The 106,818-nt window shown below is 51.3% G+C and overlaps 10 protein-coding genes across 37 annotated transcripts; 4 read left to right on the top strand and 6 right to left on the bottom strand.

The window, feature by feature from the left end:
* Nucleotides 1–7,520: 7,520 nt before the first annotated feature.
* Nucleotides 7,521–10,924, bottom strand: PRRT1 (proline rich transmembrane protein 1). Its single transcript, XM_081522403.1, has 4 exons — nt 10,763–10,924; nt 9,325–9,860; nt 8,789–8,974; nt 7,521–8,608 (listed from the first exon to the last, which is right to left on the bottom strand). Exons 1-4 carry the CDS (start codon nt 10,779–10,781, stop codon nt 8,432–8,434), a joined length of 918 nt encoding a protein of 305 aa, XP_081378529.1. The 5' UTR covers nt 10,782–10,924; the 3' UTR covers nt 7,521–8,431.
* Nucleotides 10,925–12,553: 1,629 nt separating this feature from the next.
* Nucleotides 12,554–22,075, top strand: PPT2 (palmitoyl-protein thioesterase 2). 6 transcript variants are annotated; one of them, XM_081522378.1, is made up of 9 exons: nt 12,554–12,688; nt 13,614–13,810; nt 14,063–14,216; nt 14,717–14,812; nt 14,902–15,009; nt 15,802–15,885; nt 16,005–16,089; nt 21,036–21,090; nt 21,259–22,075. In XM_081522378.1, exons 1-9 carry the CDS (start codon nt 12,679–12,681, stop codon nt 21,400–21,402), a joined length of 933 nt encoding a protein of 310 aa, XP_081378504.1. In that variant the 5' UTR covers nt 12,554–12,678; the 3' UTR covers nt 21,403–22,075. The 6 variants fall into 6 exon arrangements, with proteins under 6 accessions (XP_081378504.1, XP_081378506.1, XP_081378507.1 ...); XM_081522380.1 differs by having other exon boundaries at nt 13,592–13,810; XM_081522381.1 differs by lacking the exon at nt 12,554–12,688 and adding an exon at nt 12,869–13,279.
* A 945-nt stretch (nt 22,076–23,020) lies between these two features.
* Nucleotides 23,021–25,778, top strand: EGFL8 (EGF like domain multiple 8). Its single transcript, XM_081522387.1, has 9 exons — nt 23,021–23,086; nt 23,513–23,728; nt 23,907–24,029; nt 24,130–24,242; nt 24,343–24,438; nt 24,547–24,717; nt 24,792–24,871; nt 24,954–25,107; nt 25,417–25,778. Exons 2-9 carry the CDS (start codon nt 23,628–23,630, stop codon nt 25,464–25,466), a joined length of 888 nt encoding a protein of 295 aa, XP_081378513.1. The 5' UTR covers nt 23,021–23,086; nt 23,513–23,627; the 3' UTR covers nt 25,467–25,778.
* AGPAT1 (1-acylglycerol-3-phosphate O-acyltransferase 1) lies at nt 25,710–34,979 on the bottom strand. Of its 2 annotated transcripts, none has more exons than XM_081522384.1 (7): nt 34,766–34,979; nt 28,697–28,905; nt 28,347–28,480; nt 27,871–28,046; nt 27,625–27,720; nt 27,423–27,495; nt 25,710–26,938 (listed from the first exon to the last, which is right to left on the bottom strand). In XM_081522384.1, the coding sequence occupies exons 2-7, from the start codon at nt 28,894–28,896 to the stop codon at nt 26,754–26,756; spliced, it is 864 nt and encodes a 287-aa protein (XP_081378510.1). In that variant the 5' UTR covers nt 28,897–28,905; nt 34,766–34,979; the 3' UTR covers nt 25,710–26,753. The 2 variants fall into 2 exon arrangements, with proteins under 2 accessions (XP_081378510.1, XP_081378511.1); XM_081522385.1 differs by lacking the exon at nt 34,766–34,979 and adding an exon at nt 33,010–33,290.
* Nucleotides 34,980–35,648: 669 nt separating this feature from the next.
* On the top strand, nt 35,649–38,033 carry RNF5 (ring finger protein 5). The gene is made up of 6 exons (XM_081522392.1): nt 35,649–35,877; nt 36,786–36,804; nt 36,899–37,011; nt 37,114–37,168; nt 37,246–37,363; nt 37,457–38,033. The coding sequence occupies exons 1-6, from the start codon at nt 35,738–35,740 to the stop codon at nt 37,552–37,554; spliced, it is 543 nt and encodes a 180-aa protein (XP_081378518.1). The 5' UTR covers nt 35,649–35,737; the 3' UTR covers nt 37,555–38,033.
* A 109-nt stretch (nt 38,034–38,142) lies between these two features.
* AGER (advanced glycosylation end-product specific receptor) lies at nt 38,143–41,549 on the bottom strand. Of its 5 annotated transcripts, none has more exons than XM_081522377.1 (11): nt 41,201–41,549; nt 40,916–41,026; nt 40,595–40,744; nt 40,350–40,414; nt 39,946–40,033; nt 39,668–39,850; nt 39,395–39,525; nt 39,061–39,202; nt 38,788–38,814; nt 38,535–38,664; nt 38,143–38,411 (listed from the first exon to the last, which is right to left on the bottom strand). In XM_081522377.1, the coding sequence occupies exons 1-11, from the start codon at nt 41,250–41,252 to the stop codon at nt 38,312–38,314; spliced, it is 1,179 nt and encodes a 392-aa protein (XP_081378503.1). In that variant the 5' UTR covers nt 41,253–41,549; the 3' UTR covers nt 38,143–38,311. The 5 variants fall into 5 exon arrangements, with proteins under 5 accessions (XP_081378503.1, XP_081378498.1, XP_081378499.1 ...); XM_081522372.1 differs by having other exon boundaries at nt 39,635–39,850; nt 40,595–40,787; nt 40,920–41,026; XM_081522373.1 differs by having other exon boundaries at nt 39,656–39,850; nt 40,595–40,787; nt 40,920–41,026.
* Nucleotides 41,550–41,746: 197 nt separating this feature from the next.
* Nucleotides 41,747–47,148, bottom strand: PBX2 (PBX homeobox 2). 2 transcript variants are annotated; one of them, XM_081522371.1, is made up of 10 exons: nt 47,038–47,148; nt 46,653–46,699; nt 45,634–45,707; nt 45,147–45,394; nt 44,856–45,046; nt 44,532–44,667; nt 44,270–44,423; nt 43,793–43,881; nt 43,585–43,671; nt 41,747–43,448 (listed from the first exon to the last, which is right to left on the bottom strand). In XM_081522371.1, exons 2-10 carry the CDS (start codon nt 46,691–46,693, stop codon nt 43,356–43,358), a joined length of 1,113 nt encoding a protein of 370 aa, XP_081378497.1. In that variant the 5' UTR covers nt 46,694–46,699; nt 47,038–47,148; the 3' UTR covers nt 41,747–43,355. The 2 variants fall into 2 exon arrangements, with proteins under 2 accessions (XP_081378497.1, XP_081378496.1); XM_081522370.1 differs by lacking the exon at nt 47,038–47,148 and having other exon boundaries at nt 46,653–46,873.
* Nucleotides 47,149–47,705: 557 nt separating this feature from the next.
* On the bottom strand, nt 47,706–49,884 carry GPSM3 (G protein signaling modulator 3). 6 transcript variants are annotated; one of them, XR_014062825.1, is made up of 6 exons: nt 49,701–49,884; nt 49,447–49,559; nt 49,136–49,244; nt 48,723–48,922; nt 48,149–48,481; nt 47,706–48,049 (listed from the first exon to the last, which is right to left on the bottom strand). XR_014062825.1 is itself a non-coding variant. In XM_081522388.1 (5 exons), the coding sequence occupies exons 1-5, from the start codon at nt 49,813–49,815 to the stop codon at nt 48,344–48,346; spliced, it is 675 nt and encodes a 224-aa protein (XP_081378514.1). In that variant the 5' UTR covers nt 49,816–49,884; the 3' UTR covers nt 47,706–48,343. The 6 variants fall into 6 exon arrangements, 4 of the variants coding, with proteins under 4 accessions (XP_081378514.1, XP_081378515.1, XP_081378516.1 ...); XR_014062826.1 differs by having other exon boundaries at nt 49,447–49,491; XM_081522388.1 differs by having other exon boundaries at nt 47,706–48,481.
* Nucleotides 49,885–50,918: 1,034 nt separating this feature from the next.
* NOTCH4 (notch receptor 4) lies at nt 50,919–75,503 on the bottom strand. 3 transcript variants are annotated; one of them, XM_081522362.1, is made up of 30 exons: nt 75,285–75,503; nt 74,408–74,489; nt 73,933–74,225; nt 71,348–71,695; nt 71,128–71,250; nt 70,778–71,014; nt 70,505–70,660; nt 69,639–69,833; nt 68,081–68,194; nt 66,465–66,578; nt 66,254–66,376; nt 65,256–65,415; nt 64,500–64,645; nt 63,957–64,109; nt 63,633–63,750; nt 63,315–63,402; nt 62,814–62,967; nt 61,023–61,207; nt 58,507–58,759; nt 58,146–58,258; nt 56,588–57,111; nt 55,635–56,018; nt 55,364–55,539; nt 54,612–54,831; nt 54,350–54,431; nt 54,117–54,255; nt 53,321–53,616; nt 52,948–53,095; nt 52,339–52,436; nt 50,919–52,191 (listed from the first exon to the last, which is right to left on the bottom strand). In XM_081522362.1, exons 1-30 carry the CDS (start codon nt 75,349–75,351, stop codon nt 51,502–51,504), a joined length of 5,979 nt encoding a protein of 1,992 aa, XP_081378488.1. In that variant the 5' UTR covers nt 75,352–75,503; the 3' UTR covers nt 50,919–51,501. The 3 variants fall into 3 exon arrangements, with proteins under 3 accessions (XP_081378488.1, XP_081378489.1, XP_081378490.1); XM_081522363.1 differs by having other exon boundaries at nt 54,359–54,431; XM_081522364.1 differs by lacking the exon at nt 52,339–52,436.
* LOC145518297 (butyrophilin-like protein 1) lies at nt 52,019–101,008 on the top strand. Of its 10 annotated transcripts, XM_081522366.1 has the most exons (12): nt 52,087–52,455; nt 52,706–52,848; nt 85,258–85,317; nt 91,174–91,268; nt 93,316–93,663; nt 95,038–95,319; nt 95,436–95,636; nt 95,909–95,929; nt 96,025–96,051; nt 97,081–97,107; nt 99,616–99,642; nt 100,051–101,008. In XM_081522366.1, the coding sequence occupies exons 4-12, from the start codon at nt 91,184–91,186 to the stop codon at nt 100,719–100,721; spliced, it is 1,689 nt and encodes a 562-aa protein (XP_081378492.1). In that variant the 5' UTR covers nt 52,087–52,455; nt 52,706–52,848; nt 85,258–85,317; nt 91,174–91,183; the 3' UTR covers nt 100,722–101,008. The 10 variants fall into 10 exon arrangements, 4 of the variants coding, with proteins under 4 accessions (XP_081378492.1, XP_081378491.1, XP_081378493.1 ...); XM_081522365.1 differs by lacking the exons at nt 52,087–52,455; nt 52,706–52,848; nt 85,258–85,317 and adding an exon at nt 89,423–89,992; XM_081522367.1 differs by lacking the exons at nt 52,087–52,455; nt 52,706–52,848; nt 85,258–85,317; nt 95,909–95,929; nt 96,025–96,051 and adding an exon at nt 89,423–89,992 and having other exon boundaries at nt 95,436–95,678.
* Nucleotides 101,009–106,818: the final 5,810 nt, after the last annotated feature.

Genomic DNA, 106,818 nt, shown 5'->3' with positions numbered 1-106,818 from the left:
AATTCAACACCCCTCACAAGTGCTCAACAACTAGATCAACTAGTACCTGAAGGATGCTGATGCTTCTGACCCTCATGACTTCAGTCAACTAAAGCTTGAACTCTGTTGACCTTTGCCCCAATTCTATACTGAATTCTCCTCTGTTCAAGCCCCTTCAAGAATATGAATAATAGGGCTCCCCTGGTGCCTCAGTGGTAAAGAATCTGCCTGCCAATGTCAGAAACACAAGTTTGATCCCTGATCTGGGAAGATCCCACATGCTTCAGAGCAAGTAAGCCATGTGCCACAATTACCGAGCCTGTGCTCTGGAGCCCAGGAGCTGCAACTACTGAAGTCCGTGTGCCCTAGAGCCTGTGCTCCGCAACGAGGGAAACCACTGCAATGAGAAGCCCATGCATTGTAACTAGAGAGTAGCTGCCACTTGCCACAACTAAAGAAAAGCCCACGCAGCAATGAAGATCCAGTGCAGCCAAAAATAAATTAAGAAATAAAATTATTTATTTTTAAAAAGAAAAGAATAAGCATACTATGCCTAAGTCCCTTCATGAGTATGCATGTACCCTTATCTGAAAACTTCCTCAGTTTTACTGTTCAAGAAGACACAACTTTGGGAAAGATCCCCAGTGTTCTCCTTATCTGCTATAATTAGTAAATCCTTCCTCCTACCAGTCCTTGGCTTGGTTGTGGCTTTTGGATCAACACCCACCAAGAGATGAACCCAGTTTTGGGGTAACAATTCTTTTATCTATTCAGTAATCTTTACTGAGTACTCAGGATTAGTCAGTGAGCCATGGAGATAAATACAGAACTTCCCATCCAACAGGGGTAAACAATTATAGTTGACAAAAGCTCCAAGTGAAAGGCAAAAAGTGACAAGTGGCAGGGAAGTTATTTCCAACTGGAGGTGATCTGAAAAAGACTTCAAAGGGTTGAGCCTTGGAAAGTGTTAGTTGTGTACAACTCCTTGCGACTGCATGGACTGTAGCCCACTAGGCTCCTCTGCCCATGGAATTCACCGGGCAAGAATACTGGAGTGGATTGCCATTCCCTTCACCATAGAATCTTTCTGACCCGGGGATCGAACCCAGGTCTCCTGCACTACAGGCAAATTCTTTACCATCCAAGCTACCAGGGAAGATGGCCATAATTTTAACATGCAGAGATTGATTTACTGCAGGTGGAGGAAGCCGCACAAGATGGGAGATAAAAGGAAAGGAAAGCTGCTTTACATCCCTGTTATTCATCTCCAGCTTGTCAATTTCAGCATCTCTTTATACTGTCACCAGTCATCAAGCTGACTGGAAGTTTTTACACCCCTCACATTCCCCTGCATTTCATACTCATCACATGGAACCATATGCTGCATTTATTCTCTGTCATTTATCATCAGAATAAGAGACAAAAATTCTAGTTTTCCAAAGGCTAAATAAATTTTCCCTTCTGTTTAGCTTTGGTGGGTTCTGTGGTTTTTTAGTTCTGCTGGGATTTATGTCAAAATAATTCCTCTCTCCTCTCTGCTTCCAAACTATTTGGCTTGTACTTCCCTTATAGGCAGGGTTTTCAGGCAAGATGAGGCAGTGAAGGGCAGCCTTTTCCGTAATAAAATGTTAAATTACGAAAGATGCTGTATACCAATGTGTGACCATGCATTATGACCACAATGCTACCAGATATTGCTGTACATGTCTTTTGTGTATTACCTCATTTCTTCTCACACAATTCCATGAGCTACTTATTCAGTCCCTGACCAGGGATTGAAACTGCATCTCTTGCAGTGGCAGTGAGGAATCTTAACCGCTGAACCATCAGGGAAGTCTAGATGGTGCTGTTTTTAATCAAATGACAAGGGAAAGGCTCCTTGTAAAGATGATATTTGTTCAAAGATATAAATGATGTCAGGGAGCAGGCATGCAGATATCTGAAGGAATAGTATCCAGGGTAAGAAAGACACAAATGCAGAGGCCCTGAGGCAAGAAGGAATTATATTTTTATACTAAATCATAGCAGCTAGAAGAAGAATAATGGGGCCAGTGTGGATCAATCAGAGTAAGCAAGGAAAAGAGTAGGAGGGGATGAAATCAGAGAGGTGGGGAGAAGCCAGGTCAGGTAGTCCAAGGTAAAGGTTTTGTTCTGACTGTGATTGGGAGCCATCAGAGGATTTGAGCAAGGTGAGTGATATTATCTGGCAATTTAAAAGATCACTCTGGTTTCAGCATGAAGAAAGGACTATGTAAGTCAAAAATAAAAGCAGAAAATCCAATTAAAGGGCTAGCCAAGAAACAACAGCAGCACAGGAGCTTATATTAAGGTAGAGGAGAGGGCCAAGGGCACAGGCCTGAGCCCTCTATTATTTAGGAGTTTGAAAGAGTCGATGAAGACTGAGAAGTAGCAAATAAGGAACTAGTGTATACTTGCTTAAGTTGGATCCAGAAAGAGTATTCAAAGTGAAGAAAGCACTTCAAGGAAGAAGTGATCAACTGTGTCAAATGTTGCTAATGGTTCTAGACCAGACTTTCTCAACCCTGGCACATACATATTCTAAAGTAATTAAACACCTTTCAGCTTAAGGACTAAAATCTTCCAGCTATTGTTGAAGCTCCCTATGTATCTCTCTCCAATCAGAATTCTCCTGGCTGGGATGGGTGGATGGGAGAGGGATGAGTGGGAATTTGGGATTAACAGGTACAAACTATTATATATAGAATAGATAAACAAGGTCCTACTGTATAGCATAGGGAACTATATTCAATATTCTATGACAAACCATAATGGAAAAGAATATTAAGAATAATGTGTGTGTGTGTGTGTGTGTGTGTGTGTGTGTGTGTAGGGCTTCCCTGGTAGCTCAGATGGTAAAGAATCCGCCTGCAATGCAGGAGACCTGGGTTTGATCCCTGGGTTGGGAGGAGAGCATGGCAACCCATGCCAGTACTCTTGCCTGGAGAATCCCCATGGACAGAAGAGCCTGGCAGGTCCCAGTCCATGGGGTTGCAAAGAGTCAGACATGACTGAGCACCTAAGCACACATATATATGTAACTAAATCACTTTGCAGCACAGAAGAAATTAACACAACATTGTAAATCAACTACATTTCAATTAAAAAATCAAAAAAACAAAAGAATTCTCCTTTTGTCATGGGCTAACCACTATTCTGAATGTTGTGCTTTTACTACATAGGTTAGTAGCAAAAGAATTTATTTTTCCCTTCTCAAAGATGAGCTATATTATTATAGCATGTTTTATGGTGATGGAATGTTTCAGTAATGAGGAGAAAACTGATTATGTGAGAGAGATAGGGGATCATTTCAAGAGTTCTATTTCTGTGTAGGTGAGAAGGGTGGGATCCTAGTGCCCAAATAGGGTGGGGACTGGGGAACAGGTTCAGCTTCTCTGCAGTAACAAGGGGAAGGCACTGAATTCAACAGAGATGCACGTGGCCTAGTAAATTTGGAGCTGGGATCAGAGGAGGTTCTCTTCTGAGAGTTTCTATTTTCTCACTGAGATAGGAGAGAAGGTCTTCATCTTGTGAAACTGTGATCTGAGATTTGGGCAATGTGGGAAAATGCAGGCTTGCAGGCCACACTGAAGGCTCAAAGGAAGTGAGACTAGTTGGTATGACTGTGCGTTTTCCCCCAGACATTCAGCACTTAGGTGCAGGTATGGTGCAGACAGAGTTGGATTTGGAATCACCTGGGGATGTCTTTAAAAATATTGATGCCTGAGTCCCAAGAGATGGTGATTTAATTGGTTTAGAATGTGACCTGGGCTTTGGGCTTTTTAAATACTCCCCAGATGACTCTAATGTATTGCCAGAGGCAAGAATCATGACTCCAAGGGATGCCTGGAGCTGTGTTTAGAAACCCACTGCTTTATTTATTTTTTTAAAGGCAACTTATACTCAGTTTTTAAAAAATGTATTTATTTTTGGTTGTTTGGGTCTTTGTTGCTGCTTGAGGGATTTCTCTAGTTGCAGTGAGCAGGGCTACCCTTCATTGCAGTGCACAGGCTTCTCATTGAGGTGGCTTCTCTTGTTCCTGAGCACAGGCTCTAAGCACACCGGCTGCAGTAGTTGTAGCATTGTTGCATGCAGGTTCAGTAGTCATGGTGCATGGGCTTTAGTTGCTCTGTGGCATATGGAATCTTCCCAGACCTGGGGTTGAACCCAAGAGATTCCTTCTTGCTGCAGTGAAGGAGTGAATTGATCTGAGCTTTGAAGGATTGGTACATTTTGGCCAAGTGGAGAAGCAGATGTGAAAGGAGGGAAAATATCACGAGCGTAAGCTTAGATGTGGTCTGAAACACATGGCAAGCAGCAAACAATTTGGTTTGTAACAGGCAAATATTAGAGAAAGAGCTCTCAGATTTGAGGACAGCTGGGTAAGTAAAGATCTGGAGGTGGGCATGATGAATAATACAGTTTGGTTCCACAGAAAGCTGGATGATTTCAAATTATGGGAGAGGTCAAAGGCCAGATTAAAATTTTGTGAACAGTTGAGTAAGCAATAGGGAATCTTGAAGGGCTTTTGAGTAGCGTGTTAAGAGTTTATAAAAAGCGTGTTTAGGGAGGATAACCCGACAGCGGTGTCAAGGGAGATCTGGAGTAGGAAGAGGTAGTAGCAAAGAGGGAGACCTATTAGGGGAACTGTTGTAATAATCCTAGATGAGGTCATTTTTCCAGCAAGAAGTGGGGAAAAGTTACAGATTCAAAAGACATCATGATGGCAGAATTGACTGGGCTTAACAGCTCACCATAAGTAAAGGCAGGAAGGAGGTAGAAGAGGCATCAAGTTTTCAAATAAGGAAGGGCACTGGGGAATTGGTGCTGTCTACAGAGGGAGGGGAGCTGGTTTTCAGTGGCATTTTATCTGTTTGGTTTGGAACCAGCCGAGTTTAGAGGATGGGCCGCATTGCTTTCCTGGTAGCTCAAACTGTAAAGAATCCAGCTGTAATGCGGGAGACCTAGGTTCGATCCCTGGGTTGGGAAGGTTCCCTGGAGAAGGAAATGGCAACCCACTCCAGTATTGTTGCCTGGAGAATTCCATGGACAGAGGAGCCTGGCGGGCTACAGTCCTCGGGGTCGCAAAGAGTTGGACTGAGTGACTTTCACACATAGCATTGTCCACGTGTTCCACAGACACCAGAGGAATGCTTACAAATACAGAGTTTGGAGAATGTTCTACTCAACTTGTACTGTTAACAGAATACCATAAACTGGCTATCTTATAAACAGAAGAAGTCAATTTCTCAAGTCCTGGAGGCTGGAAATTGCAAGATCAAGGTGCTGGCAGATTCAGTGTCTAGTGAGAGCTTCTTTTGGTTCACAGAGTACCTTCTCCTAGCTATGTCCTCACATGATGGAATGGTAAGAGAACTCTCTGGGGATCTTTTATTAATTAAAAAAAAATTTTTTTAAAAATCTTTTGACCATGCCACGGGCCATGTGAGATCTTAGTTCCCAGGCCAGGGATCAAACCCATGTCCCCTGCCTTGGAAGTGTGGCGACTTAACCACTGGACCACCAGGGAAGTCCCTCTGGTATCTCTTTTATAAGAGCACTAATTCCATCTATGAGAGCCTACCTTCAAAACCTAATCATCTCCCAAATGCCCCACTGTCACACTGGGGATTAGGGTTCAACAGATGAATTTTGAGGAAACACAAACATTCAGTCTGTAGCAAAGAAGCATTTGGTTACAAATGAGGTCTGAGTTTGGAGTGGATGAGATTTTTCAAGGGAAATTCTCAGAGAAGGAAAAAATTAAGTCCATATATAGATGCTTAAGGCACAGGGGGTAAAAAAAAAAAAAACAGGCGGGGAGACAGGAGGAAGGATAAAGTGAGGTTTGTGTGTAGTTAGAGGGGGAAAAGGTAATATGTCCCTGAACCTGGGAAAGCGGGGAATCCAGGATGAAGGGACAAACATGGAAGTGTTCAGAGAGGCAGTGTACTGTGAAAATACCATGGGTTTCGGCTCCTGGTAACTTTGGGTCATTGAATATTATTTGAAAAAACAATTTCAGTAAAGTTTGCATTGGAAGCATATTCCAAAGGGTTAAGAAGCAGTGGGTATGAAGGAAAGACATTTCTGACAACAATACACTCTATCGAACGGAGGTGGGAGAGGGGAGGGTGGGGCTGGAGGTGGTGAGTAGGTAGTGAGGAAGTGCAAACTGCAAAAGTAAGTTCTTTTTTCACGAAGTCGGGTAAGGAAGGCACAGTAAACCTGAACCGTCCAAAGCAGAACCCACGATCCCATCCTCCTCTCACATCTTCTATCACAGTGCACGGCTTCCCATTTAGATTATATATTTCGTGAGTTTCAGGGTTTACACCTGCTGTCAGAGATGATGTCTCACCAGCATCCTGCATGGGATTCAGGATAGGACCCTGTCCTACAGGCGCACAGCTGAAGATACCAAGTCCACTGCTTGTGCCCGCTCCCCTCCCCAAGAGGTCTCCTGGTTGAGGGTAACTAGCCCAGGTAGATGTGCGAGGCTATTGACTTTCTCCCTGGCATTCTGCTTTAATCAGAATACTTGTGTTCCCTGCCCCATACATATGTTGAAATTCTAATGTGCAATACAACGGTATTAGGAGGTGAGGACTTTGGGACCCACTTAGGTCCTGAGAGTAGCACCCTCACGAATGGGATTAGTACCCTTGTAAAAGGGACCCTACAAGGACTCCCCTGGTGATCCAGTGGTTAAGGCTCCATGCTTCCAAGGCAAGGGGTGTGGTTCGATCGCTGAACAGGGGTGAAACGGGATCCCACAAGTCCCGTGGCCAAATAAAGAAATAAGGAAATAAAGAAATCCCACAGAGCTCCCTAGCCCTTTCTGCCAAGTGAGGATACAGTGAGAGAGGAGACAGGGATTGGCGTACATTAAGAGATCTACAACTCAGAAGAGGGCCTCTACCTGACCGTCCTGGCACCTGATCTCAGACTTCCAGGAAAGTTCTGTTCTTTATAAGCCGCCCAATGACGGTATTTTTGTCACAGCAGCCCGACCCCCGCAGCTCTGTGCTCCCTTTGCCTTGCCTACACTGGTACAACACACCAAGTAGGGCTCTAACTGGAATTGTCTGCCACCCTCCAGCCTGTGAGCAGGAACAGCTGTGGGCAGCTGGGCATTTTTCCCTACCCCATGCCATCCTATCCTTGGCCAACTTTTTCAGAATCCTCTGCCTACTTTCCTCCTGCCTTCCTGGAATTCTGGATTAGATCCCTGGATCTGCTCGTAAATCTGCCTCCAAAGTCTTAGGTCCAGTCTGGTAGGGAATGGAAAAGATGTGCTGGGTGAAGAAATGTCTACTAAGAATGGATCCCCAGGTCTTCACCAATAGGATTCCCAGGGAGGCCTCTCTTTCCATCTTTGTGTTTGTCTCTCTGGTGTGTGGGAATCTGTCTCCACTCACTATTGTCTCTGTCAGTTTTTGTCCGCCCCTCCCCCACGTCCCCAGAAGGGGAGATAAGAAGTGAAAGGCGAAACCAAAGGAGCTGGGTCTTTGCTACTCTTCGGGATTGCAGGTGATAAATCCACTTAATCTATTTAATATTGTCTTTCAGAAATTCACACACACACTCACACACAGATCAGAACAAGGTGAGGACTACTGAGGAACGGGGATTAGGCTGGCTCCCTCCAGATATTGGAAGGTTCGTACCCTCGGTTCTTTCTGCCCGCTTGCCCAGTTGGGATAGGAGGAAGGGAGTATTTACAGAGAACCGGAACGTAATCTTTATCCCAGGGAGAAGGTTCCGAAACCGGTAACCTCCTAAATCTCATTCAAAAAACAAAAAACCAAAAACCAAAAAGTTATAGAGGTCCTGGGATTAGCATGAAAATAGACGGGGATGGAGTGGAGGAGAGACAGAACTGGAAGTGAGGGTGGGGGTTATGGCTAACCTGGGGCTCGGCTCTCACGCAGGGAGAAGGTGTGGAGTGACAAGTATACTGACAACTATCGGGGCGAGGCCTGGCGCCACAAATCCAATCACCGGACTGAATCACCCCGCAGGGAAGAAAAGAAGGCGGAGCCTGCCGACCTGGAGGCGGGGTTTTATCAGAGCCGGGGTGGAACCTATAGAGGAGGCGGGGCTTTAGGGACCAGTTTTCAGGCTGGGGAACCTTGACCGCGGGAGTTCCGTTAGGGGTGCTGTACTTAGAGGGGGTGGGGGGCCTGAAGCGACTGAGGGCCCGGCCGGGAAGTGGCGTCCCTATCATTGTGGGTTTTGGCGAGGTTCCTGAGGAACTGGATTCCAAGAGTGCTCGCAAGGCGAGAGTTTACGGGGAGGCCTAGTTTAGGATGTAACCAAGTCCAGTAGCCCCAGAAGCGGCTGTGCGGGGCGCCCACTGGATCCCGGGCGTGACGGCAAAACGTGCTTGGGACGTCGAGGGGCGCAGGGTGGGGCCGGGCCGTGGACGTCCTTACGGATCCCAGTAGTTCTCGTGGTGCTGCGCTGCAATGATGATGACTACGGTTAGGATAGTACAGAGCACCATGGCTGCAATGCCCACCGCCAGGGAGATAAAGGAGAAGTTCCGGGCCTCGCGTGAAGCGATCTCAGCTGACACCATGTCTCCGCGGGCCAAGGCCGTGCGCACCTGTGGGGGGGGGTGTGAGGGAGAGAAGATCAGAGAGCCGCTACCTCGGCCGCATGCCTCAGCCTCCCTCTAAGATGCTCCCCCAAACGTCCAGCACTCCCTGGGAATAAGAAGAACCTCTTGAGTCCTCCTCTCCGTACTCTGCCTCCGTCCCCTCCCCCAACCTCATCCCCCACACACCTGCACTGCCTTGAAGATGGCAATGATGCCTGTAGGCCAGAAGCAGCAGATGGTGGTCAGCACCGCGATGGGCATGTAGTCGTGGGGCGGGCGCCTTGGCTCCAGCAGGGCCAGCCCTGGGCCCTGGGGTGGCGGGGGGAGCGTGGAGGTTACTCCTGTTCCCCCCGGGGTCGCGCCTGCATAGGGCTGTGGAAGGAAAGAAGGTTGTGGGGAGAGGACGTCTATCACTCTTACCCTCTCTGAGCCCACCAGCTTTCCACGTTTGGCAGAGAAAGAAGGTTGTTTCCCTCTTTTAAACCTCCTCTGGACTTCAAGGCTGTTTCCCCTGCCAGATCTTGATCTTTGACTCCAACAGACCACCCACCCCATTCCCAAATCTTGCTCTAGTCTCTCCTCTCCCTTGCCTCCTGATCGCCGCCTGGTCCCCCGGTTCTGTTCCTGTTTCCCACCAGTCTCCAGTGTGCCTCCAATTCAATGTCCTGTTCCATCCTTCCCCCAACCCCCTCCTTCCAGTCCCCTGTCCGCCCTGTACTCACCGTGCCCATCGGGTAGACTGGCACGTAGGCAGTGCAAGGCTGCAGCTGTAAAGGGTAACCGGGGGCTACGTAGCCCCCCAGCGGAAGCGTGCCTACCGCTCCCGTGTGCGTGGGCACCACGAAGCCCGGGGCCTGGGCAGTATGAGAGGGCGCCGGCGGGGGCGGGGCGGCGGCGGCGGGCGGCGGTGGGGGCAGTGGGCCCTCGAAGCGAGTCTCCTGCAGGTAAGGGTCGGGTGGCATGCGGGGCAAGGTAGCGCAGCCGGGTGGGGGCGCCCCAGCGGCCGGGCCAGGAGGGGCATGGTGTGGGGGCCTTGGCAAGGTGGCGGAGGATGAGGGACCGCGCTGAGCGGCTGCCCCAGAAGCCAGGCCCCCTGCCCCTAAGCGCGGGAGGGTGGCAGTGCCAGACTGGTGGTAGTGGTGGTGATGGTGATGGTGCGAGGAAGGGGCTGTCTGTGGGGGCGGGGCAGGAGGTTCGGCGGGGGGCTGGGGGGCATTGTAAGGTGGTGGAGAGGTGTGAGGGACTGAGTCAGGGAGGCCTGGGGGCGGTAAGCAGAGGAGCCAGTATGGGAAGAGATAACAGACAGATGAGATGAGGGAGAGGGGGAGACACAGAGGGTCAGGGATGGAGAAAGATAATGGGAGAGACAGAGAGGAGATGAGTGAGAAGCCATCTCTCATTCTTGGGGCAGGAGAGAGGTGGTATCTAGGCCAACAGCCCGTCCCCCCCTCCCCCCTTAATCTAGTTTTGAGGTCATAACTCTCTTCTGCTCCTTTCCCTGCTTCAGCAATGGGCACACAGCTTTAACCTGCAGACCCAAACTCCTATCCCTCTTGGCTTATGGCTGCTTTGGGGTTTGCCTATCTGAGCTAGTCCTGCGTGTGCACATGTGTAGACATGCAACACTTGTGTGAACATGTGCTCAGTCCAACAGTTGTATAAACACATGTAGAATAACATGTTCCACTCTGCCATTCCTTTAGTGGGAGGGGGGTCCCCTAGTCTCTCTTGGAATCTCCAAACCTCTTTTAGGGCAGATTAAGAAGGGTCCTCTGGATTTTACTCCCCTAGCAATCCCCATCTGATCATCTCTCCATATTTCCCCGCTGGATGTCTCCATGCGAGCCAGCGTTATCTGTCCATCTGTCACTCCCAATGATGCTATCCATGCAGTACCTGGCTGATGCTAAGCCACTCTTGTACTTCCTTCACCCTCTTAACCTGCCCCCCACCCATGTTGTTGGCGAGGGACCGAGCCTGAGACTGGCCAGAGGAAAGGAAGAGAAGAGAAGGATATAGAAAGAGGAGGGGGCTTGGGGGAAGGGATGTGGAGAGCTGGATAGAAGGGGAATGAAACAGAACCACCCGCTAGGGAGGGGTTAAGGGGGGGGTAGTCTGGAGGCAGTGGAGAGGGCGAGGGGTTTTGTTGTTGTTTTCTACCTGACTTTTCGGACGACATGGCTTGCGCTCTCCCTGGGACAAGATCCGTGCAGCCGGAGTCCGGAGTCGGGGTCCCTGGCTAGCACCGGAGTCTGGGTGCGCAGATTGCGCAGCCGGCAGCAGCGCAGAGATGGAGAGATGAAGACTGTGGCGGCGGGGGGCGGAGGGAAAGCTGAGAGGGGGGAGCTTAAAGGGACCGAGGCGAGGGAGGGGGAACCCTTCGGAGATACCCCCACTTGGTCTCTTTCCGCTTTTGGACTGTGTCTCGCCTCCTCTAACCCCGGCATTCAAGCCCCCAGTTTGGGTTCCTTTGGAGTTGTCATGGAAACTGGGAGGCAAGCAAGACCAGGCAAGGCGGGTGGTACTAAGGGAAGGAAGGAGAGAGAAAGAACCCTCTGGAGTCTTCCCCTTCCAGACTGGCTGTAGTGATTATACTATGGGAGGAAGCGAGCAGGTACTCTGTGGATTCATACCCCAGTTCCCTCTGGATCTTCTTCACCCCAGTCAGGCCTCCCCCCTACACTCAGCCTCCCTCAGAGTCCCTGTACGATCTCGGGATCTTCTCCCAAATCCTTGGCTCTAGTTTCCCTATCTGTACCAGAGATGCCTTTGTGAGAGAGAACCATAAAAACAACAAGAGAGAACCGTGTGCAGTTGAGAGCAGCGATTGAAAAGTTCCCTGGGTTATGATCTCGACCTGCCGCCTTGGCCTGGGAGGAATCCGGAGGTAAAGTGAGAGGCCTCAGTCTATAGCCGTTGGGAGGTAGTAGGGCCTGTGGTGTGTTGGGGGGCGGGGGTAGGACGAAGAGGAAGCTTGGGGGATACATAGTTACCTCTTACCTTCAGTATGTAGGAGCTGAAGCGCGTTGGGAGGAGAGGACGAATCAACTGCTCATTGCCAGCAGCTCAGTTTGGCAGTACATGCTTGGCCCCCCTGCCCCTGCTTTGCTTACTGGGCTTCTTAAGAGTTTCCAGGGCCCGCAGTGTTCAGATCCATTCCTGAAATCCCACCCACCCACCACCCCCGCCAAGACGCAGCGCCATCGCCTGAGTCGACCCGGGGGCCCAGAGGTAATTGCAGTCTTTTTATTTTGCTTATTGCATCTTGGGAGTTTGTACATGGGGAGGGAAGGTGAAAATCAGCAGTCAGCCGAGATTTAACCAGAATTGGGCTATTTGCAAAAGCAGAGCCGAGATACCACCCTCCCCCTTTAGACCAGTGCTTCCCAGCCCCTTCTTGAGGCACTCGTTCCTCGGCGCGGTATCCTTCCCCATCCGACTGCAGGCGGAGGCTACCGAGCTGTAATAGCGGCGCTCGTCAGGGCCAGTCCCAGGCCCCAGAGATCTAGATCACAGCCCCATACCTCTCATTCTGGCTTCTGAGGTGTTCGCGTGAGACCCTAACCCCTTCCGCCACACCATCCTGTACACAATTCGGGGCGCAAGTTGGTTTTATTGGGAGAGACTTAAGACTGTCAAAGACCTGGTGAACATAGAGGAATTCAGATGAACTGCGAAAAAAAAAATTTTTTTTTAATCAACACAAACGTCTTTAAGTGCTCAGTAAAAGCCCTAACACGGGCACCTGGGTATCGGTAGGGATCACAGGGAGGTGGGAGACGCCTGGAGTCAGAAGTCCAGCCCCGGTGGGAAGGTCTGAGTAAGGAGCCGCCCACAAGGAGCTCCAGGTTCAGGGCCGGGGTGTGGGGTCGCTCAGGTACTGAGACTAGTCAGAAACTAGGCGGAGCATGAGTCAGCGCTGCCCAAGGGGCTCTCCGCCCCTTGGGGGGTGGGTCGTAGATGGGCTCCGTACTAGAGAAGGGCAGAAGAAACTGGGCCAAGCTGCACTTTTACCTCGAGGGGCCTCGAGGACTCTCCGAGGACTCTGGAGACAAGGGCACTACAAGCACTTCAGGATGAAGAGTTGTAAGACTCAGACCTGGCACGGGCGGGAGGGAAGGGGTTAGGAGCAGGGTCCGCCTGGGCTACCTTCAGCCCTCAGCCGGCGGAGGACGAAATACCAAGGACTGCCTTTCCCGGGTCTGTTCCTCCAGCGGGCCTCCCTGGGGAAAGAGAACTCCGTGTTCCGTTGCGGAGCCGGACGCCTGCATTGGGAAGTAGGGCCAATCAAGGCCGAGAAATGGGACCCTTGGGTCGCGGCTGCCGCAGGGCCTGAAGAGGCCTTCTCTCAATTCCCAGGATACGTTTGCGGCTTCTTCCTCTCCCCGCCGATCTAAATGGATCACTCCGCTTAGTCCCCCCCGCCCCCCCGCTCTTAGGGCGCAATGGATTGTTCCATTGCCCCTCCAGTCTCCGGCCTGCGTTGCGGGGGACGCTGGCACGGTTGCTAGGGAATGCCCCGGACGTGACGGCTAAATGCGACCCTGAGCAGCCTCCCCTCTCCTGTCTGTCATTCCCATGCGCGCGTTCTCCTTACACCCTTGCCCTCCCCCACGTGGGTTCCAAGCTGGGGAGAAGTAAACAGCAGGCGGAGTGGGGGTCGCGGACCCAGGCCAGGTGGGAGTTTGCACCCTCCCAGGGGCCTGCGCTGCTGCTCTGGAGTCCTTTTTGCAAATCTTCAGTCTTGCATGGCTGGGATGATTCATTAGGAAGCTCCTGGCCTCGGGACCGCGTCCCCGCTGCGTTGGAGGCGGGGCTTGGTTGCGCGTCAGTGCGTCTGCAGCGTGGTGGGGGTGTGTGTTTGTGGAGAGGTCTGGAGTAAAAGTAGGATGATGTTTTGTGACAAGGACCTGGTGTGGGAACGGGCGGGGGAGGCTTGATTGCCGGCGTCTGTTCCGAAGGGAGGGGGTGTTGTCATCTCTCTCACAGGACCTCATCGCCCCCTTCTCAGGCGGGAGCATGCTGGGGCTCCCGGGGCGGCGGCTCCCTTCGGCGGAGTTCCTGCTCCTGTTGCCGTTCCTGCTGCTGCTGCTGCTTCTGCCCGCCGCTCCCGCGCCCCATCGGGCTGCCTACAAGCCGGTCATCGTGGTGCATGGGCTCTTTGACAGTTCGTACAGCTTCCGCCACCTGCTGGAATACATCAATGAGGTCTGGCAGGGGACTCCCCGGTTGTGCGGCGTTGGTGGCCTCTACAGAAGCTGGGGAAGGAGAATGGGGAACTGAATGTTGGGCCTGCCCAGTTCCTCGCAGAGCTGGGGCTGGCGTGGGGAAAGTTCGGGGACGAGAGATCCCTGGTTCTAGGAGGGCACAGTAGGCATGTGGGCGCCGGCTGGGGGGCGGCGTCGGGGGGGGGGCTTATTTAGAGTCCATCCCGGCTGCGGCATCGCCCCCTTCCCACAGACACACCCTGGGACTGCGGTGACAGTGCTCGATCTCTTCGATGGGAGAGAGAGTTTGCGACCGCTGTGGGAACAGGTGCAAGGGTTCCGAGAGGCTGTGGCCCCCATCATGGCAAAGGCTCTTCAAGGGGTGCACCTCATCTGCTACTCCCAGGGTAGGCGCCCTCCCCCCATCCTCGCCCCTAAGCCCTATCTGAGGCTTGATCCTTATCTGAGGGACACTGCCTAGTGTTCCTTTTTTTGAACAACATTGCCTCCTTTTCTGACTTCCCTCAGCACCTGGGTCTGATCTGTGTGAGTGTCCTGAGTGGGAGGGCCGCTCCCTGCACTGCTGCCCCTTTCTTTCCCCGTCACCCATGGCTCGTGGACATAAGGGATGGGGGAGGGGGGACAGTAAAGAGCATCCTAGGGTTCGTCGGAAGACCCAGAATCAAATTCTGGCTCTGTCACTTACCTGCCTTGGGGCGTTTTTGTTGTTGTTTTTTTTTTCCTGTTTCATTCACTTTATCCGTGGGGCGTTTTGACACAGGGCTTGTGCCTTCTCTGGGCCTCAGCTTCCTTGAGGTACATGGTGTGTGTGTGGGGGGTGCGGAGTTGGGGGGACTGTTGGCCTGGCTGTCCCTAAGTCCTGCCCAATGTGGTGTTTTGCCTGCAGGGGGCCTGGTGTGCCGGGCACTCCTGTCTGTGATGGATGAACACAATGTGGATTCTTTCATCTCTCTCTCCTCTCCACAGATGGGACAGTATGGAGGTGAGTGGGCATTGTGGGCTCCATAGGGGGGCCCTGAGTCTTGAGGGCACAAAGCTCAGGGCCACTTGGCACTGCTGTTCTCTTGCCAGACACGAACTATTTGAAATGGCTGTTCCCCACCTCCATGAGGTCTAACCTCTACCGGATCTGCTACAGCCCGTGGGGTCAGGAATTCTCCATCTGCAACTACTGGCATGGTGAGTAGGACATGCCAAACTGGGGCCTCTATGCTAAGGGCATCCTGGAGGGTAGGGCCTGCTGCTCCCACCTCTACCATAACTAACAGCAATGATGATGATAACTTACATTTATTGAGCACTTACTATGTGAACAGGCACTGTTCAAAATGCTTTATGTTTCATTTTGTTGCCTTAGAGAATACAGTCTGCTGTAGGGGTTGGCAAACTTTATCCTTAAAGGGCCAGACAGTAAATTTTTTTGCGGGGGGGGGGGGGTTTGCAGGCATATAGTCTCTGTCACAACCACTCAATTCTGCCATAGTAATGTGAAAGCAGCCATATACCATATGTAAATGAATGTGTGTCTGTGTTGCAATAAAATTTTATTTATAGAAACAGTGAACTGGATTTGGCTAATGACTCATAGTTTGCAAATGCCTGGTTATAGTTTTTAAGATCATGGATACTGGGTCCAGACTACTTGGGTTTGAAGCCTGGTCCTGCTGCATGACTTTGGGCAAGTTACTCAACCTTTCTGTGACTCAGTTTTCCTCATCTGTAAAATAAAGATATAGTACATACCTTTTATTGTGTTTATGAGGATTAAATAATGAATGTCATGTGCCTTGAATAGTATCTGGCTCATAGCAGTTGCTAGAAAAAGGTGTTTGCTATCATGTTTACAATTATTACTGCTACTATCATATTACTGTGCACCTTGTCTATTACTGTAGCTTGATTGGTCTTCCAGCATCTGGTCTTGCCTCTTCTCCCTGCTTCTCTGACCATCTAACTGCTGTTTGTACCCAGACCCCCACCATGATGACTTGTACCTCAATGCCAGCAGCTTTCTGGCCCTGATCAATGGGGAAAGAGACCATCCCAATGCCACTGGTAAGACCCCAGGCCCCTACCTTGGTCTCATTTTCTGCTTCTCTGACCTCCTATATTCCCCTTTCCAACCTGGCCTGACCCCTGTGACTGACTCAGGCTCTCTTATTCCCACCCTGTAGCTTGGCGCAAGAACTTTCTGCGTTTGGGCCGCCTGGTGCTGATTGGGGGCCCTGATGATGGTGTCATCACTCCCTGGCAGTCCAGGTAATGAGGGACTGTGTGGCCTGAAGGTTGGCTAAGGACACCCCAATCCAAGCCAATCTTTATCTCATTTCTAAAACTGGCCTGCTTCTTCCTCTCTTCAGTTAATCCCCCCCACCCTCCATTCATCTTGTCACCCAAGACCAAAACCTGGGAGTCATGTCCCAACCTCTTATATCTAGCCAGTCACTAAGCCTTGCTGACTCTGCTTCCTTTACATCCCTACCATCCCCACTTTGTGAAAACTATGAACTCTGAACTATTTACAGATTCTTAGGATGTTGCAAAGATAGTTTAGAGAAGTCCTGTGTATCTTTTGCCCAGTTTCCCCCAATGGCTGTATCCTATGTAAAGACAGCAAAATAGCAAAACCAGGAAATTGACAAATTGGTACAACACATGTCTATAGTTCCATGCCATGTATCACATTTCCTACCAGCTCTTTTACTTACCTGGAAGTAAAAGGTAATTGCTCTAACCTTGTCCCCTCTATCCTGTTCCTCAGGAAAACCCATGGCTTCATGGCACTATGTGTCTGCCTCTGGTCATCATGAGTGATCTGAAATGTCACCTGATCTACTTTCAGTTCAGTTCAGTTCAGTCGCTCAGTCGTGTCCGACTCTCTGCGACCCCATGAATTGCAGCACGCCAGGCCTCTCTGTCCATCACCAACTCCCGGAGTCTACCCAAACCCATGTCCATCGAGTCGGTGATGCCATCCAACCATCTCATCCTCTGTTGTCCCCTTCTCCTCCCACCCCCAATCCTACCCAGCATTAGGGTCTTTTCCAATGAGTCAACCCTTCGCATGAGGTGGCCAAAGTATTGGAGCTTCAGCTTCAACATCAGACCTTCCAATGAACACCCAGGATTGATCTCTTTTAGGATGGATTGATTGGATCTCCTTGCAGTCCAAGGGACTCTCAAGAGTCTTCTCCAACACCACAGTTCAAAAGCATCAATTCTGCAGCGCTCAGCTTTCTTCACTGTCCAACTCTCACATCCATACATGACCACTGGAAAAACCATAGCCTTGACTAGACGGACCTTTGTTGGCAAAGTAATGTCTCTGCTTTTAAACATGCTATCTAGGTTGGCCATAACCTTCCTTCCAAGGAGTAAGCGTCTTTTAATTTCATGGCTGCAGTCACCATCAGCAGTGATTCTGGAGCCCAAAAAAGTAAAGTCTGACACTGTTTCCACTGTTTCCCCATCTATTTCCCATGGAGTGATGGGACCAGATGCCATGATCTTAGTTTTCTGAACGTTGAGCTTTAAGCCAACTTTTTCACTCTCCTCCTTCACCTTCATCAAGAGGCTCTTTAGTTCTTCTTCACTTTCTGCCATAAGGGTGGTGTCATCCGCATATCTGAGGTTATTGATATTTCTCCCGGCAATCTTGATTCCAGCTTGTGTTTCTTCCAGCCCAGCGTTTCTCATGATGTACTCTGCATATAAGTTAAATAAGCAGGGTGACAATATACAGCCTTGACGTACTCCTTTTCCTATTTGGAACCAGTCTGTTGTTCCATGTCCAGTTCTAACTGTTGCTTCCTGACCTGCATACAGGTTTCTCAAGAGACAGGTCAGATGGTCTGGTATTCCCATCTCTTTCAGAATTTTCCACAGTTTATTGTGATCCACACAGTCAAAGGCTTTGGCATAGTCAATAAAGCAGAAATAGATGTTTTTCTGGAACTCTCTTGCTTTTTCGATGATCCAGCAGATATTGGCAATTTGATCTCTGGTTCCTCTGCCTTTTCTAAAACCAGCTTGAACATCTGGAAGTTCACGGTTCACGTATTGCTGAAGCCTGGCTTGGAGAATTTTGAGCATTACTTTACTAGCATGTGAGATGAGTGCAATTGTGTGGTAGTTTGAGCATTCTTTGGCATTGCCTTTCTTTGGGATTGGAATGAAAACTGACCTTTTCCAGTCCTGTGGCCACTGCTGAGTTTTCCAAATTTGCTGGCGTCATTCAACAAATACTCATCAAGCACTGTGTGCCCAGGCCCTGTTTTGGACCCTAGGGATGCAGTAGTAAATGAAAGAGAAGTCTATGCTATTATGTAGCTCACATTCTAGTGGGGGAGAGAGATAATAAATGTAAATATATATGTCAGACAGTGATAAAATATGGCAGGGAAAGGATTAGAGGATGGCTAGGGCCTGTTTTAGATAGTGACCAGAGAAGTCCTTCTGGAAGAGCTGCCATTTGAGCAGAGACTGAGTTGTGTCTGACTTTTTGCGACCCCATGGAGTGCAGCATGCCAGGCTCTGTCCTCCACTGACTTCCGGAGTTTGCTCAAATTCATGTCTATTGAGTCAGTAATGCTATCTGTTTCATCCTCTGCTGCCCCTTTTTCCCTTTGCCCTCAGTCTTTCCCAGCATCAGGGTCTTTTCCAGCATCAGGGTCTTTTCCAGTGAGCTGGCTCTTCGCATTAGGTGGCCAAAGCATTGGAGCTTCAGCTTTAGAATCAGTCCTTCCAATGAATATTCAAGGTTGATTTCCTTTAGGATTGACTGGTTGGATCTCCTTGCAGTCCAAGGGACTCTCAAGAGTCTTCTCCAACACCACAGTTCAAAAGCATCAATTATTCGGTGCTCAGCTTTCTTTATGGTGCAACTCTCACATCCATACATGACTACTGGAAAAACCTTAGCTTTGACTGTATGGACCTTTGTGGGCAAAGTGATGTCTCTGCTTTTTAATATGCTTGGAATGTCTACATTTGTTCTTCTAGGGAAGAGGAGTAGCACCTGCAAAGGCACTGGGGCAGGCATGAGGAATAAGGAGGTCCATGTCGCTAGAGGGCAGTAAGCTGGGGTGAAGGTGGAAGAGGTGAAAGAGGTAGAAGGGGGCCAGATACAGAAAGCCTTTGTGGGGCAAAGTAAGGTCACTGTGTTTTTTTCTAAAATATATGCAACATAAAAGTTACAGTTTTTAAGGGTAAGTTTGGTGGCTTCAAGTTCATTCAAATTCTTGTGTAAGCTCACCACCATCTATCTCCAGAACATTTTTTCCTGCCAAACTGAAACCCCATAACCCTTTAAAGAATGGTGACTTCCTTATCCCTGCTGCTCCCTGGCCCCTGGCAACCATGACCCTTGATTTTTTTTTTTTTTTTTTTAAATTCTGAGTGAGATGGGAACACATTGGAGGGTTATAAATGAAGGAGTAACATGCCTTATAGTAGTTAAAGGTGGGATTTATTTTTTTATCTCATTTCATACCTACTACAACCCTATGAAGATAAGAAGTAGCTCTAAGTACTTTGCAAATAAAGCTCATTTAATCCTCACAACAACCCTATAGGGTAATTACTATTATCCTCTTTAGGCATGTAAGGAAACTGAAGTACAAAGAGATTAAATAACTTGCCTACATTCATAGAGTTAGTAAGTGGTGAAGTCAGGCTGTCTGACTTAACCACAATGTTTTATTTCCTCTCTACAAAGAAGGTATTCTTGTATAGGACAAAGAAAATGAGCAACATGGTCAACCACACACAGTGGGGAGTGTGTGGCAGAGCTGGAGTTCCAATCCAGGTCTTTGCGCCCCTACTGCTTTCCTACGGCTTAAGAAATCTAGTCCTTCAGCGTGGCCTCCAGGCCACCAACCCAGCACCCCAATATACCCAGCTGTGCCATACCTCTGTGTTGCTCTTGTTCCATTCGCCTGGGACAGCTTTCCCTAGTCCAGGTTAATCACTGGGAAGCCTTTGTTGACGCTCTAAAACTAGGGTAGTAACCTCTCCTCTTTGCTCCCATAGCCCATTGGACTTAGTACTATTAGCATTTGTTCAGTTATTCTTGGCCTGTGTCCACTCAGTGCCCATGACAGTTAAATATTCCTAATTAAAAAAAATTTTAAAAACTTTTCCTTTGGAAATAATTTCATACTCAAGAAATTACCAAAGTCATGCAAAGCATCTTATATATTCTTCACCTAGATTTCCCAAATGTTAACATTTTACCAAGTTTATATTAGTGTCCTCTGTCTCTCCCTCTGTATATCCATATATATATGTGGAGTATGTGTATGTATGAACCCTTAAGACTTCAGTATGTCACTGTCTGTTTTCTACATATAGGACATTTTTTTATGTATCTACAATATGATTATCAAAATCAGGAAATTAACATTGATACAATACTCTGTAGACCTTATTAAAATTTTACTAAAATTGTCCATATAGGAAAAAATCCAGTGAAAGATTCAACGCAGGATCCTATGTTGCATTTGGTTCTCATGTCTCTTTAGTTTTGTTTAATCTGGAATAAATTCTTGGAGTAATCCTGTGACAGTGATTTTTTTTTTTTTTTGGCCCTGGTGTGCAGAACTTCCCCACCAGGGATTGAACCCATGCCCCCTGCATTGGGAGTGTGGAGTCTTAACAACTGGACCACCATGAGGTCTGACACTGATATTTTCTGAAACATAACGAGCCAGCTATCTTATAGAATGGCCCTCAGTTTGGGTTTGTTGGCTATTTTCTCATGATTAGATTCAGGTTATGCATTTTTTATGGGAATTGTGCAGAAGCGATACTGTATCCTTAATCCATTACCTCCTGAGGTACATGATGTGTGTGTGCTAAGTCGCTTAAGTCATGTCCAACTCTTTTCGACCCCATGGACTATAGCCCTCCAGGCTCCTCTGTCCATGGGATTCTTCAGGCAAGAATACTGGAGTGGGTTGCCATACCTCCTCCAAGGGATCTTCCCGACCCAGGCAGTTGAACCCACATCTCCTATGTCTCCTGCATTGGCAGGCGGGTTCTTTATCACTAGCACCATCTGAGGTACATGATACTCAGTTAAATATTTTGAGTGTCCCCCTTGCTGCTTGCGTCCCCAACAGGCCATGAGTTCCTGAAGGTCCCTACCCCTCCTTGATTTTCTCGCACTCTGGTAACCTCCCTCTTATGCCCCAATCTCTTTGCAGCTTCTTTGGTTTCTATGATGCAAATGAGACAGTCTTGGAGATGGAGAAGCAACTGGTGAGTCCCCTGGAACTACTTTCCCTTTCTGCACACACTGTGGTTCTCTCTGCCACTGAAATGGAAGCTGAAGGGTCTACCCTGTGGGGAGGGGGTCTGGGACGCCAGCAGGAACTTACTGTGTCTCTCCGTGTGTCTTTCTTCCATGCCCCTTGACCCACCTTGAAGGTTTATCTGCGGGACTCTTTTGGGTTGAAGACTCTCCTGGCCCGGGGGGCCATAGTGAGGTGTCCAATGGCTGGGATCTCCCACACGGCCTGGCACTCCAACCGTACCCTTTATGAGACCTGCATTGAACCTTGGCTCTCCTGAGGGACTCCTCAGGAACTCCCCGCCCAGAGACTGAGTGGAGCCTTGGACGTCAGGCCCTGGTGTGCCTATGACCACCTCACTGGTCCCATACTGCCCCCACCAACCAGGGCTCCAGGACCCCTCCTCTGTGAACGACACATCCTGGTCTCCTCCATCTCGTGTCCTCCCTTTTGGGGGTTGCTCCATGCTCTCCCATGCCCCCCAAGGCCAAGGCCAAGGCTGGGAAGTGGGAAACAAGAGTAACTTGTGGCTGCTCCTATTGCTGCTGCTCCTCTGTCTCCGGCTCTACAGGAGGAGAACCCAGCCCCTGCCCACCACAGGGTCTCCTTCCAAGCCACTCAGGACATTTTTAGCTTCTGTTTTGCCCATGTTCCCTTTTCCTCTGAACTCCCCTGTTGTGAGCCCTCCCAACCCCCCAGGAAGGACCACCTATGAGAGTGGGGTTCTGAGGCTCCACTATGGGGACAGTTCCGTTCTTGAAGTGTCAGTGTTGGGGAATATCTGTGGCCTGTGAGGCCCATCTCAGGTTTGGGGATCCCCCAGTCCCTATGTTCAGTATTGGGGTGCCCTCTGGGAGCCTAGTTTCTTCGAGGCTCCAGCCCCTCTTTTAGCTACCCTTGAATGGGTGTGTTACTACCCCTGTATTTATGAAAATAAAGTTCCATTTACTCAGTGTGGCTTGCCTCATTTCCAGGTGAGGGGGACCTGGCTCCCCCAGGAGGGTGGGGATGGAGAGCCTGGGGCCTGGGTGCCCGGATGCCTGGTCTGGGGTGGGACCCCCTTGGTGTTTCCGCTCTCTGAATGCCCATTCTGTGTGGGTTCCTGATTCTCTGCGGGTTCTTTCCTGCTAAGGACAATTCTCTTCCTGTCCCAGCCTGTGATTGGGGGGCTGAGCCCAGGGCCCTAATGGTTTGGGCCCCAGCCTCATGGGTGGAATGCACCAGCCACCCCCAGGCTAGACAAGGGGACTCAGGGTCAGGGTGGGCATTTGCTGTGCCCCTTTTCGACCTTTGTAGGCCAGAGCTGGGTGAGGGGCTGGACAATGAGCCTCCTCTTCCTTGAAAGAAGGAATCTTGTAGAGACAATAAGGCCCTGTCTGCTCTGGCATGGGGGGCGGTGGCTGACTCAATTCTGCCCCCTCTCCGCCCCCCAGGCCCTGATAAATGTCATCAAGAAATGGGGGCAATTTTTCCCTCAGTGTCCTGGGCAGCCTCCCCAACCTCCCCCACCTTTGTGGTATCTCGCTCTTCTTTCTTTCCTCAGCTGATCTTGCCTTTTCTCCCATGACCTAACCCCACTTTCTTCTCTGCCAGCTCTGCCTCTCCCTGCCCCTCAGTTCTTCCCGTCTGTGTTGGGTTGAAGGGCAGAGGGCAAAGGCCAGGTGTTTCAAAGCCAGTAGCCTCTGTTGACTTGGGGGAGTTCCAAATCAGGGGCCTCAGGGTTGAGAAGAAAATTCTAGGGGGCTCTTTACTTGGCTGCAGGGGGTGGGGGTGAAGGTCAGTGGGGATTTGGACCCCACTGAATTGACCAAGCTCCAGCTATGGGAGGAGGCTTATGGGAGGGGGCAGGGATGGGAGGGCTCTGTCTGGCCCAGCCCCTCCTCCCCTTTGCAGCCCGCCCACCAGTCTGAGCCGCAGCTGCTGAGGCTGGTTGGCCTGAAGTCTCCGGAGAAAGGCAAAGACAGGTGGGGAGAGAATGTCAATGGGGAAAGAGTGGGGGTCACTAAGAGTCTTAGAGTGAGTGTGAGTTGGAGGTGTTGTTTGGGTAAGGGGAGTGGGTCCAGGGTGTATGTGGTGTTGGGGGTGTGTGAGAGTAGTAGGAGTGTGTTTAAGGTGGGGTCTCCAGGTGCTTGGGTTGTGTACAAGGTGTAAAGGGGTGTAATGGTGAATATCTGAGATTTTGAAGGTAGGAAGATTAGGATGGAAGAGGGCACATCAGAGATAGGAGGGGCTTGAGGGGAGGTGGAAGGAGTGTGTCGGGCTCCGAGCTTGTATGGTGCTTCATGGACCATGATGTGCTAAAGGATGGTGGGTGTTAAATATGTGTGCAGATGCCGACAATCCTGGTGGCTAGTGCAAGTGTGCAAATGAATGTCCTGCCTGGCTTACAGGACACCAGAAGACTGTTCTTGGGAGCACTGGAGCTGGAGAAGTTACTAGCAGAGGGGAAGGGCCTCCATTAACCTCTTCTTGCCTGCAGCTGGCAGTCTGAAGTCAAGGAGAATCATGGGGTCCAGGGCTGAGACATGCACTGTCTTAGGCGGACTCTGGTTCCTCCTACTGCTGATGACAGGCAAGGGGGCCAAGGATGGAGCCCTCAAAGAGAGGTGACAAAAGAGGGGGCAGGGCCAGGGGTGAGGCTTCACAGAGGGCAAAACAAAGTTGAGGAGGGGGATGAGGCTGTCATGTTTAGGGAGGGTGGGGCCTCGGTGGAGCCTGAGGGGGAGTGGGGCCCCCCCAGGGCCTGGCCCACTCAGTGTCTCACTTTCTCCCACATGGGTGCAGTCAGGGGGTCTGCTCCAAGCAGACCCTGGTGGTCCCACTCCGTTACAACGTGTCCTACAGCCAACCCGTATATAAGCCCTATCTGACCCTGTGCTCTGGAAGGCGTGTCTGCAGCACCTACAGGTGAGGATGGGGACCCCGGGGTCTCTCAAGAGGAACCCCCCAGAGCCAGGACCGGGACCTATACATAGGCCAACGCCCAGAGCCCGGCGCTGTGTTCCAGGACCACGTACCGCGTGGCCTGGAGGGAGGTGCGGAGGGAGGTGCGGCAGACCCACGCTGTGTGCTGCCAGGGCTGGAAGAAGCGGCATCCTGGGGCACTCACCTGTGACGAAGGTGAGGCTGGGGCTTCCCGGGCCTTGGGGGGAGGTGCGCCCCGCTGGGCGGAGAGCCAGGCCGTCCGCTGGGCCCTGAACACCACTTCCTGCACCCTCAGCCATCTGCGCCAAGCCCTGCCAGAACGGAGGCGTCTGCGTTTGGCCGGATCAGTGCGAGTGCGCCCCGGGCTGGGGTGGCAAGCACTGTCACGTGGGTGAGTCGCCTGGCCCTCCCTCGGGGGTGGTGCCAGGACCTCCCTGTCCTCCAGTGGCGCCCATCCCCGCCCCGCCCCCGACAGCCCCCTCCTCTTTCCGGTAATTAGACGTGGATGAATGCAGGACCGGCGTCACTCTCTGCTCGCATCGCTGCCTCAATACAGCGGGCAGTTTCACCTGTGGCTGCCCGCACGGCCTGGTGCTGGGCCCGGATGGGCGCACTTGCGCGGAGGTGGCCCCAGAGCCCCCGACCAGTGCCAGCATCCTCAACGTGGCCGGTGAGTGGGTGGGAGCGGCGGGCGAGTAGAGGCAGGGCCGGGGCAGCAGTGACGCTCGCTCTCCTTGGTCCCAGTTCGCGAGGCTGGACCTGATGAGCGTGCCCTGAGGCGCGAGATTCGCGAGCTGCGCGGGCGCCTGGAGAGGCTGGAGCAGGTGAGTGGAGATGCTGGGAGGCCACACTTGCAGAGCTAGCAGGCCCCCTCCCTGCCCCCCTGAGGTATCTCTTCCTTTCCAGTGGGCTGGTCAGGCTGGGGCCTGGGTCCGAGCAGTGCTGCCCGTGCCCCCGGAAGAGCTGCAGCCCGAACAGGTGGCGGAGCTGTGGGGCCGGGGCGATAGGATCGAGTCTCTCAGTGACCAGGTGCTGCTGCTGGAGGAGAGACTGGGCACCTGTGAGTCCCCATGGCCCTCTCGGTGGGGACTCCCATCTCCCTACAACTGCCCCCCAGCTCCTCAAGTCACCTTTTCCCAAACTCAAGTTTTCTTTTATCCCAAATCCCTTCCTTTGCACCCACTCACCCCGTATCTTCCCAGATTTCTGCACTTCACCACCCCTTCTTCTGGTACCCCGTTCTCCAGCTCTGTGGCAGTTCCACTTATTGTTGAGAGAGGTTCTCAATCTGTTCAGTGTCCAGGGCCCGCTCTAGGCATCCCAGAAGTACATAGTTGATGTGTCTGCCTGTCTCCTTGTCATTAACCAGGCTCCTGTGAGGACAACAGCCTGGGCCCAGGCCTCAAAGGGCGAAGATAAGGAGCCTCTGCAGAGCCCCTGCCCTCTTAATTTATACAGAAACTGGACTCGCTAATCCTCTGGGATTGGCTGGCTAGGGAGCTGCAGATAAGGCTATTTGCCGCCGAGGAGCCATGGACAACGGAAACCGTGTGAAGCTAAAAAATGCAGGAAGGCGGGTTGCTGCCCCTGAATCCTTGGCCAATGCCTGGGTGAGAACTGCTTTCTTAACTCCTTAACAAACACAGCCAGAACATGCCCAGATCTTGCTCAATCTTTATTCTCGGTTTCTTGCTGTTATCCAGATAATTAATAAAAATCAACCACGCAAAACTGGGTCCCACCCTCTCCTTTTGCTCCCAGCCCACCTCCCCGGTTTTTGGGGCACAGGTCTGGGGTGGGAGGCAGGGAGTGGCTACTGCCATAGGGAGGAAATGAAAACTGGCTCAGAGAGGGGAAGCCTCAAAAGAAAAGAGAAATAAATTAAAAGCCCTCCCCATCCCCTCCAGCCAGGGTTCAGGTCCTTTCCCCAGCTCCCCAGGGGGAAGTGACTGCAGCACCTGTTAGCTGCTTCTTCCCCCCGTGCCCAGCTAGGATGGTACAGGAGGGCTGCAGGGTGCTGGGGGGCCAGGACCACTGAACAACTGTACCCAGGGGATGGGTGGAAGCAGAAATGTGGCATCCAAGAGTGTGCTCAAGCCCGGGCACCTGGGCAAGGGCAGGGATGAGACCTCTGGGTGAGACGAGTCCAGCCTCCACTGACAGGAGGCTCCACGGAAAGAAGGGAGAAGGTGCTGAGGAATGTTCCCAGGGTGAGCCTGGGAGAAGTATTCCACGCATCAGCTTCCAGCCACAGCGTGAGGAGTGTCCTCACCAACGGATGAGTCCACTGCGTCCGTGGACGTGGGAGTGAGGAATTGTTCCACAGAATGGATGAGTCCACTGGCCAACGTGAGGTGGAGTGGGAGAGAAGACCACAAAGGAAGAGGGTCCACTGGGGACAGAATGGAGTGTTCCTACCCTGTGTAGGCTGAACCACTGAGAATGAGGGAGAGGCAACTGTCCCACAGACAAGATGGCACAGGAGGCAGGGGTCAGAGTGGAGACTGCACCGAGGCAGCGGAGTCTGTGGGGAGGGGGGCTGGGACGGGGGCAGGGAGCGGTGCTGTGACCACAATTCACTTCAGAAGTTGAAGATTCCAAAGAGGAGAACAAGTGGGGAGAGGGGAAATGAGGAGCTTGGCCCGCCTTCAGGGCCGGTAGGTGTGGAGAAGGAGGGGGCGGGAGGGGGGGAGATGGGAAGGGAGCTCAGAGCCGGGCCTCGCCCACCCCTCCAGGCTTCTTCAGATAGTCACCGCCACCCCTGCCATCGGTGGAGATTTCCCGGAAAACAGTGAGCATGGAGTGCCGGACTCTGTCGGCCAGAGCTGGGACGTCATCCGGTGTCAGCCCTTCTGTGGGCACTGGGGGCAGCACCCGGACCTGACATCGCCCTGGGAGGGGGGTGAGCGCCATCAGGGCCGTCTGCTGGGACTCTGCCCACCGCTGCAGCCTGCCTTCTGAGCACTCCTGCTGCTTACTCCCATCCTCCACCTTTCAGTTCCCTTCCCTCTGCCGTGGGCAACTGCCATCTGCTCTCTGAGGCCTTCCCCAACCCCAGTCCAGACACCTCAGTGCCCTGCCAGCCCTCACTGTCTAGTGTTTACTGCTGGATGCTCTAACTTTGCACACACAGGCTTATCTTCCCTGCTAGACAGTAATGGCCCTTACTGGAAGGACGGAGTGTTACCACCTAGCAGGGTACAGCGCTGCTTCATAAATACTTATCAGCTGATGTGGGGTCACATTACATGATCCGGTGGACATCTCACTGTTCTGACGCTGACTGAAGTTCCTGCCTCGTGGGGCTGTCCCTCTAGCCTCTCTCATGGCCCTTCCAGCCACCCTCAATCCCAGATCTGTGTCCAGAGCCCTCACCTGAAGTGAAGCGGCGCTCCTTCTTGCAGTAGAAGTCTTGATAGGAGGACATGACGATGGGCACAATGGGAACCTGAAGGTGGGGGTTGGGGGGAAAGCAGTCAGCCCAGAGCTCCCTTCTGAGGCCCCCATGACGAGCCTCTGTCAACAGAGGAAGGGATGCTGGGGACTGCGGGTCAGGAGAAGGGGAAGTAGGAATCACCTGGGCCTGCACTGCGAGGTGGAAGGCGCCACGTTTGAAGGGCAGCATGGAGCCATTGTGGTTTCTCGTGCCCTCAGGAAAAACCCAGACCCGTACCTGGGGGAGAAAGGGGGTCAAGGAAGACATACATAGAGAGATCAGAAAATGGTTATGATGCTGTCATGGGACTTCTGAGGCCTGTGGACCCTACACATCAGTTTATAGCTGTTCTACCCTCTTAAGCCCCATTTCCCCAGGGTGACTCACGTCCTGTGTAAGCAGGGTCTGGGCGACCTCAGACATGACACTGATGGCATCCCCAGTGCGCTTCCGGTCAATGAAGATGACTCCCGCCAGCCAGCAGGCCAGCCCGGCAGAGCCAGCCCACAGGAGCTCCCGCTTGGCAATGGGCACACAGCGGCCTGGCAGCACCTCCATCATCCCTGGGGCAGGGGTGGGGGCGGGGTGAGGATCAGCATCACAGGAAGCGGCTCACATCAGCCACACCACCAGGGACCAAAGATAAAGGAAGAAGTAGACTGGGGGATCGCAGGAGGAGCCCCAGAAAGTAAGAAAGGGTGACTGAAGGTGTATCACACTGCTTCTGAGGGCAGCTCTAGTCCCAGGAACAAGGCCTGCAGAGGGAGCAAGGAGGCAATGTCCCAGAGGAGGGAGTATGGAGGACCTATAGGTGGAGGTGATCCCAGGGAAGGTTCCCAGTGTGGCTAGGAGAGGATGCTCACCAAGTAGGTCGAGGGAGCTCTGGTGGTTGGAGACAACGACGTAGGGCTGTGAAGGAGGGAAGTGGTGGGCCCCTCGTACCTCCACTCGGATCCCGTACAGGTATTTGATGTGGAGTAGCATCAGACGCAAGATCCTGTGGGGGGTCCCATACGGCAAGGGGTTCCAGCAGGACCCTCTGACACACTTCCACCAGCAGGGCTCAGCTTCCCGCTACCCCACCATCTTCCTGGGCTCTTGGCAGTCTTCTCCCCTTCCTCAGGTGTCTCCTGCACACTCAGTGCCCTCCCCATCCACTGCTCACTTCTGACCCTGAGGTTCCCTCCATCACCCCAAGCCCCTGGGCCCTCACTTCATGTTCTCGACGTTGCGTCCTCGCACGGCACACACAGGGATGGCAAGCACAGCCAGGAAGAGGATCCAGCCGTTGTAGAAGGCCATCTTGAAGAAGTACTTGGCACTGGGGCTGCAGAACCACAGAGTGGGCAGCAGGAGGAGCAGCAGCAGGAAGAGCAGCAGCAGCAGAGTTCCCGCCCCTGGCCACAGCTCCATTCTGGTCACCTGCAGGGGGCGGGGCGAAGGGCAGTGGGCCTGGTTCCTGGAGGTGCGGGGGCGGGGCAGCAAGGTGCGCACGGGAGGGTTTGGGGGGCTGTGGGGAGCATTAACACCTACCCAGGAAGCCTCTTTAGGAGGGGGGCGGTGGGGATGGGCGCTCAGGGCTGCTCTCCCACCCATCCCTGAAGGCGCCAGATATATTCACACAAGAGACACACGACATGGACATCCACAGCTCACAGACACATGACAATAAAGGGACGTTAATAATAGCGAATGCTTGCAGCCCGTAAGGCTCTTATAATGGTCTATCTCTCTGTTGTTCAATATGGTAACCACCAGCCACATATGGCTACTAAGCACTTGAAATGTGCCCTATTCTACACTGAGAGATGCTGAGAGATATCAAATACATGTCAGATTTCAAAGATGTTGAATAAAAACACAATGCAAAATATCCCATTAATAATCTTTTATATTTATTACATTCTGAAATTATAACCTTTTGGACACTCTGGGTTTAATATACTAAGATTAATTTCATTCTGCTTTTACCTTTTTTATGTAGCTAAGAGAATTAAAAACTACATACATGGCTTACATTATAGTTCTGTTAGACAGGGCTGGTCTATATACTACGTTGCTGTTGCTGCTAAGTTGCTTCAGCTGTCTCTGACTCTTTGTGACCCTATGGACTGTGGCCTGCCAGGCTCCTCTGTCCATGGGATTGTCCAGGCAAGAATACTGGAGTGGGTTGCCATGCCCTCCTCCAGGGGATCTTCCCAACACAGGGATCAAACCTAAGTCTCTTATGTCTCCTGAACTGGCTGGAGGGTTCAAGCCCATATACTATGTTAACTCCTTAAATATGAAAACACACAATTTACATTTGAAAGGAAATAGACCCAGAGAGGTTAAAAAACCTACTTAGGTGATATGACCCCTAAGGGGTACTTCCTAGCTCGAACCTAAGCAGCTTGTGCTCTTAAACACTTGGTTATGCTGTTGTCTGTATAAATATCTGTACAAATATCTGTCTGTATAAATATGTGTACAAGTGTACACATAGCACACAGTAGATACCATGTATGTGACAAAACACAGACATTCTCAAGGGCTGACTGGCAAGAATAAAGGCTCTGTCATTAATGTAAACGCAGACACACACAGTCATACAAAGACCGACCTGTTCACACACACATGCAAATTCATAATCATGACAGATAAAAGGATGGCAAAACGCATACCCAGTAAAACCCCTCTCCACCCAGGCAGGCTCCCCGTTCCCAGATCAACCCATGGACATACCTAGGCTCCCCGTTCCCAGATCAACCCATGGACATACCTATGTCCATTAACCCTGCCTCCACAGATAGGCAAACAAATTCCACCCCCCACCCTGCCCCTTCCAGTGACACTGGAAGCAGAGTGGTCCGACAGGCAGTGTGCAAGGCCTCACCAAGTGAGAGGAGGAGGGCGAAAGAGTAAAAGGGCCATCATACCACCTGCCTGGGAGAGGAAAGAGCTCAGGAGGAAGAAGCGCAGGCATGCAGAATCTGTTCTCCAGGCTCTTCCTCCTTCCTCCACTCCGAACCACTGTTGGGGGCAGGGTCACAATTCACAAAAACAGCGTTCAGGTAAATATCTATCATTCATATCAAGGCCAGAGGCACTCCCTTCCACAACAGAAGGGCTGTGCTCCAAGGTAAGTCCATTGCCAAGGGTGAAGGTAACAGGTGATAGGGGAAACAGGACTCTGCCAGCTCTAGGACAGCAGGCTCTCAGTGTGGCTTCATCCTACTTTCCCCACAAGCTGAAACCAGCGTTTCTCCCCTCGACTATGTGCAACAGGCTCCTAACTCATCCCCTTCGATCCATCTTCCACACGGCAACCACAGGATGTTTCCGCGACACCAATCTGAGCATATCTCTTGCCCAAAGCCCCTTCTGGACAGGCTGACTTCTGCTTACATCTTTGGCCACATCCCTACAAGAGTCTTTTTCGCTCTAGCACACCAATTAACTGCAGTTCCTCAGACACATCATGATCTTTCATGCTTCTAGGTCACAACAGGCTGTTCCCTTCAGTGAGGATGTTCCTCCACCTCTTCACTTGCCTCATCCAGCTCGGAGTCACTTTTTGGAGTTCTTCCTGAACTCCTCCAGGCTCGTGTTTTCATTACACTTTATCTTGATCACTGGTCCTCCAAGTGTAGAAATACAAATCCTTGGCCCTCACCCCAGATCTTCTGAAACAGGACTTTTGGGCGTTGGGCCCATCAACCAGTGTTTTAACAAGCCATCTAGGTGAATCTGATGTGCATGTAAGTCTGAGAACCACTGACCTCAACACTAAACAGCATGTAGCTGTTTGAGGTCACTTGTGTTTCCCTCCCTAGCCCGCAGGCAGCCTGAGGGCAGGAACTGTCTTATTCCCAATGCCCAGGACAGAATGAAGCAGAGAAGATGCTCAATAAACATTTGCTGGACAGATTAAAAGGATGTGCACATACCCACCTAGCTGTAATTAACGGGACAACACTTCTGAACACGAATCAGATAGCTACCCTCTTGAGGACCATTAACTAGGAAAAGAAAAGGCACCAAGAAGGCAATGAACACATAAGCCTAACAGTAACCTACTCTGGATGCACACACACAAGACAGGGTCACGGTGACGGCAGAACAACAACAATCGACATAAGATGGAACACACCATCTCACACAAGAGAAACATACAGAGTGGGGATTAACACGCCACAGGGGAAAGATGCCGGCGTCATCAAATGCATGCCAACAGTGCAAAGAGTGGGGGACAGCTGATGTGCTTGGCAGGGCTGACCCTGTGCTACGCACTGAGCTCCATGGATACAGACTATGCACAGGCACCAGAGGTAACGTGTATGAAGAGATACAGGCCAGGTGGGTCAGCAAGGGAAAGTATATGGGGGTGGTTCTTCAGCAACATGGAGCCCCAGTTATCTTCTTCTCTAACATGTGATGTTCCTTTCCTCCGCAGAACAGGAAATGTCCGAGGATTCATGAGCACGATGGAGTGCCAAGGGAGTTAATGAGCATATGGCTCACAAAATGTACTGCCCCCCAAATTATGAAATACATGTCTAACCAGAAGCACACGAGTTGTGGACATGTCACATCAGCACATCATGTGAAGGGGCACGCATGTGGGTGATGTGAACTGGGACTGAGAAAACACAGGCAGTCAACAGACCAATCCGATCACAACCGAGTGTGCGCTAGTCAGTTAAGCCATGAGATCCCACACATGAAGACGCCTGCATATGGTGGGACTCAGCACAGCACCTGTGGGCCTGAACAAAGTTAAGGTATGATCTCTACATGCTAAAGTAAACGTGCAAATACATAACATGGGCAAGAAACACGAAACCATACAATAGAGGCAATAGATGAGAACACACAGACATGAACATGTCAAGACTGGATATAAGACATGGACATAAGATAAGAGAACAGGCAATACGGATGGAAAATAAGACATCGTTTCTCCACAGCCTGTGGATAGCACTGGGCACATTACCGGCATAGAAGCCATTAAACATTTCAAAGGCACACCCACTCAGTGTAGAAAACATGGCCCCCCACGAGGCAGCTGTATGTCAGTAAGGGTAGAACACAGTACCGAAGGCCACTGAGAAACAAGAGGTCCCGTGCCTACACAGAAACAGAGGTGTCTGAGGGCATTCCTAGGAAGCCAATTCTGCTGGGGAAAGGAGGGCACTAAACTGCCTTCTGACTGCCACAACCCCCCAAGAGTTATGTGGGGCCAAAGGGCACAAAAAAGAACTGGGAAGGTGATGGGAATTTCCTCTCCAAGATCCCCTGTCCACACCCCCATCTCAAATTCACAGGGTGTCCATCTCTCCTCCCTCTTGTGTCTCTTCCATCCTTCCACCCTCTCAGGCCCCCTCTCCTTTCCCCAGCAACCCTCTCCCCAGTCGGCCCTTATCCTTTTCCCATCAACCCTCTCCCCAAGCCCGCCCTCCCAGACCCAATCTCTCCCCCATCCCCTCCTCCACGTCCCTTTTAGCACCCTCCTCCCTCCTCCTCCCATCCCTTTCCTGCCCCCACCTCAGTGGGGTGGGAGGCCTGGGGGGCTGGCCCCCTCCCCAGCCAGGCTGCCGCAGCGGTGGTGGCGGGTGGCTGTGTCTCTGCCTCAGTCGGGGTGTCGGTGCCAAGGGGGCGACAGGATTTGGGGGTGTCCTAGCCCCGGCCGAAGGAGGGGAGGTGAGAGTGGGAGGCTGGGCCCATAGCGGTAGGAATGGTGGGGGGTTGTCCCCTTAGCTCCCTCCCTCCCTCCCTTCCTGCTGTCTCTCTGAGGGCTGGGGCTGCTGCTGCTGCCGCTATCCCCCGCCACCCCTCCCCACGCCCGCTGATTTCCGGGGCTGGCCAGGAAGTAGGGGGCGATGATGGGCACCCTGTTTTGCCAATCGCCTCCCGGGGACCCTGTTATCTCCTCCCCACATCTTTCAGTTTCTGGCTAGCTCCGCCCCACCAGGGCTTAGCTGGGCTCTGCTTAGGTCTCTCTGGCCTTCTCTGGCTCCAGCTGCATCTTTTTCCCTCCAACTTCCTTACGGCACATATGGCTTGTGTGTCCCTTGCTGCTCCATTCCTTGTCATTCTCCATCAGTTCTCCTCATATTGTCAATTGGCTTCTTTTTCTCCTCAACTCCCACATCTGCTGCTTATTCCCTCCAACTCCAACCCTTCTCCAGCTCCCTCCTCCTGTTCCCCATTCAAGTTCAAATATTTATCAAGCACCTACTATATGCCAAGCACTGGGTTCTTCACCTCTCTTCTTTTCCTCTCCAGGGCTCGATGGAGACGAGATGTTACCCCACCTCACCTTCCAACCCTCATCTGATCTCTGCCCTTTGTCCCTGCCACTATCTCCTAGCAGTCCAGCTCCCTCCTCCACTGCCTGCCCCCCATCCTGGTCTTTGGGGAGAAGGGACACTCTCAGGCCCTTGTCCTTCTAGGCTGTACCTTAACCTCAGTACTTTTTCTACTTTATTCCTTCGTATCAGTGTCCTCACCCACGCTGAGACTACCCTTCTCTGCAATATAGAAAGGATGTATGCTTTTCTTCCCATGGAAATTGGACATTAGGCTTAATTTCTTGAAAAAGTGAGGAAGAATGCTCATTCCTCTGGAATGAGCATGCTTCCTTAATTTTGTAGTCATGTACCTAGCTCTCTCTCCACCATACCCCCATCATCCCCTTGTCAGGATCATCCCATCACTCTCCACTCCTACTGGTCTCCTCTTCTCCCTCTCAATGACCTTTTCCCTAAACCTCTACACGTCGCCTGAACCTTAACCTCCTCTGCCATAGGCGACTCCTAATTTCTCATCGTTCCTCACTTGAGTCACGTGAAGCCTTTTATCAGGATGTTGTTGAAGAACCCTCAGCTTGTGTCTGGCCTCCAGTCCAAGTCACTTTTGCCCTGAAAGTTTCCATGCCCCTGAACGGAACACTGGTAATGGCAGGACTGTTACCTAGTTCTGCTCCTTGGGCTACAGTGAGGGCCACCGACTGTAGAAGAGGCCCAAACTTGTGTGAAAGGCCCAAGCTCTGAAGCAGCCTGCCTAAATCCCATGGGTCCAGCCCAGGAGGAAGATTCCAGTTCTGCGGGGAACGGGAGAGAGAAGGGGCGGGTCGCCTAAAAGGGGGCGGGCCTTGCCTCGATTGCACCCACTCACAAAGGGAGGGGGCTAGGCCTTTTCTGCTTTTAAGATTTAAAACGGAGTCGAGGTCAACTCGTTCTACTATGTGCCACATTAAAAAGGGGATGGGTCTTTAGTTCAGTTCTGCTCTGTAAATCACCTAAAGAGGGGCGGGCTGAGTCGTCCAGCAGAGGGAGATGGGTTAACACCAGCGCTGCAGATCGATGTTCGCACCATCCAAACGTCGGGCTAATCCTAGTCCTGCTCCCTTCTTCACTAAGAGGGAGGGGCGGACCCAAGTTCTGCTCTCTACGTCACCGAAGGAGGCCGAAGCCATTTTGAACCCTGCGACCCTAGTATTTGTCCTCTTTTCCGAGCTTTTCGCCGTCTTTCCCGATCTCGGCCAATCAGGGGCGAAAAGAGAGATCCAATCAGTCGAGAGAGACCGCAGTTGAAGGACCCGGATGAGGCCGAGCTGAGGCCTTTGAACCCCAAACCCCGCCAATTGTAGAGCAGTCACCATGGTGACAGTATAGCGGTGAAGGGGTGGGACCAGAGAAGGCTCAATCCTCATAGGATTGGCCCATCCCGTCCTCCTCCTGATGCGCACGCGCACTTTACCTAGCTACCATTTTCCGGCGAGTTCTAGCCAATCAGTTACTTCGTAGCCAAACGCTCCAAAGTCCAATAGGAATCCAGACGTTCTCTGAAAGAGGAAGTAAAAGAAAGACTGGGGCTTGTAGTGGGCGAGGTCTAAGCAGTCTTGAGCCAATTGCTTCTGGCCCTTGGTTATGACTGGCAGTTACTCAGATGAGTAAAGCCCGCCCTAGCTGGGCGACAGGGCGTATGGAGTTGTTACCAATCCCGTGGCATTGCAGACTAACTGTGACCGTGTCAGCCAATAGTCATTGTGCAAGGGCGGAGCCGCGTAATCCTCTTTCGTCCTCCGCCTTTTGGACCAATCCTTCCTTCCGATTCTGTATGATTGGCAGGCACTCAGTCCAATAGTGATTAGAAAACCTTGAAGCCTGCCCAAAGACCGTGGGCCGGAGGAGGTTTCTCGTTTCTCCGGGCGTTTGTATGTGTGTTTCAGGGGACTAAGGGGTACGCGGGGGGCGAAAGAGTACAGGCCATGGCAGCAGCGGAGGAGGAGGACGGGGGCCCCGAAGGGCCAAACCGCGAGCGGGGCGGGGTGGGCGCGACCTTCGAATGTAATATATGTTTGGAGACTGCTCGGGAAGCTGTGGTCAGTGTGTGTGGCCACCTGTACTGGTGAGAATCGGAGAGGGGCAAAAAGGAGTGGGGCTCACATCTATACTGGGGAGATTGGGGTGGGGGGGTGCCACAGTCATACAGGTAATCGGAGGGCACATTTTGATAGGTGAGGCCTGAGGGGGGCTTCTTGCTTCTTTTTGGGTATGTGTGGGTGAGAGGGTCACGTCTGAATAGAGGAGACCCGTGGGAAGTCATAGGAACTAGGAGCCAACTAGTGTGTTAAGAAGAAATGGGGCGCAGGAGCTGGGCACCGCACATCTGTGCAGGTGAGACCCGAGCCACCTTACCTCTGGAAATTGAGGGGTCTTAGCTGTACAGTTGGGAACGGATTAGACTGCAAGGTTAGGGGAGATCTAGAGAACGTGGGATCACGTTCAGGTGAGCTGTGTCAAGGGGTGGTATGAGAAACCTGGGGACAGGAGCACTATGGAGGAGCAGCCCCCTAAGATTAAGGAATTGTGGAAGTAAGGTCTTTATTGAGCATAGCAGATAAGAAAAGGAGTAGTGGGAGAAGGTGCTGGTAAAGGGGGTATGGTTGGGAAGTGATGGGGGCAAGGATGAGACGAGGGCTGAAAGGAGCCTGGAAAGGGGTGGTTGAAGAAAACTGGAAATTAAATTGAAAAGCAGAGAAGGGAGGGGTGAGGATTTGTATATGTATGGGATGTGGGGGGGGGGCGGCCGGGGGAGAGGAGAGAGGTGAGGGTTGAGCCTGTTGAGAATGGATGTAGCTTTGGAAGGTTTAGAGAAGAGGGATGGCCAAATTGGCTGGATGGTAGGGGTTGTGGAAAATATGAAAAGAAACAGCAGGTAATACTTGGTAACAGCCAGGTGGGACTCTGAGGTTGGGTAGGTGTCTCTTTTGTGTTTGGTTTCAACTGGTTTGACATTTCTTTTCCCCCTTGCAGTTGGCCCTGTCTTCATCAGGTGCGTACACAGAGGAGATGAAGAGGGAAATGGGGAGGTCTGAGGAGCTGGAAGAACCCTTCTGTGTACTGGAAACCACATTTTTTTCCCCCAGTGGCTGGAGACACGGCCAGAGCGGCAAGAGTGCCCAGTGTGCAAAGCTGGAATCAGCAGAGAAAATGTTGTCCCTCTCTATGGGCGAGGGAGCCAAAAGCCCCAGGATCCCAGGTAAGAGAGGGGAGGTGGTACTGAAGGAAAGTGGAAACCTCTGTCCGGGGAGTGGGGTGTAGAAGAGGAGGGAATATTGATAGTCCCTCTCCTCTTCCTCAGATTGAAAACCCCACCCCGCCCCCAGGGCCAACGACCCCCTCCGGAGAGCAGAGGGGTGAGTCTTGTCTGATTTGTGTTCCTTCCTTGCCAAAGACTTGCCCAGTTCCCCACTGACCTTCTCTGCCTCCCTAGGGATTCCAGCCATTTGGCGATACTGGGGGCTTTCACTTCTCATTTGGTGTCGGTGCTTTTCCCTTTGGCTTTTTCACTACCGTCTTCAATACCCATGAACCGTTCCGTCGGGGTACAGGTAAGAGTCTGCCCTCAACTGCTACCAGCAAGTCCTCTGAATCCCCTGGCCTATGAGTGGATGCTTCTTTCACAGCTCTCTTCTCTCCCACAGGTGTGGATCTGGGACAGGGTCACCCGGCCTCCAGCTGGCAGGACTCCCTCTTCCTGTTTCTCGCCATCTTCTTCTTTTTCTGGCTGCTCAGTATTTGAGCTGTGTCTCCTTCCTGCCCACCACCAGCCAGAGGAGAATCAGTATTGGGGGTCCCTGCTGACCCTTCCTTACTCCTGGACCCTCCCTCCCCAAGCCCTTCATTTCTGTTGGCTAAGGCCAACCCTGGCCACTTTCCACGAGGATGTGGGGAGGAGGAGTGACATCTGTGCATAGGATGGGAGAACCTTTGTTCTGAACTGCTCCCTCAGTAACGTCGTAACTCCCAGCTCTGGGAGAGAAGGATGGACTAAAGACAGTGTTTGTCTCTCCTCTCTCCTGATCCTTTGCTTTCCCCCATAATTCTTGATTTGATGTTGAAAGGTGGGCAAGGCTCCCTCTGACTCTTCCCCCATGTTCCCCTTGGTTTAATTTAATTTTTCTCTCCCCAGTGTCTAATGTGGGTCCTGACTCGCAAGTGCTTCCCTCCCCTCACTACCTCCTTTATTATAAATTCAATAAACATGGTGAGATGTATTCACTCTGCCTGCCTTTGTCCGTCCCTCCTTCAAGACAGGAGCATCTTGAGCAGATGTTGGTGTGGTGTGGGGAAGCATGGGGGAGAGGGCATCACACAACACACAACAGCAAACGTGGCAGGTGTTTGTTTACTCATCACTTTTTGTGGGAGGCTCTGATTGTGGAAGAAAGTCTGGGGGAAGTGGGCTAAAGATTATACAGGGGAGAACTGGTCTGGGGCCAGAACAGAGTGTGGGAAAAGAAAAGGGGGCTGATGGATGGGGTCTGGCCGTGGGCTCCTCAAGGCCCTCCTGTGCTGCTCTCTGCTGCCTCGGGCTCCTCTGGCTGGTTCAGTTCCGCTCGATCCTCCTCTTCCTCCTCCTGGTTTTCTGGGACCTTCCTGGGGAGGAGAATTGGGGAGAATTCTGCACACAGTTTCCAGCAAGCCATCATTTCTTACCCCCACACCTCTGTTTCCTGCCTGGAAGTCCTCAGTCTGAAGTGTCTGGCTTCCTCCACTCACCTCTCCTGTCCTCTGCGCTGTCGCCTTCGATGCCACATGATGACCCCGATGAGCAGGGCGACTGTCCCCAGGCCTCCCAGGATCCCCAGGGTCAGGGCTAGGGTTTCCAGCCCCGGCCCTTCCACAGAGCCTGTATGGAGATGGGGACAACTGAGGGCACGGCCCCACCACTCACGGTTCCTTTCTGGTTTACCAGCCCCTCAGTCCTGTTGAGGTCTGTCTGCTTCTTTTTGACTTTATCCAACCCCCTCACCTGCCGTCGTCCCCTCCTCGCCTGTTTCTGGAAAACAAAGTCAGAAGGGAAGGCTTCAGTTTGGAAGAGAGTTATTTAGTGGGAACCCCAGTGAGTCCCTCAAAGGGACAGGCTGTTCTCTTGGGTTGTGTCGGGCAGAGGAGGCCTGAGTGTGGCTGCACTGAAGGGGAGGGTGGCTCTTGGGGACAGTGCTAGTGTAGGGTGGTGAACTGGGGCCTGCACTATCCCTCAGCCAGCCTTAGGGTTGGCCTGGGATTCGGAGGGAGGTCTCACCGATGATGCTGACGCTGACAGCACGGCTCTCCTGGGGCCCATGGCTGGCATGGGTGGCCACACAACTGTAGGTTCCCTGGTCCTCAGGCCCTACCTCTGGGAGGAGCAGCACGGGGCCAGGGGGAAGGGGCAGGGGCCTGCCCTGGTTGGGGAAGAGGGGACAGGAGACTATTAATTCCCCTGTTCACACATTCCATACTCCTGTCCTTGCCTCCACATCCTCAGATACCCTTGTACCTCCTCACCTGCCTCTCTCTCCATGAACCCCTTGCCCTCCGAATTGCCAATTATGTATCTTGCTACCTGCCAGCCAGCCCCCTCTCGGGTCACTCACATCCTTGATCCAGTGAATTTGAGGTGGGGGCTGGGCAGGGGCTTCACAGGTCAAGGTCACGGTACCACCAGGAGCTACTGCTCCCCCTTCTGGCTCTACCACCAACTGGACTTCCTCCAGTGGCACAGCGTCTGGGGGTGGGAAGGCGATGGGGTTGAGAGTCCTACCTGTGTGTGGTCCCAGTGGCCAGGGGCTGAACCCTCCCCTTCCCAAGGGTCATACATTCCGACACGTGCTCACCCACGATGGGGCCCTCCCCACCTTGGCGCTCACTCCAGACCCTGAGCTGGATGGGGGCTGTGTGCAGGGCTCGGCGCCGGGGAAGGCCAGGGGTGAAGCTACAAGAGAAGGTGGGGTGGAGAGCTCCTCCCCGAGCTGGGGTCACCATCAGCTCCGAATGGAGTGTGAAAAGCCCTGTCTCCGGGTGTCTCTCGGTCTCTTCCTTCACAGACACTTCTGTGGTTGGGGGAAGACAAGGTGAGACATTCCAGGGTGGGTGTGGGAGAGGGCTCAGAAAGGCGGCAGCTGGGAGGAAAGACGCTGGGACTCACCTTTGCCATCAGGAATCAGAGTTTTCCCATCCAAGTGCCAGCTAAGAGTCCCTGCAGGGTAGCCCCCCTTGGACACACATGTCCCCACCTGGGGAAAAATCAACTTCATCATCTCTGGAAATAAGAGAATCCAGTGGCTCAGATGGTAAAGAATCTGCCTGCAATGTGGGAGACCCGGGTTTGATTCCTAGGTCAGGATCCCCTGGAAAAGGAACTGGCAAGCCACTCCAGTATTCTTGCCCAAAGCATCCCATGGATAGAAGAGCCTGGCGGCGGGCTACAGTCCATGGGGTCACAAAGAGTCAGACATAACTGAGTGACACACACACACATACACACACATACACAGAGCTACACTCCCGTCCTCAGGACCCCTTTCCATGTCTCCCCTTTTCATTCTCTACCTTATTGGGGATACCAGCCATGAGTTCAGAGGCAGGATCAACAATTTCTGGCTTCCCAGGAATCTCTGAAGGAGGGAAAATTCCTATCAGAGGCCACAGCTTTGAAGATTCTCACACCCTGGGTGTGGGAATGGGGGCAGCTGAAGTCAAGCTCTCCCAGGCCAGGGCCAAGGAGTCAAGGGCTGGGGTCGAAGGCTTTTCCTTAGATGAGAGGTGGGTGGTGAAGAGGTCCTGGGAACCCTTACGATAGACTCGGACTCGGTAGTTAGACTTGGTCTCCTTTCCGCTCCGGCTCGTTGCCCGGCACCGGAAAGTCCCCTCATCCTGGATCCCAACAGCCGGCAGCAGGAGGGAGCCGTTGGGGAGGACCCGAGCCACGCTATCCCAGGGGTCTCCTTGGGGAGACAGGACCTTCCAAGCTTCTGTCCGGCCTGTGTTCTGGGGGCAGAAGGGAGGGGCCTCAACAGTGCAGGCCCTTTGGGAAACGACTGATGAAGAAGGGGGATGGGCGGGAGGGGACGTGAATCTCACTGGTGTCCCCAGAAGTGGAGAGACAGGAGCCCCACTTACCAGTTTCCATTCCAGCTGCTGGGGTGGTTTCTTGGGGGCTCCCTTACAGTTCAGCACCAGTGGCTTCCCGATCCGGGCTGTGATGTTTTGGTCCCCTATGACTGCCCCTGGGAGACAGCACCACGATGGAGGGCAAGGAGATGGGAGCTAGCAAGACTAGAACAGGGAGGATGAGGGAGACTAGAAAGCGGTACCCAGGTTCCTGGAAAGCTGGGGGGGAGATTTGGGGACGGGGCGGGGTGCCTTCTGCGGGGAGGGTTGGTGGTGGGGGAGTGGCTCACCCCATAGACTGAGGACTAGCATCCAGGCTCTGACTGCTGCCCCTGCTGCCATCCTGCTTCCTTCCCAGGCTCCTGGCTCTGTCTGCCCCTTGCTGCTGTGGCCACCACCCTAGGTGGGGCTTGTACCCTCTCCCCTGCCCCCATCTCCCCCGTCCTGTCCCGTCACAGGGAATGCTAGGAATTCAAATTCAAGAGTCCTTCAGGTACTAGGAGAAACAATTGTCACCCCACCCCAGGGCACTGCCAGCCTCTGGGCACAGCCACATCCATGGGGGTGGGGAGTACATCTCCTAGGGTCTCTCACCCCTCAGGACCCCCAACCTATTCCACCAGTCCACCGAAGGCTACTGGATGACTAAGCAAGGTTGCCAGGCAACAGGGTTCAGGCCTGTTTCCCAGGAGGCAGGGGTGAAACCTGGGGCCTAGGTGGTAAGGGAAAGACTGGGTGGGGCAGGGGGTGGAGAGAACCAATTTAGGGTTTTATGAGAAAGAAAAAAAATTTTTTTCTGGGGTTTCTCATGTTTTTGAAAATAATTCTCAACTAAACCCAGGAAAAAAAGAAATTTCTTTATTTAAAACTGTGGTTGTTTTTTTTCTGTGAAACTACAAGTTTACAAGTGAGGAGAGAACTGCCCCCAGCCCATGCCTCCCGCCCCCACCCATCACACTCCCAACCTGCCCCGAATCCTGCCTGGATCTTTGACGGGAGGGGTTCCCCACTGTGACAGTCTTATAAACGCCTGAGGATGTTTGAGGGGTTCAGATGGTAGGGTTCAGGGCCGAGGGTTGGGGATGGTAATTTTACCTTCCCTCATACCTGGCTCTTTGCAGCCTCCTTCCTCTCTCCCCCCATCCTCTTGATTTTGGACTGAGAAAAAAGATACCTCATATCTGGGGAAACTGAGGGCAATACACACACAAACACCCCAACCCACATTTAACATATTTGGCAATAACCCCCTCCCCATTCTTCCTCCTCCAATCTGTAAATAGTAGTTAAGAAAAAAAAAAGGATTTTAGATGTGTCATTTGCTCAAAATTACTGAGTCCAGCCCTGCCCAAGGGATGTAGGAAGAGGGGGGATAGGCCAACAGAACAAGCCCGACTGCCTCCACGCTAAATGCAGCAGAAAGCTGCACACATGAGCAAAGGACACCTAAGTGACTTTATAAGCAAAGGAGAACACCTAAGTGATTGTGTGTGTGGGGTGGGGGGAGCAGGCTTGATGCCCTGCTAAATGTTACTTCCTGATGAACAGGACTGGAGCCAGGCAGGCCTATTTGTTCCCCTTTCTCTTATCATGACCCTTTGGCTATTACCCCTAATATGGGAAAGCAAGAAACTTAAAAAAAACAAAAAACAAAAACATTATTTATAAAAACATCTACTTCCCCAAACTAAATTAAGAACCACCACCACCACCACCACCAAAACCCCCCAAAATAAGAATTAAAAAAACTACAGATGGAACCCAGGGTTAATTTTTCTTCCCTTTAAAAAAAAAAAAAAATTCAACCCCAAAGCCCAGTCAACAATTTCCTAAAGTAGCAGAAACTCCCTCCGAGGTAGATATCTGAGTCAGACACTCTCGTCCACCGAGCGATTCTATTGGTTTAAGATGAGCTGCGTATGAGGTAATAAAAGCCGTTTGGAGGGGCAGGAGGTGGGGGGGCACGGGGGGCGTGGCCCATGTCCTCTGTCCAGAAGTCATGTCCCCATTTTTGGCATCTCTGGTTGGGCAGGGCTGGCGTCTCCACAGATCCCAGAGCAGATAAGTGGGGTGGGGGAGGGAGAGTGGGGGAGCCCACAGAGAGACAGAGAGAGAGAAACAGAATAGCTGTCGGTGTGTTTATGAGAAAGGAGAGGAAAGATCTGAAAAATAGGGTGTGTGTGTTTCTGTGAGAGAAAAAGGGGGAGAAAAAAAGAAAGAAAAAAGGGGTAGACAGACCCCACTCTCCCCTGAGGGGACCCCATCTTCCCTGCCATGTTGTCGGCACCCCTAGCACTGACAGAATCTGGCCGGGGAGGGGACGGCCCCGTCTGCCCTTCTCTTGTCTTGTGCTTCTCCCGTGTCTGGGTTTTGTCCTCCGGATGCCTGTATCCTCTTCAAGAGTTGCCTTGTGAGCCCCCACCCCTGTGGCCCTGAGGGGCAAGATCAGTTGGAAGTGTCCGAATGAACGCTCCCTGGTCCCTCTGTTGGGGATGTCACTGAGGACGGGGTCACAGCCTCCTGCCAGCCGCCATTTGCCTGGGAAAAAAAAGAGACAAGACAGCTGGGGTAGGGCTTTGAGAAACCCAGCCCAAGGGGCCAGTGCTGCCAGGGAAAAGGCCCGCCCCCCGATCCTGGTGAGAGGTGAGGAGAGGGGCTTTAGGTGCTTACTCACCCTCATTTCCCGAGGGCTGTACATCTGGCCTCCCCCAAGGTTATCCCCGTAGCCCCCTGGCCCCATTGAGTGTCGGAGTGATTCCACCTGCAGGCAACAGAGGAGGACAGGACACAGTGAGAAGCCTCGGAAGAAAAGACTTTCATATCCAAAAGTAGGGAAACCGAGTTTGAAAAAGCCCTACTCAAGGTGCGATGGACCACCTGACCTGGGAGGCAGAGTAGGAATCTCCGTTGAGCCCGGGCATCCCCAGAAACATGTCACCGGATCCTGAGAGATTGAAAGAGCCGCCAGAGCCTTGGGGGAGCAGAGGGGGAAGTAGGGAAGCATGTAACAGAGCCTGTGATGGCAGATGGGAGACTCCCCACAGCTCTCAGTTTTCAAAAAGTGCCCTGGAATAGCTCGGTGGAGGTGTGCCACCATACCCAAATTATCCACAATGCAACATGGCAACACTCAGAAAAAGTGGGCTGTTTCTGAGCCTCCCTTGGCCACTTGCTGGAAGAAAGGCAGAAGTAACTTCACTGGAGTGGCCTCGGCCCCCCGATATCCCCACCCATCTGACCAGCTTGGTCCCTCTCACCCCAGAAGGCCCCGTTTCTGCTCGGATCCTGCCTACACAAGAAGTGGGAACAAAAAGCAGGAAGCGTGCAGAAGAGCCAGCCAGGCTGGCAGTGGGATCCACCTGCGGAGGAAGGGGGTGTCGGGGAGCTGGTGCGGCTGTGGCCTCCCTGGGTGACCGACACGGCGGTCTTGACGGCATAGATGTTTGCCTCCTCTTGGAACTTTCCAATGTTTTTCTTATAGCGTATCCGCTTGTTGCCAAACCAGTTGGAGACCTGTGGGGTGGTGGGCAGAAAGCAGGGTCAGGTGGGAACCTGTCCCTCTGTGAACACCTTAGTTAGAGCTTTGTGCCCTCCAAAAGCCTCCCCGAGCCTCCCCGGTACCTGAGAGACAGTGATTCCACACTTCTTGGCGAGTTCCTCCTTAGCCTCCTCACTAGGATATGGGTTACTCAGGTGGGAGTAGAAATACTCATTCAGAACCTCCGTGGCCTGTTTGCTGAAGTTACGGCGTTTCCGTCTATAGAGGAGAGAGGGGGTGATGAGGAGGGCGTTGGTGTCCTGGCAGGGCCATCCTGTTGATTCACTTCAGAGGGCACCACTGTCACGGAGCAGAATGTTGTGCTGTGCAACACAGTGGCCCCGAGGCTTGGAGAAGAATGGGAAGGAGCCGGGTGCTGGGGGCTAGTTGGGGGCCCTGGGCCCCACCTGGCGTCCAGGAAGCGGGAACGTAGGATCATGACGGCTTCACAGGTGCTCTGCTTGAGTTGCATCTGGATGGCGCTGAACTTCCGGTGGATGATGCTCACCATGCGCTCCATCTCCTTGGGTGCCACGGGCCGCGTGCGGCTCTGCTCCCTCAGCAGGTTCATGACGTGGGTTGTGAACTCATTACACGCCTGCAGTGGGGGCCCGAGGCTTGGTGAGCAGGAGCCCTTTGGCCCTGGGCATCCCCCTTAAGGGCCTCTCCCTCTACCCACTCCAGCTTCTTCTCCTCACCTGCTCATATTTCTCCAGCTCCGAGTGGTAAATGTGGCGGATCTGGGCAAGTTTGCTGCGATAGTCCGAGTGTTCGATGGAGTTGTCAGGGGACACTCCACCCCCGGAGGCTGCAGCGGCGGCAGCTGCAGCCGCTGAGCCACCCCCTTTCTCAGGCCCAGCCACACCCTCTGCCAGAAGCATGTTGTCCAAGCGCATCAGCTGTGGATCCACAGGCTCCTCCTCTTGGGAGCTTCGAATGCTGAGGCCTAGCACGCAGGCGAGTGGACTTAGCGACCCAGGGACCCCACACCGCAGCTCTCAGCCCTTCTGGGGCTTCCTGGAGAGCCGAGTCTCCAGGTGTGGGTTCCCACCCAAGCCCCCCTTAGCAATCTTCCTGACCCACACTTTCCTCAGGGCCCCAAGTTGTCAAACTCTTAGCCCAAGTTCTACAGGGAACAGGGTTCTGTCCCCAGAGTTGAGGAATCGGAGGAGGGAACTCACGTACCAGTTTTCTCCTTGATTTCACACAGGACGCTAAAGAGAGCAGGCTTCATTCGGTGGCAGTTTAGGGCGTGTTTCCTTGGGGAACGGGAGAGAAAAGTTGAGAGGCTATGGAATTGCCAAGGGGGAAAAACAACCACAGGACGACACACCCATGAGGGGAAGAAAGGGAAGCTTGGGAATAGGGAGGTGGTGGGTAAACCTGTGGCAAGAAAAAGCAAGGCTGGGGGCCGAATGAAGTCTGGGGGTTTCTTAGGAAGAGTTCAACTTCCATGCGGAGACAAGGGGAAGCTGCCGGGCTTGGCTGGAAGGAGGGAAGGTGCCGTGAGCTAAAGGCACCATGGTCAGGTGAGGACTGTGGGAGATGGTCTAGAAAGGTACAGAAGAGGATGTGGGAATGACTGCAGAAATCAGAGTGACTAGGTAGATTTCAAAGGAAGACAGGAGGAGGCTGAGGAGGAGGAGGAGGAGGAGATCAGAGTTTGAGGTGCCTGAGGGGGTGAGGGGTGCTGAGCTGAAGTGGGGAGTTCGGTATAGAGATGTGTGAAGGGTCCTGGGACTGAGCAGGGCTACTAGTGTCAACTGAGCAGGTGCAAAGGGTGCCTGAGGACCTTGGAGGCTGGGCCCTGGGTGGAGAGATATGGTCGGAGCCCTGGGGAGGGGTCTGGAGAGCCCTAGGAAGAGGGTGGTTTGGAGAGTTAGGGGAGCAGACAGCACAGCAGGTTTTTAGTCTGGGAGTCAGAAGGGGTCTCTGGAGATGGAAGGATGTTACAGGGGAGTGTGGGGTGGTTAGGGAGAGGTGGGGGGGTGAGACCACCTAGGGTTCCCCTTTTTGAAGGTTTCAGGGACTGGGGGTGAAGGGAGGTTTGAGAGGGATCACTTATCTTGGGGCTCCCGGGAGTAAGGAGAGGAGAGCTGTAGTATCCTGGGGAGGGTCCTGAGTTGGGGGCTCCCAGAAGGTTCAGAGCTTGTGAACAGGGCTTCTGCTGGGTCTGTGTGGGGTCCCGGGTTGGGGGCACTCACTTGGCCTGGGCCTCGTCCAGGCTCTGGTCGGTGATGGTCATTATCTGCTGCAGAATGTCCCCGATGTCTTGCTTCCCTCGGCCTCCCGGGACCCCCCCGCTACCCCCACCGGGGTCTCCGCCACCGGGAGGTTCGCCAGGGCCCCCAGCCTCCCCACCCACCAATCCGAGGCCCCCCCGGCCCCCGCCTGGAGGGGGCGGCCCCAGCAGCCGCTCGTCCATAGTTGGGGGGGGGCCCTGAGGCCCCCTCCCTGCTCCGCCCCTCCCCCCCGCCTGGTTACTTCCCCCCCAAACTCGCTGGGGCCGCTGCTCCCTCCGCCCCAACCCCCGCCCGTCTCCCCGGCTCCCGGCTCTCCCGGGGGTTCACCCCGGCCCTGAAGGGAGACCTGGGGTACCGTCTGGGCCCCCCACAGGAGACCCCGGCCCCCGGCGGCGGAGAAAATGGAGCCGGCGAGAGAGAGGAGGCCCAAGCGGGGGTGTGTGTGAGAGAGAGAGGGAGGAGGGAGGAGGGAGAAGGGGGGAGCGAGGGAGGGAGGCTGGGGGAGGGGAGCCGGGGAGGAAGAGGAGGGGAGAAGGGAGGAGGAACAGGGAGGAGCTGGGGGCGGAGAGAGACACACAGAAACAGAGGAACTGAGACCGAGTGGAGGAGGGGACGAGGGAGGAGACTAGCCCGTGGGGAAAATGAGGGAAGGGCCCAGGGGCTGGACTTCTGTGGCCTTGAAGCTGGGGCGTGTTGGAGGTTGGGGGTCCTTCCACCCGGGTTCTGAATCCGGGATCAAGCTGATGAGGACCCTGGCCGCTGGAATGCCTGGGGTTCACAGACAGCTTAGTTCATATTTCTTATCCTAATGACCCCCCTCCCTGTTCTACTTAATTAAAACCAGGAGAGGGGGGCAGGGGGGGATAATTAGGGAGGTCTCCAGCCGCTGCTTAATGAGGCAGTAATTAACCAGCCAGGGAGGGGAGCTGGCCTCTGGCCAAACTGGGGAGAGCGGGCAGCCTCCGGCCTCACCTTCCTACCCTCCACCCGGCCATCCCAGACACCAGCCTTCAGTCCAGAGGGGGATCACATTTATTCATATAACCAAACATCAGACAGTTCAGAACAGCAGTGGGGAGGGAGGGTGGGCAGGGCTAAATGTCCTTTCACAGCCTGTAGGCCCCTCAGTCCTGGGCCTAGGGGGTGCCGGTGATGGAGATGTGAGAGTGGTCTTTATGCCTTTGCTGTGCCCTCGCTTTCTTTCTTCTTACTGGGAAGGAGGGTGGAATTCTCAGGTCAAAATCTTGGGAGATTTGCTGTTCTTTTGGGAGATGGAAGACAGAGCCCTGAGATCCCACCTGGTAGCTTGACTACTGGGGGTGTCCCCACAGCTCAGGACGGAGACTCTCAGGCACTCCCTGAGATCAGAAGAGAGGGTGAGGTGTCCCACTGAGGCTGGCATCCTCTCTTAGCCTCATAACACACTTGGTTATGGAGGGAGTTACTATCCATCCTACCTTGGCTATTCCCAGGGTTTGAGACTTTCACCCGCTTCACTTCCCAGGAAAGGTTGGATAAGGGTGATGAATATTGAGATTTCTGCTGGGTCTTCCAGTCTCTGGTGCCCCTCCCTGGCAGGGGTGAGGGCTTGCAGTGGGGCTGCCCAGCTTTTGAGCCACAGGAATGCAGAGGGGCTGGTGGGGGCTCAAGTCTCAGCAGGTGTGTGTGGGGGGCCGGGACCTTTGCTCCTCCATTCGACCCCCACCCTGAACTCTCAGCAGCAACTCCAGGAGCTCCTGACCCCCTGGAGGTAGGGGAGGCTCTGACCGCTGGGCTTCCATCCGCTGGCACTGGAGGAGTGGAGGAAGGGGAGGTTGATGGTGAGGTTTTAAAGAGGAGCAGGCCTTGAAAGGAGCCAGAGCTGGTGTGAGGGGCATAGAGGACACCAGTGATGTGGGGATAGGGAGAGTAGGACCTGGTGAGGGGGCAGATGCCTGGGGAGAAGGAGGGGTAGGACCCAAGTGAGAAAAGGGGCCAGAACCAAGAAGCCTGAGTCTCGCCTTCTGTGGGGAGGGGCAGGGGTTGTCTCACCTGGTGACTGAGGATGGTGCTGTAGAGCTGTTCTCTGTCCTCAAGAGGCCGGGGCAGGGCTCGACCTAGGCTTGGGGGACTCTTGGGGGGATGGAAGGTGGCTCTCTGCTCCTCTAGGCGGCGGGACTGGGCCTCCGCCACCAGGTCCAGAAGGAGCTCGGTCTGCAGGGAGAGCAGGGAGGCCGAGCGGGGCCCCAGGGCTGGGGAGAGGAGGCGGGGGCTCAGACCCAGACAGACTGGCAGAAGGAGTGGTGTGTGTGTGTGTGTGTGTTGGGGGTGTCAGGGATGCCGGGGTATGATGGGGAGTTGGAGGAGGTGGGGAGAGAGCCCCTGATGGAATGGGCCTTGGTAATAGGATCAGGAAAGAAGTGGGTACCAGGTCAGGGAGCTCCCTGGAGGGGGGCTGGGGGTACCTGCATGGCGAGTCCCTGGAGGAGGAGGGGACGGAGGGGCAGACCTCCAAGGCCGAGTGCTGGAGCTCGCGGGGGGCCAGCCATGCTCATCCTGATGGGGGCCCTGATGCTGAGAGACATCCGTTCCGGTCAAGTGGGGGTGGGGTGGGCAGAGGGCTAGGCCAGCAGCCCATTTCCTCTCTGTGTCTCTGTTCTGCCTCAGTGTGCCCAAACCCATCCAAGTCCCCTGAGTCCACCATTACTCAGTCTCTGCCCCAGGTCCTCTCACCTCTCTCCTAGTGTCAGCCTCCCCAACCCGGTGCCGAGCTCACCTGCTCACCATCCTCTTCTTCCTGGAGTCTCTCAGCCTCCATACCCTGGAGGGGAGAAACCGATGGGGGAGGGGGTAGCTGGGATTTGGGAGGAGGGCCGGAACCCTGAGTTCCTGAGGGGAGTAGGGGCCGAAAGGGGTGGGGGTGAGCTGGGGGCTGGATGCCTGGGTACTGAGCAGGAAGCTGGGTTCCTGGTCAGCCCCCCCACGGGCCCCGCCCATCCCTGTCAACTTCCTCCAGTTCTCTTTTCCCACCCAAACTGCTGGCTTGACCTCTCTCGCCCCAGGGGAGCAGAGAGACTGGGAAAAGCTCCTCCAGCTGCAGTAGTGGTGGGGGTTCAGACTGGGAAAGGATTTTTGGCTTTCTCATCTCCAGAGCCTCCGTAGCCCCCTAACCCCCAGCTGTGATCCCTCCACCCCCCTCCTCCCCTTCAGTTCTGTCAACACAGGAACTAGCTACAAAGGAAGTGGTTTCACTCTTTAGAATCCCCCCGCCCCCCCCAACCCCAGGTGCCTTCTCTAAGAAGGATCCACCGCCTGCTTCCCAGACTTACTGGGATGGAGAGAGGCATGTTTCCAGTGGGAGGACAGATCCAAGGATGTCAGGTCCTCAAACACACATATATCCCTGTGTTTAACAAATATGGGTTGAGTAGTTACCATTGCTCTATAGGTGCTTACAGTGTATTCAGGGCACAAAATATGCGCCAAATGTAAGACACGAAGGGAAAGCTTTCCTCTCATCATGAAATGGAAAAGGGAGAGGACCACAACTTGACTTGGGCTTTGATCAATGCTGGTCAGACTGACTGGCACCAAAGTGGGAAACAGAACATACAGAGACATTTGGGACCTCTTAATGGCAACCTGTCACATTAGCTGAGTGACTTAGAGCATGAAATATGATAAAGAGATCAGGTTCTGCCGCTTAATGCCTTGCAATCTTGGGCAAATACAATCTCTGTGCCTCAGATTCTCAAAGAGTAAAAAGGAGTTTTTTTTTTCCCCATTTATACCGTTGATATGAGGATCAGATGTGATAAAGCATTGTCCTGTAGTGAATGCTCAATAAATGGTAGTTGTTATTAGTTTTCGAAATGCTTCATGCCTGCGTGTTTCAGGTCCATCGCCATGAAAGAGGCATAACCATATTGCTGAACGGTAGTTAAAGTCTGATGCTCTCTCCATCTCCCTCTACTTGAGGCCTCAGGAATCAGATCTAAGTGGCTGTAACAAAATGCCCTTCAAAGAGAGATGAGGGTATGCATGGTTTTTAGTGTGTGTGGTTTCTCACTGGATTACTAGAGACTTTAGATGATTCCTTAAACTAACATAGGACCCCAAGTCTTATTCTTGCTCTTAAAACTATACTCAAAGCTTCCATCCACATTTTGAACCTAGGGCACAAAATTCTGAAAACATGATGCAGTCAATTTCATATTTTTTCCATCCCCCAACCCTTCCAAAACACTGTAACACTTCAAATCATCTTTATTATGGGGTGACAGATTTGGGGTTCTTAGAGATAGTGGTGGCTAGAAGGGTGGCACTTCATCCCTGCAGTAGTTTGGAAGTGGGGTGTGGTGGGGAGAACGCAAGGAATCATCAGTTGGAGTAACCTTTGGCCCTGTCTTCAGCGCCTACACAGTGCCCGGCACACAGTAGGCACGCAATAAATATCTGTCAGCCGTTTGCAGGTATTGGGCATTTCAGGCGATAGAGGCTCCCTTTGGGAACACTATACAGAAAAGAACATCTCACATTCTGTCAGTCTGCAGTTCTTGGTTCAAGGGTACTTCCTGTAACCCCTTACCCTTCTTTCCTGAGAGAGGCTGGCCATCTCATCAGGGTGCTTCATCCCAGCAACCTGAGCCCTCTTTCCAGGGCTACAGTTTCCCCACGTGGAAGACGATGTGATGTACATCGTTTTGGGAGGGACACTACATTCTTGATCCCCACTTTCGAGGCACAAGGATCTTAAAATCTAGAGGCCTTCCAGACTGCTTGTCATTTAATGAGTACCCACTTTTAGAATCCCTCCCTGAAATGTGGCCTTTTATTTTTGACCCTCACCTCCTGCATTTAAGGGTATTACTTGGTGGGCTGGGGGACCCCAGGCAACTTGAGGGGATCCCCGCTCAGGGGACGGTGTTAGGCAAGGAGGCGGGATTGGCGTGTTAGAGGCGGGGCCGCAGGCTCCTAGGGCCACCCAGTCGCAGGGCCAATCAACAGCTGCGGCCACGCCCCCGCTCCCGGCCGCGACCCCGGATCTTCCTCGCACTACCGCAGGGTTGGGCCGAGGCCCGCGCATGCCTGCCGAGAACCTACGGCCTCGGAGGGCCGGGCCTTCTCCTGTTTCTTTCGATAAGCTTCGGCTGTGCGAGTAGGCCCCGCCCCCGTGCGCGGCCAAGTCTACGGATAAAGTCCGGGCTTGCGGACGAGCTCCCGCTGACAGTGTCCGGCAGCGCGGCACAGCCCCGCCCCCACGCGGGGGCACGCTTCCGGACGCGGTCCGCGCGCGCTGGAAGGGTCCGGCCCCGCGGCCAGGCGTGGGTTTGTGACGCGCCTCCGGTGGCCCCGCCCCTTCCAACAGCGTCAGCAGGTCCCAGTGGTTGCGCTGGCGGGCGACGTCTCCGGGTGTTAGCCCGGCCTGGTCCCGTAGCCCTCGGGCGGCTCCCAGCCCCAGCAGCAGCTGAGCTACCTCCATCGCCCCTTCTCGGGCCGCCAGGAACAGCGGCGTCTGCTCCTGCGCGGGAGGAAACAGCCAAGGGCGAGGTCAGGGAAGGCCACGCCCGCAGGACTGGCCCCCCGACTTGACCGCTGCCTCGCCCCTTCAGGGTTTTCGCAGTTCACCTCTCCCGCTCCCAGTTTATTGTTAGGGGCCCCATCTAACCCTGCCATCCTGTGCGTCTTTATCGGCTCCGGCCTGGAGAAGGGAGCGGGCGGCCCGGGCGTTGTTAACGGCGGCGGCCCAGTGCAGCGCTGTTTTTCCTAAGGGACCACGTGAGAGGTAGTTACCGCGAGGCTGGGGGCCCGACGCCTGGGTTCCTGTTTCCCACGGGTTCTGGTCTTGGGGGAAGGGCTGTTCCGCCCGCCGGGTCCCTCCGAGGCGGAAGCGTTGCCCGGGTGACCGTCGGCCTGCAGGAAGCGTTGCCCTGGTGACGTCACCGGCGCGCGGTAGGGACAATAGGGCATTGTTCTGGGGTCTATGGGACCGGCAGACCGCGTCCCTCTCACGAGACCCCTCTCCTTTTTCACAGACACTCTTCATCCTGGTTCCCGGTGGGCAAGGGCTGCGTGTGTGTTTGAGGATGCTGAGGGCAGACTCACGTGCTGCTTGCTGCTACTGCTCCGCAGATTTACCACCTTGACAGCAGGGTGGGAGGGAACGCCCCAGCTTCCGGTTGGTTCCTCTGCTGTCCCCCCCATTTTTTAGATCTTACCTCACACCCCATTTGCTCAGTTTCTCTATAGCACAACATCAGCTTTTCCAGATCCATACCCCATTTGTCTCTGGCCCCCACATCTGCTTGGGCTGCAATCAGTTCTTCAATCAGGTCTTCAACAGCCAGCCTGGCGGCCAGCATCAGGGCTGTGGTCCCGTCCTCTGTCCGCGCATCCACTGCAGTCTGTCTGCTGCGGAGTAAGAGCTGGAGGGGCCAGAGAGGACCAGTGACTGCTGGTATATCTGGACTGCTAGCTAAGAGCCCTCGCACTGCTAACCCACCTCCCAATCCATATTCAGTCTTCCGTTCTTGTTTCTCTATCAGTCTCCAATCATCACTTTCCTCTTTGCCAAACTCTGGAGAAGGCTTTTGCCCAGCTTTACTTGCAAGTTTGCCCAGTGTCCTTTAGCAACTCTAGTGTGCACTGACCTGGCAAACCTCCCTAGCATCAGCAGCCACAGCCGTGTGAAGAGGGGTGCGCCCTGCCCGATCTGGCTGGTTGGGGTTGGCTCCAGCCTCAAGGAGGCGGCGGGCAGCGGTTGGCCGGGAGAATCGAGCAGCCAGGTGCAAGGGGGTCTCCCCAGTGCCCACAGTGTGAACCTGGGGACAGGCCCCTCCATCCAGCAGAGGTTCCCAGGGCTCAGGGCTTCCCAACCATGTCTCCTGGTAGGTCCTGGACTCCACTCCCCCACAGCAGACTGCTGACATCAGGGGTGTCACCCCATCTGTGGATGAGACATGAGAAATGGGGGACAACTGGGCAAGTGGGAGAACATGGAGGCTCGGCTAGAATCATAGCCTGAGGTGTCAAGAAGCCCAACTTGGGATCTTGATTTTGTGTGGCTTTTGTCAGTGACTTTCTGCTTTGCTCTGGGCTTCAGTTTCCTCATCTGTAAAAGGAAGTGTCAGACCTTAATACTTTAACATTTTAGAACAGTGATTCTCAAACTTGAGTCCTGGTTCAGACTCACCTACAGGGCTTGTTAAAACACCGATTCCCCAATATTTTGAATTTGAGTCAGAAGCTCTGGAGTGGAACCTGAAAATTAATATTTCTAACAATTTCCCTGGTGATGCTATTGCTTCTGTCCTGGGACCACACTTTGACTATTCTGAAGCACTTACTCGAGTATTAGTTTATCCAGTTTGGATATCAAAGGACCTTGTGATTCTAAAAGGGGTCAAAGGGAGTTTTCATGTTCTTGGTCGAGGTTGACTCACGTACCAGGCCCCTGGGTGTCCACGTCAGGGACATCCATCTCAGAATCCTGGGGAGGAGTCAGCATGGCTGCCTGGGGGAGCTCTTGGCAGTCACTGCTCAGAGACCAGAGCTGGCACTTGGGAGGTGAGACCATTTCTTCAGCCTTGGGGATCAGAACAAGGGTCAGTGAAGGTAGGGTGACTTGTCCCTTCAACCCCTCCATCACTTCAGGACCATTCCTGCCCCAGTGCTTTCACCTGGCCCACCTCCTGTCCTTCCTTGGGGACTGAGCACATCACAACACCATCCTCATCCATTTCTGCCTCTGCTTTCAGTGCCCTGGAAGGGGATGGGTGGGGAGAGGACCTTCAGGGCCCCTGAGATTTCCAGCAGCCTTCCCACTTCTCTCCCCTTCCTTTGTCTTCAGCTTCTGCAATAGCATCTCCTATTGCTTCTGATCACCAATATCTCCACGGGAAAGAGTCCCCTCCCTGAGCCCCAGTTCTTTCTCACTCTCACTTGAGGCCGATGCTGTCCTCGCCCAGGGGGGGCCGACGTCGGCGGGAAACTGGCTGAGTCCGAGGCCTGCGAGTGAACCCAGGGGGCAGCCAGAGGGCCCCATGCTCTCGGCGCTTGCGACGGATGAGCTGGAGGACGAGAAGAGCCCCGAGGGCCAGGAGAAGGACCCCGACCACTGGGGAGCACAGTACAGGCCAGGGAAGCTGGTTGGCGGAGGGCTCTGGTGGAAGAGACACAGAAAAAGAAGCCATGGTTGGTGAGGCTGGGTACTTTGGTGAGACCTGTGGACAAGTGCAGATGCCTCTTTTTGCCTCAGTTTCTTCAACTGTAAAATAGGAATAATAATAGTACTTGCCTCATAGGGTTTGTTGGGAGGATTAAATAATACTGTAAAATGCTTAGAGCAAGGCCCGGCGCATAGTAAGTGGCATATAAGAGTTGTTATTCTTTCATAACGCTATGAACTGTTTGATTTGCAGATGATTGGATAACTCTTGGCTTATTAGAATAGGCCAGAACCCAAGGTTTGTGGGTGGTCTGTGATAGAGGTTAGGATAAAAGACTCAGGGAGATGGCGATTGCAGAGCAAATGGGTTGTGAGGAGATCTACTTAGAGAAGAAGGTTAACAAGGGTAAATCTCCACAAACAACATTTGGGGTCTCAGTGCTTCTGTTTCATTTGACTTCATTGCTGGTTGCTGGCATGAAAGCTGGCCTGGGAGCAAAATCGGGGAAATGACGGGATCACGTACCGGTGCCTGCACGAGGGTGGGCAGCCAGCAGGGGTCCTGGCAGTAGGGGTTCCAGGGCCCCCACTGCAGCCATCGCAGCAAGGAAGCGGAGTAGGAGCCCAGGGTCCCAGGGGCAGCGGGATGCAGGGTGCTCGGGGCCACAGCGGGACAAGTCCACACCCATCACCACCACAAACCTGTGGGGAAGAGACCCCTGGGTTGGTCCCTGGCTCCCTTCCCGCCGCCAGTTAAAGAACTAATGTCTCCCCCCTCCCCCCGCCAGCGTTCTTACCCAGTGCTCAGGGAGTCTGTCTCCTTGCCTGTAGGCTGTGTTTGGGGGGCTGCTCTCTCCTGCTGAGAGGGGTCTGGGGTTCCTCCTAGCTCCTCTTCCGCTTGGGCTCCAGGATAGGGGTACACCATGTCCCTGCCTTCGCTGTCCTTCCTCACCCAAAGCCCTACCCTCAGAGTCAGGGACAGCGCCCGGGCCAGGGCGAACAGCTGCTGGTCCAGGATTGAGGGGCTCAGCACCACCAATAAAGCCAGGGAGGGCCCCCACTCTGAATTCCCATCTTCCGGCCTGCAGTCACCCCCGTCCCAGCCACATTCTGCCGTGTTGCAGCCCTTCTCGCAGTGTCCATTGTGGAAGTGATCGTGGCAGTACTGGTCATAGGCTGGACTGTGGGGTGAGGAGATGGGGGCTCAGGATCCTAAAGAAACCCGACTCCCTCGTCCCAGAAAGGATTCCTGATACTCTAGGGCTCTGGTTGCTTAGTGGGGGCAGTTCTGGAGTAGTGGGTTTACTCCCTGGACAGTAGTTAGTCCAGACACCCTAATGTCTACTGACCTTTGTTCCCTAACATTGTCCCCTCTCTACCCTTCCCAACTCCTGGCTCCTTAAAAGGGAGCCCTTTTCCCTCAGGGATGCTGGTTGCTAGGGGAGATTCTCCATGGCAACAGGAGTTGCCTGGCTTGAGGCCAGGGTTCCCATGATACTCAGAGGGTAGCCCAGACAGGCAGTGCCCTCTTTCTTGGTCCCCACATTAAATGTTCGTGCTGCTCCATTCCTTTGGGTTGGAGTCTAATGTCTTCTATCTCTATTTACCAATGGATATTAGAGTGGAAGCTCCCCGGAGCGTGAGGCTATGGTCACACTGTAACTCAGACACTTCTGTGTCCTTCCTTCTGCCCTCACCCTGCCTCCCCCACCATCCCCTGCCCATCATTCCAAATCAGTTTCAGGCTCACGTGCAGGCTGGAGGAGTCTCACAGTCGTAGCCATCAAACAAACACTCTTCAGAGTCACACTGTGGGTGGCACTGCCCATCCCGGAAGAGAAGCCAGCACTGGGAATGGGAGGGGCAGCCCTTCCAGGGGTCTGGGACCCCCAGGGAGCAGTCCCCTCCATCCCAGTTTCCTCCTGGGCCACTACAGCCAGCATCGCAGGCCCCATCTCCACTTCTGCCCTCACATCCCTTGACTCCGGGCCTCTGACACCGGGGCCCTGGAGAGCTGGCAGGGCAGGAACAGCGAAAGCCTGGGTCCCCCAGCCCAGGGATCTCTGAGCAGCTGCCATTGTGTAGGCATGGAGAAGGAGGGCCACAGCCTGAAGGAGCTGGTGGGGTCAGACAATCAGGACCCCCATAACCATTGAGGCAGGCGCAGCGGGGTGGGAGTCCAGGCTTGGGGGAGGGCAGACACAGGCCACCATGGTGGCAATGATGGAGACCGCAGGGGGGGGCTCTGTGGCTGCAGGTGGGGCCTTCAAAACCCTGTGGAAAAATGTAATTTGTAACAATAATAAAGGGGAAAACAGTTACAAAGGGGAAAAAGTGTAATATGTGGGTTGGGAAGATTCCTTGGAAAAGGGAAAGGCTGCTGCTGCTGCTGCTGCTGCTGCTGCTGCTGCTGCTGCTGCTGCTGCTGCTGCTGCTGCTGCTGCTGCTGCTGCTGCTGCTGCTGCTAGGTCGCTTCAGTCGTGTCCGACTCTTAGCGACCCCATGGACTGTAGCCTACCAGGCTCTTCCGTCCATGGGATTTTCCAGGCAAGAGTACTGGAGTGGGGTGCCATTGCCGAAGGGAAAGGCTACCCACTCCAGTATTCTGGCCTGGAGAATTCCATGGACTGTATATGTATAGTCCATGGGGTTGCAAAGAGTCGGACACGACTGAGTGATTTTCACTTTCCCTGGGGTCCAGTGGTTAAGAACCTTTCTGCCAATGCAGGGGGCACAGGTTTGGTCCCTGGTCTGGGAAGACCCACATGCCATGGGGACACTAAGCCTGTGTGCCACAACTACCAAGACTGCTCCCTGAAGCCTGTAAGCCGCAGCTACTGAAGCCTATGCGCCTAGAGCCTGTGCTCCACAACAAGAGAAGCCACCACACTGAGAAGCCCCTGCGTCACAACTAGAGAGCAGCCCCTGCTCTCTGCAACTAGAGAAAGCCCGTGCGTAGCAATGAAGACCCAGGGCAGCCAAATATATATATATAAAGATGAACCCAGTTTCATGCATCTGAGGTCTATAAACAAATACGCACACTGAGTTAAAAGAACTTATTCACGGTCACCCAGCCAGCCTTGCGGACTTTCCCACAGGCAATGTCCATGACTTCTGAAAGTTCCATTCAAACTTCCACCTGATTCTGCCTTTCTCCACCACTGCTTCTGAGGGCCACATCCCCATGTGGACCTGAGATGGCTTTCTCTGTTAATTCCCTCTCGGGTGCTCCCCCAGGTCCCCGGCTCAGGGTTTCTTTGTGTTAGCGTTGGGGGCAACAGAGGAAGCAGCCTGTGGTCACTCACCTGCGGGCAGTGGCAGGTGAATCCTGGGGGTGGCCCTGCTGTGGCCTCACATGACCCCCCGTGGGCACAGGGCTGGCTCTGGCAGGGGTCTAGCTCCACTTCACACCACTGGCCTGTGGTGGGGGGTGGGATTAAACATGACACCACTTCAGTCGCTGCCTCCTTCCCAACTCATTCCTGGGAGTAGGCCCAGTGCTAGCTGCACAGGCACAGGGATGGTGGTGCATGTTTTCTAAGGTGGGGTCTAGAGGCAAGGGAATGGACCAGATGACTAGGCTGCCTCGTGGGTGGGGCTTGTCTGGGTTTCCATGGTCAATTCAGCTATGGCTAGAGACGCGCACGCCCCTATCTCAGGCCTCACCTGTGTGTCCAGGCAGACACTGGCAGTAGAAGGCGTTGGCCAGAGAGTGGCAGGCTGCAGTGCCTGTGGGGTGACAGGGCCGGTCCAGACACTCATCCACGTCCCCCTCACAGCGCAGCCCCACAAAGCCCGCCGGGCAGGCACAGTAGAAGCCTCCCGGTTTGGGGGTGCAGGTTCCCTGGTTGTGACAGGGCTGGGATTGACACGCATCCAGTTCCTCTGAGCAGTTCTGTCCACTGTAGCCGGGTGCACACTGGTAGGCAAAGAAGGTTGGACAGGGAACCAGTAAGTGAGCCCCTCCTGGCACTCTAGGGGACCCAGCGCAAGATAGTCTGCCTAGCACCCCACCTTCTAACTCAAAGCATCACTCAGCTCACCCTCCATCACAGCCACGTGTAGCCTAACCCTTTCACCTCAACTCCACATGAGACACTATTGTTTAGTAATATGGACCTTGTCCCCTTCCAAGTCCCAGTCTCTATAATTCATTACCACTAGATATAATTCCATTTTTGATAAAACCTTCCTCTTCCAACCACACACTCACTGGGTTCTTTCATGCTTTATTAATTTACAAGCATTTGTTAGACTTCCCTGGTAGCTCAGATGGTATAGAATCTGCCTGCAATGCAGGAGATGGGAATTAATCCCTGTGTTGGGAAGATCCCCTAGAGAAGGGAATGGCAACCGACTCCTGTATTCTGGCCTGGAGAATTCCATGGACAGACCATGAGATTGCAAAGAGTCAGACACGACCGAGTGACTAACACTTTCACTTTCAAGCATTTATTGAATTGCCTACTTTGTGCCCAGGCATCTTTTCAGCTCTAGGAATACAAAGAAAATTAGAACGGCTTCCCTGCTTCCATGAAATTCTCAGTCAATCAGAGAAGAGACAGCTAGCACTGATTGTGTGATTTATACACATAACCTCTAGAACTCTCCTGACCACCCTCTCTATGGGTCATCTCATTTGATTCTCACTTCGCAGAAAAGGAAACTGATTCTTTGAAAGATAAGTGCCTTGCACAAGCCACACAGCTGGTAGGTGGCAGAGCTGGGATTCAGCACAAGTCTATGACTCAGTAACTCATGACCTTAACCATTTTCTGATCGTTTCATATCCTGCTGATGAGAAAAGGGTCATTGTGAGGTCTGTACCACGTGCTGAGTTCTTGCAGGAAGAAGGAGAGTAGGCAAGAATGGAGTACCAGGAAGGTTTCAGAAAGATGGAGAAAAAACGATTCAGAGAGCATCTGAGGAATGGCCAGAGGGTTGGAAGAAGCAGACGAGGGAGGTGGGAGATTTGAAAACTTCTGGAGGAAGGAGTTTCATGAAAGAGGAAATAGAGCTGAGTAATGGGTGCATGGGGGTTCACTACTCATCAGTACACTGCTTTTGTGTATGTTTGAAAATGCCTGTAATAAAAAGTTAAAAAATACACTGAAAATTTAAAGAAAGACGGTAGTTACGAGATCGTGCCTTCTATTCAAAGTCATGGTTGTGAGTACACGGATCAGGTTGCTTGGGATTGAAACCCAACTGTGCCTTCTTGTCCTACTCAGTGACTAACCCAGTCTGGAGAGAAGTTAGGGACATTTCCCTGAGACAAGTGCCTCCTGGGCACCAGCCAGTGGAAGAGGGGTGAGGAAAGCCACCAAAGAGCCAGTCTAGGGTGTGGGGAAGCCAGCTGCAGTTTTGTGTTGCTGGAGCAGAGTTGAGCGGGGGGTGAAGAGAGATGAGGCCTGAAAGGCAGGCAGGGCTGGGTCATACCGGCTTGGGACTTCATTGTGAAAGAAGTGGGCAGTCACTGAAGGGTTTTTGTGTGTTTTGGACATGCTGCGAGACATGTGGCATCTTAGTTCCCCTACCAGGTATCGAACCCGTGCTCCCTGCATTGGAAGCATGTAGTCTTAACCACTGGTGAAAGTGAAAGTGAACGTGTTAGTTGCTCAGTTGTGTCTGACTCTTTGTGACCCTATGGACTGTAGCCTGCCAGTCTCCTCTGTCCATGGGATTCTCCAGGCAAGAATACTGGAGTGGGTTGCCATTCCCATCTCCAGGGGATCTTCCCAACCCAGGCATCAAACCCTTGCCTCTTGCACTGCAGGCAGATTCTTTACTGGGTGAGCCACCTCAAGAGAAGTCCCCACTGAAAGGTTTTAAATAGGAGAGTGACAGGCCAGCTTAATGTTTTCAACAGAGCACCCTAGTGGTGGAATAGAGGGTGAACCTTTAGGAGAACAAGTGTGGAGGCAGCGATGATATTGTTAGGAGGCTGATGCAGGTGACCAGGTGGAATGTGATGAAGGCCTGGACTAAGGCACTGGGATGAGGGTGAAGGGGCAAGGACAGAGCTGAGAAATGTTTAGGAGGTAAAACAGCTTGACTTGGTGGTTGGGTGGACAAATGGGGTAAATGAAAATGCCTTCTTCCTGCCCTTTCTGCCCCGTGACTGCTGTTTTCCATATCCAGCCCAACTTTGTCTTCCCCCCACCTCCTCTAGACCTTCTCACCTGGCAGAGATAACCATTGGGTTGGGCCACACAGGTGGCCCCATGCTGGCAGGGCCTGGACTCACAGGGGTTCACCTGGTCCTGGCATGTACTGCCTTGGAATCCAGGGGGACAGTGGCAGAAATGGGAGGGGCCGCTGTCAATGCAGACACCTCCGTTCTGGCACAGGGAAGAGACTTCTGTGCCTGGGAAGAGAGACAATAAAGCTAAGTGGATTGGGAGGATGTGCAGGGGCCCCAGACACTGAGCAGAGAGGTCCATGTGGGGACCACTAACACCTCTGGGGTGGGCGGAGGCCACCTGGAGCCTGAGGAATCAGTAGGCTCCTGAAGCTGAAGAGGTTAAACAAGTTCCCAACATGGATGGACCTAGAGATTGTCATACTAAGTGAGTAAGTCAGACAGAGAAAGACAAATACCGTATGATATTGCTTATATGTGAAACCTAAAAAAAAAAAGATACAAATGAACTTATCTCCCAAACAGAAACAGAAACAGATCTACAGATGTAGAAAATAAATTTATGATTACCAGGGTTAAGGAAGGGGAGAGGGATAAACTAGGAGATTGGGATTGACATGTACACACTTCTATATATAAAATATATAACTAATAAAGACCTACTGTGTAGCACAGAGAACTCTACTCAGTACTCCATAATGGTCTATATGAGAAAAGAATCTAAAAAAGACTGTTTCTTTTTTAGATTCACTTTGCTGTACATCTGAAACTAATACAACATTGTAAATCAACTATAGTCCAATAAAAAAAAAATTAAGTTCCTTCTCCTGCATATTTTGTCAGAATGGAGAGAAATACCTCTTCTTTGATTTATCAGAGCATTATAAGCCACTGTATTCTTGGCCTTAAACAAGTCTCAAGCAAGAAAGAACTCAAGAGAAACTTCAGGTAGAGGCACTTGGCTTAACAGTCTAACTCCATCCCTTGGGTTTTGCCATTCTCTGATGTTCGCTCACTGTGATTCCCACTGTGATATCGCCACAATGGTCTCTCCCTGAGTTCTTCTCATATCAAAACTTATTTGAGGACTTCCCTGGTGGTACAATGGATAAGAATCCTCCTGCCAATGCAGAGGACACGGGTTCCATCCCTGGTCTGGGAAGATCCCACATGCCTAGGAATAGTTAGGCCCTCGAGCCATAACTACTGAGCCCACATATGGCAACTACAGAGGCCCGTGTGCCTGGAATCCGTGCTTCACAACAAGAGAAGCCACCGCAATGGGAAGCCCCATGCAACACAATTAGAGAGTAGCCCCTGCTCTCTGCAACTAGAGAAAGCTCATGAGCAGCAATGAAAACCCAGCGCAACCAAAGATAAAATAGATAATTAAAAAAAAAACCCTTACTTGAGCAAGGAAGGTATTCTTTTACCAGGGAGTTGGCATAACATCAAGTGACGGGGTCATGGTAAAGTGTGTAGCATGTGGTCGGTTAAGTGTGGTTCACTCTGAGTTATGATGGTAATGACAGTGTTGAGTTGTTCCACCCTGGATCACTGGGTTATGTCCCTGGTGCTTGTGTTAAACTGGAGTCTGACTGGCTGGGCTGCGTAGTGTTGCTTGAGTTGTGTTGAACGTGGTTCTAGGAGTTGAGTTGTGTTAGGCTGTCCTGGGTGTTGAGCTGCAACTTCAATAACTGGCTGGTGTGTGTTGCTTCGACTTTTAGTTGATCAGTTGGCTAGCTGTTGTGTGTGGATGTCCTTAGGGGTGGGTTAGAGGAGGAGACCCTTTTGCTCTTCCTCTGCTCCCTAGTCGGTCTTGGGTTGGTACCTTGGCTCAGAGCAACCTTCTGGCAGGAGGACAGCGGCAGGTTGCAGAGAGGCCCAGTCCATCCCTGGAGGCACAGGCACTGGAAGGAGGGCCCAGTCTGGAGGCAGTGGGAATTTTGTGGGCAGGGCTTCTGGGCGCATAAGTCCATCAGCGTCTGAAGTTTCGGAGAGAGGGTGAGGTGGGAAGGAGCATCAGGTTCCCAGGCCCAGAGATGTTCCTCTGCCAGCTCCTCAAAATCCCTTCCCCCGAAAACTCTCTCCTGAATGGTCTGGGACCAGGTCACCCTCCCTGGTTTCCTTGGATACGTGCATCCCAGAAGAGTTGTTGGGATAAAAAATCCTTTCAGTGAACCATACATATCTCGAGCTCAACTCCTAGACTCCCAAACCTCCTTTCACCTCTCCTAAGCTTCCCTGCTGCCCCCTGTCAATGCCCAAGGCCCTCTCACGGGAGCTCTCCCGCCCCCTCCTTCCTCTGCACCCCTGGCTCCCGGCCCCTCACCTGACAGCTGCCTCCTGTGTAGCCAGGGGGACAGAGGCAGCGGGGACCCTGAGGGCTGTCTTGGCAGGTTGCCTTGTTCCTACAGGGGCTGGATGGGAAAGAGAGAGGGCGCAGTAGGAGGAGGGTCAGGGAAACAAGGGGTGGGAGTGTGTGACATGCGAGGAGGCAACCGCTGGGGAGGTGGGAAAGCTGGAGGGAAGGCAGAGTGGAAGGCTGCGGGGTGTGGGGCAAGGGGCAGCACGGAGCCCCAGAGGAGACGGAGTGGCAGGTTGGCAGGGGCTCCCTCCCTTCCTCCAGGGGTCTGTGTGTCTTGCTCACCTGTCTGCGCAGCTGGGACGGGTCCTTCCCTCGCAGCGTGGGCCATGGAAGCCTGGGGCGCAGAGGCAGGAGGAGGTGCCTGGCCTGTTCACACAGGTGCCCCCATTGAGGCACGGTGCTGGAGAGAGGAGGCTGTGAGGGGTTGGGTTCCTTGCCTGTAACCTGGCCTGTGACCTTAGCCACACACAGGGCACCACCCCCCTACCCTGCCAACTTCCCCACCCAAACAACGATTCCCTGTGTCCAGTTAAATTTTTACCAGTGTACCCTGACCCTCCTCCTCATCCTTCTGTGGCCCAGCCCCAGGATGTGGTGGGAACTCACCAGAGGCACAGTGGTCAATGCTGGTCTGGCAGCGGAGCCCGGTGTGGCTCAGAGGGCAGGCACAGGAGTAGCCCCCGGGGCTGGGGCTGCAGGAACCACCATTGAGACAGGGCCCTGAGTGACAGGCTGTCACCTCCTCACTGCAAGTGGGCCCTGAGGGAGGTGAGTGGGGTCTGAGAAAGCGAATCTTCCTTTTCTCTTCTTCCCTTTCCTTCCCTTCCTCAGCCCCATCCCCACTGTTCTCCCCCACCCAACCTTTTTTCTTTTCTCACCACCTCCTGCACTGTAGTGCATCCCCAGTTCCTTTTTTTTTTGGCTGCACCTGTAGCATGCATGTGGAATCTTAGTTCTGGGACCAGGAATCAAACCCATGCCCCCTGCAGTGGAAGTGCACAGTCTTAACCACTGGACCACCAGGGAAGTCCCAGTTCTTCTTGGTGGTGACTGAGACCCAGAGCCCTTTGGACACATGTCTCCACTGGCCTTGCCCTTGATTTAGATGGTGGTCAGCCCAGGGCATACACGGTTTAGGGAGTGCCTCACCTGTGTAACCTGTGGGGCAGGTGCAGTTGTAGCCAAAGGGCTGGGGGTGGCAGGTCCCTCCATGGGCACAGGGGGTGGAGACACAGCCCCCTAGATCTGTATCACACTCTGGTCCTGTCCAACCCTCATCACACACACACGAAGATCTGGTCAAAGAAAGAAAGGGGGGGGTTTTCTCTCTTCCCCATTGGTCAGACCCCTTTGACCTCTCTCTTTCTGGCCCTGAGACTCTGGCCCCTTTCTCAGGGGCTTTGCTCCCCTGTTGCCTGACAAACCCCACTAATTTTCTCCAACTAGATCTGTCTATCTATCTATGCATTTATTCCTTCTATAACTTGTTTATTGTCTATTTTTTCACATTAAAACAAAAGCTCCATGAGGTTAGATATGAAAACTTGGTCTCTTTTGTTTTATGCTGTTTTCCCAGTGCCTGGAAAAGAATCCACACATAATAGACACTCAATAAATATTTACCAAATGAATGATGAAGTGAATTGGTCCTGGGATTTAATACACTTCTTTCTGCTTTGATCCTCCCGAGGCTTGTTTCCCTCTTTATTTATGAACTCTCCCCTCATTGGATATCAGTCACCAGTCAAGCCCTCCCACTGGTTGTGATCTCAGAACTTTGTCCTCTCCTCCCTATTCCCTGTTGGTCATTTCCTGCAGACTCGCACCTCACTGGCTGTCTTCTCCTGCCCTAGCTGAGGAGGACCCAGAGGAGACTATAAATGGGGAGGGCCTGGAAGATGTTACCTCTGGCAGTGCCCATGGTGGCAGGTGCAGTTGTCCTCAGTGGGGACACAGCCTGGGTTGCCATTGGAGCAGAGGCAGTGGGCCCTGTCCTCCTGATCCGGACATTTTTGTTTGGGCTGGCACAGGTTGGGGGCACACAGGGGAATTTCACAGAGCTGGCCTACAGTGGGGAGATGAGTCAGAGAGAAAACAAAGTCCATCTTTGTCCTTGATGAGGTTGAAGGCCACTTCTTATGCATGACTTGCTCAGTCCCCATTACCCTATCCTCCAGTGGCTCCCTGATGCCTCAGGATACCGACTTCTTCAGAATGACACATGGGGTCCTGCATGACATGATCTGCCTAGAAGTGCTACGTTTCTCACCTTTGCCCTTGGTACCCCAAGTTCTGGATGTCCTACATTTCCTTAAGTGGGGTGTGCTTTTCTCCCCTCCCCCCACCCAGTGCCTTTGCACATGCTGTTATCTGTGGCTAAAACACACTGCCTAGCATTCTGCCTTGACAAACTCCTACTCAGTCTTTACGACTCTGTTCAGCCATCCTTTCTCATCTCTAGTCTGGGTTGGCCAATTCTTTGTGTTCCTATAGGATCCTATGCATTCCTCAGAGCATGACTCTGGGCCATAATTAACAAGAGACCTTCTGGTCTTTCTGCAGTAGATTTAAAGCCACTCAAGGATAGCCACTCAACTTTGTGTCTTGTGTCTGGGATAGTAGGCACTTAATAAATGTTTGCTAAATAAGCAAATGAATGGCTTGCCTTTGAATCTCCTCCTCTGCTCCTGATCTCCAGTCATATCACTCATGTTGAGCCAGATGTGAGTCCTACAGTAACACCCTCAGCTCCTGTACGGTTGTGTGGGTTTTGCACTGCACAACTTTCAGGGATTCCATTCTCATTCTGTTCTCACATCCCGATCCTCAGACACTCATCAATGACTCCACCCCAGTTGTGCTCAAATATCCCTCCAGTTCTTTCCAACCTCTCCCCTGCTGACCTGTGAAACCAGAGGGGCAGACGCAAAGGAAAGCTCCTGGGAGATCAAGGCAGCTGGCCCCGGTGGGGCATGGGCCACTCAGACACTCGTCCACCTCCTCCTGACAGCGTGGGCCTTCAAAGCCTATGGTACAACAGGGGAATCAGGGCCTTTCATGGAAGCCTGCCCCTGTCCCCACTGTCACCTCTAGTGTTTTCGAGCCCCAGTTTACCTGGGGGACACTTGCAATGGAAGGATCCAGGCTGGTCCTGGCACTGCCCACCGTTGGCACAGGGAGAGCTTTGGCATTCGTTGATGTCCTCCTCGCATCGGGGGCCGGTGAAGCCTGGTGGGGCGGGGAGAGATGACCAAGGTCTTTTTTCTTTTTTTTTACTTTTTCTAGACTTATGAGGGACTTTGTTACAAATGTTTAAGATTTAAAGGCATGATTTCATGGATTCAAACAAGAAATTAAGAGTTAACACTTGTATTTAGCCTTCTCTTTGTTGTTTAGTTGCTTAGTCCAGTCTGCCTTTTTTGTGACCCCATGGATTGTAGCCTGCCGGGCTCCTCTGTCCATAGGATTTTTGGGCAAGATTATTGGAGTGGATATCCATTCCCTCATCCAGGGGATCTTCCCAATCCAGGGATGGAAACCTGTGTCTCCACATCTCCTGCATTGCAGGTGAATTCTTTACCACTGAGCCACTGGGGAAACCTAGCTTTCTCTTTACAAATATAGAAATAACATGGTTACAAATTGCAAGGGAGAGAATCTTATTTCAAAGGGTTTGGGTTTTGAGGTTTTGTATAAATGTGTCATTATATGACAAAGGCACCAATGTGGGGGCTTCTCTAATAGTGGTTTGAATTTCCGGACATAATGGAGCATAACTTGGTAACTTTAGCCTTCGTATAAGTAAGGCATAACTGGATATGTATACGAATGCTGGAAATACATTTTATCAAAAGAATAAATACAAGTCCTGGCCTTTCCCCTTGCTAGGAAAAGTGAACCTGAGGAACTTCCAGAAAAGACACCCGGGGCAGGTGGAGATGACGGGAGGGTGATGCATAAAAGTGAAACTCAGCCACTGTCAGCCATGTGACTTTGGGCAAGCTACCCAACCTCTCTAGGCTCCCCTTTCTTCCTCTGTGGGCTGCCCTTGTGGCTCAGCTACTAAAGAATCCGCCTGCAATGTGGGAGACCTGGGTTCGATTTCTGGATTGGGAAGAGCACCTGGAGAAGGGAAAGGCTACCCACTCCAGTATTCTGGCCTGGAGAATTTCATGGACTATATAGTCCATGGGGTCACAGAGGGTCGGACTAACTGAGCGACTTTCACTTTTCACTTTTCACTTTTCTTCCCCTGTAAAAGGGGAATGATTATATAACCTACATCATGGTACTGCTGAAAGGATTAAATGAGATAATACCTGAAAGTACATAACCAAGCGCCTGGCTTGGAGTAAATATTCAATAAACATCAGTTATTATCATAGCCGGGAATAGAGGGATGTCCTGTGAAACTGGAGAATGAAGGTCTGGGGTGACTTTCCCTGCATCCATGGCTATCAGTGCCAAGACCAACGGGAACCCCGAGCAGGCAAGGGGAGGGTATAGAGGGCTCTGAAGGAGGGCTGGAGGGGAGGGTTATTTAGGTGACTTGGCGGGACAGAGATGAGGGTGGGCAAGTGAGCAGAGGAAGATTTGGGTGATGTAAGAGAAGACAGTTTGGAGAGCAGGGGAATTGGAGAGATGGGGCACTCCTCGGCAAGGCCTGAGAGATCTTCAAGAGGCCACCAGCGACAGCCAGGCCTGAACCGTGGAGCGGAATCTGCACTCACCTGGCCGGCAGACGCATCGGAAGCCACTGAGCAGGTCGTTGCAGTCAGCCTGGTTCAAGCAGGGGGCTGAGGCGCACTCGTCTATCTCCACCTCACAGAGCCGCCCTTCTAAGCCTGAGGACATACAGGTGGGGTCAGCCTTGCCTTGGCTGCCTACCCACTTCTGCCCTGGAAGCCAGGTTCCAGAGCCAGCCCTGTCCTTGACCTGCCAGGTGCCCCACCAGACAGCCCCTCCTAGGGGGCCACTGCATGTGAGTTGGAGAGATGAACCGAGGCCCTGCTGCTCTGCTGGATGTGGCTCTGTCTCCTTCAGGTATGAAAGCTCAGGGAGCAGGGTACCTGCTGGGACCTGTGGGAGGGCTCCAGGGAAGGGCCTTTTGGGGCCATTCCTCAGGGCACAGAAGGCAGGGCTCACCCGGGAGGGCTGAGCAGCCTGGAGGTTCTCTAGGTACCAGTGTGACAAACGGGCATCTTCTTGGAGGTGATTCCCTCCTTCCATGCTACCTGGGCAGGCCTCCATGCCAGGGAGACCACGGATCCCCAAGGTGGGGATTTGAAGGGCGTTTGGGAACCTGTGTCATTCCCATACTTGTCCTGTATCTTCGGACTCCTCCTGGTCTCCGCTGTCTCACCCTGAACTGACGCAGATCAGCCTCTGGACCTTGGCTGCCTCCCTCTTTTTGCCTAGGGAGCCTGCCTCCGAAGCTCCTTGGTATCTATAACCTTGTCCCTTGGTATACTGGATAGTGTTCTCAGCATTTTTCTTTGGACACTTCTCATCTTAGGAAGGCTGTGTGGTGCAGCGGGTGAAACTATCAAAGCTCTGGGTTTGAATCCTGACTCTACCACTTACTAGCCAGGCAACCTTGAACAAAGTCATTCAACCCTGTGTGCTTCAGTTTCTTCATTTATAAATGGGCATAGTAACAATGCTGACCTCAGAGGGATACTGTAAAGATTAGATAATGCCCGCAAGATGCTCAGGCAGAAGTAAGCTATTGTTTCTCTAGTTTCAATCAGCCCCCTGCTAATGGCTCCATCACTGTCTCCCTGGGAGATGTTTCTCCCCTTAACTCTAACTTATACGTAGGTGCTGCCTTGCAGTATTCCCTTCCTACTGAGCCAGATTCAAGCACACAGACCCTTTGGAATTTAAAAGTTTACTCTTGATCTCTACAGGGGCGAGTTTCCCTGAGTAGGTGGAACATTCTGGGTTGACATAAACAGAGGCTGCAGCATGAAAAGTTTATTAACTGCTGCTTTTCTCTCCCTTGATGGGCCTCTGCATACAGTGGATCAGGTTGTGCATGCTACGGTGACCATGAAATGAACAGAGTTGAGCAGTGTGCAAGCTCACTACCATCTGTGGAAGCTCTTCTTCTGGGAGGGCCACCGGTTTCTCAAAGTTTTCATCTGGGGAGTGAGGAGACGAGGAGAAGCCTTCTTTGCTATCTGACCCCAACTGGCCTCAGGCTAACCATGCTCTGGAGGGGTCACGTCCAGTGGCTTCAGCACTAGTCCCCTGGCTCCTCCACCCAAGGCCCCATTCAGCTGGTACCTGGTGGGCAGAGGCACTGGAAGGTGGCAAGCAGGTCCAGGCAGGTGCCGCCCCGCTGGCAGGGCTGCGACAGGCACTCGTTGTGATCGGCCTCGCAGCGGGAGCCCGTGTAGCCAGGTGGACAGAGGCACTCGAAGGAGCCAGGCGTGTTGAGGCAGGAGCCGCCGTGTTCACAGGGACTGGGGCCTTGCTGAGCTGCGAGGAGAGAAGACCTGGGAGTCCACCCGGCTCAGGGTGGAAGGGCAAGAAGGCCTGAGTGGCAGGGAAGGTGTGGGGGGGCCTGTTTGTGGCAAATGAGATCAAAGTGGGGAAAGGGGTTGTGTCCTTAAAGTGGAGAAGGAGTGGGACTTCCCTGTGGTCCAGTGCTTAAGACTTCACCTCCCAATACAGGGGATGTGGGTTCACTCCTTGGTCAGGAAGCTAAGATCCCACATGCCTGGCACCAAAAAACCAAAACATAAAGCAGAAGCAATATTGTAACAAATACAATAAAGACTTTAAAAAAATGGTCCACATCAAAAAAAAAAATCTGGAAAAAACTGGAGAAATGACTAAATGGGGTCTGGAGGGCTGAGTATTGGTGAGAAGACTGGGTAAGAAAGAGACACCAAATAAAAGGACAGATTCAGGAAAAAAAAGAGATGTTCATTTATTTATTTGGCTGCTGTGCAGCCTGTGGGATCTTAGTTCCCTGACCGGGGGGATTGAACCTGGGCCCTCAGCAGTGAAATCATGGCATCCTAACCATCAGGCCACCAGGGAATTCTCGAGCTGATTTTTAATTTGAAAAACAGTTTGCCTGTTTCCCTCTTCAGTGCAGAGGCTGTGTGGGGGCTTAGAGAGGGTCTGATGAGGGGCATCCTCACCCATCTGACACTCGTCCAGGTCCTGGTGGCAGGTGGGCCCTGTGTAGCCCGGCTGACACACACAGAGTGTGGAGCCGCTCAGGGGGTTGGTGCTGCATTGGGCTTCCTCGTGGCATGGCTGACTCAGACACATGTCCTCCATGTGGCACAGGAGGCCTGGAGGGCAGGGTGAGTGAGGCGCTCAGAGGCTGCTTGAAGCCCCCAGGCACTCTCCTGGGGCTTCAGTCACCTAGCATCTCCACCTCCCACCTCCCTGAACCCTCTGCGTCACACCTGTGCGCCCAGGCGGGCAGAGGCAGGAGAAGGAGCCCACGCGGTCAATGCAGGTGGATCCGGGGGCGCAGGTGGCGGCCACACAGTCGTCCAGGTTCTCTTCACAGCCGGCACCTCCCCAGCCACTCACACACACACAGTGGAAGTCGCCAGCTGAGTTCTGGCAGGTACCCCCATTTCTGCAGCGAGGGGGACCCTGAACTTCACATTCGTCCACATCTTCAGAGCAATCCCAGCCTGTAGGGGAGTGAGAAGGGGACAGGCGCTGCAGCCGGGGGCCCTGTGAGGACCTGAGAACGGGGGCTGACCATCTGGACCACCGGTGCCATCAACCTGCTTAAACGACTCACCTGTCCAGGCCTCTGGGCAGAGGCAAGTGTAGGTGCCCAGCCCATCCTGGCAGGTGCCCCCGTTCTGACACTGGTGCCCAACACAGTCATCTGGATTCACCTCACAGCTTGGGCCTGTGAAGCCTGACAGGGTCGTGTGATGAGCTGAGAGAAGGGGACCCATGGGATGCCACCTCCATGCCCAGAGAGGGGCCTCAGGAAGACCCCCGTGAGGACACACCTGGGGGACACAGGCACAGGTGGAAGGTGGAGTCTCTCCCTGGAACCAGTTGACAGGTGCCCCCATTGAGACAGCCCATGGGGGTGCAGGGTCCCAGCCGGAGTCCACAGCGTGGACCCTCCCGCCCAGAGGGGCAGAGACACTGGAAGGACCCCAGGGTGTTATGGCAGGTGGTGCCCTTGGGGCAGGGTCCCGGGTCCAGGTAACACTCATTGACATCGTGTTCGCAGGCGTGGCCCTCGAAGCCGGGTGGGCAGCGGCACTGGATCTGGGGGTAGGTGGCCAGACACACCCCTCCATTGACACAGGGGTTGGCTGAGCAGAAGTCTCGAAGCTGGCACTGCTCACCTGAGGTAGAGGACGGACGGTGAGGGGGCCGTTTCCAACACTGCTCACGTTCCAGCTCCTCCAGAATGACCCGCTCTCACTCTGGGTTATCTCTGTGTCTGATCTCCGTATTTCCTTTCCTTCTTCCCATCCTCTCCCTGTCCCGGTCCATCATCCTCAGTTTTATCATTTTTTTGAGAGGGTTCTCTCTGGAGTGACCACATTTTTTCCAACCAAAAACTGAACATGTGGCTATTGGTGGGAGTATTGCGAATCGACCCTGTTTGGGAAAATATGGGACTTGGTGTCCCTTTAGTGGTCACCTGGGTGGAGAAGATCCCCCTGAGAAGGAAATGGCAACTCGCTCCAGTATTTTGCCTGGGAAATCCCATGGACAGAGGAGCCTGGTGGGCTACAGTTAATGGGGTCGCAAAGAGTTGTACATGAATGAGTAGTCGTGGACATGAATGAGAGTCGGACGTAAATGAGCAGGTGGTGGGGAAGTAGAAAGCATGGATCCTCTGAAGATTACCCCCTGGCTTTGCCCCTGCCAGCCGTGTGCCCTCAGGCAGTCGTCTCGCCTCTCTCATCCTGATTCCCTGATCTTTGGGTGGTTGTAGTGGATCACAGTAAAGAGATTCCACAGCCATGCGCGCTAGTGGGAATGGTGGCAGTGGCTGCTGGTACTGAACTAAGTAAGCACTTTCTGAGCATCTCCCCCTTTCCTCTCCACAACGGCCTTATGAAGTATGGACATTGACTGACAACTGAGGATCCAGAGAGCTTAAATATCATATGCAAGGTCATGTCTAGTCAGTGGTGGAGCTGGCGACGGGCCTGAGGAGGGGGGCTGCCCAGGGCCCCTACTCTGAAGCACAAGGCCTGGCAAGTCACCACTGTCCATCCTTCTTGTTGTCATGTACGCTGGTCTCTCACACTCAGTTGCAGGCCCAGTTTCCTCAGAATCTCCTGGTTAGTTTAAGAATCTCCATTCCCTAGGTCTGCTCCAGACCCACTAGAGCAGACTTTCTGGGATGGGGGCACTAGCATTTTTAAGGCCTTCCAGGGTCGCAAAGAAGTCAGACACGATTGAGCATGCACAATGCATCCATCCATCCTTCCATCCATCCACCAGTCAGTCAAAAGTGACTGCTGTGCGTACTCAAGTCTGAGAAGCCTTGCCTCTAGTCCACCCCTCCTGGAGGCACCCACGTCCAAGAACTCCCTGGCCATGTGGGCTTTGCTTCCTGGTCCAACCCTCTCCATCCTGCTTAGGTGCCATGGAGCCTTTCTCTCCAGGTTCTTGCAACTCTGTCCTGGCACCCCTGACAGGGTAGCACACCCGCCCACCATATGTCCTGCTCTTGTGCCCCAGGACTGCACCCCTCCTGCAGGGATGGGCACCTATTCCTCTCTCTGGGTCAGATCCTCCCATCCCCATCACACCTCCCACCACTGCAGTCTTCCCTGGTGATAGTGTGGGCTCCCACCACTCAGGAAAGGAGCCACTCAGGTGCTCAGAATAGAGTCTTAGAAAGGCGGTACTAACAAACGGTACTAACGATCCTATGTGCAGGGCAGCAAAGGAGACACAGACGTAAAGAACAGACTTCTGGACTCAGCGGGAGAAGATGAGGGTGGGATGATTTAGAAGAATAGCATTGAAACATGTACATTACCATATGTAACATAGATGACCAGTGCAAGTTCAATGCATGAAGCAGGGTGCCCAAAGCCCATACTCTGGGACAAACCAGAGGGATGGGGTGGGGAGGGAGGTTGGGGGAGGGTTCAGGATAGGGGGGCCACACGTATACCTGTGGCCGATTCATATTGATGTATGGCAAAAACCATCATGATATTGTAAAGTAATTATTCTCCAATTAAAATAAACAAATAAAAAAAAAGAATGCAGAGTCCTGGAGGTCCCCTGATGTGCTAGGCATTAACCCTCTAGCTACTGGGTCAGGGGAGGTTGAGGGGGCTGGGAAAGTGGTCAGGGTGCTGTGCCAAGGGGGCTATAGCAGTAGCTCTTTACCAGCTGGCTTGAAAATAGCTTAGTGTTTTAGCAGTCGTTACAATTCTGCTGGTGAATGTCAGTTTTGGGTAAATGGATCACCAAGAATTGGCTGGTTGATTCTCGTGGCCTCTGTCCTCCAAGGGCTCACAGTCTCTTGGGCTCCAGTTCCATCTCTCCTACCCCGAAGCCTAGCCACGGCCCCCACCTGTCCCTTCCTCCCTCTCCCATCAGCGCTCACCTGTCCATCCTGGCATGCAGGAGCATCGTGGGCGGCCTGAGGCCTGGAGGTGGCAGCGGCCCATTTTGGAACAGAAGGAGGAACAGGGGTCCTTGATCTGGGCCTGGCACCTATCGCCAGTGAAGCCAGAGGGGCAGGTGCAGAAGAAGCTGGGGGCCATGGGAGAAGGGGCACTGGGGGAGCTGGGAAGGGTGGGAAGAAAAGTGTGGCAGCTGCCTCCGTTCTGGCAGGGCTGGGCATCCTGGCAGGGGTCAGGAAACTGGCATGTCTCACCCAGGAAGCCAGGGGCACAGCTGGGAGGGGTGGAGAGAGGAAAGTTCACATCCTGACCCTTTGCTCCCACCTCCCTCCCTCCTTTGCCTTCATTTGTCCCTCATCATCTGCTTTGCCTCCTTCCTTTCTCCTTCCTTCCCATTCTCCGCATCCCCTCCCTTGTTCCCCTACCCCGTCTCCCACTCCCACGAGGTGCACTCACTGGCAGGTCCCTTGCCCCTGGGACAGGCTCAGGCAGGTGCCTCCATTGGCACAGGGTTCTGGGAAACTCCCGCACTGCAGCCCTAGGGATGGAGATGAGGGTGAGATGGGAGCAGGGAGCATCGCGCTCCACTTGCCCTCCTCTGGATGCTCGGGAGGGACCTGCCTTCATCAGCCCAAGAAGATGCTCCACACCACCATCGCCTTTACTCCCCTATTCTAGTCCCCACGTGGCACTCACACCCCAGCCCTCTAGATCCCAGGTCTCTCAGTTACTAATCCCCACCCTTCCTTTCCTGTTTATTCTCTGGCCTCCCAAGTCCAGCTTCAGGCCCCATCCCTCGGAAGCAAGACAACAGGGATCAGGAGGGGGGGCTGAGGGGACTCCTGGGAGGTGAATGGCTGAAACACTAAAGGGATTTCCTCCCGGAAGGGCCCAGCCTTGAGCCACCAGGGGTGGGGACAGCTGAACCAGGAAAGGGACTTGGTGAGCTCTTGACTTTCCCATGTCTCCATCTCCTGTTCCCTCTCATCTCTTGTCCTAGCAGGTGGTCACTCTTTTTCTTCTCTTCTTTCTAAATGTGATTGCAAGAGCGTGCTGTCCCCTAGTTCCAGGGCCTACTTGGTTCTCCCCAGGGGTGGGCACCCTCTCACCCATCCCCCTGCGGTCACCACCCCTGGCACGAGGCCCACAGCCTTGGTCAGCATAGCTGCAGGAGCAGATTCGAGTCTCCCTGCCGACTGTCCCATTTTGGGGGCAAGAATCTTCTCCATCCAGTGTTGTCTCAAAGCAAGGACCTTGGCCCTCTGTCCCCCACCCACCAGACCTCCTCCTAAGGAAGGTGGATCGCCTGGCCTCTCGCCCCCCGATGCCTCACCTCTGGTCCTGACGACTGGTCGACACAGCAGCAGCAGCAGCGGCAGCAGTGGTGAAGGGGGCTGCATTCCAGAGCCCCTGCCCCACGCCCAGATCCCCCCTGCCCCCTCCAGCGGGACCCTCAGAGCCCTCACTGAGGCAACAACCACCTCCTCTGCTCCCACGGCCCCTTCTTCCTCCTCCTCGGCCTGCTGCGAACCTCACGTCTGAGCTGTTTCCTGAGTCACACAATGTCCTGGACACCCTAGTGATGGGGCGGGGGGAGTGGAGGAACATTGAGGGGGATGAGGGAGGGGCTTTCTTTCTCTGACCACCCCTGGGGAGGTGGTGAGGAAGAAGGACAGTGTGGCTGGAGGGCAAGTGAGAGAAGGGGGAACTGGGTGGGTGGGGGCCCCTGAAGCAGCCGTAGCCCTTCTGGTATTAGTGTGGACTCTTCCCTTTCTACCGATGGGAACTTCACAGTGACTGCTCTGTGCCCTGGGGGGAGGTCAGGACCTGGAAACAGAGGTGTGTGGTGATAAGCGATCTTCTTTCCCCTTCTAAGGAGAGGATATTGTTTCACGTGGTCAGTACAGATGCTTCTCGGAGAATCCACACCTCTGCATAAACTGAAACCACTAATTCTTGGCAGACAGAACCCACAGGACCTCGGTCCTTGCTGGGAACTTCGTTTTCTCCCTCTGTGGAATGCACAAGATGCTGGGCAGGATTGGGGGGAAATCTTGGGCTTCTTTTGGAGGAGAATGTGTAAGATTGTCATCAATGATAAATGAACATTGGCTCTGCTAAACTCTGCAGTCTGGATTATCCATAGCAAACACTGCATTTGGGTGAATTCTCCTACCTCCATGTCTCCCTCCCTCCACCCATATGTCCCTGGGATGCAAGGAATGCCGGTCATTGAATTAAAAATCGGAGTAAATAAAATCACAAAGGAGAATTCAGGGCCCTGACTCAACCAGCCTTGTCGAGTCAACCCAGGATGGCTCTGGGTTCAGCCACACACCCAGTTCCTCTAGTAGCTCAGGGAACTGAGAGCCCAGGGTGGCCAGCGGTGTCATGAGTAGCTGTGCGCAGCTCCAGCGTTAAGGCCCCACGGCCCAGACTGGTGCATCCTGAGTACCTTTCCTTGCCAATGAGTATACTTTGCCAGCATCGTTCTTTTTTTTTTTTTTAATTTTCTATTTTTTTGAACTCTTTATTTTGAAGTAATTTAAAACTCACAGAAGAGAGGCAAAAAATACCACAAATTACCCCAAGATATTCTTCACTCAGATTCACCCATTGATATAATTTGACCACATTTATTGTTATTTCTCTAAATACACGTGAGTGTTTTTTTCTGAAGCATTTGAGAGTAAGTCACACAAAACATGGGCTTTCCTGGTGGATCAGACTATAAAGAGTCTTCCTGCAATGCAGGTGACCTGAGTTTGATCCCTGTCTTGGGAAGATTCCCTGGAGAAGGGAATGACAACCCATTCCAGTATTCTTACCTGGAGAATTCCATGGACAGAGGAGCCTGAGGGGCTAGAGTCCATGGGGTCACAGAGTCAGATACAACTGAGCAACTAACACTTTCACTATGAATAATATATCCCTTTCCTCATAAACACATTGGTGTGAATTTCTTAAGAATAAGAATCTTCTTTTACAAAACCACGGTACAGCTATCAAAAGCAGGAAACTTAAATTGATATACTATTATTATCTAATCTATAGTCCATGTGCAAAATTTGCCAATTGCCCCATAATATCCTTTATAAAGTTTATTTTTTCTTAGTCCAGGATCTAATCTAAGATCATGCACTGCATTTATTTGTCATGTCTTTTCGGTCTCCTTTATTTTAATAGGATAAAAGGATACAGTTTCTATTTCTTTTTATTAAATGTAGTTGATTTACAATGTTGTATCAGTTTCATGTGTATAGCAAAGTGATTCCGGCATCTGTTCAGTTCAGTCACTCAGTCTGTCCAACTTTTTGCTACCCCATGGACTGTAGCACGCCAGGCTTCCCTGTCCACCAACTCCTGGAGCTTATTCAAACTCATGTCCATTGAGTCAGTGATGCCATCCAACCATCTCATCCTCTGTTGTCCCCTTCTCCTCCTGCCTTCAATCTTTCCCAGCATCAGGATCTTTTCCAGCGAGTCAGTTCTTTGCATCAGGTGGCCAAAGTTTCAGGCCAAAGATTCAGGTATGTGTATATATATATATATATATATATTATTTTTCATATTCTATTCCCTTATAGATTATTACAAAGTATGGAGCATAGTTCTTTATACTACACAATAGGTCCTTGTTGGTTATCTATTTTATATTTAGTCTTGTGTATGTGTTAATCCCAAACTCCTAATTAATCCCTCCCCGCTTTCCCCTTTGGAAACCATAAAGATGTTTTCTATGTCTGTGGACCTATTTCTGTTTTGTATGTAAATTCTTTGGGTTGGGAAGATCCCCTGGAGAAGGAAATGGCAACCCACTCCAGTATTTTGCCTGGGAAATCCCATGGACAGAGGAGCCTAGTGGGCTACAGTCCCTTGGGTCGCAGAGTGGGACACAACTGAGTGATGTAACAAAACTAACATTAAAAATATAGTTCCTTAGACTTTGTCTTTTGTTATATTTATACTTTTGAAGAATACAGATAAGTTATTTTGCAGACTGTTCCTAAGTTTTGGTCTGCCTAGTATTTCTTCAGTTTATGCATTTTTGACCAGGAATCCCACAGAAGTGAGGGTGTGTCCTCAGGGCATCACACCAGGAGCCTCATGAGCCAGCATCATTCTTAATGGTTGCCTAGTGTTCCACTGTTTGGGAACCCTGGTTCACTGAAACCAGTTTCTGATTGTAGGGCATTTATGTGGCTCTCAATCTTTAAAACTACGAAAAACCATGCTGCAATACACATTCTTGAACATATGTCTTTGAATGGTTGTCTAAATATTTCCTTAGGCTAAATTCCTAGAAGAGAAACTACTGAGTCGAAGGGTCAAAGGATAGACTTAAAAAATATTTTTTGGCTTTGAGAAGAATTAGGACATATATGTAGCTGTAAGTCTCTTTCCTTTTTCAATGTGACATATTTTAAACACTCACTGAAGTTAGTGTCTAGCACTAGTTACATCTTTCTAAAACTAGCGTTTCATGACTATGCACACGATAGATGTGCACCACCAGTACTATTATTTCTTTTATATATTTTAAAAATCTTTTCCCATTTTGAACTTAGATTTTAAAGGGGATCTTTTCCTGTCTGATTGTAAATAGAGAATAGCCATAAAAAGCTTTAGTGAAAACAAAACAATGTTAGTAAGTTCTAGATTGCTTATATTCCACTTATATATATCTACTTATGTATATAAGTAGACTTATTTTTAAAGTTTTTGTACTTATGGGTCATTCTTCAGAAAGCAGTACAGGACTTTATACTGTCTTTATTTTTTGGGGGGGAGTACCCCACATGGCTTGTGGGATCTCAGTTCCCCAATCAGGGATTGAACTCACCCAGGCCACAGCAGTCCTAACCACTAGGCTACCAGGGAAACCCTAGGACTTCATACTCTTGGCAGTAATATTTGTATATGTCCTTACTTTCACCAACCCTGGGAGTCAGAATCCATGCCACCTTGATAGATCAAATAATATCTCATTGTACAAACTATTATGTATAAAATAAGCTACAAGGATATATTGTACAACACAGGAAATAGAGCTAATATTTTATAATAGCTGTAAAGGGAGTATAACATTTAAAAATTGTGAATCACTATACTGTAGACCCTCAACCTGGGTCTCCTGCATTGCAGGCAGATTCTTTACCTTCTGAGCCACCAGGGAAGCCAATTTATATAATATTGTACATCAATTATAAGTCAATAAAAAAAGGAAAAAAAATTTGTTTGTTTGTTCTGGCCATGTCACAGAGCTTGCAGAATCTTAGTTTCCCAACCACGGATTGAACTTGGGCCATGGCAGTGAAAGTGCTGAGTCCTAACTACTGAACTGTCAGGGAAGTCCCTTATTGTTGTTTTAAACTGCATTTTGTGGTAGGGTTAACATTATTTTCATCTGTTTAATGGCTGTTCATGGTTCTTCTTTCATGAGTTTCCTGTCACTGATTCTGTCCCATTGTTCTATGCATGTCATTTTCATTTTCCCATCACTTTTCTTGGTTGAGGAGACAGCTGTGGGTGTAGAGACCTCAAGCAGAAGAAATCTAGTATGAAAAGTTGCTGCTTTTGCACTGTCTGGGTTGCTGACTTGGATTGGGGAGTAGATTTTGATCACGAGAAGGGAAAGGAAAATAAGAAGACACCAAGCTTCTCTTGCAAACTGAAGAAGACCTGAGTGGAAAGAGCTAAACTCTCCATTTTTGCCATCTTCTTGACCTCACATTTTTTGTGGAAATTAGTCTGGGGCATTAGGCTGGAACTTGAGAGAAAGAAGAGGAAATGGTGACAGAGTCAGAGAAAGAGTGGTTAGGTAGAAGGGGAACCTATAGTGTGGTGGGCAGAAGCTAAGTTTAAGGACAATGTCAGGAAGGTGCACAGCCCACATCTTGCTTATCTGTGCCTAAGATCTTGGGTTAGACAATGATGTTTTTACATGTGACACCAAATGTACTTGCAACAAAATAAAATGGTAACACATTGATCTTCATCAAAATTAAAAACTTTTGTGTTCCAAATGGCACCTTGAGAAAGTGAAAAGACAAGCAACAGAATGGGAGCAAATATTTAACATCATCTATCAGATAGCATCACTGACTCAATGGATATGAATTTAAGTGAACTCTGGGAGATAATGGAGGACAGAGGAGCCTGGTGTGCTTCAGTCCATGGGGTCACAAAGAGTCAGACATGACTTAGAGATCAAGCAACAACAATTCAGATAAAGGACTTGTATCTGGAATATATAAAGAAACTCTTATGACTCAATAATTAAAGTTTAAAAATGGGCAGGGAATTCCATGGTGGTACAGTTAGAACTCTGAGCTTTCACTGCTGAGGGCCTGGTTTCGGTCCTAGGTTGAACCTAACAAGCTGTCTAACCCCTCCTCTGTCTCTGTCCCAGCTCACCAGCAGTGGCATAAACCTTCCTAAGGAGGTCAAAGACCTGTACATGGAAAATCATAAGATTGGTGAGAGAAGTTGAAGGTGACACAAACAAATGGAAAGATATATTGTGCTCATGGATTAGAAGGATTAATATTGCGTTTTTGTTTTGTTTTCTTTTTTTGTCTCTTTTAAAATTAAAAAAAAAAATGGAATGCAATTGCTTTTCTGTGTTTGATGATCTTGACAACTTTGCAGAGTACTGGTTAGATATTTTGTAGGATGCCCCTCTTTTAATATTAGTTTGGTGTTTTTCTCATGGTTAGATTGGAAGCTTAAGTCTCCTTTGATCTTTCTTTCCTTGGCATTTATTTGTTGAAGAAATGGCTTGTTTCCTGTAGAATTTTTCACATTCTAAAATCTGCTAATTGCAACCCTGTGCCATTTACCATTTTCTTCTGCCTCTCTCATTTTTCCCCTGTAAGCTGGTAGTTAAATTTAAAGGCTTGATATGATTCAGAATCTACTTTTGGCACAGATACGTCATAGGTAGTGTTTGTGCTGTGTTTTTCCACCAGGAGGCATATAATTATAGTTGGCAGTCATTGATAAGCATTGCCTAGGTCCGTGGTTTTATTAGGGGTTGTAAAATGGTGATATTCTAATTCTATCACTTTGTCTCTGTTATCTTATTTATGCAGAGAAATTATGCCTTTTTTACTGTTCCAATATGATTTATTTAGGAAAGGCATTTACTTTACTCTTCATTTTACCACGTTTCAGAATAATGAGTTCATTCTCTAGTATTCTCCAAAGGTAACAAATGAGTTTTTATTTAGTACAATTATGAATAAATCCATTTAATGTGTGTTAATCCCTCTCAGTGATTATTTTTATTGATGCTTAATTTGTCCCATATTTGGTGAGTTTGAGCCTCAAGTTGACAAGATTCGAATACCTTTGATAGCCTTCTTGCCATCAAGATCATCTCGTACATATGTGGCTACATTTTTTTTTTTAAATGGTACAAAAGATCTCAATTTGGGTACAAGGGAAGGTTTTTACTTATTTATTTTTTAAGATAGGAAGTATAACATGTTTGTTTGGTAATGGGTATGATTCCCTGCAGAGGTAAAGGTGATGGGTGTGGGAGAAGGATTTTTGCTGAAAGAATATCTTTGAGTAGGTGGGAGGGGATGGGTCCAGTGCCTGAATGGAGGGTTGGTTATCAGTTGAAAGTGAAGAGGAGGGAGGGTGTGTAATGAAGAAAAAGAAAATGTGAAATAATTGCCTCGAAAGTTTGTGATCAAGTGGCCAAGAAAATGGCCAACTTGAGGTTTGTGATGATAAATACCCCATGTTTTTATCCAACCACTTCAACTGCTTGAGTGCAGGCATGGAGGAGGTGGGAAGTTGGATTCAGCCAGAACTGGGCTTTTGCCAGGCTGGTAAGATGTGGGAGAGTGAGGGAGACTGAGCATGCAAAGTGGCTATTATAGCAACAGGTCATTAAATTTAAGAGGGGTAAGGTTGGAACAGGGCAGTATCTCTTACGTCAGGGGCAAAGGGGTGGGAAGTCTGGGGAGTAGAATAATTGTTGGTGAGAGGGCCCATGAGAGAGTGACTTGCAAAGAACAGGGGGTGTTGAGCCAGGGTGGGAGGCTTCAAGCTGAGATTATGGAGAGGTTACCGGTTCAGGTAACGAGAAGACCAAGGTATGAATGTGGGGTGGGGGCTGCAGTACAGGGAGGACAGCATCACTGGAGATGAGGAGATACAGGGGTCAGGGTGTGAGGCCAGGGTGCTGGGTGGATTGTCTTGGTTGATGAGAAATCACCAAGAATGGTAGTAAGAGTGGGGTGAAGAAAAGACAATGACCCAGGGGCTGAACTGTTCAATGACGGCGGAGGAAAGGGGATGACAACTGGAAGGCTGCTAAATGCTGGCAACTGGAGCAGCTGAGGGTGGTCTAGAAAGGTTGCAGTAGAGGGTCCCAAGATGTGTGGTGTGGGCAGGGGGCAGTCCGACTGCAATATGTGATGCAGGCAGCTGGAGGTGGTAAGACCACCAGGCTGGCCTGGTCTGCTCACAACCTGCCATCCTGGGTGTTTGGGGTAGTAGGTAAATTCTCCAGTCCATGGCCTGTGCTGACCTCGAGGCTGGCAGTGACTCCTTTATGTCCTGGGCCTCGACCTGGTGCAGTTGAGGGTCAAGGGCTGCCCACCCATGGCCCACCTTCCTCATGGGGTCTCTGAGCCTGATCCAACTCTGGGTGGTAGCAGAATCTGTCTGCAGTCAAGGATCTCTGGCCTCCCATGCTTTACCCTCCAGAGGTTCCCCATCCAGGGGGGAGATCCTGACAGTTACAAGTAGAGCCCTTGATGGGAAGTGGTGTGAACCTTAGCGGTGGAAGCCCTGGGGAGAAGCCCCGTGGTTCTCTATCCCCACAGCTCCGGCCACCATCAGACGGTCCTGGAGCCTACAATGATGTCTCCAGCCCAGATCTCAAGGTCTACATGTTCAATTGCATCCTCTACTTCTTCTTGCTGGGGTGTCTAATAAGGAAGTCAACAGAATCGTGTCTAAATCCTAACTCTTGCTTCTCTGCTCCAGCAGCTTTCCCTGCACCCCCCCACCTCCCCGCACCAATCCTGACAAAGTTGTTATCTTATTGCTCAGGCCAGATAGCTGGCAATCATCCTCTTTCTCTCACATTTCATACCCAGTTCACCAGCCAATCCAGTCACCTTTGCCTTCAAATTAATCCCCCCACTGACCCCTTTTTATGCCCACTTCGAACATGGCACAACTGGTCAAAACAGTGGGACCCAAATAGGACTGGCAGAGGCTCTGCCCCTCCCTGGTCTTGCCTGGGTCTTTGCTGTGGCCTTCCTGCTGGTCTCCTGCTTCCAACCTTCTAAGTCTCTTCTCCAAATATTAACTGAGTGATGCTATCAAAGAGGAAGCCTTGTTTTTCCTGGGGTATGAAATGCCAGGAAACAGACATGTTGGTAGATGAAACGATATGAGTCCTGAGATTTGCTTCACAATAATCCAGTAGGAGGGGGAAGTGGGTGGGGGTAAACATGGCTGAAGCTAGGAGGTGGGTAAGTGGGTATTTATTATACGGTCACCTTATACTATTCGGTCTACTTTTTATAAGTTTAAAACATTTTATAATAAATGTAAAAGCTGGTGGAGGTGGTCTTGAAGGACAAGCTGATTGAAGGAAGTGAATGTCTGGGGTCCACAGAGCCAAGGAGACAGACCACGGTCGTGGCACTGAGCCCTCTGCTCCCGTGATGGTCATTGTGCATGGTGGGGCTGGTGGGGCTGACTGGCCTGCACTCTCTTCAGAGAAGGAGGCGGGGGTGCACAGAACTGTGGTGGGTTTGGGGTCCCCATGCTCACATGCTAGAAGAAGAGCGTCTTCTTCCATGTGAAGATTTATAAGGTGCTGGTAAGACTCCTCAGGGTGATGGCTCTTTTTGTATGTGTGTCTGTTAATCTGAAATCCTGCAACCTTGCTAACTCACGTTAATCCTTGGAGCTTTTTTGTTTTAAGAATAACTTATTTATTTTTGGCTGCGCTAGATCTTTGTTTCTGCCCGAGGGGCTTTTTCTACCAGGGGCTACTCTTCGTTGCAATGCACGGGCTTCTCCCCGCGGTGGCTTCTTTTCATGAGGAGCACAGGCTCTAGGCGTGCAGGCTTCAGTAGTTGTGGCACCCAGACTTATTGCCCCCTGGCACGTGGGATCTTCCTGGACCAGGGATTGAACCCGTGAGGGAGTGAAGGAGGGGGGATTTGCTTGTGGCTTCTCATTGGGTTTGGCCAATGGTGGGCACTAGGGGGAGACTCATGTGGGAAGGAGAGAGGATGGGGTATTTCTCTCACATTGTCTCCCTGTCAGTGTCCAGGCTCCTCCTTTTGTCCTCTCACGTGTGTGTGTGTGTGTGTGTGTGCACGCGTGGGGGCTATAAAGCTTCCCAGTGCCTCAGACTCCCTTTTGTTCCCTTCACCCAGCCCTCACCCGTATAAACAGCCTCTTCTTTACAGCTCTGTCCTTGAAACTTCTCAGTGGAGTTCTGCTTCCCACTGAGACCCTTCATCTCTCATTCTTCTCCCTCCTGTCCTCACAGGGGCTGGACCAGGGCTGAGTTTCTCCCGGGGGTGGGGGTGTTGGGGTAGTACGGAAGACACTCCCTTCTCACTCGGGACTGTGCTCTTTCTCAGCAGATCCTGGAGGGTAAAGTTCGCAGCTTCAGCTTCACCTCCCTGCCTTCAGGGATTCAGCCTTTAACTTCTCCCTCTACCCAGCTCTCTGAGTCAAAGTCTTTTCAGCGAGGAAGATGTCTCTTCTGAGAGGCCAGGCTCTGACCAGCCATTTTCAGCTTGAAAGTGAAAGTCGCTCAGTCATGTCTGACTCTTTGCGATCCCATGGACTATACAGTCCATGGAATTCTCCAGGCCAGTGTGTAGCCTTTCCCTTCTCCAGGGGATCTTGCCAACCCAGGGATCGAACCCAGGTCTCCCGCATTGCAGGCCGATTCTTTACCAGCTGAGCCACAAGGGAAGCCCAAGAATACTGGAGTGGGTAGCCTATCCCTTCTCCAGAGGATTTCCCCACTCAGGAATTGAACTGGGGTCTCCTGCATGGCAGGCAGATTCTTTACCAACTGAGCTATCAGGGAAGCCCAGTTTTCAGCTTAGTTCCAGGAATTTGGAGTTTGGGAGTCAAAGCTGAAACTGAGAGCACTTCTCCAGCGACTCTGCCCAGGTCCTCTCCTAGGTGTACTTACGTTTGGTGTACCCGAAGGTTCTCTTGTTTTGTGATTTTGTGCACTTCACCATGAGTCCTGTCAGGTAGCCAGGTTGTGAGGCTGCCTGAGCATGCCTTTTTGTCTTCCCCAGATGCCTGCCGTGGCTGTCAACAAATGCCCGCTGAGCCAGTGATTGTGGGGATTGTGTCCTGTAAGTTTCTATTAGGGATGCCGGGAGAGGTGAAAGGGGAGGGGGCAGGTGAAGGAAGAAAGAATTCTGTTTGGAGGAAATGGCAGACCCAAGGCTGGGCCTTTGCAAAGTCAGGGTGTGTGTGTATGCGTGCGTGCTCTCATGAACGTGTATTTAGGAGGGGTTTGGCGGAGGGGTCCATGAAGGGGGAGATCCTCCCTTCTCAGACTTCAGGGGAACAGTAAGACTAGGGAGCCTTGGGGCATAGACTGGTGAGTGGGGACTGGGTTGGACAGAGATGCTGATATTGTCATGACACTCTCCTGTGGGAACTCAATTTTGTTCTTAAAACAATACTATTTTATTAAAAATAACCAAATAAAACAAAAGTAATAAATAAAATAAATAAAAGCTAACTCTTCAGTAAGTCAATAAGTATTTGAATTAAGTCCCCCCACCCCAGGACAGTCCCTTAGGTCCCTAACCCTAAACCTTACAGCAAGCCAGGGACCCCCTCATCTAACTTCTGTGACAGACACATTTTGCGTATTATTTAACTTCATATATGAGGAACTCTGTAGCCTGCCGTCTTGTGTGTCTGGTTTGCTGTGTCCGTGTCCATTTTTCTAACATTCCTTGTCTGCATCTCCTTTCCTTCCCTCCCTGGGTGTCCTTCACCAGAGAAGCCCTTTCTCAGTTCACCGCACTGGCCACAAGGGGGCAGCAGAACCCGGTGGAACCCGGGCTGACCCAGCAGAGCAGCCCGGCTCTTGGCCCCGGGTTTCTCCTCCCACCCGGGTAGCTTCCTCTTTCTGGGCTGCCTCCCAGGGAGCTGCTACGGGATAGTGCTGCTGCCTCCCTCTCTGATACCTCCTGCTTCAGAGAGGATTTCTGCAGTGAAATTTTGGAGCTTGGGTTTCCAGTCTTTCTAGATCACGCACTCCTTTCAGTAAGGTATTTTTAACATTTGCTTAACATAGACAAATGTTGTACAGATTATAAAAATCAACACAAATAACACACTAAAAAAGATGGATTAGAACATTTATAGTAGAATTTCTAACATTTCTTCTGCCTCCTTTTTGCCCCCAGATCCCTAGGGCACCCCTGGGGTGCATTCGCCCCCTACCTGGGGGCTCCCGTTTAGGGCTCAGCTGAGCTTTAAGGGGGCCTGGAACCTGTGGGTTTGACTCACAAGGACATGACCCTGGGCAGATCCCTTCATATTACTGAACCTCTGTCTCTCACCTCAGCTGTAAAATGAAGAAAGTAAGACTTTCTTCTGAGGATTATAATAAAGTATGTGATGTTCAGAGTAAAATGGCACTGGGTGAACAGTGTGCCTGAGTATTTGGTGACATCATTAGAGAGCAGGGCCCAGCCTCAGGGCTTTAGTCCACAACTCAGCCTGTGGAGACAAGTCTCCTGACATGAAGGAACAGGGTGGGCATCCTACAGACTGTTAGAACTAGCCTCTCAGGGTTGGTCAGGCCTCTCCTGCCTCTATTGCCCCAGACCTCTCTCCTTTGATTCTCTCAGGGATGGAGGCCGAAGTGCCAGAACTTCAGGCCTTTCTCAGAAGTTGGTACTCAAATGCCTCCAAGCAGGACTTGCCTGATTTACCCTTGGCCATGGGTGGGCTTGACCTATGGGATTGGGGGAGTGAGTAAATACTTCCCAGGTCACTGAGTGGGTCACGCCTGTGGGCAGTGCAGTAACTCATCTCTGCAAAATTCACTGGCATCTCAGTGACTGGGGAACGTGCGTGACACACTCTGGGCAGACCTGCCAGGGCTGAATGCCAGGGGGATCCTACCCCCACCTTTTTGCTTCTTCCCTCCCTCCCTCCCTTACACTATCTTTTTCTGGTTCCTTTCCTTCTGATCTTTTACTTTCTTTTGTTATTCATCAAAGTAATAAAATTTATTACATTTTCTATAAGACTGTCTTCCTCCCCAGTCTCCCTCCTTTACCTTCACATATCTCGGGGCTTGAGTGGGAGCTACGTCCCCAGGAAGGAATCTCAGACATTGGAATCAGAGTGGATTGTCTACTCAGAGGGTGGAGGGGTTGGTGCTGTGGGCCAGGTGGGCTCTGCCGCTGATCTCTGGGTGGGCCGGGCAGCGCTCACTCTCAGGGAGGACTGAGGGGCCTAAGGGTATTCTGAGCTGCCTTTGCTGGATATTCTAGTTTTGGAGAGGACAGCCTGTTCTGGGAGGAGCTGTTTTTACTCAGAGGAGGGGCAGAAGTGCAGGTTCAGAGGAAGGTCTTGGCCCCAGCGGTGCCGTTGGGCTCTGCCCAGCAGACTTCCAGGGCAAAGCCTGCTCACCAGCCAGGATCACTGTGCTGGGAGAAGAAAGGAAAAATTGTAAAGTCAAAACAACCCATCACTTTGTGTGTGCTTGTGTTTGTGTGTCTTTAAGTAAATAAGCAGAAAACGGTTCTTCAGCTTTTTCCTGCAGTTCAGTGAACTTTTCATCTTAACACTGTCAATTAATTTATTAATTATCTCTTTAAGAAAAGAGATTTAACCCTTTTTATAAACTGTCATATTTTAAAATTACAATTCATTTTACATTCACATCTGTTTTATGGCTTAGATATTTATCTGAAACTTTTTCAAAAACACTTGACGTAACTAATAGAAAAGAGATAGTGTATGTGTGTTAAAAAGAAAAGCAAAATATTAACCCTACTAACATTAGGATAATTTATAATTTGAAAAAAGGGCTTCCCCATAGCTCAGTTGGTAAAGAATCTGCCTGAAATGCAGGATACCCTGGTTCGATTCCTGGGTTGGGAAGATCCCCTGGAGAAAGGACAGACTACCCACTCCAGTGTTCTGGGGCTTCCCTTGTGGCTCAGCTGGTAAAGAATCTGCCTGCAATGCAGGAGATCTGGGTTCGATCCCTGCACTGGGAAGATCCTCTGGAGAAGGGAAAGGCTACCCACTCTAGTATTCTGGCCTGGAGAATTCCATAGACTATACAGTCCACTAACATTAGGATAACTTGTAATTTGAATATAATTAGGATAACCCCACTAATACTAGGATAATTTATAATTTGAAAAGGAAAAATCACTTGTGGCCAGTGAGCAGTCTTTCTTGTTAAAGCAGCTGGCAGAGGACCCTGATGCCTTGGCAGGAGGTGGGGTGGGGGGTTGGCAGTGAAGTTGGCCGTTTTTGTCCATCTGTGTTCAAGTGTCCTTGCAGTGTGGTAAACATTCCCTTTACCTTGTCATTCCCACCCATTCCCCCTCCCAACATGGACTCAAAGGGCTGGCATTCAGGCTGAGATAAGCTTTCTAGTCAGAAAATCTTGGGGCATTTCTGAGTCCAAGGTCCCTGCTTGCTCCTGCTTCCTGTGGAGTCATGTGGAGCTGGGGCTGGGCTGGGCTGGGTTTGAGGGCTGGGGGAGGACCTAGGGGAGCAGTCTCCCTGCAGCTCTAACCCCTCCCTCCTCTGTGAGGGCTCTGGACTAAGTGTCCTCAGTGATAGGACTTACTAATAAAAGGTTCATGACCTGGGCAGGAAAATGAACTGGAGTGGCTGGGACTGGAGATGGGGTGGGAGACCCACGAGGAGACTACTCCTTGAGACTGTGGAGAATTGCCGGTGGTTTGGAAGTATGTACTGGCCATTAACATGAATTTGTGAAAAATCTTAAACATTTGGAAGCACACTGGGTGGGAGAGTGGGGTGTGAAAGATGCCCCTTAACTTTCTGGCAGAGAAAACTGAGTGAACACAGGTGCCCTTTACTAGGTAAGGAAAATGCAGGATGGGATGAGCTGGAGAGGAAAAGCCAGTCTCCTTGGGTTTGTTTTTTTTTGAGACCAGAGGATCAGGCCTTGCCTGGTATTCACTGGGACCGGGCAGGGAGGGGATCTGAATGGCTGTACCCAGGCAATGGTTGATACACAATCTTAACAAGCCTTAGGGCACTGTCCGTTCAGCCTGGAGCTGGTCCTGGAAGCTCCTGATATCTGAGGTTAACCCGTGGGGGGCCAGGTTGTGAGAGCTCCTGGGTCATCTGTTGGGGAAGAAAAATCAGCAAGGCTAGGGGCCATGCCCTGTGCAGTTTCCCAGCCGACATGAAATTGTTTCAGTGGTGAGCAGCTGGTGTGAACAGACCAGGCAGGGGCTAGATGTTAGTCTTGGCTATGCCACACACAGCCCCACTTTCGAGGTTAGAAGCCTGTCAACCTGGAGTGTAGCACTTGTCGATTATGGTTATTGAGTCTGTGTGTCTGTGTGGCCCCCTCAGGGTGGTTTCAGCTTTGCTTGAATCCACTCTCTTGTTGCTGCTTTGATCAGGCTGTTTTCTTCTTGATAACTGGGTGACTGTCCAGAGGGCAGGGCAGAGTCTGCCAGGACTGCTTTTTCCAGGTTTCACTTTCCAATAGTGAAGGAACCAGAGAAGGTGGACTGAGCTGTCCGGGATCGTTTCCGAGGGTCCCACAGTCTGGTCTCGGCAGACACCCCTGGGCCGGGCTCTGCTGCTTTTCCACTCTCCTGAGACCACCTGCCCCCAGACATGAGGAACTCAGACTTGGATCTGGATCAGGTTTGGGGCTCTGAGTGACTTACTTCAGGTGCAAATTCTGAGGGCAGATTTGGGGTCTGCTAGGGGCCCTGAACTTTCTCATGCTGCTGAGTTTAGAGATGCTTCTGAAATCCCGGCCTTTCAGAGCAGGTAAGTGGGTTTTGAAGACACTTGGGGGCAAGAAAGCAAGCAGGGAGCAGCAGGGTGTGAGGAGGAGGCTGAGCAGGTGGTCGGGCTGGGGGCAGGTTGGGTGGTGCTGGATGGTGGAGTGGCTCTAGGGAGACCCAGGACCACCACGGTGAGGGGTGTACCTTCACTCATTTGTTTCAGTGTGATTGCTATAGCACTTACTAGTAATAGTTTGTTTTCTAATTCCATGTAGTGACTACAAATATAAATTCATGTGATTCTCATGAAAACCTTGAGATGGAAATGCTCTTAATATCCTCATTTTGCAGATGAGGAATAACGCAAAGATGGTTGAGAAACTTGACAGACAGGGGCCCAGTCTTGGGGGGAGGATTCAGCGCTTAGCCCCCAGGATCTGTCCTTCCCAGGACCTAAGTAAGCTGCCTCCTCCCCCACCTCAAACATTAAGTGTTTTGGGGTCTTTTCTCTGACGAGGACTCATTTTTCTCCTCGGCTGCTCTGTTTCCCCTGGGAGGTCCAACCCCAATGCAGGAATCTTCTTTAAAGACAGTGCAGATGAGGATCAAGCTGTCTGTGGGGACTGACTGGGCACCTGGAAGCGGGCCATGTCCTTGGTCCTGCAGGAAAGGCTGGGTGGGGCTGAAATCCAGGTGAACTGACCCAGCAGCAAAGGCAGCACACGATGCCTCTGATGGACCCACAGTCCCCTTGAGGAGGACTTTGTGGGGCCCTAAATGGGAGCTGGCCTGTACTTCACAGTGAGGAGCTGAACCTGGGTCTCTGTCCATAACTGGTGGACAGGCGTTGCTGGTGGGTGTGAATAATGAGGAGATGCAGGATGGTCCCAGCTTAGGGGCCCTGGTGCTGGGAAAGGAAGCACCTGGTGGTCTGGGCAGAGTGGGCTGGGCTGCAGGTGCCATTGGGGTGGGAAGGGAAGGAGGGCATTTTTCCCAAGCAAACCCTGTGGTTGTGCAGCCCCATAGAGGCTCCTACAGGGCTGGGAGGAGCCCAGGATCAGTGATTTCTGGGTATCAGAGTTGTGGGGAGCCCAGCACCTCATCAGCACAGGGATCCAGTGGGGGGCTCTGCTCGTGCAGGACCGTTTCTGGCCCTGAGCCCTCCTCCCCACCGGGGTCCCTGAGCTCTGGGCCAGCCCTGCCTCCCTCCCTGTGTCTCCCCAGCTCTGAGGAGATGGAAGACTTCTCCCACGGCTCTGGGCTCAGCCACCTCACCTCCCTGCTCCTCCTCCTCCTGCTGCCCACTGGGGCGTCCACAGGTGAGTGTGTCCCCACCCCCTTCCTGTGTGGGTCCCCGGGAGCTAGGCTGATTCTCTCCACCAGCAGTGGGTGGGTATTTGAGGAACCCCTTCTCTAGAATAATTATGATGCTTCCCCAGGCAGAAATTGTAATTACATAAGTGAGAAGAGACTCTAAACCATAAAATAAGGGACCTTGACAGTTTCCAATGTGGAGATTATGTTTTCAAAAGTCAACTATCAGGACTTGCCTGGGGGTCTAGTGTTTAAGACATCATGTTTCCATTGCAGAGGCACAAGTTTGTTGCTGGTTAGGATGCCTAGTTACGCATGCCTCGCAGCAAAAAAGGCAACTATGAAAAATGTTACCATGGGAGAATGGATACACATATATGTATAGCTGAGTCCCTTTGCTGTCCAGCTGAAACTATCACAACATTGTTAATTGTCTATGTGCTGTGTGCTAAGTTGCTTCAGTCAATCCGACTCTTTGCGACTGCATGGACTGGGGTCCGCCAGGCTCCTCTGACCATTTGGATTCTCCAGGCAAGAATGCTGGAGTGGGTTGCCATGATCTCCTCCAGGAGATCTTCCCAACCCAGGGGTCAAACTGAGGTCTCCTGCATTGCAGGCGGATTCTTTACCGTCTGAGTCACCAGGGAAGTCCATTAGGTGCTGTACTTGAACAAAACAGACAGATCCTATCTTTAGAGCTTACAATGTAGAAGGAGGCTGTGAACATTTATTACTCACAGAAGAGTGTAATTGACAGTTTGGTGTAAGAGATGAGAGGAGGGGCAATGAAGTAGTGAGGCTGGAGGGAGGCAGCCAGGGGTGGGGCGATGGGAAGCAAGCGCCAGCATGTTCCGTGAAAGGAGAACAAAGACCTGGAGGAGGGGGTGAGTCTGTGATAGTTCTGGTGGAAGGATGGTTTCTTCAGGAGAGAACAGCCAGGGCAAAGTTGCCTGTGTGCCTGTAATGCTCAAAGGACTGTGGAGGCAAGTCTTGGCTGGAGCAGAGTGCGTGGGATGCAGAGACCAGGAGGAGGAGTCAGAGAGGCCCCGGGGGTCAACCCCATGGGGCCTGAGGTTCACTGAGGGGACTGAGGAGCCATGGCAAGGCTCTGAGCCGAGTAGGGACAAGGTGTACAGCTGTTAAGAGCAACGAGTCCTTCATGGTGAGGGGCTGATCATGGGCCCTCACCCCATGGGAGTGGGGAGAGGAGACGCAGGGAGCCCAGTGTACCATTGTCCTCCAGGTGAGAGATGATGGTGACTCAGACCAACTCTGAGCTGCTGAAATCTTTCTTTGGAGATCCAATAGGGCTGTCTCCCACAGGGGTCATGTCGTGACCCATCCACCAGGTCTCAGAAGAACAAAGGCTCTGGGAAGATGTCAGTGGGGTGAATATGGGTTCCTGTGGGTGATGAGAAGAAAGGTAGCTTTTTAATGAAAATAGCATTTGGATCGGGTTGTTAGTGCACATTTGAGCTGAGGAGAAAGTCATGAACACACATAATAAAGTTAGGGCTGGAATAGAGTAGTTCCCGGGTGTGGCTGAATAATCAAGAATTTCTGACCTAGACCCCAGGTATGTACTTTGTTCAGGTTCCGTCTTGCCCAAGGAGTTGGGGGTAGGATAGAGCTGTGGTTCTCCAAGTGTGGTCTGTGGAGCATCAGTATCAGCCTCCCAGGGACTGTTTACAAAGGCACATCCTTGGGTCCACCCCAGACATACTACATCTGAAGGTGTACTGGGGGTGGAGGGGATCCTTATCAGTTGTGATTCCCCTGATCTCATGATGATTCTGTTATATATTTACACTGAAGGCCTTCACAGAAGGGCCTGGGCCAGGAGAACAGGAGGATGAGGGATTCTCCTTGACACTGTTTCTGGGTCACAAAAATGTGATCAGAGTTCTTGCCCAGATTCAGAGTCATCGAGCTCAATCCCTCAGTCTGGTGGTCATCTCATCCGAGGCTGGGGCCTTCCCACCTGATGCTGTGCGTCCCCTGACCTCGGTCTGTGTCTCTCCTCCTCTCTCACTGCCGTCTCTGTGTCCACAGAGGAGTTCCTGGTGATTGGCCCTGTGCACCCCATTGTGGCAGTGCTGGGTGGGGAAGCTGTGCTGCCATGCTCCCTATTTCCAGCTGTGAGTGCAGAGGACATGGAGCTGAGGTGGTACCGCTCCAAGTTTTCGGAAGCCGTGTTCGTCTATCAGAACCGACAGGAGCAGAAGGAGGAGCAGATGGCTTCTTACGCAGGGCGGACCTTGCTGGTGGGGGACCTCCTCAACCAGGGGTATGCTGCTGTGCGCATCCTGAGGGTCCAGGCTTCTGACAATGGGCTGTACACCTGCTTCTTCAGAAAGGGAGGCTCCTACAAAGAGGCTGGTTTGGAGCTGAAGGTGGCAGGTTGGTGACTTGGGTAACTAGATTAGAGTTTTGGGGGTGTTGGAACTGGGAGGGATCTGAAAGATATAACTCAGCCCTGCATTTATCACAAGAGGAAGGGAGGCTCTTTGATCCATTCATTCATTAAATGCAAATATATTGAGTCCCTCCTATGTGTCTGGGCTTCCCAGGTGGCTCAGTGGTAAAGAATCTACCTGCAATACAAGAGACATGGATTCTATCCCTGGGTAGGGAAGATCCCCTGGAGGAGGAAATGGCAACCCACTTCGGTATTCTTGTCTGGAGAATCCCATGGATAGGGGAACCTGGAGGGCTACAGTCCATATATGGTCGCAAAGAATCGGATCTGACTGAAGCGACTGAGCACATGCGTACTATGTGTCTGGTCCTGTTGTAAGCACCTTGGATACACCAGAGAGCCTAACAAAGATCCCCATTGTTATGAGTGTATATTCTCAAGTGGAAGATCAAGCAGTCATAATGAATAAACAGATGTAGGTGATGTTAGAACGTGGTAAGTGCTGAGGATGAGAAGCCAAGTGGAACAGGGGAAGGGGATCAGGACTGAGGGTTGGGAGTGAGGCCAGGCTGCAGTGTTACACAGTGGTGCAAGCTGGTCCTTATGGAGAATGTGTATCTGAACATAGACTGGAAGGAGGTAGGGATTTAGCATCTTGGACATCTGGGGGTTGCAAGTTCAAAGGGGAGGGAACAGCCAACATTAATGACTTGAGGAGGGTGTGTGGGTGGTGTGTTCTAGGCACATATGGGGTCCTCATGGCTGGTGGGAGTGAGTGAGGGGGCAGGGTGTTCAGAGGGGACAAGAGTGGCAGACAGGGAGCTGGATATAAAGATGAGTGGAGATGTGGGAATATTTTCATAATCAATCCATCAGAGATGGGGTCAAATCACATATTAGTCCTGGAATTATGAGTTTGAAGTATATGTGAGGAGTCCAGGTGGAGGTAAACTTGTGGATAGAATACAGAGGAGTTCAGGGCATAGGGTTGTCAATTGACCTAATTTTGGTGGTGATTTACAAAGAGAGGCAGTGGGTGTGGAAGCAGATGCCCTGGGAGAGTGTGAGGTAAGGGGAGTCCAGGATAAGGGTGGACCTGGGACCACATTCCTCCCCCTGTTTACACGGCAGCAGCCCTTCCACCTGCGTGGCTGGGGAGAAGGGGCCCAGCCCTCTGAAACCCTGGGGGTCCCCATGCTCCTTCCTTCTGTTCCCTGAGGCAGGGCTGCCTCCTTGCTCCCTGTGGGAGCAGCCTGCCCCCAGAGCCCCCAGAATGCCAAGTGCAGGGCGCCCCCTAGAGTTGTGCACACGTAGGCACTGCTCAGTCCCTGGGCTCTACATCTTGTCTCCTGCAGGTGTGGGCTCTGCCCCTCAGGTGCGCATCACAGGGCCTGAGGAAGATGGGGTCCGCGTGGTGTGCACAGCCTCGGGGTGGTTCCCAAAGCCCCAGGTGCAGTGGAGAGACCTCAGTGGAGAGAAGTTCCTGGCGTTCTCCGAGGCCCGCACCCAGGATGCTGAAGGGCTGTTCAGCGTGGAGGCGGCTCTGGTGGTGAGAGACAGCTCTGTGGGGAACGTGACCTGCTCCATCCTCAACCCTGTCCTGGGCCAGGAGAAGGCCATGGCCATTTTCATCCCAGGTCAGAGGTGCTCCTGGCTTCCAGCAGGGCTGGAGGAGGGGGCTGGGTGATCCTGGGTGTTCTGGGCTGGGCTGTCCTGGGCAGGGGCCCTGACGGGGTGTCTGGCTGGGCTGCAGAGCCCTTCTTCCCCCAGGCCTCTCCCTGGAAGGTGGCTTTCTCGGTGAGCCTGACTGTGCTGGCGATCTTGCTCCTTGGGGCTGGATGTTACACCCAGAGAGAACATTCCATGAAGGTGCAGGAGATGCGAGAAAAGGAGACTCTGTGCCAGACTAGAGAGCAGGACCGTCAGACAAAGGAGAAAGTGCTGAAGGACGCAGGTAAGGCAGGACAGGGGTCAAGGCTGGTGAATGTGGCAGCAGGTGCTGAGAGGGAGGAACTGACCACAGGGCCTGAGTCCAGGGCTCTGGGGAAATCCCAGTCCAGAGGAGGTGGCTGCGGAGACCTGGGTGGACAGCTGGAGCTGTGGAGGCTCCGATGGGTCTGTAGTTGGAATGTGTTCCTCAGGGGTTACACACAGAGAGGTAGTAATTTGTGAATTCTTTTTCTTAGGGAGTGGAGTTCATGCTTTTTTGTTTTCACTCTCTTTCAGCTAAACTTCAAGAAGAACTTGGTAAGCTCTACTTTTCCTCTTGAGCTCTCTGCATCCCCTTCACAGGAGACATTCTGGTTCTTAATCCACCTGTTTTCCTGTGTTTTGCTTTTCAGAGAGGAGGAAATCCGCTTACCTGGCTGGTGAGTGACTCTCCAGATGTCCTTGGGTCTGTCTTACTTGTGCCAAGGTGTCCCTTTTCTTGTTTCTGTCTAGACATGTGGACCCCGTTTTGTGGGGTGAAAGTGGAGTCTGGGGGAGGCAGAACCCAGCTCCTAGGCCCCTCCCAGACGTGGACTAGCAGGCAGCTTGGGTCTGATGGTGACCTCAGAGTTTCTCACGCATCCTGGGTCTTATTTCAACCCTGACCAACCTGAAAATGATTGATAGCTCTGTAAGCTGAATGCATCTGGTTTTTGATCAGTACCTGAGGACCAAAACCACATGCCCTGAGATTTCACTGAAGGAGCTACACAAACAAATGGTGATTAAGTTTATGTGTGACCTCCTTCCTCTATCCCAGCACGCCATCTGGGGAGACTCTCGTCTCTCCAGTTCCTCAAGATGATGATGAGAAAGTGATTGAGGGATTACCTGGGCTGACTATGCGTGGAAAAGTCATGGGCTGCCCAGAAAAATGACACGTATCTCTAGAATGATTTCATCTGGGAATGCTTGGCCAAGTTTACCTTGGAGTTGACCTTGTATCTATGTTCTTTTAAAATTCCTGCTTCATGTCAGTTCATCATATATAGTTTTCCAGAAAATACTGATGCAATAATTAATTGTTAAAATTGTGAAGTAATTTATACTTTTCCCCCCTAAAATGTATTCAAAGAAGCAGCTTCTGAGCCTGAGTAGCAACAGGGAATAGCAGGTGAAACAGCAGTTTTGAAGGATTTTGAGGGAAGAGCAACTAGGTGAACTAGCCAAACATCACACAGCAGTGGGGCAGTGGTGGAAGTCAGCCCAGAGCGCCGCAGGCTTCTGACCTGTGTTCCAGGGGATTCCCCACCACACCCGCTGTCTGCACGTGGCAGGAGGTCACCTCCTCTCCAGCCTCTCCCCCACTGTGGTCTCACCTGCTGAGCAGAGGGGAGGCAACGGCCAGTGGATTCACACCGAGCAGGTTTCTTCTGGCTGAGGTCTCACCAGAGTGTGTTCCCTTTCAGCCTGGAGGAAGGCCCAGCTATATGCAGGTAAGTGGATCTGAGTTCCTGTGGCCTCCCCTCCAAAACCTAGACTCTGCCCCCTTCTCCATGAGGGGATCCCAGCCCAGGGTCGAGTAGGTGTCCTTGGTCTTCTTGTCACCTTTGTAGCCTCCAACTGGAGACTGCAGGGACTCCTCCTCGGAACACAGATCTGCCTCCATCCTGCCTGTCCTTTACTGCAGGGCGCTGTCAGGGTTAGCAGCACCCTCCCCAAACAACTGGTGTAACTGGGACTTCTTGTGACCGTGACTGGGAGGGATCAGTGGTGAGGAGGGTTGGCAACAGGGTAATGACTGTGTGGATCAGAAGTTGCTCATCTCTGGAAGATTTCAGAAGTCATGCTCGCTTGCTTATGGGACCCTTGGTTTGAATCCTTCTTGCTTGACAATTCCTACTCTCTTTGGCTCTAGTTTTGGTTTCCCTGTTTCTCCCTGGTCCTCTGGAATATTGGCCTTCTCTCTGCTTCCTCATGCTCTGACCCCATGTCCAGGCTGGCTTTCATCCTCCAAGCCTCCTTGGTTGATGAGGAGCAGGTGTTGACTCTGGGGTCCACCACCTCTGGGATATTTATGGACTCCTTGGATGAGGATGTGAAAGATCTGAAATTATATGGAAAATCCCAAGTGCGTTTTTTTGGTCACAAAACCAAAAATGTAACATATGATGGATTATTCACGACCGTCATCTTCCATTTTAGGAGAATATTTGTCTGAAGGGCTCAAGCTCCTCCTCCTATTTTTAGGGTTAATGTAGAAGATTGGAAAAGGAGACAGTGAGAGAGGTTAAAATGCTTCTTGGAGAAGGGGTAGGGGAACAAATCACGGAAGAAAAGATTAAGAGGAAGAGAGGAGGAGATGTGAGGGAAGTATAGGAATGTGTGGGGAAATGCCCTGTAGAGGTTTTGAGTGGACAGAGTGACTGAAGGGAGGCCAAAGGTCACAAGGTTAAAAATCACAGCCACGTGGTTTGAATCTGGGAAGTGCACTGTTTGCAAGGTTCATGACATGAAATATAATGGACTCCTTGAGTCCTCTTTAAGATATTTCAGAAAAACTTACATTCCTAAGCCTTTTTTGCTGCTACTGCTAAGTTGCTTCAGTCGTGTCCGACTCTGTGTGACCCCATAGACGGCAGCCCACCAGGCTCCGCCATCCCTGGGATTCTCTAGGCAAGAATACTGGAGTGGGTTGCCATTTCCTTCTCCAGTGCATGAAAGGGAAAAGTGAAAGTGAAGTCGCTCAGTCATGTCCAACTCCTAGCGACCCCATGGGTCTGCAGCCTACCAGGCTCCTCCACCCATGGGATTTTCCAGGCAAGAGTACTGGAGTGGGGTGCCATTGCCTTCTCTGAAGCCTTTTTTAGGTAACCCTATAATGAGTTTGCCTCTGATAATGAGACCATCTCCACCTCCCAGAGGACCTGGGGCAGGTGTGTGGTTCCGGGGATGCTACTGCAGTGAGGGTGGTCTCGAGGACCCTTAGCAGTGGGGTGAGTGAAGGCTCTGTGCCCTCTGAGCCTATGTCATAGGCCCTGTTCCAGCTTGGAATGCTTCTGTTTAGGATCAGGAATACAGATTGTGAGAGACAGTGGGGAACCCAGGGGGTGAAGGAGGCCTGGGCACCAGATGGGTGAGAAGTCACCTTAGACATCTTACTGATTCTTGCAGGGATTTGTTTCTACACAGTGACGATAGTGTAGTCTTCTTTTACCATCCTCACCTTCTCTGCCAAATTTAAGTCTCATATATTTTAATGTATATCTATTTTAATGTATATCTTTTGTTCTATACCTTTCATTAAAAAAAAAAAAGAAACAGAACCATGAAACTAGAATCAGCATTTTTTAATATTTTCACCATATGTCATATCTATAGGGATGGAAACACAAAAATGGAAGAAGTTATTCGCATTTCATCTTTTCAGCGCTTGTCATGCTTCCTTATTTGAATGTCTCTCTCCCTCTCTGGAAACCTCTGCATTGTCTTCTACCTGGGTCAGATTTCTCCAATGCTGTATGCCGAGCTCTCTTCTCTCATGGCACATAGTCATCCTCCAAGTTCAGCTTAGCCAGTTGTATTCTCTCTACCTGTGGCTCAGAGACAACCTGCAAGTTCAGCTCGATCAGTTCTTCACTAGTGAACGAAAGCTTTTGTTTCCCCAATTCTTCCTCTAGAAAACCTATCTTTCATTATAAATATGTGGCTAGGGCCTTGAGAAAGAATAATTTGGTAGGCAAATATGGCAAAGATCTTTCTGTTCAGGTCAGTCTCCAGCTTCTCAATCCCTGAGTATTAAGGTTTACGGCTAGGTCTTCATCAAAAGGTTGCAAAATGATCATTCTGTGTGTGTGTGTGCATAAAAGAGCAATAAATGTATCAAGCGAATGTTTCCAAACAGTTTTCCTACAAATCCTTCATTAGCAGCTTCAGTACCCACCCCAATGTGTGTTGTACAGTCTTTGCGAACCCCCGATATGAAACGTGTGTTTTCCTTGTAGATTGGCGGAAGGAGGAGTTCCAGGAATGTGAGTGACTTTGTGTTTTTTCTGGATTTTCCTACTGCTGTCCCCGTGGCCTCTCCTTCAGTTCTCAGTGGTGATACAGATGCTGGCACCATCAATAGTGTGGGGTGGGATGTGGTGGTGATAGTCACACACAGGTGGGGCTGATGACTTTGGCTGATATTGAATACTAAATAGACATCTTTCAGCCCTTGGAGAGCAGGCTGGTCCTCAAGGGCTCTGTGGCATATCTCACCCTGAAATCAGTCTCGTGGGTCCTTTTCCTGCTTGGAGGCCCGTAGACTTGAATCACAAGTTTCTATCGTCAAGGTGCTTAGCCTTCCTCCCATGTAGCTGGGATTCCATGTTGAGGGGTGGTTGTGTGTTCTTGGGGAGAGGAGGATCTTGAATGATAGATAACTTTCTCTGCAGGGCCTGTCACTCTGGATCCAGGATCTGCCCATTCAGACCTTGTCATCTCTCATGAAAAGACGAATGTGACCTTGAAGGACTCCTGTGTGAACTCTGGAGATGCCTGCAGTGTACTGGGCTTTGAGGGCATCACATCAGGGCGCTGTTACTGGGAGGTGGAGATCAGGAATGGAGACCAAAGCGAGTGGGCCCTGGGGGTCTGTAGGGAAGATGTGAACAGGAAGGACTGGTATGTAGAGAACCCAGATAAGGGGTTCTGGGTTGTGGGGAGACTTGAAAGAGCATATTTTGCCTGTACTGTACCTCAGACTCTGCTATCCCGCATGCAGGCTCCACACCCCAGGCTTAGGGTGGGGATGTTCCTGGACCACCAGGGAGGGGACGTCTCCTTCTACAACATGACTGATGGCTCCCACATTTTCTCCTTCCCTCAGGCTTCCTTCTTTGGGACCCTCTTTCCATACTTCATGATTAGATCAGGAGATGTGTCCTTCACCATCTGCTCCAAGGTGGGAGGGTCTGAGGGGCTCCCTGTTGCCCTTAGCAATCCTTCTCTGGAGGAGCCTGTGAGCCTCCCAGGGGTGGGGTTCAGCTCAGGCTCCAGAGCTGATGGTCCCCCCAGGGCCGATTCTCCATTACTCCCCTGCAACCCCGAGGCTGTGTCCTCATAGGGCCTGTCACTGTCCTGGACCCTTGCTCTGGCTCTTCCTGGAGCTGCAGACTCCCTGTGATAGAGGCCACTGAGGTGCAGAGGGATGGCTGGGGGCCTCGTCCCCCTGCTCTGGAGACAGACTCCTGGGCGTGTGGTTATAACAATCATCAGTTCATGCCATGGACTCAGGTTTGAGAAGCTAGACGTGGATTGTTTCTGAACTAGTTTTGATTAGGCTGTAGTTTGCCATGGGAAGTCAATTTTCTGGTGGTAATAAAATTTTTTTTAATGCTTTTTAGAGAAAATTTATTTTTATTCATTTATTTGGCTGCACCAGGTCTTGGTTGTGACCTCTTAGTTGCGGCAGGTCAGATCTAGTTCCCTGACCAAGGATCGAACCCAGAGCCCTTGCATTGGGAACACAGAGTCTTAGCTACTGGACCCCCAGGGAAGTCCCTTTTATGGTGTTTATACACCATTTGGTTATTAAAAGGCACGAGGGCTGAATCATTCTGCAGAATAAAAGGGCATTATTTTCTTGAATTAGTGCAGAGGAACCCAGAACTGAAGGTGGGTCTCCAGTTGTATTTATGAGGATCCAGAGTCTGACCAGAAGCACTGGCCATCCAGAATCTTCCAGGGAAATAGATGGCTGATGAATTTTAGAGGAGTTAGCATTCTACTTTATATACTTCCTATTCTGGGGTAGATGAAACGCATTTATGTTTATCAACCTCAGTAGATTTCTGTTACTTGTAAAAGCTTGTGCTGTTTGTTTCAGAAAAGAAGGAGAAGGATATTGGGTTTTTCTGTAGTGTCTGCATCAGGAGGAAAGAAAAGAACTGCTACCAGCATTAAGGTATGAGTGAAGACGAGAGTTTTCAGAGGCAGGTGAATTGCAGAAAGCTTTGACCATGAGCATGATTCTAGTAATCAGTGTATTGCCTCTTAGTACTTCCAAGTCCTATAGTAAAGGGCAGAAAAGGAAGCAGGACTCTGAGGGACCCAGACCTTTGGGGATGTGCTCAGGCTCCTTAAATTTCACAGGGGCCTGGGGAGTAAGCCCGCAGACTGTGGCTCTGCTTCACTGAAGATGTAGAATGACTGCTGTAGGTCCTAGTTGGATAGGCACTACCCAATTTCTGATTGTTTGCGTGTGTGTGCGCAAACTACTTTATTCAACTCATTAATTACAGGGGGAACAGTAAGCCATTGCAACCTGTTCAAAGAAGAATTCAAAGTATACATATTGATAGATTAAAGCATGCTTAAATTTATTTACAAATAGATGCAAAACTGGTCAATATTCAAGAAGTTATAACTGGACTCCATTGAATACAATTTGGAATTCTATGGAATTATTCTAATTGTTTCTAAAATGCTTATTTTTAAAGAAGCCATCTTTTATTACCCATTCCTCTATCATTCTTGAAATCTTTTCCTTGTATTGCAAAAAAATATACAATTATTTAAAACCTGGAAATATTCACTTTGCTGAATATTTCTGAATATATGCAGAAACATATAACATTGTAAATCAACTATACTTTAAAATATTAATTAAAAAAATCCTGGAAATAGACAAAATGTAAGGTGTTATGTAGGAGTAGGAAATTGCAACCCACTCCAGTATTCCTGCCTGGGAAATCCCTTGGACAGAGGAGCCCAGGGGGCTACAGTCCATGGGGTCACAGAGAGTCAGCAAAACACGGTATAGGACATTAACCACTTTCCCCCGCTAACTCAGCATATTTATTTCTCACTGCTTTTCCTGGTGAGACAATAATTAAGCTATCCTTCAAAATGCTCTTCGAACCAGCTTTATAACTGTAGCAGTTCCATAATGGATTAATTCTCTGAATAAATTCTTTGACTTCTCTACTTGTCTGAGAGGCATGTATATGACTTTATGAAAATTATGTATTTTTATAATTTAAAATTAATGAAAAATTTTATGTTAAATATAAGCAAAAGCCTTTTATACAGATAATTTTAAGGATACGTACATTGCAAAAATCCCATGTTATTAACATAAAAATAGGAAACAGTGAAATAGCAGGTATAACATACCTAAATATTCTTCCCCTACAGACTGGAAGAGAAGCCTGAAAAGACACACAGATTTTTCTAGATCCCCCATAGATGGCTGGGGTTTGGATCTTTATTCTAAATTGAAAGCTTCTTATATTCATGGATCCCTTTCTCATTATTTATTTATTGGCTGTGCTGGGACTACCTTTTTGTGTGAGGGCTTTCTCTAGTTGCAACAATTAGGGGCTACTCTCTAGTTGCGGTACCCAGGCTTCTCATTGTGGTGGCTTGTCTTATTGTGGAGCATGGCCTCTAGGGCACATGGGCTTTAGAAGGGGCAGTGTGTGGTCTCAGTAGTTGCGGCTGCTGGGCTCTACAGCACAGGCTCAGTAGTTGTAGAGCACGGGCTTAGTTGCTCTGGGGCATGTGGGATCTTCCTGGATCAGGGATCAAACCCATGTCACCTTTGTCACTTCAGTTCAGTTCAGTCACTCAGTCGTGTCCAACTCTTTGTGACTTCATGGACTATAATATGCCAGGCCTCCCTGTCTATCACCAACTCCCAGAGTTTACTCAAACTCATGTCCATTGAGTTGGTGATGCCATCCAACCATCTCATCCTCTGTCGTCCCCTGCTCCTCCCACCTTCAGTCTTTCCCAGCGTCAGGGTCTTTTCCAGTGAGTCAGTTCTTCACATCAGGTGGCCAAAGTATTGGAGTTTCAGCTTCAGCATCAGTCCTTCCAATGAATATTCAGGACTGATTTCCTTTAGGATGGACTGGTTGGATCTCCTTGTACCTTTGTAGCCTCTGTAGGCAGGTGGATTCTTTACCACTGAACCACCAGGGAAGCCCTTGATTCTTTTCAAGTGCTGAGGTGATTTTTAAAGTTTAAAGATGCATTTTTTTGGTTTATCATAGATCTGTGTAAAATATTATATGTTTTACTGTACATTTTACATGTTTATGTTTACCTTATGCACAAGTATGGGGCAGTACTTTATGAGCAATGTAACCAACTTTCAAGGGTTATTTTTTCCATATACAAGACTTGCCTGCTCAAGAATCAACTTTCTTGTGTAAGATGGGACTCCACTCCCTTGACATTTCCATGGAGAAACAGATTTATTTTTTTTGTTTATCTCCCCTGAACTCTATTCTGCTTCATTGCTACACATCCAGTTGAAACTCAGGCTCTCTCTCCAGTCTCAGTGGAGTATCTTCACTGTATGGCCCCATAGAATCCTGTTCCTTACCTTTGACACAGTTATACCAATTTACAGTCAGTCCTGATAATTTTGAGTGATGTTAATCTCCTCCAGAATATACGTTGCATGGAAGAGGGCATGTGCCCCCAAAGACTAGGGGTACTCTGCTGTCACACTGTTGTTCAGTCATCCAGTTGTGTCTGACTCTTTGCGATCCCATGGACTGCAGCACGCCAGGCCTTCCTGTCCCTCACCATCTCCTGAAGTTTGCTGAAGTTCATGTCCATTGTATCGGTGATGCCATCTAGCCATCTCATCCTCTGACACCCTCTTCTCCTTCTGACCTCAATCTTTCCTAGCATCAGGAACTTTTCCAACCAGTCGGCTGTTACATCAGGTAACCAATATATTGGAGCTTTGGCTTCAGTATTCGTTCTTCCAGTGAGTATTCAGGGTTGATTTCCTTTAAGATTGAGTGGTTTGACCTCCTTGCTGTCCAAGGGACTCTCAGGAGTCTTCTCCAGCACCACAGTTTGAAGGCATCAGTTCTTTGGCCCTCTGCCTTCAACCGTATGTGACACTGAGAAGACCATAGCCTTGACTATATGGACCTTTGCCAGCAGAGTAATGTCTCTGCTTTTCAACACACTGTCTAGGTTTGCCATAGCTTTCCTGCTGAGAAGCAATCATCTTCCAGTTTCATGGCTGCAGTCACCATTCTCAGTGATTTTAGAGCCCAAGAAGAGGAAATCTGTCACTACTTCCACCTTATCCTCTTCTGTTTGCCATGAAGTAATGGGACCAGATCTTAGTTTTTTAAATACTTTTTTAAGCCAGCTCTTTCATTCTCCTCCTTCTGCTGTCACACAGAGGCTCAAAATAAATGTTTATTAAATGAATATGTTTGTCGTACAAAGACAAGCATCATATAGTATCGCTTATATATGGAATTTAAAAAAATGGCAGAAATGAACTGATTTGCAAAGGAGAAATACAGTGACAGATGTAGAAAACAAACTTATGATTACCCGTGGAGAAAGTGGTGGTGGAGGGATAAATTGGGAAACTGAGATTGACATATACACACACAATTATGTATAAAATAGATAACTAATAAGGACCTACTGTGTAGCATAGAGAACTCTCCTCAGTATTCTGTAACGACCTATATGGGAAAAGAATCTAACAAAGAGAGGATATATGTATATGTACAAAGAGGTACTCTTTGTTGCACTGCGGAAACTAATGCAGCATTGTAAATCAACTGTACTGCAATAACAATTAAAACATGAATTATTAAAAAATTTAAAAAGTGTTGAAAACAAGGAATAAACAGAACAAACGCAATGTTCTAAAATTGTAGTAAAATGACAAGTGAATATAACTAACTCCATAAAAATCAGGGAAACAGATTTGAGCTAAAATACTGAATTTTAAAAAATAAAGAATTTGTTTGTATATTGAATGTATATGTTTTCTTTTTTGTATTGATGCTAGGCATTCAGGTTAAATCTGTGGTCCATTTCTAAGAAGTGTAATTATAATATACTCTCACAGGACTTTATCTTACATTTCCATCTATGTTTTCTTTTTTTTATCGACTCCTTCTACTTATTTTAGTTTGAATTATTGTTCTGAAATCATTTGCATGAGTTGCTCTAAATCTTTACTTAGAACAGGGTAGTTTATAAATAAATATATAACAACTACACTTGAGTGAAATATTTAACTGAGACACTGGACTTTCCTGATCACTATTTTCTCTGTGTCAGTTTCTCCTTTTTGGCTCCTGCAATGCAAACCCTTCCACTCATCTGTCCCAGTGTCTCTTCTTGGTCCTGGAGGGTCTCTTTGCAGCAGCTCTAACAATGTTCCAGTTTTCCAGGATTCTCTCCTCATTTCCCTCTTGATGTTATATCTGGGAGTTCCTGTTCACACCCCAGAAGTCGGCCCTCCCTCACCTACTCATGACTTCCTCATCTACATCTCCTGCTCAGTTCCTTTCTTGAGCCACAGAACTACATTGTCCTCTACCTTCTACACACTTGAGGTACCATGTGACTCAAGAGATGGTTTTTGTTTTTTATTAAGAGGAGAGGATAAGCTAAGCCATTTAATTAGTTCAGTTCATTTCAGTCGCTCAGTCGTGTCCGACTCTTTGCGACCCCATGAATCGCAGCACGCCAGGCCTCTCCGTCACCAACTCCCGGAATCTACCCAAACCCAAGTCCATCGGTTCGGTGATGCCATCCAACCATCTCATCCTATGTCGTCCCCTTCTCCTCCTGCCCCCAATCCTACCCAGCATTAGGGTCTTTTCCAATGAGTCAACTCTTCGCATGAGGTGGCCAAAGTATTGGAGTTTCAGCTTCAATATCAGTCCTTCCAATGAACACCCAGGATTGATCTCTTTCAGGATGAATTGATTGGATCTCCTTGCAGTCCAAGGGACTCTCAAGAGTCTTCTGCAACACCACAGTTCAAAAGCATCAATTCTTCGGCGCTCAGCTTTCTTCACTGTCCAACTCTCACATCCATACATGACCACTGGAAAAACCATAGCCTTGACTAGACGGACTTTTGTTGGCAAAGTAATGTCTGCTTTTAAATATGCTATCTAGGTTGGCCATAACCTTCCTTCCAAGGAGTGCTGCTGCTGCTGCTGCTAAGTCGCTTCAGTCGTGTCCGAGACTCTGTGCGACCCCATACATGGCAGCCCACCAGGCTCCGCCGTCCCTGGGATTCTCCAGGCAAGAATACTGGAGTGGGTTGCCATTTTCTTCTCCAGTGCGTGAAAGGGTAAAGTGAAAGTGAAGTCGCTGTCGTGTCCGACTCTTAGCCACCCCATGGGCTATAGCCTACTAGGCTCCTCCGTCCA

Source organism: Giraffa tippelskirchi, chromosome 8 (genome assembly GCF_054371585.1).
Source record: "Giraffa tippelskirchi isolate mGirTip1 chromosome 8, T2T-mGirTip1v1.2.pri, whole genome shotgun sequence".
Taxonomy (NCBI): domain Eukaryota; kingdom Metazoa; phylum Chordata; class Mammalia; order Artiodactyla; family Giraffidae; genus Giraffa; species Giraffa tippelskirchi.
This window is presented reverse-complemented; position numbering and strand designations above follow the sequence as displayed.

Excerpts from the sequence above, each read along its gene's own strand:
- PRRT1 (XM_081522403.1), bottom strand. Across the intron at positions 8,975-9,324 it reads CAGTCTACCCGATGGGCACG|CCCTATGCAGGCGCGACCCC; the intron begins GTGAGTACAGGG and ends TTCCTTCCACAG. Across the intron at positions 8,609-8,788 it reads CCATCTTCAAGGCAGTGCAG|GTGCGCACGGCCTTGGCCCG; the intron begins GTGTGTGGGGGA and ends CCCCCCCCACAG.
- GPSM3 (XM_081522388.1), bottom strand. The coding sequence starts at position 49,815 with ATGAGAAAGCCAAAAATCCTTTCCCAGTCTGAACCCCCACCACTACTG. Across the intron at positions 49,560-49,700 it reads AGGTCAAGCCAGCAGTTTGG|GAACTCAGGGTTCCGGCCCT; the intron begins GTGGGAAAAGAG and ends TACTCCCCTCAG. Across the intron at positions 48,923-49,135 it reads TCCAGGGACTCGCCATGCAG|CCCTGGGGCCCCGCTCGGCC; the intron begins GTACCCCCAGCC and ends TCCTCTCCCCAG.
- PPT2 (XM_081522378.1), top strand. Across the intron at positions 14,217-14,716 it reads CCTCATCTGCTACTCCCAGG|GGGGCCTGGTGTGCCGGGCA; the intron begins GTAGGCGCCCTC and ends TTTTGCCTGCAG. Across the intron at positions 21,091-21,258 it reads TGGAGATGGAGAAGCAACTG|GTTTATCTGCGGGACTCTTT; the intron begins GTGAGTCCCCTG and ends CCCACCTTGAAG.
- AGER (XM_081522372.1), bottom strand. The coding sequence starts at position 41,252 with ATGGCAGCAGGGGCAGCAGTCAGAGCCTGGATGCTAGTCCTCAGTCTA. Across the intron at positions 41,027-41,200 it reads GCTAGTCCTCAGTCTATGGG|GGGCAGTCATAGGGGACCAA; the intron begins GTGAGCCACTCC and ends GCTGTCTCCCAG. Across the intron at positions 40,415-40,594 it reads CTACCGAGTCCGAGTCTATC|AGATTCCTGGGAAGCCAGAA; the intron begins GTAAGGGTTCCC and ends TCCCTCCTTCAG.
- LOC145518297 (XM_081522366.1), top strand. The coding sequence starts at position 91,184 with ATGGAAGACTTCTCCCACGGCTCTGGGCTCAGCCACCTCACCTCCCTG. Across the intron at positions 95,637-95,908 it reads GAAAGTGCTGAAGGACGCAG|CTAAACTTCAAGAAGAACTT; the intron begins GTAAGGCAGGAC and ends ACTCTCTTTCAG. Across the intron at positions 96,052-97,080 it reads GAAATCCGCTTACCTGGCTG|CCTGGAGGAAGGCCCAGCTA; the intron begins GTGAGTGACTCT and ends GTTCCCTTTCAG.
- PBX2 (XM_081522370.1), bottom strand. The coding sequence starts at position 46,873 with ATGGACGAGCGGCTGCTGGGGCCGCCCCCTCCAGGCGGGGGCCGGGGG. Across the intron at positions 44,668-44,855 it reads TCCCGCTTCCTGGACGCCAG|ACGGAAACGCCGTAACTTCA; the intron begins GTGGGGCCCAGG and ends TCTCCTCTATAG. Across the intron at positions 43,672-43,792 it reads ATTCCTACTCTGCCTCCCAG|GTGGAATCACTCCGACACTC; the intron begins GTCAGGTGGTCC and ends TGTTGCCTGCAG.
- RNF5 (XM_081522392.1), top strand. The coding sequence starts at position 35,738 with ATGGCAGCAGCGGAGGAGGAGGACGGGGGCCCCGAAGGGCCAAACCGC. Across the intron at positions 37,012-37,113 it reads CAAAAGCCCCAGGATCCCAG|ATTGAAAACCCCACCCCGCC; the intron begins GTAAGAGAGGGG and ends CCTCTTCCTCAG. Across the intron at positions 37,169-37,245 it reads CCCCTCCGGAGAGCAGAGGG|GGATTCCAGCCATTTGGCGA; the intron begins GTGAGTCTTGTC and ends CTGCCTCCCTAG.
- EGFL8 (XM_081522387.1), top strand. The coding sequence starts at position 23,628 with ATGGGGTCCAGGGCTGAGACATGCACTGTCTTAGGCGGACTCTGGTTC. Across the intron at positions 24,030-24,129 it reads CGTGTCTGCAGCACCTACAG|GACCACGTACCGCGTGGCCT; the intron begins GTGAGGATGGGG and ends GCTGTGTTCCAG. Across the intron at positions 24,243-24,342 it reads GGCACTCACCTGTGACGAAG|CCATCTGCGCCAAGCCCTGC; the intron begins GTGAGGCTGGGG and ends CTGCACCCTCAG.
- AGPAT1 (XM_081522384.1), bottom strand. The coding sequence starts at position 28,896 with ATGGAGCTGTGGCCAGGGGCGGGAACTCTGCTGCTGCTGCTCTTCCTG. Across the intron at positions 28,481-28,696 it reads CGCAACGTCGAGAACATGAA|GATCTTGCGTCTGATGCTAC; the intron begins GTGAGGGCCCAG and ends GACCCCCCACAG. Across the intron at positions 28,047-28,346 it reads GAGCTCCCTCGACCTACTTG|GGATGATGGAGGTGCTGCCA; the intron begins GTGAGCATCCTC and ends CCCCTGCCCCAG.
- NOTCH4 (XM_081522362.1), bottom strand. The coding sequence starts at position 75,351 with ATGCAGCCCCCTTCACCACTGCTGCCGCTGCTGCTGCTGCTGTGTCGA. Across the intron at positions 70,661-70,777 it reads CTGCCCGCCTGGGCGCACAG|GCCTCCTGTGCCACATGGAG; the intron begins GTGTGACGCAGA and ends CCTGCCCTCCAG. Across the intron at positions 58,259-58,506 it reads GTGTCTGCCTGGACACACAG|GCCAGTGGTGTGAAGTGGAG; the intron begins GTGAGGCCTGAG and ends CCCCCACCACAG.